The sequence below is a fragment of the Echiichthys vipera genome (genome assembly GCF_963691815.1).
Source record: "Echiichthys vipera genome assembly, chromosome: 19".
NCBI classification, from domain to species: domain Eukaryota; kingdom Metazoa; phylum Chordata; class Actinopteri; order Perciformes; family Trachinidae; genus Echiichthys; species Echiichthys vipera.
The window spans coordinates 8,440,692-8,584,870 of record NC_139844.1 but is presented as its reverse complement, the minus strand read 5'-3'; the positions used below and the strand labels follow the sequence as shown (position 1 = coordinate 8,584,870).

Genomic DNA, 144,179 nt, shown 5'->3' with positions numbered 1-144,179 from the left:
TTTTCATTGTGGCTGCTCCACTTTGTTTTCCAGGCTATTAAGGCTCTCAAGGAAGAGAATATCCAGACTGTGCTGATCAACCCCAACATCGCCACTGTCCAGACCTCCAAGGGCCTGGCTGACAAAGTCTACTTCCTGCCTATCACAGCGGAGTACGTCACTCAGGTATGGAGGACCTCTTCTCACTCTAATTCACTTTATGTGGTAACTGATGAGAGACGATACAATATATGTAAATACTGTAAATACAATATGGAAATACTGTTTTTTTTTTTTTAAGTCCTACAAAGTTTCCTGGAAAGTAAAATGTTTTTGTAATGAATAGTTATTGCTGTGGTACGTTTCCTTTTGATTTAATCTGACAAAGGTGTTTTGTTGGATTGGTCTTCCCACTTTTTTGCTCTCAGGTGATAAAGAATGAACGTCCAGATGGCGTGCTGCTCACCTTCGGCGGTCAGACCGCTCTGAACTGCGGCGTGGAGCTGACCAAGCTGGGCGTCCTGGAGAAGTATAAAGTAAAGGTTCTGGGAACGCCGGTGGCCTCCATCGAGATGACTGAAGACAGGAAGATCTTTGTGGAGAAGATGGAAGAGATTAATGAACACGTTGCTCCCAGTGAAGCTGCGCTGTCTGTGGAGCAGGTGAGGAGACATTTCACCTCCTTTGCTTTTAAAACACGCCTTATATTTCTTTATGTCTGAGTGTACCATCTGTTATGTCTTTACAGGCTGTGGCAGCTGCAGAGCGTCTAGGCTTCCCTGTTCTGGTTCGCGCAGCGTTCGCTCTCGGCGGTCTGGGCTCGGGCTTCGCCAACAATAAAGAGGAGCTCACCTCTCTGGTGACGTCGGCCTTTGCCCACACCTCCCAGGTGCTGGTGGACAAATCCCTGAAAGGCTGGAAGGAGATCGAGTACGAAGTGGTGCGCGACGCCTACGACAACTGTGTCACTGTGAGTAAAGAGGAGACAGATGTTGTGATGGAGGTTCTTTACAGTTACCTGCTGGAATCCACAGGCAGAGGTTCATTGATAAATCACATAGAGCAACCGTTCCCAAGATTAGGCTCTAAGTTTTAGCGCCAGATGACGAAAAAACCTTTATAAAATCTTTTTTTAGTTGGTTTTTCAACAACAGAAGGACCGCAAATAATCAAAATAAATCTAGTTTACAATAGATGAAAAAAGACAAAAAGAGGACACTAACTTGGTTGCCGAAACTAAAGAAATGGTTAACCTAATAATTCAAATTATACATGTTGTTTTTAAATATATGTATTATCACACAGTTTTTATTGATTCATGAGCCAAGATGCCGTCTGAACAAGTGAGTTTTTAGCTAAGGTGTGTAGGCTTCCTGCTTAACATCTGCATTGTTGTGGACAGTGAAACAACATCAAACTCACCTCTGGCGTTCACACACAATAAACTCAGGATGTAAAGGCGAATGTTGAGAAAACAGGCACAAGGAAATTACGAGCTATCCACTGCTGTATTAGGAGGAAAATTAAACTTTCACCATATGGCATCTCACACAGGTGTGGGGCGTTCAATAGCGTTGCAAAGGCTGTCGTGCGTTCACAAGCGTCGGACACATGAAACTTGCCGAGAAACACAATATACTATAACTGACCGGTATTTTGACTGTATATTTGAGACATTGCTTTTCTTATTCAGGTGTGTAATATGGAGAATATTGACCCTCTGGGCATTCATACTGGAGAATCCATTGTGGTGGCGCCCAGTCAGACGCTTAACGACCACGAATACAACATGCTGAGGAACACGGCCATCAAAGTCATCAGGCACCTCGGCATCGTAGGAGAGTGCAACATCCAGTACGCTCTTAACCCCGAGTCTGAACAGGTAAACACAATAATTTAAAAACAACCGATACACACACACACGCCAGGAGGACACCAGTCCAAACACACACACAGATCCTGTTATAACCTGTGCATGTTGATGTTTTTCGCAGTACTACATCATCGAGGTGAATGCTCGTCTGTCGCGGAGCTCGGCCCTAGCCAGTAAGGCGACAGGTTATCCTCTGGCCTACGTGGCGGCTAAACTTGGCCTGGGGATCCCACTGCCTCTGCTCAAGTAGGTGTCTCATTTTTACGGATAAAATATAATCAAATAAATCAGGCAACACAGCAATACTCTGTAGAAGTATGTGTTAATACTTGAAATAAACGTATAACTTTAAACTTATAATGACTTTAATTCTGCCGTGGTATAGGTAGTTGGGGAAAAAATCAATAGCAGCCAGCCCTGCTATGAGACACTGTGGTTGGGACATTCACATTTAATCAATTATCATAATCTGTGAATGCATTTTATGTAGGAACTCTGTTACCAACTCGACAACAGCGAACTTTGAGCCCAGTTTGGACTACTGTGTGGTGAAGGTTCCTCGCTGGGATCTCAGCAAGTTCCTCAGGGTTTCCACCCAGATTGGCAGCTCTATGAAGAGTGTCGGTAAGAGAAACTTCATTTAATTATCATTTTCAACCAATTGTATGCTTTGGTGCTCGAAAGACGAACCAGAAGTGTTTGATGAGATCTTCACTGTATTGTGCCATTTATAAAACTGCATTAGCACAGAACAACGGAGGTATTAAGTAGATCTTCACCGGTATTTTCCCCGACAGGTGAGGTGATGGCTATTGGCCGCAGTTTTGAGGAGGCCTTCCAGAAAGCTCTGAGGATGGTGGACGAGAACTGTGTTGGCTTTGACCACACCATCAAGCCTGTCTCTGAAACGGTAAAAAAGAAACAGTTTGTACCTCCTCATGTTTTTTGTGTTTTTTTTCCTACCACCAATACCTGTAATCCTTACGTCCTTCGAACAGTGATGAGTTGCTCAGTGTCCATTTTAAGGATGCCTTCTTTAATAAATACTATAGGAGTGACGAGATCTCATCCTTCTCTTTAAGTAAGCCTCAGTGGATCTTTGTTTTTAGAGGAATCTTTCTTGTGCGTTTAAATGATCTTGGCTTGGCTTAAGTCTTAGCTTAAATGCTCACAGCAGACCAATAACTTGCACCACGATAGTTGATCTCAAGTAAGATAAATGATCGCGCCTGGCCTCTGCCCCCCTCTGCTCACCAGGAGTTGCAGACGCCCACAGATAAGCGCATCTTCGTTTTGGCGTCGGCGTTCAGAGCCGGCTACACGGTGGACAGGCTGAACGATCTCACCAAGATCGACCGCTGGTTCCTGCACAAGATGAAGAACATCGCTGACCACGAGCGGCTGCTGGAGACGTACAATCAGGTACATTTGATGAAGGGTAACAGACGTGGCAAGATTAGCTACAGTTGTCTTTGCATTTTTTTTTGCTGACGTTGCTCTTCCTACCAGGATGAGAGTGCCATGCCTCCAGAGGTGATGCGAAAGGCCAAGCAGCTGGGCTTCTCAGACAAGCAGATAGCACAGGCCGTACAGAGGTGAGTGGGGAAGACGATATGGGTCTGAAGACACCCTAGTGATAAAATGTGTTTCAGATAGTCATATTTCCCCTCGATCAACATTTTTACCCCCCTCCTGCAGCACAGAGCTTGTGGTGAGAAAGCTGCGTCACGATTGGTCCATCCTACCCGTTGTGAAGCAGATCGATACAGTGGCGGCTGAATGGCCCGCCCACACAAACTACCTGTACCTGACCTATCATGGCACAGAGGACGACCTGGGCTTCAAAGATCAGCACGTCATGGTGATCGGCTCCGGCGTGTACCGCATCGGCAGCAGCGTGGAGTTTGATTGGTGTGCAGTTGGGTGCATCACAGAGCTCAGGAAGGTGAGTCCTACATGACCCGGGCTAATCTAGGTCTGCGCAATTATGGCCTATATGACAATTATGATTATTTTTTGAACAATATTGAAATCACGATTATTAATTGATTCTAGGAACAACATATTTTTCCTACACTGTTTTCACTTCAGTGTCATGCTACATTCCTGCAAATGTTCAAATATTTGCATCAAAATAAGACTAAAGATAAGGTTCTTCTCCTAGAAACAATGGCCCTCATTTATCAATCTTGCGTGAAAACGGGCACAGATCTGAGCGCAGAATTGGTCGTAAGGACACACGTGATTTATGAAACATTTGTATCTGACCAATCTCAGCGTAAGAATGAGCGGGCCTTGATAAATGCAGCGGCTGAATTCGATCGTCATTAACATTAACCCTTAAATATTCCTGGTTTGGAGGCCTCGCCCACTGAGTTCAAACATGCAGAGGAGAAACACTGGTACAAAAATAAACTTTTCCGACACACAGATCGGCATCCTGACATCCGAGATGGAGCAAAATAAAGATGTGCTTTTTGTCAGTCTTAAGAGTAGAGTAAAAGGGGCCCATAAAAACTGTGACCCGTGTACGTGTGCGCGCACTGCTGAACCTGCGCTCCTGCTCTATAGCGGGGTTTGCCAGCGGGGTTATTAGGTATTCCGTAAGAGAATACCTTTGTCACCTAGAACCATACCAAGATGTTAATCATCTGATACCTTGTTTGATTTAATGCAATTTATCCAGGGTAACCACTTACCGAGGAAATGACTTTGGCTCTGCAGTGAGCTTTCCTGCAGCCACGCGCCAACACATTCATTCATATATTCCTCTTCAACTGCTTGTCCCTGTCGGGGTCGCAGAGTGTGTGTGTCCCCCCGGCCACCTGAGTGATGAGAACAATCAATCGCTCGAACCACAATTTTTATTTTTGTATTTGTTTTAAGAATCCGTTTTGATCTGTTCTTAATATGTGACTGCTTAATATGTGACTGCTTAATGACAGCTGAGGTTTGTTCATTATTTTCAGACAGGTTTTGCTGCACTGCAAATACACAGGCTCAAATTTGCGTACACAATCTCAGACCAGACGTGAGATTTGATCGTAGCTCACGCTCACGTCCAAATTGATAAATGCCGAAGTTTGCGTGAAAATGGTCATACGCATGTTTTTCTGCCGTACGTTCGTTTGATAAATGAGGGCCAATGTGTTCATTAGGGAGTAACCCAGACTACAGCCGCAAGTTTTTCACAGGCTGCCACGACCAAAAGTGAAGCCGAGCCAGATTAGGAAGCGCTTGTTTTAGTTTTCAATGAGTGGAACAGGCATTTTAAATAAATAATGAATTGCCCCCCGGGGACAAATAAAGTTTTTTGAATTGAATTGAAATAAATAATATTGCAATCGATCAAGTTCATATAATTGTGGGAAGCTAAAAATGTGATCATGATTAATCTTCATTAATTGTGCAGCCCTAATCTTTGACTAAACCTTTATTTATTTGAATTTCAATTCTTTGCACATTAATGACTGATTATTACTGTTATATCAACTGATTGAGTGTGTCACTGAAATTATTAAACAAGTTGTAAATTATTGTAGTACTATGTTGTTCTGCAGATTAAATGTGCTGTTAACACACATCTTTTGTGTTTTTAAAATGTCTATTTCACCTCTAATTTAAAAACACAACTGCTTGATTTAAAATATGCAGCAAATGAATTATTGTCTAGCTGACGAGAGATGCAGTGTAATTGTAAATCTGCCTTAACATGGAGGAAGCTCTGAAGCTCTCCGCACTGTACATTAATATCTGACAAATGTCCTGAACTTTTGTTACAACTTGTTGGACCAGAATTATTAAATTAGTTCAAGCAGTTATAGTTATTTTTGACTTGATTGTTGAAAACAAGATGCCTGCAGCCAGTTAACTTGAGTAAATGTTGTTTGGATAACATTTCGATGTCACATTTATCGCAGATGGGTTATAAGACCATCATGGTGAACTACAACCCCGAGACGGTCAGCACAGACTACGACATGTGTGACCGCCTCTACTTTGATGAGATCTCCTTTGAGGTAAGATTTTCACACTAACTAAAAACCGATGACAGTAATAAATATCTTTTTAACCTCTGTCCCAAAGTCACAAAAACAGTTTTCACAAATGAACCCTGGAAAAAACTAGGAGAATCAGTTAGTTAGGATTTAACCGTACTTAAAACACTCACACTGTGCACGTGTCTCAGGTTGTCATGGACATCTATGAGCGGGAAAACCCAGAGGGAGTGATCCTCTCTATGGGAGGTCAGCTGCCCAACAACATCGCCATGTCGCTGCACCGTCAGCAGTGCCGCATCCTGGGAACTTCACCTGAGTTCATCGACTGTGCCGAGAACAGGTTCAAGTTCTCCCGAATGCTGGACACCATCGGGATCAGCCAGCCGCAGTGGAAGGAGCTCTCTGACACCGAGGTTTATATTTTTTAAAAACTGAGTTTTCAAAAAAAATGAAACGATTGTCACTGTCTCTGTGGCAAACTCTAATAGACTTTATGGTTTTTGTAAGCATTCTGCGTTTTAAATTTAGGAAGAAACTACTCAGAGTCCTCAAATCTGTTTCCTATTTCTTTTTTTTCAGTCTGCTATAAGTTTTTGTGAGACTGTGGGGTATCCCTGCCTGGTTCGTCCTTCCTACGTTCTCAGCGGAGCGGCCATGAACGTCGCCTACAGTGACAGTGACCTTGAGAAATATCTGACTAACGCTGTAGCCGTGTCCAAGGAACACCCTGTTGTCATCTCCAAATTCATACAGGAGGCCAAGGTTAGAAACAAAAAGACATACAGTTAAAGTTGAGCTCTTAAGATTATCCGTCAGAATATGAACTTAATAAAATCAAGTCGGTAACATTTTTTTGCATTTCCCAGGAGATAGACGTGGATGCCGTAGCCTGTGACGGGATCGTGATGGCCATCGCCGTGTCTGAACACGTGGAGAACGCTGGCGTTCACTCTGGCGATGCCACACTGGTGACGCCGCCCCAGGATCTCAATCAGAAGACAATGGAGAGGATCAAGATGATCGTCCACGCCATCGGCCTGGAGCTCCAGGTCACTGGACCTTTTAACCTGCAGCTGATCGCAAAGGTGAGAATCATTCTGTTCACTTCTGCTGTTTATACAGATCACAGAGACAAAATGCTAAATTTTGTGCTTTTCCTTTCAGGATGACCAACTGAAGGTGATCGAGTGCAACGTGCGAGTCTCCCGCTCTTTCCCCTTCATATCCAAGACACTGGGCATGGACCTTGTTGCCCTGGCAACTCATGCCATTGTAGGGGAGGAAGTGGAGCCTGTCGGGCTGATGAGAGGAAAAGGGATTGTCGGAGTCAAGGTAACTGCTAAGGGTTTCAAAGGGGACCGTTTTACTTGAATCGAACCTCGCTGTGAGTCATGTATTTTCCTCCTAAAATTATGTCCCTTGTCCTCCAGGTTCCCCAGTTTTCCTTCTCTCGGCTGGCCGGAGCTGATGTGGTGCTCGGGGTGGAGATGACCAGCACTGGCGAGGTGGCCTGTTTTGGGGAGAACCGTTACGAGGCTTACCTCAAAGCCATGCTTTCCACTGGCTTCAAGATCCCCAAAAAGAACATCCTGCTCTCAATCGGCAGCTACAAGGTACCGAAACTCTCTTTAAACGCTGATGAATGTTGGTAATTTAATAAAATACAAAAAATGATTGTATTATCCATATATGATTGATTGCCATTTTGTTTACTTTGTTCTGTGTGTCCAGAACAAGAGTGAGCTGCTGCCCACCGTGCAGGCTCTGGAGTCTCTGGGTTACGACCTCTACGCCAGCCTGGGTACTGCAGATTTCTACACAGAACATGGAGTCAAGGTAACCTATTGAGTAGTTTCATATTTTCATTTAATTATTCGCTTAACTGCGGAAAACTATATTGGCAAGTCAGGTAATCATGATTTATGATCTAGATGATGTGTAATAATACACACTGGCACTGTGGGGTGAAACTAGGGAGCTCTGGCGTAACAAACCTCTGCTTTTTAAAGTACTCACTACATGTGCGCTTTTTTGTGATCGACCAGCAGCTGTTGAAGTTGAAATTCGGACTACTGATTGTCAGTATTTTACTATTTTACACTGAAATGTTACATTAAATAAGAGATGGTTAACTTAATTGCAATTATCTTTAAATTAAAAAGATCGATCCAGTCAGGTGTGTTTCAAAGAGTTAAAGTCACACTAGAAGGGCACTCGGAGAGCGCAGACCACGACATCACATGAATGCAGCACAAGTGCCCTATCTCATAATGTTAACGAAAGTGAAAAATAATCTGTGTATCCGCCCCGTAATTCAGACACGCTCTAGGACATAAAGGGTTCTTTCTTTGCCCGTGCCGCACCCTTCCACCAAGTTTCACGTAAATCCGACCAGTTGTTTTCCTGTAATCCAGTGGACAAAGTGAGACAAAAACACGTCAACCAGTCGTGAAAGTAGACGATAACATCGGGGGAAATAAACCCCAAAGCATAAAACATCCCCTGTTTTCAGGTGAAAGCAGTGGACTGGCCATTTGAGGAGGAGGAGAGCGAGTGTCCCACCAAAGAGAAGCAGCGCAGCATCATGAACTACTTGGAGGAAAACCACTTCGATCTGGTCATCAATCTCTCCATGAGGAACAGCGGCGGTCGCAGGCTTTCCTCCTTTGTCACCAAAGGATACAGGACGAGACGCATGGCCATCGACTACTCTGTCCCGCTCATCATCGATATCAAGTGCACCAAGCTCTTTGTCGAGGTAATTTATAGATTTTTTAAAATTATTCTTGCCATTATTCTTTAGCTTTTTATTTGATGGCAACATAAGTAATGTGAACGGATGTGTTTTCAGGCTCTTCGTCAGATTGGTCGGACTCCACCGGTAAAAACTCACATCGACAGTATGACATCCCAGACGCTGGTTCGTCTGCCTGGTGAGTCGCTACAACCAGCTGAAACAACTCGTGATTGCATTGCTCTATTATGACTGACTGAAGGTTTTTTAAGGAGCTCTGATCTTTTGTCTGCAGCTACACAGTGGAGATAACGGTCTTCAGGTGAAGCAGTGTTTATGTAAATGTGGTTGTCTTGAAACCGTTTCAAGAAATTGGCAACCAAATCTTGGCTCTTTGGTTACAGGGACAGAAAACAGCAAAACTTGCAGCCCAAAATACACTTTTAATATTGGTTAATGATTTAAATTGAAATATCCCTGCACATGCATTGGTGCGTTTCCTCGTGTGTGCAAACTGTTGTTGTCAGTGAAGCAAAGTAAGTGTTTGACTTATTCTTTTATGTCACATTTCCATTATCAGGCTGATGTATAACTGTAGAGTATCTTTATTACTCAAAATAGAAGGTGACTTAAAAATGGCAACCATAATTTTGGTTTCCGCAACCAAAAGCTGCAACCTTATCAGAGTTAGCGCTGAGTTCTGTATTGACAGGCCTAAAGTTGTTTCGAACAGAATCAATACTCTAATATCCTGGGTACTTAGATTTAATCCAGTTTCTATTTTGTGCTTCTAAACTTCATATTCTGGTTCCATAAACCTATACATGGATATCAATATAGTATTTGTGTGCATGTTGTAAAAACTGGATTTGATTCTTAGGTCTGATCGATGTGCACGTTCACCTGCGGGAGCCTGGTGCCACCCATAAGGAGGACTTCTCCTCTGGTACAGCAGCTGCTCTGGCAGGAGGAGTGACTATGGTGTGTGCGATGCCCAACACCTCCCCTGCCATCACTGATGCCAGCACTCTGGCCCTGGTACAGAAGGTACGGCAAGATTGCGTGATGCTGTTTTTTTTTTTTTTACTGCCGGTTAAATCAAATTTGTGTGGTCCAAATTGTGAGACAAGTGGAATGGAGTGTTGATGCTCTGGTTAAAGTGTGTCGCCACAGAAATCTGATAAAGATCAGTTCAATGTCAGTAATTTTTTTGCATTCTTGAAAATGAGAGACCCTCTGATGGTGTACTTAAAGTTAACTGACATAGAATGAAATGAATAAATCCTGTGTTGTGTCATCAGCTGGCCAAAGCGGGTTGCCGGTGTGACTACGCCCTGTATTTGGGCGCCGCTTCAGACAACGCTGTCATCCTGCCGTCTATTGCTAGCCAGGCTGCCGGCCTGAAGATGTACCTGAACGACACGTACTCCACTCTCAAGATGGACAACGTCTCTCTCTGGATGGAGGTATTTTATTTTTAAACGAGAGATCAATGTGTCTTAAAATTGTTTTACTGTCATTGTCTCTTCTAAAACTATAAGGTAGGAAATGAGTGTCATTTGTTTTGTTATATTGTCCTCAAAAAATCTTTCTTTAATCTCATGGTTAGATTTTTCATTTTCAGTCCTGTTTTTTTGTTGTTCAAATTAAGTTGTTTGTCACCGGAGCAAAGCTTTGGGTTTTTTTTTTTTTATACTCACTTCTCTGCATTGTGACATTTCTTCGAGCCAGGGCTAATCACCTTTTTAGATGTTCCTCCATGTCCCATCCTTCACACTAAACTAAATGTCTGGTTCTGTTTGAAGCACTTTGAGAAGTGGCCCAAGCAGATGCCCATCGTCGCTCACGCTGAGAAGCAGACGGTTGCTGCAATCCTCATGGTGGCTCAGCTCTACCAGAGGCCAGTCCACATCTGCCATGTGGCCAAAAAGGAGGAGGTAAATGCTGTTGGTTTTTGCTCATTAACATTTTTTATAAACATCAAATAGTGCAGAGCTTTGTAGTGCTACAGTACCATTCAGAACATGTTAATAAAGGTCTTACCTCCTCTTCTGCAGATCCTGATCATCCGAGCAGCAAAGCAGAAGGGCATCCAGGTCACCTGCGAGGTGGCGCCTCATCACCTCTTCCTTTGTGAGGAAAACGTGGCGGATATCGGCGACGAAGAGCGCAGGTCCGACCCATGCTGGGAACAAACGAGGACATGGAGGCTCTCTGGGAAAACCTGGACATCATTGACTGCTTTGCCACAGATCACGGTGAGAGACCTGATCTGAGGAAGAAACCAGTCTGATTATTTAAATAATGAATAGAAGAGGTGTGTGAACGTGTTTTGTGAACGTGTTTTGTGTTGTTGTCAGCGCCGCACTCAGTCGAGGAGAAGAGCGGGGATCGTCCTCCTCCAGGTTACCCCGGGCTGGAGACGATGCTGCCGTTGCTGCTGACCGCGCTCAGCGACGGACGTCTCACTCTGGATGACATCATCAGGCGCCTTTATGACAACCCACGCAAGATCTTCAACCTGCCTGTCCAGGAAAACACCTATGTGGAGGTACACACACAGTCGCACACAATGATGGAATAGAAGTATACTATAGTAGTCTATAGAATGAGTTACTTCATCACCTCTCTCTGTTCTTTTTTTCAGGTGGACTTGGAGCAGGAGTGGGTGATTCCTCCGGCCATGCAGTTCACTAAGTCCAAGTGGACGCCGTTCCAGGGTCTGAAGGTGAAGGGTAAAGTCCGCCGCGTGGTTCTACGAGGAGAGGTGGCCTACATTGACGGCCAGGTCAGCAATCGCTCTTAAATGACTGAATAACTTTTGGTCTGTGATTATAACCCATAATTGTGCCCAACAGTGTTAACTGGATTGCAGGTTGTATTGCCATTTAATGTAACCTACCTGAATATAGGTTGAGGTACACAACACATAATTTCTCTCTCTCTCTCTCTCTCTCTCTCTCTCTCTCTCTCTCTCTCTCTCTCTCTCTCTCTCTCTCTCTCTCTCTCTCTCTCTCTCTCTCTCTCTCTCTCTCTCTCTCTCTCTCTCTCTCTCTCTCTCTCTCTCTCTCTCTCTCTCTCTCTCTCTCTCTCTCTCTCTCTCTCTCTCTCTCAGGTGCTGGTACCTCCAGGTTATGGTGAAGATGTAAAGACGTGGCCCACAGCTGTGATCCATCCTCCTGAACCTGTTAAAGAAAGTCCGAGGGTAATCACAGTAGATAAATTAATAATACAAAAAACTTAACAGTAATGCAAATAATAATATCACATAGAAATATATCTATTCTGAAACTAAAATTGTGCGACGGCTGTTTAATGGGTGCATGATGTTTGTATTTGTTCTTAAAGTGTGTACTAACTGTGTTTCCCAGACTCCAGAGCACCCACGTCCTACTCCTCCATGGGAAGGCCGGTCCGAACCCGAGCTCCCAGCCCCCGACGGCCAGCAGGAGAGAGCCGCTACCTGCTGCCTCCTCGCATCCACCGCTCCTCTGATCCTGGACTGCCACCAGGTACTTAAAACTCCCATAATGCTGTGAAACGTCCACTACTCATTCATGCCAGCCTTTATACATACAGTCAGGGTCTAAAAAAAACTTTTTTTTCTTTTTGTGTGCTACACAGAAATTTATGGTTTAGACATTATTTACTGTAACAACTGATATCATTCAATGTTTGACAAGTTTACACAACAAAAAAAACACTACTCATGGAGACACATTTAACAGCTCTGTTTCCCCGTCAGCAGCCATGCTGTCTGGAAAGTGCAGGTTACTGGTAAGTTAGGCTGTGTCTTGAGATGTAGGCTACCTCCGCTTAGCTGCAGCTTCACTGTCAATCAAGCTACAGCTAGTAGTGTTGCTTTCATACTGCAGTTGTGAGCAGCTTTCATCTGCGTAGATCTATCAAATTGTACACTAACCTTACTAATCATGTCTTTCTATTGTGCATTCTTCAAAAAGTGCAAAGTGCATTTTCTAGCGCATCACCTCAGCCTTTTCTGTTGAATTAAACAATCTGTGCAAAACTGCAGCGGTATAAGTATCCTTAACCTTGTTTAATTTTTTTAAGATTTAAATGCATAACCTTCCTATTATACTGTACCTTAACTGGCTGGTGCATTGTGTCACTGTGCTCTCTGCAGAGATGGTTATGCTCCCACCAGCTGGTGCTGGTGAAGGTTACAGCCACCCTCCTCCCCTGTCCAGGCTGCTGTCCCCTCAGTCTGGACCAGGACAGCTACCTGCTGGACAGATGTCTCACTTCCAGACGTCTCCTCTGCTGCACCCGCTGGTGGGCCAGCACATCCTGTCTGTCAGGCAGTTCAGCAAAGAGCAGGTGATGCATAAACAGAGCAGGCAAATTAAAATAACTTTTCTTTCAAACTTGAACACCATTACGATGCAAGTTGTTTGTTTTTTCAGTTGCGTTTTTTGTTTGTTTTCAGATCTCGCACCTTTTTAATGTTGCCCACAATTTGCGTTTGATGGTTCAGAAGGAGCGAAGCCTGGACCTGCTAAAGGTACGCCTCATTAATACGAACAGCATCTGTGTTTATTTAGTGCTGTAAGTCTTCTTATCCTTGTGAATGTGTGTGAGACTGCAGACACACTACATGACTAAACAGACACTGGAAACAAGCATTAGGGATTGAGAACACAAACTTCTACAGTCCGCCTGCCTCTCAAGCCGAGCTCAAAAGCTAGATTCTTGTTTCTGTCCAGGGTAAGGTGATGGCTTCTATGTTCTACGAGGTCAGCACTCGCACCAGCAGCTCCTTTGCGGCGGCCATGCAGCGTCTGGGCGGCTCAGTCGTCCACTTCAGCGACTCCACCTCATCGACACAAAAAGGAGAATCTCTGTCCGACTCTGTCCAGACCATGAGCTGCTACGCCGACGTCTTGGTGCTCCGACACCCGACACCTGGAGCTGTGGAGGTGAGTTTCAGCTTGGACTTCAACTTTATGTAAAGTCGAGCGCTTGATGTGCCTGGGCCACTTGTCGCAAGTAATATGACATCTAATGATGGGGAAAAATGTAACTAATATGATTATAAAGCTCCTTTTAATGCCGATTCTTTCTCGTAAACAAAAGAAGTGTTATAAAAACTAAAAAGCAGAAGAACTTGTGATGGTATAAAAATCTGTTTCACAACAGACTTCAAGATCCTGTTATACATTATAAATCTATTCATGCGCTGTCATCTGGTTATATTATTGATATTATTGAAAGCTCTCAGATCCACAGACTGTCTGCTTCTAACTGAACCAAAATCTCTCTCTGGATCTGCAGACATCAAGAATAAAAGAACAAGAAAATTACCTTCTTTTTTTTGTAATCGCAATATCCATTTTTGTGTAATTTTAAGACAACTATGTGCAGAATTTGTAAAAACCTTTTGTGACCCCTTGGAGGTATTATTATTATTATTATTTTTAAAAATGTTTTAAACATGGTGGCTTTAATATGAACATTCAGGTTTTTTAACAGGTGTCAAGATTTTAAAAAAAAATATTTTAATTATTACCATTTTTGATAAAGATCCCTTTTAATAATAATAATTGTACTAAGAATTATGTAAAAAATACATTTTAGGACAAGAGACATTAAAGTGCAAAATGCCAAATTGGTTGTTTAAAACTATCAGGATACTGGGATACTGATTATGATATACTGCACATGTACTGTTATGCTATGTTTTCTATAATCTCAGAGCTTAAGCGATTTGTTCTCTTGCTAACAAACAGTTTCAAGGATTTTCAACGTTTTTTGGGGGGTTATTTGCCTTCATGTACCTTGTTTCCAGAGCGCATCACGTCATTGTCGTAAGCCTTTGATCAACGCTGGAGACGGTGTCGGTGAGCATCCGACCCAAGCGTTGCTGGACGTCTTCACCATCAGAGAGGAGCTAGGGACGGTCAACGGCATGACGGTGAGGGACGGGGACAAAATCTTACACCAAAGAAAGCTGTTCTTTACATTTATATCCTGATCCTTCAATTTAGAGTAATCCACGGTCATTAAACTTTTACTTTTAAAGTTTTATCATACCCGTCTTTTATTATAATGTTTTCATACATGTTTTTGGTCAGATAACTATGGTTGGGGATCTTAAACACGGCCGCACGGTCCATTCCCTCGCCAAACTGCTGACCCAGTACCGCATCACCCTGCGTTACGTGGCTCCTAAGAACCTCCACATGCCGGGAGAGATTATCAGCTACGTGGCCTCAAAGGGCATCAGACAGGTTCGGAACTAACACTTTTGAAACAATATCACAAACCAAGTTTGACGGTATAATCAGATACATTTCTGTTTACCATAAGCAAAGGTTCTTGACTGTTACTATGGGCGTTTATCGTTTATTGCTTATGATGCAAAGATATCTACGGTATTTTTACCTTTTTTTTGCAGGAGGAGTTTGAGAGCATCGAGGAAGCTCTGCCTGAGACGGATGTCCTCTACATGACGAGGATCCAGAAGGAGAGGTTTGCATCTGAGGAGGAATACAAGGCCGTAAGTGAACTTTCATTTCTCTTCATTAAGGTCATAATGCCTCTTTAGATGAATGTTATGTAACCTTTGCGTTAGTAAATAGCATGTAAAGTTACCTGTGTCATAGTTTTTGTGTTTTGCAACAGAATGTACTTTACTTTTTCAAGACAGTGTACAACACTTTATCGCACACTTACTTTTGAATTCTAAGAATTACATATTAGATCACAAACAAGAGTTCAAACCATTATAGTTAGCTTAGAGTATTCATTTTTGTAAGACTGGATGATTTTCTGAATGTCAAAGCACTCTTTCTCCATGTCATTTTATGTGTCTGTGTGTTTTTTTTCTGTCTCAGTGTTTTGGTCAGTTCATCCTCACCCCTCACATCATGACTGTTGCCAAAAAGAAGATGGTGGTGATGCATCCGCTGCCCAGAGTCAATGAAATCAGGTAAGGCACCAACCGGCACCATTATACCCTAAACTGCCTGGGCTGTCACTGTCTCAAATACCATCATATTTTGTTTATCCTACCTACTTATGAGCAATTCAGTGCACCACAAATAAAAAGAAATTCAAAATTAAGTATTTTAAAATGACATGTTCACCTTTATTAGATAAGATAGTATAGATATAGACATCTTTGTAAGTCACCACAAAGTCCTTTACCCTAGTGTTGGGTACCGTTCACATCTAAACCAATACAGTACCTAAAATTAGTTTTTTGGTACTTTGGTCTCTCTGTAATAACAAATATGTCATGGCAGGGTTTCTTACATGTGTAAAAGGTTTTTTTCCCCCCTGAAATCAGAGAAACATGTTGTTTTATGTCAGGCTGCGACCAACTTTTATTGTTACAGCTGCTGATTCATTTCTCAATTAGTCTTTTGGTCAGAAGTTCCCATAGCCCACTGGAATATCTTCAAATTGTTTGTTTTGCCTGACCACCAGTCCCAAAGATAGATGAACCCAAAGATATTCAGTTTACAGAGATATAAAACAGAGAAAAGCAAAATAATTCTCATATTTGAGAAGATGGATTTAGGGTTATGTTGGCCTGTTTTGCTATAATAAACAACTTAAATAATACATTATTATTAGAATAGCTGTAGATGAATTTTCTGTCAATCAGCTAATTGAGTCATCAGCTGTATGATGGGAAGGCATTTTGGGAGCATGGAAATATGATTTCATACTGATATTGGATTTGATCGGATTAATTCCTAAAACCAGCTGTCCTAAATATTATCCATTTGAAATAGGACTTCTGTATAAGTCTTGTTAAAGCCTTGCTAAAACGTATCCTCTATTTCACTTTCTTTTGTGTCTCCTTTCGTGTTGTTCTCTCAGTGCGGAGGTGGACACAGACCCAAGGGCAGCGTATTTCCGTCAGGCAGAGAACGGCATGTACATCCGAATGGCCCTGCTGGCCACTGTACTGGGCAGGTAGATCCATGCGTGCTGCCTATTTGTGGCACCAATAGTTCAACCCCTTTAGAGTAATAAATGTTAGACAGTACCAGCATTTTCTCTCCTGAACAGATTTCTTATCTCTAGTCCTTGAAGGGGTGTTAGTAGAGTTAAATACAACAATAAGACTTAAATGGATAGTTCTGATCTTTTGAACTCTTCAAAAATCAGATCTATTCTTTTTAGTGAGTCATAAAGTTAGCATTATTCTGCTTTCCTTCAGTTTGACAGACCAATAACTTTTCTTTTCATGCATATCTCACCTGCAAAATTAGTATAGTAAAATGCATACATCCCATCACAACAAATAATCTTTAGTGTCTTAAAACACAATGTTTTCCATTAAAACTGCAGAAAAGATGCTGTATTTGGACATGTGAGAATTTCTTTCTTTTGTTTGTTTGCGATGGTCAACAGAGCATCAGTGTTTGTGCATCAGTGAACTGGAGGAAAAAGGGAGTGTGGCATTTAAATCATAACATTGATGGTACTATGATGTTTGATTTTTAATGAAATAAATGTTTTTCTAGCTGCATAAAATGGACTCAACTGTGGGTACATTTAAAGTGACGAGTTAAGATGTTAAAAGGGAGGAAAGGGTGTAAGGGATTGCTCTATTCTGACCTTTTAAAGGTGCCAGTTACAGTCTTCTATAATGTTACCTTAAACCTAAATGTGTAGCATTAACAACTGTTCTTTCCCAGCATGATGGTTAAGGGGTGCTTTCTTACGCTGTAGCAGTTTAGCAGTAAACTTTTATCCAAATGAGAATTAGTGTCAATTTAAGTGTTGGTGAATTATTTTGTAAAATGTGGAAATAAATAATAATAAAAACATGGTTTCCTTTTGCAGTGGACTTTGTCATTTATATATCCATCACATGAAACAACACAAATGTAATATCTGAAATAACTGTTGGTAAATCAAATAACTGAAATTAAATATTCTTTGTTTTAAGTACAGGTTGTTCAGGTGTAAATAGGTGGTGTATACTTTTATCCTGATGTAGTAAAAAGTGTTAATGTCCAAAAAGTGTTCTTTCTTTTGTTTAGTTTATTTTGGTCATTTTAAACTTATACAACTCAAATACACATAATATAAAAAATACCTTTTACAGTAATTAAATTGTACAGTTCCCTTTATTAATACACTGAAAATAAAAAATAAAATAAAAATAAACGTATTATACTAACCCCCCCCCCCCCCCCCCAAACAATAATATGAACATCAGTTCATACCTCAGTTTTTTAATTTGTGAATTATTTTATTTTAAATGAATCTATTAAGTGGATTACATGTTAATTTATTTTTCACAAAACTCTTTTTAATTTCTCTAATTTGTTAAACTTGGGTTGCAATAAATGCTGCATTCAGGGGCTATCAGAATTTTCTTTTTAACTCAATCTGATTCACAATGGTGCACAAATGACTCAGCAAAGTTTTAATTACTGATGCAAAATGCAAATGCGATTACAAGAACAAATAAATATATCATTAAGTTCGGAGTGCTGAGATGTTCAAGGATGCACCTAATGGCTCTTAACTCTGCACTTTCATGTTATTGTCTGCTATTTGCAGAGTTGGTGCGTTTCTGTTTGTATCATTTTGTTTAATCTTATATTTCTATTTATAGACACAGAGTACTTTCATCTTGATTGTACTCTAATGTGCAGCTTTTGGTGCATACCTCATTTAAAACAGTAATTGCATATAGTATTACAATATTAATAATGCCCTTCTTTTCATCTGTATTCTTCAGCGTATCAGCTCCTTGATGATTAATGTGTGAAATAAATACGCATCTGATGTTTATTAATAACTTTACGTAGTTAAAGGTCGTTTTTTGGAGGAAACCCTGAAAGCAGCATCATGTCCCGTCCTCATATCCTGGAAGGAGGAATCAGCCAATCAGCAGCGCGCGTCCACTCCGGGAATCAGCCAATCAACAGCGCGCGTCCTCTCGCACGGAGAACCATACACGAAGAGGCGACCCGGCGGCCGCAGCGAGCAGGCTTTCCGGTCTGATATGAGCCTTTAATTGAGAGTTAAGACATTTAACCGGATGCCTCTATGATCCAGCTAACCTTACAGCGATATATACAGTGTTCAGTTTACACAAGGTAAGACATTTAAGCAGCACTCCATCACATAGCATGAGGTTAGCTAACCGCGGATAGCTGTCATGCTCACGTACGTCAAACTCCATTCAAAAAACTGTCATTTTAAGGTTGAGTTGCATCTTCAACAACGGTAGCATACCATGAGAACCGTGAAACTACAACACTGCTCTAAACGTCTTATAAAGCCTTAGTTCGGTCTTGTTTCAAAACATCATATACAAACGTGTGTAAAGAGTGTAAAATACACAAAATTGGAGGGCGGTGGCAGCGATTATTTGTGCACGACTGGTAGTTGGGATTTGGTACTTTTGATGAGATAAATACTGCAAGCATGCGTTTGGTGCACGCCGAATTGTAGCTTATGCACATAACTCATGTAGCCATATCATACAACGTTATTACTGTAATGCATATTACACATACGCGTACGGAAACATTAAATTGCAAGATTTTTAAATAGAGGTTGGTTTATCTTTGTCTTCACGCTACAGCGCTGCCGGGGCCACTGTTTGGCTAGCGGGTAGCCTAAAATAACGGGCCATGAGTACTATCTGACATTTTTAGACATTATTCATTAAGTCTTGTCTGCAACACTTATTTATGAATGGCATGGTTGTAACATAGAAAGTAGTTCTCCATGTGCAGGGAGATTAGCAGAGGATTAGGGCTCCACAAGGACAAACAGACGACAATCACGCGGCATTCCTTCTTCCGTTATCCCCCAAAACACCAGCCCCATTCTCCCCACCCAGACCACAACAACTTCATCAAGTCACCTGTCTCTGAAGTAGTGTTTTGTTTAGTTAGTATGGAGATAAAAAACCCAAAGTAATGTCACTCAAACTTAAGGAAAACCACAGCATTGTCCCAACATCTCACCTGTAGTAGTAGGGGCTGAAGTACTTCAATATTAATTCTGCAGTGCAGAGGGACTGTAAGCAACAACAATAAAAGTACTATTTATGCAGAATGGCCCACTTTAGAATGACATGGATTATAATTGTTGATGCATTATTGTGTTCATCACTTTAATGTCTCAGCTAGTAAAGGATGGCGCTAATAATACTTACAAACTGTATTTATTTAGCAGCTTTCATAACATAAAATGCAGCTCAGAGTGTTATACAAAAAAACACAGCAAAAAGCAAGAAATAATAAATCATTGCATCATAAATAGATCAAATGAGAATGATATTTGTAAAAAACAACAACTTGTTAGTAGTATGGGGACTATTGAATAACAATAAAGGTGGCAATAAACAAATAAAAAGGGGAAATTAATAAAAAGCAATGTTATAAGAATATGTCTTAAGCTGTTTCTGTCAACATCATTTTAATCGTGTGTGTATATGGAAATGTTTTGACACTGCCCATTATACCTGATGAAGGTCGGAAAGAAAGATTTCTAACTAAGTGGACAGTGTGCAGGACTGTTTCTCACTGTTTTTTTTTTTTAATTTTTACAAAATCCTACACTGTAGTGGAGTAAAATATAATTTTTTGCTAAATAAACATGTGGTAATGGTAATACATAAGTAAAGTTCAAGTAAGTCAAGTTCTCTATTGCAGGTTGTATGTGTTTAAATTCAATTATGGAAATGAGAATTGTATGCCCTGATTTGCTGCCTTCACTAACTTCTGTCAATCAGATAATTTAAGTTATAAACGGCTCTGTTACCCTGCTGTAAAGATTAAGTTGTGATTTTCTGTTTCTCATTCCAAAGAATAAAATAAAAAAAGCCAGAGGCCCATCTCAGGAGGACATTGACATCAAAACCTGTAGATTGTGTATAAACTGAGTATTTTACAGCAGGTTTGAGTTTTTATTCTCAGCATGGCATCATGTTTGTAAAAGTAATCAGCATGCTGATGCACATGGCGTGGGGTTGTTAAACCTGTCTTTTCTGATGTCGTAATCAGCTCAAAGCCTTGTTATCCACCACACATTTGCAGATTGAATGCGCAGAGATCAGCACCGTTGTGTTTCATATTTTCATCTCACCACCTTTGACCATAAATAGATGCTGCATTACAGTTAAGAGTCAAGGTTGGGGGTTACAGTCTGCTAGTAATAGAGGCAGGATTTGTACACGCTTGGAAGGCCTAACTCTATCCATGGTATTCATTAAAAACTTTATAAATGCTCCTTTTTATATAAGAAATCCACTGATTTGTAAGTAAAGTAATTAGCCAATGCAACTTTTTAATTATACTATTAAAAGTGTAAATATGTTGTCATGTAGTCTCACTAATCCATACTGGATTATAGAGCCGGGAGTTGTTTTTTTAAGAATTGTGACCAAGGTACATACTAAGTGATACATTTAACAACATCTATATATCAGTTCCTAAATGATCTCAAACATTATATTTTGCATTTCTGCTCTGCAATTTCTTGTTGCTTATCATCCACTCATACCCAGAGATTAAAGTATATCTACAATAATTTATTGCTCTAGCTTTACATCTGAAATCCTTGAAAATGCTTGAATTGTAATGTTGTGTTTTCAAGGTTTGAAAAGTGCTTGCATTTTAGAGAATGTGCATTTCTTTCACGACAAATAGCAATAGGGTAGAAATATAATTCAATTTCTTATTCTTCTCGTTTAATGAAACAATTTCAATAGTTTGTAGCATAATACTGTCTCTTTTAACGCTAAAAAAAAAGAAGTGAAATATTTATTTTCAATATCTATGTTTTCATAGAAATATGTAACTGTAAGGTGCTGGAAAAGCTTGAATTTGACCTCAGAAAATGTGTACGAACCCTGATCTTTTGAGCTGAGACACAAAAAAGGGGTTTTTATCGATGTAAACCTGTGTAAATAACAGTCATTTATTTTCAACATTTATGTTTTTAACATTAAAGCGACGCTTGTTTGCTTCAGTGTCACTTGACTCTCTGAAGGGACTTTTATAATGAGAGGAGGCGGCAGAGGGGATGAGGTTTTGATCACGGAGGTAGTGGTTTGAAGCGGTTCTCACCCAAGTGAACGCACAGATTTCTGTTCTGCTGCCCAGAGTTCACCGTGCTTATGGCGGTAACGCTTTGCTTTTTGGGGAAACGTAGGTAGGCGGTATTTACGTGGTGGTATGAAACAAGGATCCCAAATAAATGCTCATGAATTGATTGTGATAAACTGTCTGGCAGAGCTATTTTATAAGGATTTTTTCAGCCGCTTGGCCTCGACTGTTGTGATCACATAGTTAAGATGTCACACGCCTTTTTGAGAAAGCTGCGGTTATTTTTAACAATAGAGAGAGCTATTTTAAGTCTATCTTAAGAGTTGCTGTCTTCACTGAGAAATACTTTTCTCGCGGTTGCCCCTCATTCCTCACACGATTTATCTCATTTGTGGATTTTGACAAGCTCCATTGTCTCCAGCAATAAAGAATATCTGGTTGCGCTGGCACACAAACGTTCTGCTCTAATAATAGCCTTTTAAAATGGTAATTAAATACGTCTAAATATGGCGATGAGTAGTAGAATAAGTTGTTTTGTTTCTACGCACAGAAATGTGTGCTAAATGTATTTATATAGTAATTTCCTTTACTAATAGAGGTCTCTTTTTTATTTAAAAAAATAGTGATGTTGATAAACTGGCTAAATATTTCTTCTTATAAGCATTTCTTTTTGATGTCACGGACACATTATTCATTCTAAGACTGAAGTGATGTCGAACAAATATCTTAAGTGCATTGGCGAGGGTCCATTTGTGACCACCGTTCTTCTTTTGCTAATGCGGTTTTCCGTTTTTTTCTTGGATTTGTGCGACTATGTGTGATTTAGCAAGCTTTAAGTTTGAGCATGATGTTGTCATTTCTAAATAGAGAAAATTATAAAACATTTATGCAGAAACCGATTTAGTTCTTTTTTAGAATATACCAAACATCAATTTATAAATGAATCTTTGTAATGCAAACATTAAACTTCATTATTTTCAGCATTTGTCTACCAGCTGACATCCTTCCAGCTAAAAAATCATGCTGAATGATAGTGGCTAAAGTTAGACAAGAGTGTGGACTTTACGAAACAAAAGACTCCTCTGTGTGTCTCTAGTTTCAGAGGCTGTACTGGGGCTTCATTTCCATACCGCCGGCCCTGTTAACGGGATAAATGAGCACCATTTGCATACATACAGAGACGTTTATTTTAAAAGTCTGCACCACAACAACTGCAGTTATCTAATTAACCTAAAAGACTCCATCGATCACTCCAGCATGAGTTGCAGGGTGGCAGATTGATCAGTGCAGACTTTTATTGCCTGGTGGTCTTGAAGGTTTATTGTGTAAAGCCTCCCGTGTGGAACTACTCTCTCCAAGTCCTGACAGACTGGTCCCTCGGTTTGTGCAGCCTGTTTGGAAAATTTGGAGTATTTACATCAGATTTCTTGGCTTCAGCAGTCATGCCATCTGGGCCCCGCAGCGTGTCCATCTTTGTGAAAAATATTGTCCTTTTGGTTTGATCTCATCTTTGCTGGGTTTATTCCAATCAAGAGCCTGAGCAGATATGTGTTTTATTCCGTGCACACAGATGCTTTTGTAGGATGTAGTTGATTCATAGCTGCTGCTAGGGCTGCAGATAATCATTATTTTCATTCTGAATTCATCTGAAGATTATTTACTCTATTAAAGGTTCTCTGTGTAACTAACACCGGGGGCAGTTAGTGAACTGCAGTCAGCATCCTGTCGCTCACGCCTGCGTGCTCATTCGGTCTGGATCAATGCTCATATTCTACTATTTCCTCTCTTAATAACGTGAATAATGAGTTTACATTTTGACAAAGAGAGAAGATTGCTTTATAATGGTTGGCTGAAATAACAAAAGCTTTGTTCACACACTTCCTAGCATTAGCTGGGGATTTGTAATAATTAAAAGGGTCATCTGAGTTTTTATTCCTGTGCAAATCTATCCACTTTATAACATCTAAAGTAAACTGTATGCCAGAAAACATGTCTGATAATATTACTCCTGTGTGAATACACATCCAAGTAGTCATATTTTATTCATCCCCATATTTATTTCTTTAGTTTCACCCTGGATTTCCTGCTTTATGCTCTACATTTAACTCTAATGGACTCAGCAGTGGGAATGCTTCCTGAGGCCTGATTTAAAGCTGCTGTACAGAACCCTTCCCTCAGTCTGTCTTTGCTCTATCATCCCATATATTACTGTATCAAACACAGTAAAATAGATCTGCTGTTTAGTTTGGTGTGTGTGTGTGTGTGTGTGTGTGTGTGTCTAGCCTCAGTGTGACCAGGACGTTGGCCCTCTCTGACATGGACTTGGACGGGTAATCTGTGAGATCAGCAAAATGTAATCTTCTTTAGTCAACGACCCGGACAGCATTATTTGTGAGGCTGAGTAAGAGTTGGCAAGTGTGTGCGTGATTGTACAGTAGCCATAGTTTAATAGAAATCCCCTTTTGTATACTGTAATTATGACGCACTAATTCCAAACTTTACTGTAGGTCATTACCGGTACCTCTAGTTATGAAACTATATATATTTCATTAGAAACCTGCTCCTCTACTCCTGCAGTGGGAATTGGTGTATATGGGAATTAACATTGTAATCCTGGTGTTTGTTAACAGGAGGAGGGATAGGAAGAAGTCTACCTCATATCTTGTTTCTTATTATTTTAATATTTTTATTCCTACTGTGAAAGAATCTACACCTTGGGAAAGGACCAGTGACTGTTATGTTATGTCATAATTACAATTGTTGCAGGAGCTGAACTTTCTTTCTTTCTTTAAAAAAAAAGGTAATATGGTAATAATAGTAATATCTGGCCTGTGTAAGAATGTCTGATGTCTGGGTTTTATCTTGGCCGGACTTACTACCAGATATATATATATATATATAAAAATATAAAAAGTTTATTGTGTTATATTAACAGATTTGCTCTGTTGTAGTCATTATAAACACCAGATACTTCTCACCAAATGTTAGTTGATATATTTCTTATGTGAATACATTCTCACAATGTACATTTGTGAAACCCCCTCTGTCTAAATACTTGATGTATTATACAATTATACACAAGTTCAGCTGCTCAAAGTATTTGGCTGTTAAACTTGGACTTTGCTAAATCTTGCAACATTGCGATAAGCTGCAATATTTGATCTTTAATCCCTCTGCAACAGTAAATCTGAGGATTCTCATGAGTGATGTGTAATTTCTTTTCTCCTGATAATAACAGAGGTGAGCCATGGCTGAACCGAACCCCTCCCGCCCCCAAAGGAAGATGTCCACCGCTGGGGAGAGCGTGTACAAGGTGCTAGGGCTGGAGAAAGGAGCGACTGCAGAGGACATCAAGAAGGCATACAGGTACTACAGTCTGAACATGCAGTAATGTGAATTATTACTCCAGTTAAGATGTGTCTTCAGAAAGGATTAGTTTGTCCACAGTAGACAGGCTAACCACACTGTAATTATTACTTTAGGCATTTCCTAAATCCTTTGCTTCAATTTGTGTAATCCTGTTCCCGATTGTGTTGGCAAATTCTCCCTCCTAAGTGGTGAGATTACGCAGAGACATTCCTCCAACACTCATATTGCTAAAGAGCATATTTCTGTTTGTGGAAGTGCAGACAAGCTGACACGAAAGCACATACAAATTATTGGATGAGTGTATTTTCTCTATTAAAGGAGACATCAATTCAAATTTAATTGAATTAAAGGAGACATTATGCTAATTTTCAGGTTTCATTTACATGCTGTAATGTTCAAAAACACATTTTCTTGAATATACCTGTATTCACCCTCTGTCTGAAATACTATAATTTATTTATTATGTTATATTATACTACACTATGTTCTACTGCATAACTACTTTACTACAGTGATTCAGGGTTGCTCAAAAGCACCGTATTATTGCATCTAATGTTTCATACGGTGTTTAGATTGATGCACGTAACTCGGAACCAAAATTCACAAGCGTGAGTTCTGCCCAGAAACGTTTAGCTGTCGGCTGTTCACAACATGTACTGAGGTTGGCACAACAACCTAATTGGTCACACTTTGACGAGTGTAAAACGTTGCACCTGGAAGACCCGCCTACAGGTTCTCAGTCAGCTTCAGCATCCACGGACAGAGAGAGTTGTGTGTAAGATGAGGGCGGTGTGTCGCCGTTGCTTCACCCAAACCCATCCAACATGCTAACAAACACTCAACAGCAGCACCTAACGCCTTATCCCCGCTGCTCTCTGCAGTCTTTAGACGGAGCTTGTTAAATGCCCTCTTTGTTTCTCTCGCCACCATGGCTGCTAAATTAACTCTGAATTGATTTCATTATGAAGATATTTAACATTCAATACACACACAGTGATGTGTAAAACAAGAAGGGCCTAGCCTCGTGAAGAAGAACGCACAAAGTGAACATTATGGTTGGCTTGTTAATAGTGTGATATTGCAATACTGTGGTTATTGCGACAGCCCTAGCTGCAACATACGATTGTTTTTCATTATCATTAAAATCTGTCGATTATTTTCTAGATGAATCGATTAAGTACAAATCACAGATTAATATGATACACAACATAAAAGCATGAACTCTCCATGTTTGATAGGCTGAAAGTAGCATTTTTTTTAGTCATTTTTGCATGAATAATTTAATCAGTTATCAACATAGTTTGTGGTTATATTTCTGTTGTTGTCTAATCGTTGCAGCTCTAATATTCTATTAATCACACCACTGTCACTTTACCTTGTAATTTTGTCTTTAATTACTGTGGTGTAGTTTCTATTTTGACTTACTTTACTTTTAAGTACCGCTTATGTATTTCACTTTTCGTTTAAACTGTACTTATGTCTGTCTTTGTACTGCTGCAACACCAGATGTTGAGTTGTCACCTAATCAATTTCAATACTACAGTTACACATTGACTTATTTATTTATTTTAACTTACTATATATGGCTGTCATTGTAACGTTATAACCTTGACGTTTGTTACATGTCACATAGTGTGTTTTTATTTGTGTTTTGACTCTTATTTTAATAGACAGACTGTAAAATGACTTATTATGAGCCATCCATTAACAAACTGAAGATAGAAATATCCTAAAAACTAAACATTTTTCCCTGCTTCATTTTTGCGTTATTTCATTGTTCTCTTCTCCTGTCAGGAAACTAGCATTGAAGTACCACCCTGATAAGAACCCAGACAACCCGGAGGCAGCGGAGAAGTTTAAGGAGATTAACAACGCCAACTCCATTTTAAATGATGAAACCAAGAGGAAGATCTATGACGAGTATGGCTCCATGGGCCTGTACGTGTCTGAACAGTTCGGAGAGGAGAGCGTCAAATATTACTTCCTCATGTCCAAATGGTGGTTTAAGGTTTGTGCTTTGTTTTTGTTAACAATCAATATGGATTTTAAAGTCACTACTTGTGACTATTTTGAGGTGTTGTTTCAATAGAGTCACTTTAGTTAATTCAAGATTCAAGAAGCTTTATTTATCCCGAGGGAAATTATTGTGCAACAGTTTCAATACAAAGATGGGAAAGGATCAGAGTAACAATAAGCATAAAAACATAATCAAATCAAAGTAAAGCTAACCTAAAATAAATCAAACAATAACTAAATGTGACAGTGCAACGGACATTGTGGTTAAACATAGGTATATACAATATACAACAATACGCACTGTGCAGTTTAGCAGCATATTGAAATAAAATAAGTACAAACTAAATAAGTGATAAGGAGCGATAAGTTATAACAGTGTTAAAAATGTAGCAGCATTTCCTACTGAACTAAGTTACAGTAAAAGGGCCTTTAAGGGCCTTTTTGTATGGAGCCAGTGTGATATTAATCAGTGCTACAGTAGAAACTATTGTTTAGGAAATCCTTGACACAATATACTTTTCTTTTTGCAAAACCGTAAATTTACAATTGAATTTATAAAACTATAGTTTGAATCTGTTTCAGAGGATTAAATAAACGTCATAATTTGAATTGCTCCAGCGTTTATAATTGGGAGATAAAGGCAGTTCACTTGTTGTTCTTTTTGTTGTTTCCTGCAGGGTCTGGTACTGTGCTGCACAATGTTCACCTGCTGCTGCTGTTGCTGCTGCTGTTGTTTCTGCTGCGGGAAGTGTAAACCACCTGACGACGATGAACACTACCAGTACGTTGACCCTGAAGACCTGGAGGCCCAAATCAAAGCAGAGCAGGATGGAGGTGAGTGGGCGTCTTACATAGTTACGGGTCAGGCTCTCAGGAATGCTCTTCCTTGATTTTAGTTTGTTTGTTTTTTCTATAGGATGATGCACACTTTATTGCATCATTCTGCTTTGTGATTGACTACTACTACTAAAAAAAAAGTTATTTCAGTCACTGCTGGAGAGGGTTAGAGTCGGAGGTTAATGTACGAAAAGTTAAGCATTTCAGTTGTGGAGATGTTGCCACAGCTCAAGGAAAGGAAGGACAAATGTGCTTCTGGCTGTTAGAATAAGACTATAATCTTGGTATTTAATAACTCGATGTCTTCCTCCCTTCAGGCACCTAATGGAGTTCAGAGTGTTGAAGTGCTGAAAGCTTTAGATCTGTCTGTTGTTTGTTGCTCTTGTTCTTCCATTTGTTTCTCTGGATTATAAATAAGAACACCAATATAGGAATCTAGTTTTTCTCCTTCTGTGCCAGTTGCTCCACATGCTGTTATTTCTTCTTTTTAAAAGTTGCATATTCTAGCTTTAAATCCAACACCAGTAATCCTGACTAACTTGATGTCTGTTAAAGTTGAAACGGCATATGTCGTAAACTCTTGTGTTGAGGGTAAAACCTTCACCAACCCCAAAAGTTTTCAGGAACTTAAGTTTAGAGAATTTAACATGCTCTCACGCTGCAGGATTTGTGTTTTCATGCTCCAATCCAACAGGTTACACAGTAATCATAGGCCAGCCCAAATCTAATCTGGGTCCAGAAAGCCCAGAAGGCCAGAGTCAAACCATCCCCCTACCAATGCCCTTGCCTCCACCTGAGCCCCAGTCGCAGACTTCAGCCAGTCCAGCGGGGGAAGAAAACCCCGGAGAGACCCTACCAGAGTCGAAATGACTCGTAAGAGCCTCCTCGTCTAATTCATGTCACGTCGTCGTTCATCCTGTGTTGCTCATCCATGCTTGTCAGCCGTCTGTCTGGCTGTACGTGTCTCACTGCTGCTGCTTCACTCATCCATAACAAAACTGCCTGTGCTGCCCAATCACCACCGCACTGTTACACTCATCACATCACTCCAATCATCTTGTACCTGTATGCTGTTTCCATATGCTTAATGTCAATGTTGCATTAAGTCACTGTACTGCCAGAAAACAAGCATGTTTGAATGAATTCCTGTAGATTTATTCTGTATGTTGTAAGGCATCATCTTTTACTTGAGTGTTTGATATTTAGACGGTGTGTGTTACAACGGTGATGAAATTTTAAGCTTTCATCATGTAGAGCCTGAAGAAGCCTGTGACATTGGTTATTATATTAGTTTTATAGTTCATTCGTAAGAGGATTAATGCAAAAATGAACAGTTTCTTTGCACTGTAAAAACAGAGCGTGTTGTCTAATATGCATCTGTCTGCATAACCAAACATGATTTAATTAATTTACTGTTTTTTTTCTGCCAAATTACAGTTTAACATTTTTGTTGTGTTTATTAAAAATATTCACGTTTTCACAGTTTTTCAATGAGAAATTTGTTGTAATGGAGTGTATGATAAAAGGGTAACGTGGGTACCTTCCTCTCCTCCCACAGGAAAGTGATGGCGCATGAGCCTCAACTAGCGGAAGCAGGTATGTACACATTGTTTTTAATTTGCCCATCACACAGGTAGGAGAAGCTCCATGAACAACAGTTTTTGTTATATAATTTGTATGTGTGTCAGTCTTTTTGCGTTTTAATAAAGTGATGTTGAATCTCAGTTTGACTTCCACTTCTCTCTCGCAGCCTCTCGAGCCCCAACTATAATCCAGAGATCAACCAGCCCAGAGCCACCAGCCAGCCCAGGCCCGCACCTCAATCCTGACCCCTCAACCCACCTGATCTACCCACTGGACAACTGTAAGGTGGGCACTTAAATGCTCTTGGCCCCCGCTATGGAACTCCAGTGATGGAGGAGTATTCATGCCAATTTAACTACTAGCTGAAACCTTTACCGAAAATATTAGTCCCCTTTCTCCTTCCAGCTTGGCACATAGATGTGATCTTGCCAACTGTTTCAGTCACTCAACACACCTGGACTCCTCACTAATCTGTTCTCTACCCATTGCAACCAGTAAGGATGTGACACTGGGCTGGAAGATGGCAAACACAAGGAGATACGAAGGCAAATTAAATCACGGAAAGGGGATCCTCATTATTTTTCCACTATCCAGATAAGGACTGGACTTATCCAACCAGTTCCCTCATTTTGGACTCCGTTCATGACCAACAGGAGAACCTTTTTTTTTTTTTTTTTTTTTTTTCACTTCTCACCTTTTACGTGTTTTGGAAAAAACTCCAGTGGGGAATCGGATGCCACTTGTGACGTGTACACGTCATCAGAAGCCAGCAGCACGATCATGTGGGTGTGGAGGACCATTTTTTGTTTCCTCTACCTTCAGTCTCCTTTTATCAAACAATTGCATCCAGTTAAATGTTGCATTAACACTCTCTTAACATCCATCCTGGTGAACAAGCTCTTGATGTCAAGTATGGTGATTCAAAATGTTTCGAAAAAGAACTAACAGGCTACTACATTTCACATGAATGCAAAAGTGTGAACAGTAGGAAGAGTAGATGTGACGCAGCAGAAGTGACGTTAAATGTCTGAGCCAAAACCTGAAGATTTAGAGCATGGATCCGGAGTAGAGTCAGGCTTTCCTCCCCATCGTGCATGCATTTTTTTTCCCCTCGGATGCATGCCCCCCCACCCCCAACTGTACAGCACCGCAACACAGTGCACAACCCGAACCACAAAACATGTAAGAACTGCCTAGTTTAATCTTACAGACATTCAAACTCTGGTTCCACTTGTTCCAGCCTGTGTCATCTAAAATGGCTAAAAAATACAACCCCCGGCTTCATTTCTTGCCTAAAATGGACAGTGACAGATGCCATACCATAGAGGAGAAAACACATTTTTATTTAATTATGTTTTGTCGGATCATTCTTGTGTTGCAGTAAGACTACTTGGTAGACCAAAGCCAACAGCTCCATGTAGCCAGCTAACCCATGATAACGAAACACCCCTTTTGCTCTGTAAGCCACAGCTCAGTTTGTCAAAGTTGTTTGTATAATATGCATTTGGGTCTATGCAGCTTGGGAAGCGGGTCCGTTGCCATTTCAGATGGTTATCTCTTATTTTACCTCTCACTTCCAGAACAACAGAAACCATCAACTTTTAAGTCACTTGATTATCTATATACTCAGGTCCAGATTCACTAAGACTGCATTGCAAGGGCAATCTTGTGATTTTATTACACCTCAGTTACATGACGGCATTTTCAGTTTTAATTGAATTCAAATAATGTTCTGTAGATTCATTTGTGGCCCTTGGAAAAGAGCCCTGAGTGAACAATCAACGCTATTCACGGCAGATGTCAGGCACTCTTGTTGTCATAGGAGGATTATCCCTTAAGTTGCGCATCTTTGCACCATAATTCTCCTTTTTCACAGTTCTGTCTTGAAAGCCCTCTCCCCTGCCTGACGTGACAGTGATGTGCCTTGAACAATAGTTGCAGCAGAGTATTTTGTAGCTGTTGGTGTCTTGTTTAGCATGAAACTGTAAATATAGCATGGGGGAAAATAATCAGATAAACAGACAGGTACATGACCATGCCTGGTGACAATCGGGTCATTTATTATTGCTCCTCCCTGTGCAAACCTTTAGTGAATCTGGATCAGTGTTGTTGTTTCAGCTGCAGACTGCATGTTTTTGTATTTTTTTAGGGCGCACTCACACTGTCCGTCCGTGCCGTGCCCCGTGCTTTAGGGTACTTGTCCCCCCCTCCCTCTCCCCTCGCTGGCCAGGCCCGTTTGCACTCACACTGCCTGGGCCTCACGCGAATGCTTCTTGCCTGTCCATACGTCTTCACGCCGTAACACAGAACACGTCACACGTCACACGGAACACGTCACACGCATTAATGACGTCATTGCGATTCGTGGCTTTGTTTACAAATCTTTCCACAGACCTCAGAGTTTTTGTGCGTCTTGTCGACTGTTTTTGAATATTTTCATCCGACCAAATCTGCAGTAAACACTCCACCTCCGCATCACACCAACGTGAACCTTCGCCGCCATTGTTTTAAATGTCCGCGCATGGTCCATCTTTTTTTTTTCTTCTATGTCCGAACAGGTGCACATAAAATGACGTCACATGGGCACGCTCGTGCTCGTACATGTGTAAACGCGCTTACAAAAGCCCACCTGTCCCAAACGCTCCATGGCCGTCAATCTGGCCGCAGTTAGGCGCGGTGTGGTTGCACTCACACTGGTCAAATGAATTAGACTTTACCCGTAAAACCTGTTTGGGCACGGCACGGATGGACAGTGTGTGTCGCTCATTAGACTAGATTTGTAGGGATTAAACACACACGATAGAACATCGTAATCAGTGAGCGTTAGAAATGCTGGTAGTTGGATTTTGTTACCTCGACACAGAGCCAGGCTAGCTGTTTTCACCCATTTACAGTCTTTATGCTAAGCTAAGCTAGCTGGCTAGCTTTTCATATTTACAGTAGATATGAGAGCAGAATCAATCTACTCATCTAACTCCAAAAGCAAAAATGAGTATTTCCCTAAAACTATTCCTTAAATCAGACTTGTTTGAATGGATCAAAAATGTTGTTTAAATGCTTCTTAAAACAAGGTCTTCTCTGACCAACATTTTGTTGCCATGCTACGTCTCTTATTAGCAACATTCGAACCTTTTAAGATTGTTTACGTTTGTCATTTGGGTGTCAATAGGTCGATATGCTAACATTATTGTCTAGTGCGGAGTACTGTTGCTTGTCGGTGATTTTTGTAATTTTGAAACAAAATGTTCTCGCTTTCCACTGGCTGGGTGAAATTTAAAGGGTATTCCTTTGTTTTTTCTCCCACAATAAATAAAGGCCATAGTGTGTCTGTGCATAAAGTTCAAGTCCTCTTTCAGCTGCTAAAAACTCCTCATTATTCATTTTGCATGGTGAACTGCAATAAACTAATGTAGACCTACATGTAGGACCAGCAACGGAGCTCATTGTTGTTCATAAACCAGCTCAGACAAATACTTCACTTTATTTTGGCTCTGTCTCTGATGGATTGTATTTCTAAGAAGTTTTCAACCATCAAAACTTGTAACTTCAAGTGTACCCATACCGTTCAAAAGTAATTATTTCTGTCTTTCTTCATATCTTCTCAAATCAAAAATAAGGCCATGGAGCACTGAAAGAAGACATATTATTTATTATTTTTGTAATTGTTGTAAATAACTCATAAAAACTGCAAAATAACTTGACAGAATTCCTTATTGTGAATGGACATGTTTTATGAATCAATGTCTGTTTTAACAGTGTACATACATCTTTCATTTTTTTTTTTATTTATCGCATAGAAATACCATAATTTAAATGTTATATTACAAAAAAAGGGGTCATGGTGAGGGGTTCAACTGTTGTTCAACTGTTGCTCAACTAAGATCATTGTCAACTTTTACTACTGGGTTGAATGCTTTGTGCTAATCCTTTAGCATACACTGTGTTTAGTGATACTAACTCCGAGGCAATGTATTCTAAAAAAACAAAAAACGGTTAGCATTAAGCAAACGTTCTTCCAAGGACAGATTGATGATTTTAGATCTGAGTGACTCAATCAACAAGTGAGACAATCCACCGAAAAAAAAAGTTGAGGAAATATTAAATTGATTAGAAAAACAGGAGAAAGACGGTTTATCAATGTAAATGAAGGATTTTTTGAGGGTGGGCAGGGGGTTGTGTCACTCACTGTTGTGGTTCCCTGTGGACATTCTGTAAATAAGTTATTATGAAATTCAACCAAATAAAAAAAGGGGGATTTTATAACTTCCTGTCTCTTAGCTGGTCTTGTACTATTATCATAGACAAATCCAATGAGAAGCTTATATCAAACCGGAGTAAATAGTGCATTTGTATTTTTCGCTGTTTATTAAAACACATTCGGTGATCCGGTGCACTGATTCGCAACCTGGGGGTTGGCAAAGCTTTTATATCTCAGCTTTTATTCATTTCTGTGGAGAAAACAAAATGAAATGACTTTTTATTTAAGATATAAATGATGTTATTTTCACAGAGCCTTCCCTCTCTGATAAACAGCCTCGTCCTGCATAGTAGACTCAGGGCGAAGAAAAGACAAAAAAGAAGCCTATTGATGATTAAGGGGGAAAAAACATATAAAAGAGACAGATACTGGTTTTAAAAATAACTGGAAAACTCATCTCTGATGCAATATTCACAGGAAATAATCTGCTCACAAAGTGCCTGCAGTTATTGCCTTCACTATTTGGGTTAATTGCACAGTTTATCAGTTGCTGTGTGCTGTTAATTTTATGCATTGAATATAATATGAAATATCCATCAAATATGTCACTTAGTCAAGACTCGGAGGAGGAAGAAAGACCAGGCTTTGAGATGCACACAATAGTTGTTACTAGGGATTCATGGGATTAGTATATAATAAGAAAACTACAGAATAGATGTAGAAAAGTGAAACCAATAAGAAGCTGGCAGTAGAAATGCATGAAAAGCTGTGTGTTTGTATGTTTAGCTTACTCTGCAGCAGCCCTCCACTCCCCAGCCTATAAATAGTCTCGTAATCCCATTAATAGCTTAGTCTACTTAGCTGACTCCATTCTCTGGATTAGAAAATACCTCCTGTGTTTGGTCGCTAGGAACAGACCTCACTGCTATCTACTCGCTCTGTCAGGTAGCTGGCAAAGGTCAGAGGGCAGGTACATGGGGTAAAGTGTCTCTGGGTCATATTATATGGAGATGAGCAATGTTTTATTTAAAATGGAATATGGTTTAGTCTGATAGGATTCAGTTTAATTGCATATTTATTGAGTAATTTATCTTAATCTGACTTTTTGTTTTGATAAGTTTCGATATCATTACTTCTATTTTTTTTCTTCCCTGAATCTCTACAAATCTAAAAATGTATTAATCCATTAATTAGGTCTGTCAGAAGGTCTTTTCTCCCTATTGAGGGGAGAAAAGTACCAGAACAGGCCTGTCATGGACGGTACTGGGAGAAACACAGAGAAACGGGACCCAAATGCAGACACGGAAACAGAGTCAGGTTTTAAAAAGTCTTTAATGACTAAACTATGTACAAGAGTGTCCAGTGAGCAGGGGGAAAAGGAGTGGGGTCCAGGTGAAGGTTTTGCTCTCCAGAGCGAGTCCAGTGAAGATGAAGGAACAAACGACGACGAGATGATCACAGGAAAAACACAAGCCAGTTGTAGGAAAACAGACGGGGATGCAGACAAAGGAACATGATCACGGGTAACTACAACTAAAAGAAACAACGAAACAATGAGCATCGAAAATACACGGAGCAGAAAATCTATCAAAAGGAACCAAGGGGAGTCAACGAACGAGACACGATACTGCGTATATGATGAAACTATCTGGTGCCGAATGCATCCCATATCCAGCTTCTTATACTCTCCAAACAGACAAACACAGAGAGTGGAGAGACATACAGAGAAACACAGACAGAGGGAGACAAACACAAGCACAAAAGGAAAAGGGAAGGACTGCCAGGACGGGATCCTGACAAGGCAAGCACTAAGAGAATTGGGGATCCCTCAGGCCACTAGGACACGGTCTAAGACTGCTCCCACCACCACAACTTTTTTTAATGACGTACTATAATATGACTTTTTTTTCTCCAACATGCTATAATAGGACTTTTTTTTCTCCAACATGCTATAATAGGACTTTTTTTTCTCCAACATGCTATAATAGGACTTTTTTTTCTCCAACATACTATGACTTTTTTTTCCAAAATACTATAATATGACTTTTTTTCCCCAAACATACTATAATGTGACTTTTTTCCCAACATACTATAATATGACCTTTTTCCTACCATACTATAATATGACCTTTTTCCTACCATACTATAATATGACCTTTTTCCTACCATACTATAATATGACTTTTTTTTCTCCAACATGCTATAATAGGACTTTTTTTTCTCCAACATGCTATAATAGGACTTTTTTTTCTCCAATATACTATGACTTTTTTTTTCCAAAATACTATAATATGACTTTTTTTCCCCAAACATACTATAATATGACTTTTTTCCTACCATACTATAATATGACCTTTTTCCTACCATACTATAATATGACTTTTTTTTCTCCAACATGCTATAATATGACTTTTTTTTCTCCAACATGCTATAATAGGACTTTTTTTTCTCCAACATGCTATAATAGGACTTTTTTTTCTCCAACATGCTATAATAGGACTTTTTTTTCTCCAATATACTATGACTTTTTTTTTCCAAAATACTATAATATGACTTTTTTTCCCAGCATACTATAATATGACTTTTTTCCCCCAAACATACTATAATATGACTTTTTTTCCCAACATACTATAATGTGACTTTTTTCCTACCATACTATAATGTGACCTTTTTCCCAACATACTATAATACGACCTTTTTCCCAACATACTATAATACGACCTTTTTCCCAACATACTATAATATGACCTTTTTCCCAACATACTATAATATGACTTTTTTCCCAACATACTATAATATGACTTTTTTCCCAACATACTATAATATGATCCCCAAAGAAATTGAAGCCAAGAGCAACTGGACTTGGTCCTAGACAAACAACCAAGTCCAGTTGTTTTTTACTTAAACTTTGGGGGGGGGGGGGGGGTAAAGATGACCTGGACAAATAAGAATATTCACAGGCTTACAATAATAGGACTTTTTCCCCCAACATACTATGCTATGACTTTTTTTCCAACAAACATCACTACTTTATAATATGACTGAGTCGTGAAAAAAGTCACAAAAAATCATATGGTATGTCGAAAAAGGTCGTAAAAAAGTCCTAGTTTCGTATGTTGATAGTCATTAGTAATTAGTAATAGTATTTTATTAGTAATAATAAAAGAGTATAACATAGGCTATAAACTGTAGGTTGGTGCTTTCACCATACTGACCCAGGAAAATATACACTGAACATTTTACCTCGGTGAAAAACAAATGCTGAGAACCCAAAACCCCTTTCAGTCCTTCCTTAATCATCAGTCATATTATGATTGAACCGGGGAACACATAGATAAACAGATTCTAGAAATGGAGCAAGCTGTTTATGCCGAAGTGCTAATGACCTCAAACATGGCGGCCAGTGGTTGCACCATGTCACCAGGATCCTCTCTGAAGTATCAGACTTCAGACAAACATTATCATTTGAACCACTGTCCTGATCCTCTGCCACGCCCGGACTCTCCAGTGGTCCGGTTTGGGGATCGCAGTTTAGACAGTAACCCAAGCCAGAACAAACCGAGGAGCTAAAAATACTAACAGTCAACAGTCCGGCTGCTGTGGGACACGGGGCATGGGAGGGTCTTTACATTGGGGTTAGACAGGCTGGCAGAGGGGATGAAGGGCTAGACAGCTGGGGATAGACGCAGTAAGAGTTAGAACAGAAGACGGAGAGAAAACACGAAACCAACAACCGACCAAAACCAGCATTTAAAATACTCCTTCACCGTGTGTTCTGGGACGTTTTACTCACCGCCCGAAAGGTGATGAACTTTGCTATCAGGCCTCCATCATCAGCAGGCAGTTCTGGGCCGGGCGCTGGCGGAGGAGCCACCATGGAGAACCTGGAGAAGCAACTCATCTGTCCCGTCTGCCTGGAGATGTTCTCCAAACCCGTGGTCATCCTGCCCTGCCAGCACAACCTGTGTCGCAAGTGTGCCAACGACATCTTCCAGGTCAGTCTGCGTGGTGTCAAATTTCAAGCACCCGTCATTATTTCAGTCATGTGGTGTTTTGATTTATTTTAAATGAAGAGATCACTCCACCAAAAATGTATCCTTTGAGGATCAAACACTCTAGTGGTGGAAGAAGTGTTCACAACCTTTACCTGTGAGTACAGAAACACCATAGCCCAAAGTCCTGCATTCACATTTCTGAGAAAATAAACCTTTTTAATGCCTAACTTAACTTAAGAGTGACACATTGTTCTTTCACTTTCCATAAAACATGGCCGACCATGCACTGGACCCAAGTATACTGTACATCTGAGGTATTCTACCTTACTTGAGTTGTTCCCTTTTATGCTACTTTCTACCTGTACCCCACTACATCTCAGAGGTAAATCATGTACTTTTTACTCCGAAACATTTGTCTGACAGCTTTAATTACTATTTATCCTCTTCCTGTCTTGTGTTGAATGTTTGTTTGTAATAAACTGAAGGATGATAAGGATGTTTTTAAAAAAGCCTCTTGGATCAGCTGGAAAGCTAAAAACATGAAAAGTTTTTAGGGATACGTGGTTCTCACAGGACAGCAACAGACATATGGTGATCTGCTGTGGATTAAATTACCCACCAATAAATAAAGGAGTGAAAATGAGCACAACCTTAAACAGCTACAGCAGGAAAAATAAAACGTACAAATACATTTGAACTATCAGCTATCAAAACCTGAATAGACCCATGTTAGTGCCTCCCCCTGTGTACCTTTTCCCTCTTTGTCCAGTCGGCTAACCCTCTGTGGCAGTCCCGTGGCTCCTCCAGCTTGGCTTCCAGCGGCGCCCGCTTCCGCTGTCCATCGTGCCGGCATGAGGTGGCGCTGGACCGCCACGGCGTCTATGGGCTGCAGAGGAACCTGCTGGTGGAGAACATCATAGACATCTACAGACAGCAGGAATCCTCCAGGTGAGTATGTGTCGAGGGGTGACAACCAGAGGGGCGGAAGTAAAATTTTGGGTGAAAATGATATATATATATATATATATATATTTGTATATATATATATATATCAAATTAAAGATGTACCCGTAAGATTTCCAACTATTTGATTGTATTTCAAGTTACTATCAATCAAAGAGTGAGCTAAAACAATAGTGATTAATCATATGACCCGCCTAATCACACTTCTACATGTCTTTTTTTCCAGTATTTTAATATCCGTGTCCGTGGCGACATTCAGGGGCTAGATGTAGATCATCTGCCATTTTAGTGACGCCATAGCTGACGGCTGTTGGTCTGGCGAACTCCTCACTTACGGTTATGCTGCGTTCACTTGTAATCTGAAATCTGGAACTTCAAACTTCTGAGGACAGTAAGGACAGAAGTGTAATAGGAAAATGTGTGAGTATGGATTTAGGGGGGAACATAAAGGGGACGGACTGGAATTAGAGAGGTGAATGTGTGTCAATAAAGTTTACAAAAGAGCAAAAACTATATTAAAACAACAAAAACTATATTAAAACAACAAAAAGGTCAACACACCTAAGCTGTGTTCAAAATCATTCCCTCATTCACTCACTCACTATAGGGAATGACCAAAGAACATTTCGGACACATTTTTTAACAAATTGTTGTGTCAGTAGAAGCGCCGGATATACTGTATGTGTGAAAGAAATAGTATGTGTGAAGGAAGCATCATTTAAACAGAACCGTAATCCGCTTTTTCAGTCTGTTTAACATACAAACCGACACTCAGGAGGACGGTCAAAAGTTGTATTGATGTTAATTTTAATGTTAAATCCCAAATAAATTGCTGAAATTTCGACGGTGTTAAAGTGTGGTTTTGTTAATAATGGTTGTGTGTCATGATTGTGAGCTGTAATAGCCCATGGTTCATTTATTTCACGAGCAAGTAACAGCAGTCAGCTCGTGTGTAACAGTTGCTGTAACAGTCCCGTATACCTCAATGCATTGCATTGTGGTATACGGGAGTACAATGTAGTGTACATAGAATGTCATCTCAAATTTGTTGAGCATTGTGGGTATTTTAAAGTGGACTGTATAGTTAATGAAATTAACCACAGAGAATTCAAACTGCACTACAAAATGGCACACACACTATAAAGTGTAGGGAATGATTTCAAACACAGCTATAGTGACCGTGAACGTGACAAGATGGAGGCTCTGAAAGAACAGGCTGGCATCTTACATCAACAGTTATATTTTCATATGCGGTTATAGTATTTGTAATAGTATTTTATTGTATTCTTCTTTTGTTGGATATGTTTTTAACAACTGTTGTTGTTTTTTGTTGAATTATACATGCTTGAGTAAATACATCAATTAATACAAAATCCAATTGAATATATCTCATATTTTATGGTCACTTTTCTATTCTTTATTTCCTTGCTTGAGAAAAGTTACTTGGAAATTAAAAACCCATTCTGATATTTAGGGCCAAAGGGGCCCAAGAGCACTTGTATATATGCAAAACATGTTTTAAAATAAATGTCAATGTTTTAATATTAAAGATTGAATTTAAAAAACAAAGTGAGGACATCGTATAGTCTAGTTTTGTTTTGGATCTACTGTAAAGTTGGCCAAATGTCCCTTACACCCCTTGATTTATTAGCACTATAAGCATTTCATAAATGGTTTATTGCATACTATCATATAATTGTAACCGGGTGTATGGGCATTTTATGAATGTACAGTATTTCTCATCAGTTAGCAAAACCATAAGATTTATTTCGTTTTCTTTCCAATCATAATTATTTTAAAAAACTCTAGTTTCTTCTGGAAGTTGTTTTTTATATTTATGTCACATCTTCCAAACAGGTTCAGAAAGACTTTATATAGAAGCTGAAGTAACTCAGCATGTTGTTGTACTCATGAGTTTCCACCAGTAGAGAGCAGTGTTGTATTCCGTTACTGACAGTCTGACTGTTTACGTTGATAATGACAATAATGTTTAATGTTTAATAATTTAAGACTTTGAAGATGATTCATTAATTATCTTCCAAACTGATTTTAATGTCATTAATGTTGAGTGTCATATGTTTAAGGGTGTTGTTTTCTGTGATCAAACCCAAAAATGATATAAGATTAAAATGATAAGATGTGTTGGAAATAAAATGGTGCGCTGGTATCAGGAAAATAATCAGCTCTTTATTTTATTTAACTTGCAACTCATGCAACACATTTAGCTGCTGTCAATGTCGTCAGCATTCAACACCACAGTGATTTTTATTTTTTCGCCGGTTCTGAAACATATGCACTCTTTTGAGTTTGTGTATTACCCCCTTAGGTGATGAATAACATTTTTTTATATTTGCATTTTGATGCACTTGTTGACGAGTTATAGACATGACGTGTGTGTGTGTGTGTGTGTGTGTGTGTGTGTGTGTGTGTGTGTGTGTGTGTGTGTGTGTGTGTGTGTGTGTGTAGAATGAACAAATTGCTGTATTTATGAGAGATATTCTTAAGTCAGTTTGGTCTGGGCCATTTGAATGCATTCAACATAAATGACAGTATATATGTATGGGTGCACTACAGTTCATCTGATTTCACCACGGAGATGTGAGTGACAGCACTTCTAAACATCAAACAAGAGATAACAAGTTAATTATCTTGTTATCTCGAAATAATTGCACGCCCGGTTTTGGCCTCCGTACTTCTCAGATGTTAATGTTAGAGCTTCTTGTTTTACCTTTTTTGACCTTTTTGGTGTTGGTGCAGAGGGTGAGCGTTGTGACTGAGTTCATAATTAATAACTTTAACAATTCATCCGAGCAAGTGTTATGTATCCTTGCCATGAATTTGGTCATAGCTCTGTTAATTTGGGTAGTATCAATCATTGATAATTAAATTGAAAAAAAAAAAAATCGAAAAAATCGCAACAAATGTGCATGCAAAGTAAAATGTTCCACGTAGAAGCTTCTTCAGTCCATCCGCCTCGGTTTTATAAGCGTACACACTTACTACACCGATGTTTAAGTCATCCTCACACCATAATAGAAGCTCAGTGACTCAGTGTTGGCACTCCTTTAGAGACAGAAGGACCGGAGTCCCCTCATTATCTGAGTGGGCTAAAATAGATGATTGTTCACAAATGTTTTGTAACTTGTAGTTTCTCCTAATTTTTTTTACATGTGGAAAAAAAGTCTCATTACTTAATCATCATGTCTGTCAGAAACACCTACGTCAGAGTACAAAGGATCCTTTATTGCATTATTTTTTTTAGAGTCCGTTAAATAAGCTTTGTTCAAACTGCCGACTGCACATGTACCACCGTGACCTCCGTGTGATGTTTGTTCATTTCATTGATAATCAAATGTTTGGCATCTAGAGGTAATTTACATTTAACACTGGCAGAAGTGACCGTATAAAAATAGCACACAGACAATATAAATTCATCAAGTCCTTCAGATGTCTGCTATGTGCCGCCTTGGTTCCCAGGTGGCAAAGAGACAACAGTGATCTCAGCCAAAGAATTCGTTTTCATTGTCCATTGACGTCTAAATACGTCAGCAGTAGCAGAAGTAATCTTAGCTGATTTAACAATGCAGACAATGTTGCCAAGTCTTATGGACACGATGCCACTTGTGCATGAAAATCTGGCCTTTAAGATCATTATAAGTGCATTAAAATGATGGTGAGTACCCAAGAAGACCTCTGGATGATGAGCAGTACTGAGTTTGTTGGTCGACTGTAGTAGTCTGCTTCAAATACAGCCCAAATACTTTGCTGTTTGTCTAATGATGATAAGAGACGTTAGAGTATGATTGAAGATCCATTTCTGCTTTGTTGCCTCTCCCAGGCTTGTGGACATAAAGCCAAAGCAGCAGCAGCTGCTGTGTGAAGAACATGAAGAGGAGAAGATCAATATCTACTGCCTGTCCTGTGAGACCCCGACCTGCTCCATGTGCAAAGTGTTTGGAAAACATAAAGACTGTGAAGTCGCACCACTCAGCAGCGTTTATACGAGACAAAAGGTAAAGAATCGACATTAAGTTTCCTTTTTACTCCACATCACGTCACTTCTCTCCACACTGTTTCAGCTCAGTCCAGTTCACTTCACACACTTTTCACTCTGATCTCGTCCCATAAACACTCCACTTCATTTCACATCTCTCCCCTGTTCATACTCCAATTCATTTCACTAAAGGGACAGTTCAGATATTTTGAAGAGGCGTTGCATGAGGTACTTTCTCATCAACAAGTTCCTATGATATCTTATGAAATATTACGTTCTATTTAACAGGTTCATGCAGAGACGTTGTTGCTTTTGCGTGTTGAAACGAGGCTCGTCTAAAAGGTCAAAAGTCTAAACTGTAACTTTTCTCCAAGCGTGCATGTGGGTGACTTGTTATAAGAGACGGTGGCCTTTATCTTCAATACTTCTGTTTCTATTTTTAAATCTTTCTTTTCCTTTCAAAGACAGCCAACGAAGATGCACGCTGACCTACCACCCACTGCTAATGCATAGTACACAAATAAATCCTGTATATAACCACTGAAATCAGGAGTCACAGTTATCTAGTCATGTAAAGGTCAGTTATAGTGTTATAACAACACATGACAAACACTTTATTTACGCGTTTGTGGGCACACAAAGTCACACGGAGATAAAGTGCAGCAGTTTTGTCATGCAGATGGCAGCAGCATGTTATTGAGCAGTTGGCTTTGTTGACATTTCACTGCCGGCCTCTGCATGTCCCACTCTGTTCACTGATTCACTCATTTGAAATTCAGATGAGTACGAGGAAAGTTGTTGATCCTCCATCTTTATGCAAAGGTTAATCAGTTAATAAGGAGAGACAAAACTTTGTGGTTTAATGTTGGCCCACGTCGAGGATGAGAAGGCTTCTTCTTGAGAACACTTTAAAGGAAACTTAAAGCTGTAGAGAAGCTATGATGAACTATACAATGTGCATGATGTCATATGATACTCTAAACAGATGAGCTGGTGACTCATGTTGTTGTGTTGAGGCGGTGACTGGCTTGCTAACAAGTACTCAGAGTGCATTCCTTTACCGACACGGCACAAAATCCTTAAAATGTGGATTTTTTTATTAACAGAAATGTTGTGAAAGGTTTGACAAACTGCATCTGGATCTGCATTGAAATACATAGACAGGAACGCTGAGTGGTCATGGAATAAAACAAAATATTGTCCAGAAATTATAGAAACTGATGGAGGAGTGCTGCAAATTTATATGGCAACTGACTTAAAGCAGTTTAATGTATCCTGTTGCTGTAGCGTCATCTATAGGTGAGTTGATATGGACATGTGTCCTGTAAATTTGGTATTCAATAATCATACAGTATTCAGTGTTGGAGGGAGTATTCAGATAATTTTCTTTAGTAAAAGTACTAATACCACGCTGTAAAAATACTGCAGTGAAAATGTGACTTAATCAGGAAAATGTTTTTATTTTATTTTACATTAATTTTACCAGGAAAGTCCCATTGAGATTAAAAACCTCCTTTTCGAGGGAGTCCTGACCAAGAGGCAGCAAAAGTTACAAAATTACAATATACAGACAACAAGTAAAATTATAAAAAACAGTTACAAGTAAAGGATGTCGTCTCAAGTGCATGTTCCAGGTAGAAGAGGCAGAGTAGACGAAAGGTCTTTTTCGCAGTTCTGTGCAGGCAAATGGAACAGACGGCAACAACTGATCATTTGAACGCAAACCATAAGAATCAACACTTCTCAGGTTGATTAAATTACAGATGTAGGAAGGCAGTAGCCCAAGCATGGCTTTGTGAATAACCAGTGTCCCAGCCTCCTGGGGACAAAGAAGGCCATCCTACTCATCAATACCTCTCATAATGATGAGCCAGGGCTCTGTAGTTAGTTATAAACATCAGAGAAGCATGATGAACAGTGTCAATCTTCCTTAGATATTCAGCTGAGGCCTTCATATACATCAGGTCAAAATGGATTAAGCGGTTGCAGTGACAAGCCACTTTTTCACTTCAAAAGAGAAACAGTTATTTCGGTAGAAGAAACCCAATTTGAGTTTGATTGACAATATGTGGCTTGAAGGTGAAGAAGTCATCAAGCAAGACACCGAGGTGTTTGGATGTATGAACCACCACTATGACATTTCCCTCAAGAGTGGACACTGTGGGGACAGTTTGAGGTACTTAGTACTCTTAGTGTTGGAAAACAACATTAGCTTGGTCTTGTCAGCATTGAGAACTAGTGTTAGCTTCTGGAGTGTGAGCTGGACCATATCAAACACTTTCTGCAGTAATTCAACAGCTTTAGCAGGAGTTGATCCAAAAGAGTAAACAATTGAGTCATTGGCATTAAAATGCATGTTAGCATCCAACATGTTTTTTCCCCCAATGTACTTAATGTATGAGTATAAAGTATGTCCCCTGTGACTGTTAAACTATAATATATTCTGCCATTAGATGATTATTACTCATGCATTAATGTAAAAGCAGGATTTTACTGTTACTCTTTACACATTTTGATCTACTAACTAATGACTATTTACATTGGGTATTAATCTGCTGATTATTTTCTCCATTAATCAACTTATTGTTTGGTTTGTCAGCAGTGAGAAATGGCGTCAGAATTACCCAGAGGTGTGTGTTTATAGAAGTATCAACATTTTTATTTCTAAAAGTCTATTAAAACAATTATTAAAAAAGTGGCAAATCCTCACAATTCACAATTCTTTTTGCATGAAGCATGTTTTTAAATAAAAATTGATAAACAATTATCAAAATAGGTTGCAGTTAATGTTTCTTTTAGAAGCTTTTCATATGATTTGTCTGCAAAAATCTTAATTTGGAAAGTAATTGAAGTTATCAGATACATGTTTTGAAGAGAACAGAGATGCAGCAGAGTCAAAGTAGAAACACATGGACATTTATGGTTAAGTCAAAATAGTCTCTCACTTTCTTAGAATTGAAAGGAATCTTATCTAACTAATTATTAAATGACTCAATGAATCAATGTCTGTGATGTTCTCGATGTTTGCAGACAGACCTGAGCGACAGCATCGCAGTCTTGGTCGCCAGTAACGACCACATCCAGGCAGCCATCTCACAGATGGAAGAAATCAGCAGGACTGTAGAGGTGAGACACACTTTCTTGTCTTTCTATTGTGAACGAGGTGAGATATGATGAATCCAACCGTTTTGATAACCTACAAGTTGCTTTCTGCTGTGCATTCTTCTCTTCATTTGTTATTTTCTGTTATTAAGACACGTGTGGTATTGTTCATGAACAAGCCAATACAGCCCTGATGTGATCTATTTCTCTATATATCATCATTTATGTTGTATGTTGTATACTTTTATTAGGGCCTGACCGATATGGGATTTTTAGGATCGATACAGCGACCGATATAGTTAAAAAATGGAGATTTTGAGTGTTCAGTATCGGTCAATTGCTGACTATTTAAATAAATAATAAATAAAAATAAATAGCTAATATGGCCAATCCCGGTAGACTAATAATATCTGCTGACCGATATATATTCACACCGTGTTTTTGCATAGAATATTGTAAATATTTTGTATTGCACCTTGTTGTTTTTGTTATTTTAGACTTTTATATTTGCAGTATTCTCACTTTGTAATGAAAGTGCTGCACAGTAATTTCCCTCAGGATAAATAAAGTTTTATCTTATATTATAATAGAGGTGTAATTAAAGTAGGGTCACGTGATTATTAATAAGTAAGCAGACATTCATTAAACAACTACGTTTCTATATATTGTGTTTTAATTATGATTGCAAACAATACAACAGTTGTTTAATCGTCTTTCTCACCTCAGGAGAACGGTCAACGACAGATAGAAAATCTGGCCAACCGTTTTGACGGCCTGGTGGCCATCTTGGACGAACGGAAACAGGAGCTGGTGGGGCTCATCACCAGACAACAGGACGACAAACTCAAACATGTTCGGTCTCTCATTCGCCGGCACAGCGATGACCTGGAGGCCGCGGTGACGCTGGTGGAGTCGGCCATTCTGTCGATCGAGGAGCCACACATGCCTTTGTTCGTGCAGGTGGGTGACGCTTCAGATCAAAAGGCTGAGTCACGTCATTGGTTTGCAGGGTCCTTGTGCACGAGTAACAGTCGGCGAGGGCCATGACAAGGCATCGGTATTTGACGAGTTGGGGGGCAACTTTTTTCAGTTTTTCGAGTAGAGCACCTTAAAATGTGAATATTTTTAAGCCGAGAGAAATATGATTCATTATTGCCAGTATTCATCCTACTGATCTGGATATTGATGTACATGACGAGAAAAAAGAAAAGGGAAAGTTTTGAAGGCCACAATCTGTTAACCAAATCATATCATAAGAATGTCTGGAACACAAAACAGAGATAAGTAACAGAAGTCAGTAAAGTATTTAAGGATAACAGATATTTGTAACATACCAAAATTTCCATCAACATGAATTACAAAATACCCATTTCCCGATAATTTCCCAAACTTTTAGGTAAAATCCTCCTTTAATACACCAGATTAGAAGCAGAAAAATGAATGCAAAAGTTGAAGGAAAGTCTGATGACATAAACACCATTTAGTGTAGCAGAAAAGAAACCCCGACCCTCAGTTTGGGACTTGAACTGTATGATCAATTAAATGTCTGTTACACTAAACATGTCACTCACGTCACACATGCTCCTCCATCATTTCAAGTTTCCTTCCGCCCATCGATATTTTCAGCCACAGGTTTTATAATACAGGATGATCCATGCTCAGTGTTCCCCAGGCTATGTCTTCTGCTGCTGCTATTGATGATTGAGGGCTGTATGTGCACAGCTGCATCTGAGGAGGGACACAGGGCCAGTAAGCCCAGTGGGATGTCTCCATACTGGGCACTGTGCTTTCACAAACCCCTCTGAGGACGGCAGGGTCACTGGTTCTGCATACCTTAAGACACACATCGCAAACACATGATTAATTCATACAGCTGCAGAGATGATGAAGAGCAGGCCAGTTTCTCCAGCGTGCGCCATTGATCGACCCAATTGATCACATGCACAAACATATGATTTGATGGAGGGAACAATCCCATACACAGTCCGCTGACGTCTGAATCTCATGTCTACAACAGTTAACATATGTTTTCTCATGTAACTCACCACTCAGAAAATAGTGATAAAACGTCAATCAGTGCTTTTCCCCAAAGTCTAAGATGACGTCCTCAATTGTCTTGTTTTGTCCACAACACAAAGATATTCAGTTTACTCTCACAGAGGAGCAAGGAAACCAGAAACATTCACATCTAAGAAGCTGGAATTTGAGAATTTTGACTTTGTTTTCTTTTAAAAAAATGACTCAAACTGATTAATAGATTAACAAAATAGTTGCAGATGAAATTAAACTTATAAGACTAAAGATAATTGATTTGTCTTTCAATTCATAAATGCCACTATTTTTGGCACAATGAAAAGCACTATAGAAAGCCTAGAATGTTGTTAAAAACAAGCTTTTGGCGTAACTTAAGGGTTGAATGAAACAGTGTCAGAAGTTTAAAAAAGTTAGTTGAACTTGACAGCAGACAGGCAGGTTGTTACTTAATTCAGCATCCTCACTGCTGATGCAACGCGTCTGCGTCACTGCGTCTCCACGTAGGAAAGTGTGTGTGTGTGTGTGTGTGTGTGTGTGTGTGTGTGTGTGTGTGTGTGTGTGTGTGTGTGTGTGTGTGTGTGTGTGTGTGTGTGTGTGTGTGTGTGTGTGTGTGTGTGTGTGTGTGTGTGTGTGTGTGTGTGTGTGTGTGTGTGTGTGTGTGTGTGTGTGTGTGTGTGTGTGTGTGTGTGTGTGTGTGTGTGTGTGTGTGTGTGTGTGTGTGTGTGTGTGTGTGTGTGTGTGTGTGTGTGTGAGAGAGAGAAGTACGAGCCTCAGGTGTTCCTGTTTTATGCTCAGCCACATCTGCTGCCAGAGCAGGTGTTAGAGGAGATAGAGTTAGTGGCAGTAGGTAGTAAACACCACCAGGCCATTCTGGCAGCTGGCAGTATTTCTTAAAATCATGTTTTTATTTTAACACGGTGACTTGTCTGACAAATACTTCTGACTGATGTGGTTGGCACAGACAACTGAAGCACAATGTGATTAATTTTGTCTCTTTCCTGCTTTTCTATGTGTCTTCTTCCCTCTCACAGAGCGCCAAAGTCATACTGGAAAAGTAAGTCGAGAATGTGGTCAGTTTTTAATATTGATCTTTTTACAAGGTATGAAATATAGTACTTGAGTAAACGTACTTTTGTAGTTGCTTTCTACCACTGTAGTATTCGGCACAGTGTCGTTGACGTTTCCTGTTGCTAAGGGATCAAAGTGTGTGTGTGAGATGGACCGAGCCAATATTGGTCTTTTAAATCAACATAGATAATCTTTTGCCTGGAAGTTTGCCTGCTCTAATATTTATTGTTGAATCAATACTTCACAGGCTGCAGATGAGAAGCCCGTGACCTAGAATCAGTCAACTACACAAGAGGGTATCTTATTATGTGTAAAAGAAAAAAAGCTGAAATTCTGGGTTTTGGCTTTTTTAATTTTAGAGCGAACCATCGGCTATCAGAGGCTAAACTCTAAACTAAATGTAATAGTGTTTTGTGTTATTGTGTGACCTTGGTGAATCACAATGTGTGAAAGTCATATAAACAAACTGAGTGGTAATTCCTGTGTTCTGTGAAGTAAAATCACTATATTTGTCAAAGGAGTCTTGTGACTGGTAACTTCAGGTCCCTGCCTTTTTTTCTCCCAAAATTCAAATACTGTACAACTTATAGCATTCACTTTAACAACAGTACCTTAATTTACACAGTAACTACAACTCTTATTTTGAAACCTGTATGTGTGTTTGATTTGACAGGATGGCAGTGACAGCCAGGGCCTCTAACATGGAGCGTCCGGAGTTCGATTATGAGAGTATGAGCCACTTCACCATCGACACTGACGACCTCGCTGACATGCTGAGAAACATCGGCTTCTGCTCTGGTACGCATTTGTAACATTGTGGTCGCTCTTCATCAGCGCTCGCTTGTCCCTTGCTAAAAAGCATTAGTAATAATCAAGTAAGGTGATTTAAGAGACTCTAGTCATTTGGGTCCTCACAAGCTAATCCATTACATTTTAGGGCTGAGTGGTTGAGGTGAGGGTAAGACAATGTGCTGTGTATGTGTGTGTCTTTAGGTGTTGGAGATGATGGAGAAGAAGATCCCGAAGGAGGTGGAGAAGATTCAGAACTTGACTTATGCTCTAGATACTAAGACCAATATAGAGGTAGGTTTATGTGAGGTTAACGGGGGGCTTACATTATTTATGCAGCTTCCAGTCATCAGCTGGAGTGGACTCACCCTGTCTCTTCTCTTTAAAAAGAAAAAAAGTTTTATACACAATAAGTGACAGACATTAGACTACAGAGCCTAATAGATAATATTTACTTTGAGGGACTGATTAGGATTTTATTTGTTAATACCTGGATGTAACTGCAGCTGAACAAGTTTGTGCTGAACCCTCTATTTTCAATCTAAAGTAGGCAGACATGTTTTATTAAATTAAATTAAATTCCCTGATTAATAATTGTGAAAACCTTGAAACACTTATATTTCCTCTGACAATAATTGTCCAAATTGGCAGAGTGTGGTTAATACACTAACTGTGGATAAGTTGTTAGTTTCAATGAACATCCCGCAGACAAACAAGTCTGAAGATGCAAAGAAAAGCGCTGTACTGACGGCTCCCTAACTAAAGTAGTGAAAATGTGTCAGAGCCTGTTTCTAGATGTTCTTGTTACTCTGCTGATAAATCTGTAATATTTGGAAATGTGCACAGCAGCAGCTCACTGTGTATCGAACAGAGGGGACGTGTGAAATCCTCTCTAACAAGACCACTTACATAGAAGAGGGCTGCAGAGATTGAAGGATTCCCCTCACCCACTCAGGAAGGCGAAAGCATCAGTGTATCCATGCTGACTCAACAACAACAACAACAGCAGCCGCATCCTCCTCCGTGCTGCATTTGTGTGACATTGGACCGAGCAGCTGGAGAGTCACTGGTGATTGTTTAGACGTGGGATGATGACACTGATCTCATGGTATTCGTCTTTTGTTCTTTACTCCAGGTCCTCGCTGCAGTCCTAAGAAAATGTAAAAACAGAGATGGAAATAGACCATAATCCCCTGGAGGAGATCCACAAGAGTGAATTCAGCCACATGAAACAACAAAGACAACATGGAAAAACATGGAAATGATTGATTGAAATCATACTTTTCCATACATCTTCCATCTGTGGTTCCTCCTGCAGCAGCCCGGAAGCAACAAGACTGATGTGGCCAGATTTTAGCCTCCCACATTGTTGCCTTTTGTTCAGTAAAAGAAACTGTGTATTGTGTGTAAATACATCTCTCTATGTATAGCTCACAGGAAAATGTATACAGTAGCACTGTACTGTTGTGGGGAGGAAAGATTTCCTTCATGAGTGTCTTTTTCATCAGGATTTAAAGCCCTTATATAGCTTTTCTGTCACACTACTTTCTAAAGGCTTCCACAAAGACTTTCAGATGTTATCTAGAATTGCATTTTGCAGGGATTGGCAACTGCTCAGAAACCCTATTATTGTCAATATAAAGAGTCCATCCATCATCTGAATGCCCTAGGTCTCTAAGCAAGGCAAGTTTATTTGTATAGCACAATTCAAAGTGCACAAGGCAATTCAAAGTGGTTGTAAAATTTCATGAGGCTGTGATTATCCTAGAGGTCACAACAGCTTTTAGACAAACGCCTCTTATGGGAACTAGTGAAGACTCTGGGCTCATGGAATCCACAAGAGTCTCATGTTTACAGTCAGACCCACCGTGGTACCTTCATGTGTATGGACCCCAGTTTGCAGAAATATTCAAATAGTCCATTTTAGAATAGAAAATAAAGATTTGTACTGCAGCATAAAAACTGCATGTATTTGCCCCAAACTGTGTGGTTTATCATAAGGTGGGCATGTCTGTAAAGAGGAGACTGTTTGGGCCCCAGAGAACACATTTTGATTCAGATACCTTGAGGTCAGTGGTAAACGGACCCCTTTGAAAATGGACATGCCAGTTTTTCCCTTGCCAAAATATAGCCTAACTTTGGAGCGTTATATTTTCAAGCTAGCATGCCATGGTTGGTACTAATTGATTCCTTCGATCATCTACTTTCATATGATACCAATGTATAAATATCATCTCCATAGCTTTAAAACACAGCCCCCTACAGCCTCTGAGAGACCAACACGTCCTCATACCCAAACAACATACTAGGCTGATTTCCAATGGTTCCAAAACTGATATCTGTGATCCTCTTATTTCACGTAACGGTCAGTTTTAAACATGTACTTAGTTCAGGCAACAAAAATAATTGGTTAGGAAAAGATCATGAATTGGCTTAAGAGGAATAACAAATGTAACTAAGTCACATCTGTAACAAAAAAAAATACTGTCACTGTTAACACATTAACTCACTGTTAACATTTTTTTACCTTTATGAAAAATGCTATTATTACTATGGTAATTATTAAGCCTCACAGGTGTTTAACTGTGTGATACTTTGATGTAGTTTGTGAGTTTTGTAAATACACAGGCGTGTCATCCATGAATATATTTAGGCCATTTGTACTCTTCTATATAATTGAATTGGTGCATGGCTCCTGCAAATGAGTTTCATATAAAAAAATATAAATAATAGATCAACTTTATTCAAATAAAACACAAATATATGCTAAAGCCACTGTCAAGTTTTAATTTGGTGTGAGAAAGACTTTTGCATCCTGGGATATTTGGAAAACGGGTTTAAACTCAGTCTAGAATTTAAAAAAGAAGAAGATAAGAACATCAGTCTCTAAATTATTCTATCTTCGTGCATTAAACGTTGTAATTTAACAAGTTTTCATGCAACACAAGTGTAGTTAAGTATTCTCAGCCACAAAGTGTTGCAGTCCTCGATTTTGTGTCAGGTTATATATATATTTTAAAGTCAAATTAACAGATTGCAGATTAACAGAGTTAAAATTATAATCAGGCGTTTGTCACTGCTCTGCATCTGCACAGTGAAATGTAATGGTATGTGTAAAAGCAGCGAGGGAGATGAAATGAAATCTCTCTCACACACACGCACGCACACACGCACGCACGCACGCACGCACACAAACACACACACTTTTGAATCAGTCAGAGAAACAAAGAACTCAGAGGTCATTTCAACTTCTGTGTTTGTTTCTTCTCTCTTAATCTGTTATAACAGCTTGGACGTTAACTTCCATCATGCTTGAAAAAAGGTCGGCAGGCTCATCCTCGTCATCCTCATCTGGATGACATGAATATCCGAACCACTTTAGAAGTCACTAAAAGTTGCATTTCAATTAATAGACATTTATAATCAGCACAATAACAGAACCAAAAATGTGTTTTTACTTCAAACTTTTTTATTACAAAATATAAATGGCAAAAAAGCTTTTTCTACTTTTGCTAAAACAATATGATCTGTGTCAGACATAAAAGGTTTATGGTCAAATAAAGCTGTTTTTCTTCTTTTTGTTTTGTAGGTTAGCATGCTACAGGTGATACAGTACAGGTGATAGTGCTCCCGCTCAAAATAAAAAGGGACAGAAAAGAGGTTGAAGGGTCGGGGATGGAAAACAAATCAACAGGAAGTGTTTTAAGTTTCCTTCCACCTTAGATACAGTTGCCATTAAATCAAGTCTGATCAGTGTATTTAAAACAAAGAGACAAACTGACTAAATGCCACTTTAATTTGGCCCCTTGTGCACAATACCAGAAAACTATTTTTGATTCCATAAAGAAACCCTTTATTATTGTGTTGCAGCACAAAACCATGGCACTTTAATTACCCATTTAATACTGTAGTTTACATGAACCAATCAAAGTAAGTAGAGGTTATTAAAAAAAGCTTACCATCATTGTAGTGTAATGATTCATGTCCATTTGAAGGATCATCCTAAAGTAGGTTATACAGAGAAAAACCTTTATTTTGGTGTTTCTTCACCATATAGTGTTTTTATTTACCACTACACTATGTGGGAAATGTGGAGAAATGTGTGTGAACCCCACTCACATCACATCTTAAGATTTACTCATTTAAGGAAGATGTTTCTTACATATTAGAAAGTTTCACCATTTCAGTTGTGTGGTGGTTACAAGCCAAACACCCATAATGCACAAGTAAAGGAAGTTATTATCATCATCATCATCATTATTATCATTAAAATTATGTAATTTATAATAAATATTTAGCTCAGCGCTAGTTTCTTTCATGTCAAGCATCAAAACGTTTGATCATTAAGACAAATAAACTGAAACGACACCAACGGGTTCCTTTCCAAAAGTCCAGTGCAGAGATCAGTGTGTGGGTGTGGGTGTGGGTGTGTGTGGGGTGATGGGGGGGCTGAGGCCAGTGGGCGGTGGAGGGGTAAGGAGGTCTGAGAGAAGTCCGTTTCCATTTTTCCCAACAAAGTCTTTAAATAATACTTTATAATTGACATGTTACTGGCGGATGCGTAAATTGGCACCATCTGTGCGTAAAACGCTGTGGAGAGGAAGGCAGGCGCACAAACAACAACTAATGTCAGAGGTCTTGAATGCTTAGACAGCGGTCGGGCTGTTTTAATGAGGCATTTGAAGAAAAAATATATAGAGAGAGGTTTACTTCCCGACCTCGTCCAGGACTTGGCGGTTGAGTTGAGCCTGCTCCCTCTGGTTCTCCATCTTGGCCATCTGGATCATATTCCTCAGCAGGTGGAAGGTGAGGTCGATGGACAGCGGCGGCTCTTCGCTCCGTTTCAACAGCTCCACCGCCGCCCTCACCGCCTCCTCCTCGCTCTCCTCTTCTGATGGGAGCAGGTACAGAGGGTCCAGGTTTCTTTTGTGGAGAAACCTCAGGATGCCGTCGCTCAGCAGATCTGAGGCGGTGCTGTCCTCGGCGGCCGCTCTGAGGAGCACTTCTTTCAGTTGCTGCGTCTGGAGGCGACCGCTGCCATCCAGCCAGCCGGGGAGGATGCGCGGTCTGCCGGCGGCGGGGCGGAGGTGAGATGACAGGAGGACCGAGGAGAAGAGCAGGAGCAGGGGGACTGGCTTCATGTCCTGTGAACAGAGGTATTTATTAAGATGACAAACAGGCAGTTCATCACACAATCAAACTCACAATAAACACCGTTTTGGTGGCATACTTTAGCAGTTCCTCAGACCAGTCTTTGTGGTTTTATGATTTGCCTATCAAGCATGAATAACCGAAAATAAAGTCAACCAGAGACTGTTCCTATCTATAGATCTGGTTCATTTAACAAAGGCCTAGTGTAATGGCGTTATCTTATACATGGGCTCGATCGCACAGGCACTTGCTGAAGCAAATTTCTAAACCTTTTAGAAGATTTAAGTTGCACAAAAATGACACAAATCTGTCACGAGCATTAGTTGGATTTAATGTGATGAACAGAAGTGCAAATGTGATCTACCTACTCTGTTATCTATCATCCCACTTGCACAAATTCCTCCAAAAGAGGAGAAAAAAAAAGGGTAAATATTCTGCAGTACTCACTTTAATTTGTCCAGATGCTGCCGCTGAACTTTGTTGGTCAGAGTCTGAAAAGTCCCTGTGAGCGGCGACTGGAGAGGACGGAGGGTTTTTATACATCCAGGCTGCTCCTTTGACGTCAATGCGAGCACAGAGACCGGTTTGGAAACTGGACAACTATCGAGACGACAAGGCAATATATTCCTGAGGGACAGCTGGGGGATGCTGTGATCGACGGCAAATAAATGGGTGCATTTTATTTTATAGGTTTATTTCCTGCAATGAGGTGCACGAGGAGGACAAGGGGGGACCTTGAGGAGGGGATCTCTTAAGTAGGGGATTCCTTGAGAAAGTTTAAGTTCTTATGGTTTTAAGGGATCAGTTGAATGTTTTTCTGTTGCCAAATAACTCTTTTCTAACATTTTCATGGTTGTTTTGTGTGATGTGAAGCCATTTTGAATATGAATTGAACCTAAAGCCTTAAACTATTAAATCTGTTTTTGCAAATGTTATGAAACTGCGGCTTGTGACATGCGGATCTGTAATAAATACTCTCTCAATCAACATAAGGCATTTTTTTTACTTTAATTAGGTGAAATTAAAGTGGCAAATTAAGCTCTAACGACAGTGCCTTTGATGCAGCTGCTCACTTTTGCGTATTTTCTCTTTTGTCTACATTAGGAGAAGCCATGTGGAACTTCACAGCACTTGAGTTCAATGATAATAAAGATCATTCTCATTTAACCAGCCGGCCTGTGCTGCAAGGTCAGATCGTTATCATTTCCAAGCAAACATCCATTCAGAACATTTTCCGAAACACTGAAGAAAAAGATGAAAAATCCCTTTAAAGTTGGTGTGAATGAATGTGGGAGCTGTCCATGGTGCTGAACGTCCTCTTTAGAGCCTTCAACTCAACCTGTGACATGCAACACACAGTGATTGAAAGTTAATGTTGATGAGTTTCTCAAGTGTTGACAGATTTTGGCTCTAAATCATTCCACACTAGACAATTAACCGGCCAGAAAGCCACATGGTAAGATTATACAGCACCAGTCAAGACACTGGACACTTTTCTCATTCACTCTAGCTGTAACGACATGGTCTTGAGTGCCAACAAGACCATATTCTATATCTTTATTTAATTACCTCGGTTTCAGTTTTAAAACACAGCGAGCTTTGGTGCTGAATCAAAAATGGATTCCAGCTTTCTGGGGGGGTTATTTGGCGTATATTCAATGGATTCGTCAGACGTTTCCCGATTGCCTTTCACAGATATAGCCCAAATGTGTCTGAGTGGAGGAAAAAAAAGGTGTGTAGTTAAGTTGGTTGACAGCCCAGCTCAGCAGCCTCCAAACAAACCCCACACAGCCAAATATAAGTTGGCTGCAAAACTTAGCGAGGTCAAACACACCATTGACATCACCTCATGTAAAACTTTATTAGCATATATGCCAGAGACGACCTTTGTTATTGAAAAATGTGCACATTTTGAGCATAAAGATTCCATGTACATTGAATAATGAAGAAAACATTTACACAGCGATTGTCAATGCAACATTCAGTCCCCCAGTCTACAGTATGTTATTGTTTAGGAGCTACAATTACAAAGTTTAACAGAAAGTAATTCAGTGACATCGAGCGTTTAAAGTAATAGTTCAACATCTTGGAGAAATACACTTGATTTCCTGTTGAGAGTTAGACAACAAGATTGATACCACTCTCAAGTCTGTGCGGTAAATATTAAGAAGGGAGATCCAGCAGCCGGTTTAGTTTAGCTTAGCACAAAGACTGGAAGTGGGTGGAAACAGCTCGCCTGGCTCTGTGCAAAGGCAACACAACAGCACCTCTAAATCCCACACATTAACACTTTATTTTAACTTAACTTACTATTTTAATCCATAGATTGGTTTACAGGCTATTTCTTGGCCTAGCACCCTTTCCAGGTAAGCAGAGACTCCAGGTGGTCAAGAAATAGCCCAGCTCTTTCAATCCGCAAAAAGTTTACAAAAGCTTCCAGACGATAAAAACTAGGTGCCCGACAGAAGAATATGTTAAGGACGGAAAGGCAGCTTTGGATTCTGTACAATTAAACAAACAAGATATAACGTATTAATTAGAGAGCTTTTATTACCTTTGGATTAGGGGTGTCTCCAAATCCATGATTCTTTAAATTTTAAGGTCATGAAATATTGGAATATTATTTTCAATAATTCAAATTGAAAGTTAATTTCGATTTACAAGTGAAATTGTGACACATCTAAACCAGACAGAGCCACGCCAGCTGTTTCAACTCGTTTCCAGTCTTTGTGCTAAGGTAAGCTTATCGGCCGCAGCCTTATATTCACCGTAGAGAACCACAAGGTATCATCTAACTCTCTGCAAGAAAGTGAATAAGTGCGTTTTTAAAAAAAAAAATGTCAGCCTATTCTTTAAACATCAGGTATTGTTGTCACGAACAGAACAAGCTCATCTTTCCAGACATTTATCCTGATGCTTCACCCACAGAACTCTCAATAGACCAGGATGCATTGCAGCTGATGGGCCTTTTTTTTGGTAGTGGTAGTACATCAGGATGTTCTCATTCTCTGTTGGCACATACGCCTATGAAAAGTAGAGCACTGTAACTTGTATGTAATCTTTTTTTTATTAATTACTGTAGAAATAATGCCCGGAGCAAAGAAGGAAATCAGGTGACGTCATATAACAGCGCTAGAATCTGTGTAGGGAGGAGGGTCAGGGTGGTGGATGGGTCCAAAAATACAGGACTTCAACCCGGGGGACCGGTGTTCATGTCCTGGAAGAACTCATTCAAACCACAACCTTTTTCCTAATCCGAACCAAGTTATTTGCAGCTTAAACTTAACCGTCACCGTCACCGTTTCACAGCGTTTAATGAGAATATGTTGAGTGCATGAAAAATAATAAACCCAATATGTAAATTACAAAACATTATTACAAATCTCTGATAAAAGAGACGAATGAGATGAAAATGAACATTATGCAGAGAATCTCCATCACAACATGGTGTTATTAATCTGGAACACATTATTTCAAGTGATTAAGAAACATTACATGGATTAGAAAAGTTTCCTTCGTAACCATTGTGTGTGTGTGTGTGTGTGTGTGTGTGTGCGCCTGTGTATGTCTACACCATTGCCAAATCCCATTTACATAAATAAACTTCCACAGACATTTGTGCAAACGCAAGATTTGACTCTCAAGTGTGAATTTGTCATTCAGAGAAGACAAGCACTTTCTCTCAACCTTTATGAGTGAGTGAGTCACAGTTTTACACTTTGGAAATATCAGAAGAAGAAGTAAGTTAAATGAGAATGTTACACACACACTACCAACGAGTGTAAAACCATCGTCGTCATCATCATCATCATCATGATCAAGACGTGCCGGACTTATTGTTCACATCTTATTGGCCTTCCAGGTCAGGTAGGAGTTCCAGGCAACAGCAACAATCTGGACGACAGCCAACCTGCAGGGAGGACATTTTACGTGTTTATTAATAATTATACTTCTTATGACATTAAGAGAGCGAAACAATGTCACAGTGTTTTATTGAAAGTTTGAACTACTTTTAGATTTGAGTAACTGCAGTCATTAATGCATTCATTCATGTAACTGCAGTGTTTGTGTTTGTTGGAGGTTGAAATAGAAATTAAAAGAAGTGAAATATATATAAATATTAAATGATGGCGGCTTTGGGGGCAGTTTTTGCCTCTCGATAACGTGTTTTACTCCCCTTAATTTCCCACACTGATGATGAGTGGGAACATTGTTTAGTGTGAGAGGAAAACGGCACAGTGCACAGAAACTTTGTGTGTGCCTTTGCTGCTCGACGCTTTGAAACGCTCGGACCAGAAGGAAGTAATAGTGTCCCATGACGTGGTGTTTATGGTCTAGACACGGAGTAAAACTGGTTTTCAGATAAAAAAAAAAAAAGACTTTTCAAAACTATTTAGGCTTAAACCATAAACTCTTTTTACCTGTGGTGGAGTGGAATGAAGTAGAAATTGGCGATCTGGACCGGGGGCCAAAGCTGAAACAAACAGAAAACACTGTTACACTCTTACTATACGAGGTAACATGAAAAATATATTTGGTTCATTTTAACAAAACAGAGAGACATTTACATCAATGTAATGGTGAATCATGCAGGGAAAAAAAACTTACGTAGTAATTTGAAATCAGGGCATCTGTGTAGTCCTGTGAAGAAAGTTTCAAATGATTATGTCAGCATCACGATGAGTCACTTTTAAACCAGGGGCTGCTTTCACAAAACACACTAAAGCTAAAAGTAGCTCTCAAAGTGTAATTTCCGGTGCAAAATCATTCCATGGTCTTTTTTCAGCACTTACACTCATCAAATAAGCCATCGAGACAGTTTGTTTTCAGGTAATAACTATTAACAGAGAAATTCGTGAGGGTCGCTAACAGACGGATGTGGCTAACACTGATTAGCTCAGGTGGTACAGTGAAGGCATTAAAGCGGCTTTTTCACTAAAACTGCTCAAAATAACACCAAACCTCTGCAGTAGCATGAGAAGAGTACCTACACAGAAAACAAAGCACCAACAACGTAGTTAGTGAACCCAGAGTTTGTTAAAAGAGTGTTTTAAGGACATACCTACTGGCCCCTGTACCGGCTCCTCTCATAGTAAAGTCCATTCAAGTTGATTACCAAATGCAATCCAAAACGAAGAAAACCAATGATGCTTCGTTTTATGTGTCAGGGCTCTTCTCATGCTACTGCAGAGGTTTGGTGTTATTTGGAGCAGTACGTTTTAATGCCTTCACTGTACTGCCCAGAGCTAATCAGTGTTAGCCACGTATCAGGTTAGCCAAGTATTCCAACATTTAAAGTAGTTAAATTTGGATTAATTGCTTAAATCAGATTTTGTTTGTTTGGCAGTTCACATTTTTAAATGTTTAATGTTTAATTATGTCAATGGCTGCTACTTTGTACTTCTTTATTGTAAGATAAGATACCAAGTCTTCTGAGCATGTGTGTATGAAGGACACTGAACAAAAGAGTTAAACCGTTGAAGCTGAAGCTCTTGGTTTAGTGCCTCGTGGGATAAAAGACGCACATCCCGGCTCTGAAGTTTCTGATGGTTGAGTTTGTTTTGATATTAAACATCTTTAAAGAAACTTCCAGCCTTGTACTCAGGTTCAGCCCTCCAACATTTTGCCTCCCTGAACAGTTCAGACTGCCGGTGTGGGGTGACGTGAGAAATGGTGATGTGTTGAAACTCCAGTTGGTGGAGAGTCTCATTCCAAAACGATGCAGGATGGAAGTTTTAGAGCCGAAAGTACCAGCAGACGGCCAAGTCATTGTTGAGTTATTGGTAATGATCGACACCTCTATCAACCCCCCGCAGACTCAGTGTGCTCTAGTCATTTTGAATACGGAAGATCTTTATTTTCCTTGAACATTCATGCTGAGGATACACTAGTGCATTGGTTTTTTTCCATTTATTAAGATAGTTTTAGTTTAGTTTTTATTTAGAACATGTGAAAGGAATAACAACAGAAACAGAAATAATTTAAAGAAAAGAAACAAACAAACAAGAATAATAAAATAACCGGACCAAATTTTTGTTATTTTTTGCCAGTAAAAAAACACAAAATAACCAACAGAATATTTAAACAGTTTAACATGTCGTAGTAAGTAAGGCGTAGTAAGAAGAATACACCATGTTTCATAGGGAAGTTGTTGTTTTATTTAACTAAACTATACTGTATCTAAACTATATTGTATTAACATTTTAGAAGTGTGTGTCCAGCACAATCCTTTCATAATACACATTTTATGTCCTGTGTGGGGGACAGTGGCACATACAGTGAAGAAAATAAGTATTTGAACACTCTGCTATTTTGCAAGTTCTCCCACTTAGAAATCATGGAGGGGTCTGAAATTTTCATGGTAGGTCCATGTCCACTGTGTGAGAGATAATCTAAAAAGAAAAACCCAGAAATCACAATCTATGATTTTCTAACAATTTATTCGTGTGATACAGCTGAAAATAAGTATTTGAACACCAACGTTAATATTTGGTAGAGTAGCCTTTGTTTGCAATTACAGAGGTCAAACGTTTCCTGTAGTTCTTCACCAGGTTTGTACAGACTGCAGGAGGGATTTTGGCCCACTCCTCCACACAGATCTTCTCTAGATCAGTCAGGTTTCTGGGCTGTCGCTGAGAAACACGGAGTTTCAGCTCCCTCCAAAGATTATCAATTGGATTTAGGTCTGGAGACTGGCTAGGCCACTCCAGAACCTTGATATGCTTCTTACGAAGCCACTCCTTGGTTTTCCTGGCTGTGTGCTTTGGGTCATTGTCATGTTGGAAGATCCAGCCACGACTCATCTTCAATGATCTGACTGAGGGAAAGAGGTTGTTCCCCAAAATCTCACAATACATGGCTGCAGTCATCCTCTCCTTAATACAGTACAGTCGTCCTGTCCCATGAGCAGAAAAACACCCCCAAAGCATGATGCTACCACCCCCATGCTTCACAGTAGGGACGGTGTTCTTGGGATGGAACGCATCATTCTTCTTCCTCCAAACACGCTTAGTGGAATTATGACCAAAAAGGTCCATTTTGGTCTCATCTGACCACAAAACTTTCTCCCATGACTCCTCTGGATCATCCAAATGGTCATTGGCAAACTTAAGACGGGCCTTAACATGTGCTGGTTTAAGCAGGGGAACCTTCCGTGCCATGCATGATTTCAAACCATGACGTCTTAGTGTATTACCAACAGTGACCATGGAAACGGTGGTCCCAGCTCTTTTCAGGTCATTGACCAAGTCCTGCTGTGTAGTTCTGGGCTGATTCCTCACCTTTCTTAGCATCATTGAGACCCCACAAGACGATATCTTGCATGGGGCTCCACTCCGATTGAGATTGACCGTCATGTTTAGCTTCTTCCATTTTCTAATGATTGCTCCAACAGTGGACCTTTTTTCACCAAGCTGCTTGGCCAAGCCCTTTCCAGCCTTGTGGAGTTGTACAATTTTGTCTCTGGTGTCTTTGGACAGCTCTTTGCTCTTAGCCATGCTGAATGTTTGGGTCTTACTGATTGTATGGGGTGGACAGGTGTCTTTATGCAGCTAACGACCTCACACAGGTGCATCTGATTCAGGATAATACAGTGGAGTGGAGGAGGACTTTTAAAGGCGGACTAACAGGTCTTTGAAGGTCAAAATTCTAGCTGATAGACAGGTGTTCAAATACTTATTTTCAGCTGTATCACACAAATAAATTGTTAAAAAATCATAGATTGTGATTTCTGGATTTTTTTTTAAGATTATCTCTCACACAGTGGACATGGACCTACCATGAACATTTCAGACCCCTCCATGATTTCTAAGTGGGAGAACTTGCAAAATAGCAGAGTGTTCAAATACTTATTTTCTTCACTGTACTTCTCATTTTCAAGCCATTTCCCATAACTGGGGAAACAAAGTACCGAGTGAGACGGATTATTTTACTTGTGCACACAAATAAACACTGCATAACTACGTAAAAGCATACGTTCTAACTAAATTGTAATTAATTTAATAAAATGTGAAATGTAAAGATTGACCTGATGTCCACTACAAGGGACAGAAAAGTAAATGACATTTTTGAGAAAACAAGAAAATATGTTTGTGATACATTTCTTACATCCCAAATACTTCATCTCATCTTCTCATCTCATCTTCAACCGCTTATCCGGGGTCGGGTCGCGGGGGCAGCAGCTTTAGCGGGGGACCCCAAACTTCCCTTTCCCGGGCCACATTAACCATCTCTAACTGGGGGATCCTGAGGCGTTCCCAGGCAAGTGTGGAGATATAATCTCTCCACCTGGTCCTGGGTCTTCCCTGAGGCCTCCTCCCAGCTGGACGTGCCTGGAACACCTCACTAGAGAGGCGCCCAGGGTTCATCCTTACCAGATGATCCTGAACCACCTCAACTGGCTCCTTTCAACCCAAAGGAGCAGCGGCTCTACTCCGAGTTCCTCACGGATGGCTGAACTTCTCACCCTCTCTCTAAGGGAGACTCCAGCCACCCTCCTGAGAAAACACATTTCGGCTGCTTGTACCTGCAACCTCGTTCTTTCGGTCATGACCCAGCTTTCATGACCATAGGTGAGGGTAGGTACGAAGATTGACCGGTAGATCGAGAGCTTTGCCTTTCGACTGCAACACCGCCCCCGCTGCTCCGATTCTCCGGCCAAACTCACGCTCCATAGTCCCCTCACTCGTGAACATGATCCAGAGGAACTTGAACTCCTTCACTTGGGGTAAGGACTCATTCCCTACCTGGGGTAAGCAATCCACCGGTTTCCTGCTGAGAGCCATGGCCTCAGATTTAGAGGTGCTGATCCTCATCCCAGCCGTTTCAAATACTTCAGATATGCAAAAATATTAAACCTTTTTTTTCTCCGAGGTTTAAGGAGGTTTAAAAGCTTATTCATTTATTTATTTTCCAACATGGTAAAAAAAACATAAGCTTAAATAAATCAAATCTAAATGGAAAATACAGTGTGTCAGTCTTGATGCATGAACAAAACATTTTACTGGAGTATTTTTTCTAAATTAGATAATAAAGCTTCCAAGTCAATGTACTTGAGTAAACGTAGTTTCCTAAATCAACACATGATATTATTGTAATAAAATAAACCCAATGTTTGGTAAATGTACTGAAATAACTGAAAATGTATGTTAGAAGTTTTTGCTAAATGATGAAACAAAGGGTGGCAGAAGACTTTTTGACTCTACATTAATATGAAGTGTGTGTGTTGTTTATACACAAACAAACACACACTCTTTCCACACAAAAATCCCCTGTCATCCACTTAAAGGTCACCTCAAAAAACAACGAGCCAATGTTCCAGTTTCAGTCTTTTCTTTCTTTCAGGGTGAAACGTTTTTCTAATTATGTCCAAACAAGCTACTTTACCACCTGAGGTTAAATAACCTCTGCTGATCGCTGCGTCAGAGACACGTCAAAGTCTTTCCTCTCACGCTCTGGAGACGATGGGACCTTTCTCAGCTCCTCCAGGAGACGCTGGTTATAAACTGAAGAAGTGAATGCACTTCAGTGTGCTATATTTAGTTTTCTTTGTGGTCATTTTACTTCCATTTTTAGTTATTTTGTATGTCTTTGTAATTGTTTTGCATCTACTTTGAGTCAATTTGCATCTTTTTGTGGTGGTTTTACATCTATTTTTAGTCATTTTGCATCTTTTTGAGGTGGTTTTGCATTATTTTAGTCATTTCACAATTCTCTGTCATCGTCTTGTTTCTTTCTGTAGTCATTTTACATCTATTTTTTATCATTTTGTGTGTATTTGTTGTCATTTTTGTCTCTATGTGGTGATTTTGTGTCTATTTTCAGTAATTTAGCATCTCTGTGGTTGTTTTGCATCCCTATAGTCATTTGTTGTCTCTTTGTGTTCATTTTGTATTGTAGGCCCGTTCAGTAATCCAGCCATGACTGTACTGGGGGGCGAAATCTTACATAATTCACCCATTTAAAGTAGATTAGGGTGTAGGTAGGCAGGTAGTTTGGTATGAATACCTGCATTTTTTACTCAAAGAAGTATCCTGTATCATAAATACATGTCTGACATTTGTAACAAAACAAACCGCTTGAAAAATCAGATGAATTCAAGATGAATTATGAATTATATATCAGATAGATGTGCTGCTTCCATAGACATCCATGCATTATGAGAAGGGGCTCCCCTGTTCCAAGATGGCTGCCATGTTGACACATTGTTCCAGCGGGCAATGCTGCATCTACGTATATATCTGTGGGTGCACTCCTCTATTTGCTGTGTGCGTTGTGGGACAATATCAGAACAAAGAAAAATCATGTATAGTACCAATTTTAGTATTCGTTGTGACATCTTTAAATACACTTGATTTTGTATCAGCTTGCAAACACACTGAACTTAATTATATTTCTGCAGGTTGTTGTTCGATCGCAGGTAAAAACTGAAACGTGCAGGTAAGTAACACGTAAAAAGTCTCGACAGCACCCGTGTTAGACTTTTAACAATCAGAGCGGCTGTTTGTTTGGTGGGTGGCTCCATTCATTTTCATCTCACATTTCCTGCGTGCCAGGCGGACTCGTTGTAATGAGCACATTTGTCATTTGTTTTCTGTCCTTTCTGACATTTACCAGGTTGGCCTTTCAGGTGCGCGCGCCTCCTTTTGTAAATAATTGATGGTGACCAGCAGCACATTGGGTAAGCAAGGCGGTGACAGACGTTTGAGCAGCTGGCACAAAATGACCTGGCATACAAACACACACTCAAACACACACACACATATATATATATATGAAGGTATGAGTCACTCCAGCTATTTTCACAGCCCCCCCTCTCTCGTCTTTTCCTCCATCACAGGAAATAGTTTCTAATAATAATGAGAGGTGAGTGTTGGAGGTCATGTACTGTACAGACCATGAAAACGAAACTTCCTCTCTGTGTTTGCTCATTTACCCTGAATCTGTTCATACAGACAACAAACTGATCTCCAACCTGTTTGTGTCAAGTCTTAGCTATAATACTAAATGTAAATCCAGTCATTTGCGAACATAAGAAGAGTCTGGTACCAATTTAATATCTTCAATGTGTTTTGTAAAGACTTAAATCAGTGTTTAATTCTCCTCCTCGCTCTCCCTTTAATGCAACATTCATGAATGAAAGATGAGAGATCAGGTCAAACACTGAACTTTTCACCTCAAGTGGAAATGATTCTGTGTAATTTCAATCACATACTGTAACGAATCAAGTGTCCGATCCACCCGACTGCTGCAGAAACTCCGCAAGGATCGAAGGCTGATAAAGAGGGAGGAACGATGTTGGTGTGAAATAAAGCCAACTCACCCTCTTGAGCTTGGTGACGTTCTGCTCCACCGTCAGACCGTTCAGAGCACCGGAGATACCGAGAAAAGCTCCCAGGAAACACGGAGCAAAACACAACTACGAAGACACAACGAGAGAAAGAAAAACACAGAAAACAAAGTGAAACACAAAATCACCTTTAGCGGTAGTTCAATAGTTGCTTCCATGGGTTAAAGTCTGTTAATTGATGGGTCACATTAGACTCATGGTTTACTTTATTTACTTTTTATACAGTTTTAAGCCTTTTTTTTTTTATGGCAGACTTGATTTAGTTATAGGACGTCTGGATATTAAGTTATTAGAGAAACATGCTGCGCATACGTCAGCAACTCCGCCAACAAGTCAAACAGTCTCTGGAGAAAGAGCGATTTTTAATGTGAAACCACGTAGTTCAGTTTAGTCAGTAGGTCTGTTTGTTTTAAAGAGGAGGAGACCTCTGCGGTAGAAATGATGGACACTGAAGGAACCCTAACTGGGAGAAGCTGACTGACATTTAAACAACAACAACAACAACAACAACAACAACAACAACAACTCCCCGTGAGCCCAAGTGGCTTTTGTTTGTCTATTGTGCATTTAACAAACCAAATGCAAAAAAAAGGTGCGTTTGTGAATCAGGTCAAAGAAAAAAGACAGTTTTGCGCCGACAGCCTCTGTATATTAAAGGCTCTAATAGAGGATGAAGAAAAGACAAGGTGCATGAACTGAAGAGGAATTAATATTTACTGTGAAGTGAATTTCACCATTTTACTGAATGAAGAATAAAAAATGAAGCTCCAGTGAGGTGAAAATCTGCTCCGTACATATCTGTTATTCAGGTCTGACGCACACAGGGACCAACTTTAAATCTTTCAATGGCACTTCAGTTGTATTACCGAAGCAGAGGGAGCAGCGTACAGTGTGACCACATCAATATTCAAGCGAAGGAGCGGACCCTTTGCTTCGGTAAATATTTCAGTAGAGGGCAGATGTTGAAAGCTCTGAACGCTCGTTTTAGTTTAATCTGAATTGTTCTGCTGCAGGTTGATCGAGACAAACACCAGAGGGCGGAGTGAAGAGCGAACAACTGTACGACAAACAGACGTCTGTCAGACTGCAGCAACAACAACAGCAACATCAACGAAAACAACAACTTTTCTCACCTGGTCAACCAGCATTTTCTTCATGGCAGCACTTTTAGTTCCTCCAACCACCAGCCGGTCCAAAACTTTGTACCAACTGCCGATTACTGGACCCTTTGTTGTAAAAAAACAAAAAAAATTACGTTCAACCCTCTGAACCTCCACTAAACACAGTTTGAAAGCATGTTTTCTTTTTTATTAATCACCAAAATTAGTCAGAAACTGTAAAAACTGGAGTTATCGTCCCTTGAAGTGAGACAAATGTTTTACGGTAAAAATAAAAGTAGTTAGTAAAAATAACCTAAGCTTAAAATAGTTTGACATTTCTTTAAAATCACTTTATTCTACATGTTTCATTCACAGTTGCGCCACAAATAAACTTTCATCAATTACAAGAATTTATAAAATACATTTAATTTTGGGCTCTTCGACGTAACTGGAAAGCAAGGATTAACTCTGTGATCAGCAGTTGTGATAAAAATGAGCTGCAGGAGACGACAAGAGAGGATGTAAAAATGTAAAGAATTCCAAAACGTATAGCCAATACCTCATTTTCACCCAAAATATTGGTAACACTTGTAGGCAGGTGGCAAAATGTTTTATATATAGATTGGATTTTTTCCTTTTTTTTTTTACCTTTCTTATTTAATGAATTATGACATGATTTATAACTGTGTCATACTGCACATGTCCGTACTTCTAGCCATGATTATACTTTTTCCATAGAGTTGCAGGACTTTAGGGCTTTGGAGGTTAATGAGGCTGCTTTTCTTCTGTATATGTTTTTATTTTAATACATTGTTTGAGAAACATTCCAGTCAACTACACAACTCACTAAAGAAATGTTTCCTGTTCTTGGCTTCACTCCTTGAACATCAGACTGCAGATTAATTCAATTTAACAGAATCTATAATGTGATGAAGACAACTGCATGATGTATGAGTTATGAGACAGTTGTGTCTTTCACACACGAACGAGCAAACATGTCTTAAACATGCCAAACACGACTCCTGAGCGCGACTAAGGACCTATTTTCAAGACCAATGTCTATACATCTTCTCTCTATAATTTAACACGACGAGGCAGCTGAACATAAGACGATTATGGAAACATAAATAAACTTTGCCTACGTTGTGGTGATGTCAAGACGGATGGTGCGGTTGTCAAAGGACTTGAAATAAGTGAATTCACAAACGTACAAAAGGCATGAAGCAACACTGTGGAACATGCATAAGCACATAGGAGCGTCATGCACGTCACAAACAGTCACTTACAGATCTAAAAATATGATCTTTGATGCTGTTGAATGGAACTTCTTTTCAATGAACGTCTCAGTATGTGTGTATATATATATATAGAATATAATATAATAGAATTACTTGAATGATCCCAGACTGGGAAATATATATATTAGGGATAGATTTATCTGACTCTCATTAACCGTTAAGGGACAGGCAGGCAGCTTAGTCCCAGTTCACCCGTCCAGGTTCAAACATACTTTCCATGGACAGCTGCGGACCGGTTGTGCAGCCACGATGTTGCCGTGGACACATGCAGCCAATTTCCTGGAGCCACTTGCAGGTCAGCATAACCGGTACAAATCTGCAGCTGTCTGCAAAGCATTTGTCTGTATCCCTTGCATCCACTTGTGAGGTTTTTAGTTTTGTGTTTGCCTGGCATTCATGGATACAGTGGCATCTGTCACGTAGCTTTTGATGCTGAACTAGCAGTTGATCAACAGTATGCCAGGCAGACACAGAGATGGACACAGACACACAGCTAATACGCACTTTGCTAGAGCTTAAACTTTCCAATAAGGGGCTCCAATGAATGGCACCTGTGGTTGCACAGGTTGCTCCCATGACTTATTATATTCTTGACTGTTTAACTGATTGATTGGTGAAAATTCTTCTTGTCTATAGCGTTTTGATTTAGCTCCATTTACAACGGAATCCTTTTATTTCAGTAATAATTTAACTATTAAAATCAACTGACTAAGACTGGGAGCTTTCTTTAGACAACCAATAATGAAAAGGTGATTTATGTTGGGTTTTTTTTACACTTACCACAAAGAAAAAACCAATGCTCATCATCTTGGCCGTCCGCTGCACATTGTGATGAGCCAATCCTCTTCTCTCAATGATCTGTTGGGAGACGACATCGCCGACACCCACTAAAGTTCCTGGAGGAGAAAGATATGGTGATTATTGTTTCAATATTCTTAGCTTCAAGGAACAGCTTCACCTGTTTTGCAGTGTGACAGGGGGCATTGTCTTGCATCAAAATTGCAGACTGATAAAGAGTAAATTGCAGTGAATGGAATGCATGTTGCTGAAGGAGGTTCACATAAACATTTGCATTCAGCCTGCCATGTAGCTGTCAAGCAAACCATGAACGGCATTGGTAAAGTTAAATTTAGTTGTGTCTGATGGGAAACATTACAGAACTGTGGAAGAGAATGATTCAGAATGGCCCAAGATCAAACCAGAGCAGTGTGAGAAACTAGTGATGTCCTGTGGGCGCAGATGTGCTGAAGTCATTCAAAGCTGTGGCCTCTACACTTCCTGTTCAGTTTTGAATCCTAGAGAAGAAAACATTGTTGAAGTCTTCTCTTCTGACACAATGGTTACTGTTCTCTCATTTTGATCACTGTTTTTTTCAAAAAATAATGTTTTCGTTGAAGCGCCTTGGTTATTTAAAATAAAAACAACATGCTAGTACAGCAGTGGTTTAGCCACAATGGCTATTCTATCAAATTCTGAACAGTAAAAAAACCACACACAGAATAAATTGAGAAGTAATACTTTGTTCTCTGATTTTGATCTCCACTGTATAATAATGGTCATGGCTCACTAGGACATCTGATGAAACTGAGCCATCGTTTACGTAAACCTGTTTTCTCCATGTCAGTGAATGTACATTTAAATGATCTCTAATGCACAGCTGGGGTTTTACAGCTCGTTTGCTGAAAGCAGCTACTGCTTGATGAGTGAAAGAAAAAGTAAATGTGCTGTAAAAACACATCGATGAGCTGCGGCGTTGATGATAATCCTTTGGGGGGTTTGTCACTTAAAATGACGTACAAATGTAAAAATTTTAAAGTGGATAAAATAATTGGTTAAAACTTAAAGTCAATTTTATGTTTAGTGAAGATTTCTTTGTGCCGACACCCGTTCAGCAGGTGGACAAAGATGCAATTAACGCCACATACCACCGTTAAAATTGACAGCACGGTGTAATGACATAGACCTGAACCAGAGATAACCTTAAAATGTCACAGTTGAAATAATAAAAGGTAGTTCGGGTGACAACGAGCGCACACACACACACACACGCGCACCGGACCGAAAATGTCATTGGGACACTTTGAGAGCAATAATACTTTGTCACTTTGACTCAGACATGACGATGAGCAGTAAAGCACTCGGAGACGCTTCAGTCTGTCACTCAGCATCATCGACACGTCACTTTGCTGTGTGATGAATACGAACCCTCACAAACACATGAACAGGTATTGTCTTCTTAAAGATGCATTATCCAAAGCTTTTATGATGAGCATGGACTTAAATCTGTTAAAAGTCACTCATGTATCAAGGAGGAGTGACAGCGTTTTTTAAAGCAGATTTGAATCAAATTAAATCAAACCTGCCCAGTCGTCATTATTAGAATTTCTGATGTCAACACGTTTGTAATAATCTCCACAGTCTATGAGTGTCTAATAGTGTTTAGCATGGCTTTCAGTTAAAATGGTTACATAACTCCTTTTTAATCTGCCACAGTTCATGTTATTGCTTTGTTTTTATTGCCTTTTAAATACAATCTCTTTTAAATTGGGTTGTTTTTTTTGTTGCATTTTTTTCTCTTTTACTTATTATTGTCATGTTAAAAACCCTCCATTTAATGTAAAAATCATGAATTCAAAAGAAGTATGTACCTGAAGTATCAAATGTAAAAGTACTCATTATGCAGAACAGCTCCTTTCAAAGTGTTATATTATTGCAGAATATTATATTATTCTGTTTTTTACATGGACATGCATTTTAATGTTGTAGTTCATCAACGTGGAGCCAATTTTAGATACTCTGTATACTTCTAATTAGATGAGTAGCCTAGCTCTGCATCACACAATATGAGCTTATCCTAAGTAAAAAAGCAACTATAAGAAATAAATATATAAAAAGTACAATATTTCCCTTTGTGATGAAACAAAGTTAAAAGTTTAAAGTAGCAGAAAATTGAAATCTACTGACATACAGTCCTTGAGTTAATGTATTTAGCTGCTTTCCACACAGTTACTACTGCTAATAATATTAATAATAATAAGTGTTATAGGTTTTACTTCCTCTTTCACAAGGGATGGATGATGTGCACAAGATAACTGACTCCATCTAGTGGTAATTAAACTGTACTACCATTCTCATTACAATAAATATTACAATACATATTTTTTTCTATGTGTTATTTTTATTAACCATTGATCTATCTTTTAACTATCCAAATGTGAAAACGAAAAGTTGTAATATTATAGCATCTTTACCAGTGATTCTGATTTAATGCTGGTTAGGAAGTCCTGCCATCTGATAAACATTTAAATACAGACACTTTACACTATTATTGATCATGTTCTTTGTTTCATGTCTGTTTCCTTGCTCAGTGTCAAAGCTGACAGTGATTGGGAATGTGCAAAAAAAGAAAGAAACAGCGGTCACTCGGTTCAAAGCCCTCTCTTTGTTGATTCTGAGGTACACGGTGAACTGGAGCAAAGGTCATGAAGTGTGACCAGCGGTTGGAACATTAGGTCCAACTTAGTGACACTTTACTTTATCTTACATAAAAGAAAGGAAGGAAGAGAACACTTCTGCGTGTGTTTTGGAAATGGGCATCAACCTGCAGTAGTTTAATATATATTAAGCGTATAAGAAGGTTATTCCTACCAGCAGTCACTATCTGCACTGTCCAGGGGCGTTTGGACATCAACACTTGGTAGCATCTCCACAGGCTGGCCATTCTCCCTCCTGAGACGAAGTAAAAAAAAGAATGATAACAAAAGGGACCCAGCGCGCCCACAGGGAGGCAGCCAATGTGACTCCAATCAAGCAACGCTGCTAATGAACTCCACTATATTGTCAATTACAGCTGGTCCATCAGTGTAGAGCTTCTTTCAGAGTGAGCTGGAGGCAGCTACTGTGGAGGGGTAAACATGACTTAGGTCTCAGTAAATAAATACATACAGGAATAAATACATGTTTAAATAAATACATACAGGAATACATGAATAAATAAATAAATACAGGAATAAATGTTTAAATACATACATACAGGAATACATGAATAAATAAATAAATACAGGAATAAATAAATGTTTAAATACATTAATACATACATACAGGAATACATGAATAAATAAATGTTTGGATACATAAATAAATACATACAGGAATAAATAAATGTGGAAATAAATAATAGAATTAATAAATAATTGCTGAAATTAACAAATACATAAATAAATGCATGAATAAATGCTTTACATTTATTTATACACTTACATGTATTTCTTTCTGTGTCCATATGTTAATGAAGTAGGATGTCCCATTTGTTTGTGCATGCATTTAATTAGTTCTGTATATCTTTATGTATTCCTGTAATATTTCTGCATATATGTATATTTATTGAGACTTAGGTCATGCTTAGTCCTCCATAAGCTACTAGTGACTTTAACAAACCCTTCCTGTACGGATAACTTGTGTTTACCTGTTTATAGATCATACATTTACCGAGTAAACATTTGATCTACACAAACTGCTAGCTAACACCACGGTTGTAAACGGTGAAATAATAACAATAAATAACCATTAAAAGTATGTTTTAGCAGTGTCCTTCTCTGTGAATTCTGCAACAGCAGAGTTTAAGAGTGGCTCTAAATAATTTAGTTAAACTATAAATCAGGTCCTGACACAGATATTAGATGTTCAAACAAACACGGAACATTTCAATTCGTTGATAAATGCAGTTTGACGTCTGTTCCCGTTCCAGCTGAACTGACGTAACAAAAAACAAAGGTAGCAGCAAGATTCGTGTCGCGTCTGTCAGGTTAAGTAACACACCGACATAAACTTCGGACGTTACTAGTTTAAAGGCTTTATTTAAATGTTAAAGAGACTGAAAGGCCGCTGAGCTATTGCGTACTCACAAACTCAACTTTAATGTCTCTGAACACAAACTACATCACAGTAAAGATAAGGTAAACGTGCACGTGCCTGTTCATCAGCCGGGTCCAGGGTGCTGCTGCTGCTGCTGATGCCTTCACGTCCCCGCATCAGCTCGGAAATTTGAGTTCTACAATTAAAACTTTCACGTCGTTGTAAATTATTGCAGGAATTACCGAAGCGAAAAAGCAGAGGTAATAATGTATGTATGTATATCAAAATATTGACTACATTTAGGTGTAACTCCGACATTTAGGAGTGGTCAAATTTCCTCTTAAATCAATCAAAAACTATGGATACAACAAATTAAATGCGGGGAGGTTGTGAGCCTGAAAACCTGTCCAGGTGAAAAGGTGTGCAATGTATTAAATTAAACATTATATTAATTTAATACTTCTCTAGACTGTGTTCTTTAAGCACAGTATATAAGCATTACCAATACATGACAAACCTGCATAAAATTTAGCATTTCCTTTTTTGTAATTAAGCTTCAAAGCAATCTGTCCATAAAAAAAAGTTAATTCGTGCAAACATTTACTTTATATGTATAAAAGGTAAACTGTATGCATGTGAAGAGTTTTTAAAAAAGAAAAGTGCACAGCGCTCATAGAGACTCTTGTTTCCTACAGGCCAGGAAGGCAGCATAAGGACTGAGTCTTGCGTCACTTCCTCTGTAAAGCAGAAGTCTGCTGCCCTCTTATGGGAAACCCCAGTACAAAACAAACTACACCTACAAGTTATTTTCAGTCAGTATTGTTTTAATTCTGTACAAGTGAAGTGGAACTTACAAAACAAAAACCAACAGATTATTCTCACAAAGAACATAACTTTAACATTAAACCATGGCTGCGTTCCATTCAGGTGTAGGGGTGCACACTAGAGCACCTAAATACTATAATAACAACAATAATATTAATAAGACCTGCACTTTTCCTGTTATGACAAATGTCTGGTGTGGAAAAGTTTTTTTTTTTTAAGAAAACAGTTTAATGTAAATCGCTGAATGTGAGGTAACCAGACTACACTTACAAAAGAGTAAATTACTGTAACATACAGTACGGATCAAAGTGACAATAGGTCAAGTTATTGTAGTTAATTAGCTAACAGAAATAATGCATGAGTGTTTATTTGACCTTTCTCATAATGAACATTTGACGTTTTATTCATACACTGTATTTAAGTAGAATTTGCACTTTATTGTACTGTATATTTCTACTTTAGTACAAACTGGAAGCTGTTTTTGTAATTTCTTTTTTATAGATTCAGATTATTAATACAAAATATAAATCAACCAATTCATTATTGGGTATTAGCACAGATTAAACTACCCAGCAGTATGTAAATTCATTAAAATTAGCTCTACTTTTATCTGCTGCGACATTAAAATGATAAACACATTAATGCATCAATAACTGTGTATCATTCTAAAGTGGACCCATCTACATAATGAGTACTTTTTTAGTATACTTTGATGCTATTATTTTAGTTGTATTTGAGTATTTTACAAAGTAGTATTTCTACTTTTAAATGATCTGAGTACTTCTTCCACCACTGTACGTCAGTAAAGACATCACACACACTAGCAGCTGAAAGGAACGCAGTCGCTATTAATGCTGGTTAAACCTGTGTTAAAAGGACCAGAGAGATAAAGGCATATTGTCAAAATAAACCTGGCGGTACACTGATATGATGTGCAGGGGGAATGTGTCTGCAGAACTTCAGTGTAAAAAACATTAAATACATTGCTTATGTAATCGGATAAAATTACCGCGATGCAAAACAAATGTGAAGATGTAGTCTCCCTGCAAACAATAAAATAAAATAAATTAAAAAACAAAATCTACAAGTACGCATCTTGTATGGGTCAAGTTTCCGTTTGACAGCCATAAAAACCTTTAAAACATGAGCAGTTCACACATGAAATGCTAATACTTTATATTTGAGTCTGAACCTATCTGACAGGAACACAAGTGCTGTAGTTGTACTTTTTAAATCTTGACATTTGGCCACGAGCATCAACACCTGGAGTCATGGGGCCGTATTTCAGAAACCTATATCTTAAGTTAAGACGGAACTGCAAGTTTGATTATCAGCTGACATGTGAACAGTGATAGTAACGCTAATTTAGTTTTACTAAGTTTAACAAGCAACTGAAATGTTGAATTTCCTTTGGTGGAAGTGTTATTTTGGCTCAGACATTTTTAAACCAACCGTTTGGCTGAAAAGTGAGATTTTCTTACACTATATTTAGTCTTGAGACACATGGCACTACACTTTTTTCCTGTGTATTTCATTATATTTTGGGAAAAAACAAAATGGTATGTACTCAATGACTAAATATAGTATGATAAGAAACCACAAGAAGCACAATCATGTATTTGGCATCTACACGGAACAAAAATATAAATGCAGCAGTTTTCTTTTTGCTCCAGTGTTTCCTGAACTGAAATGAAAGTCTGAGACTTTTTCTTTGTACTATTTCTCTCAAATTCTGTTCACAAATTTGTTTAAATGTGTGTTTTAGGCCGGGCTGAAGGAAAGGCTACATCTGTGCAACAATCATGCAGTTTAATCAGCACCTTGATGAAGAGAAGTGCTCCCGTACACAGATTTTTGTGAATTTTGTGAACAGAATTTGAGAGAAAGAGGCCGTTTGTGAACACAGAAAAAAAATCCCACATCTTTGATTTCATGAAAAATTGGAGCAAAAACTCAAGTGTTGCGTTCATACGTTTGTTTAGTGTATGAACTCATAAGTTGAATAATCAAAGAAATATCACACATATGCAGTGTAATAATCAACACAATGGAAGCAAATTTTTCCGAATTTCTCACAAATGCTGACTGACGAATGGTAAAAGAGTGATCTGTCATGTGCTCTAAACTGTTCAAAGTTGTACTGTTAATACTTTCCCAAAGTACGTCCGTAACAGACGAAGCAAGACGAATCAGAACAAACGTTGTGGCATTTTTCCTTATCATACTAAATATCATCTTTAATACTAAATGACATATTGTTACTTTTAATGTAGTGATGACGTTCAATGTCTTTTAACTCATAGAAAAAAATGTACTTAAAAGAAAGTGGCTCTTTCTGAGCGCGGTGGAAATGCGTACGTTCAACAGCTCTGTGTTATTGCCGTAGTAACTAACAAACCATATTTGGAAGTTTCCCCTTAAATTATCAGTCAGTCTTTTTTTCAAGTATGAATCCTTGTTGTCCCTTTCAGTGAAAGTTGCCTGAGATATGCTTTTACAGTACAGAGAGCTGGAGCTTTATCCGCAGAGTAAAGCTGCAACACACGAATAACTAATAACTAAAAAGCTCAAAGCTAAAAAATCACAGTAAACTGCTAAGTTGACGTGATGCATATCCTCCCCTAGACATCCATCTGTGTTTGAGACTTGTCTTAAAAGATGAGGCGTCCTTTTATGTTTGTCAGGTCTTTGTGCAAAAAGATGATTTGATTACTATATAATTGTTATTAGGCGTGTAGTAGCGTAACGACTGATCGATCGAACACTCTGAAGTACATCTTTTTAGAACAGCGGTTAAACGTAGGGATTTAAAACTGAGCAGAGCCTCTAGCCAAATCTTCCCAGCTAACTTTTAACAATGACTTATTTACAATATTTGAAGGCAAAGAGACTCACTGTGCAAAATCCTCAGAGAAACTTGAGGATTTCTAAGGCTCTTCCAGTAAAACTGTACAGTACGGGAATTCAAACATCAACTCCGAAGCTTCGGCAACAAAAAAAAACCCACATTACTAGCAACATTATTTGCATCATAATCAAGCATTTTTCTCAATATGTAGCTAAGTTGGCAGAAATTGCTGCACACCTTTTTTGAGATTGCAGTGGAATAATGAATCAAGCCAACAAGCATCTTGCAGGACAGGTAACACGTAGACCCCTTTAAATGCTCTGTAAACTTGGATACTGAATGCTGCCTGGCACAGAGGGAAATCTCCACTTAGCTCTCACTGACCTAACAGTGAACTCCCTTCTACTTATCTGAATAGAAAAGCGGTTCGTAACAGGATTCCCTGGAGGATGTCGATGAAGCAGATGAGAACAGCCAGGGATGAAGGAGAGTCTTTTCACTGTTTTCAAGGCTCTAAGTGCTTCTGTAACAACCCTCCACATCTCTGATGATAGGTTCCCTCTTCAGAAGTCCATCCCTTCATCGCTTTCACACCAGTCTGACGGAGCATCGGTGCCAAAGTAACGATCTCCAAAATTACCTTTGGACATAAAGCAAAAGAATGAAAGAAAAGAAAAAAGCAGGTGAAGTGAGAGAGAGACAGAGGAGGCTTTTAGTCTTTGAGCCTGCAGACTCAAGCCGGATGCAAAAAAACAAACTGTGGTAGAGAGGTGGTCATTAGGATATTGTTTTCTGTCCGATCATTATGATTTCAACAACTCCGACTGCACTTGAAGGCAACTTCACTTAACAGAGAAAGAAAAGAGATGGGGGGGACTGAGCGACTGTGCTGGAGCAGGAAATAACCAGCTGTTACACAAACCTGCAGCTAAGAGCTTGTGTTTTGTTGTTTTGTCTTAGTTTATTAAAACTTAATTGTGGCAGTGTATTTTATTTTGCTAACTATTTCAACTGTATGTTTATTACTTTTAGCTACTTTTTAAGCATTTACACATTACTTTTAACTAACTTCTCTGCTTGCATTCTAACTACTTTTCACATAGTCTCAATTGCAACTTGTGTTGCAGATCGATTGAAGCCTTTTTTTTAATTTATTTTTTTAAATGCATTGTTATTACATCCCCAGGCAATGCAAGTGGATATACAGGTACTAAAAAAATAAATGATATGGTAAAAATCCAAGAGTACAGAGAGGAAGAGATAAGGGTAGCACTCTGGCTTATTTAAAACCTTTATTAAAGTTGTTAGCAGCGAGAAGAGAACAGCACTGTATCTTATCTATTCACAAAGCACTTCTTAGAAAACTACCTGTGTAACTTACATGTCTTCTTACCTATAGGTCACTTTTACACTGTACCAGACGATTTGTTGCTTCTGACTGACATACATTAGTGTGAATGCATGTGTTTTCTTAGAATTGTTGTTGTCCCTTATATTGATGTCTTTGGTCGTTTTGTAGTTTATTCTGTTGATGTGTGCTGTAACTTTTCTGTGCTTATATTTTGTATGTACTGTAATCAGGGCGTCCTTGCAAACGAGAACTTGCTCTCAATGCTAATGTAGATTTTTGTCCATGCATTTGTTTTATGTCTTCTTGTATGTAACTGGAAAAGTGGCACGCAAATCTCCCAGATGACGAACGAAGGTAAAGTAACTTGTGAGAAACAGCTTCTTGCATGCTACAAATTCAGAAAAAAAAGAAACCTCCTCACCGATTCCTGGTATGATGTGGAACTGGTCGTTGACCTCCTTGTCCACGGCGGTGGTTATGATGCGGACTTTAGGGAAGGCGTAGGCCACCGAGTGGACTCCCATCTCTGCCATTAGCAGGGACAACAGGAAGATCTTATCCTCCGCTACATCATGGTCCTTCAGAGGAAAATGAGGGGAAGAGAGTGCACATTAAAGATAACTGAAAACGTTGAGTATCTCCGGGGAAAGAGGTGGAGGCCAACATTAGTTTATGTACTAAATGAGAAGCTTTATTCTATCATGAATCTAATATCTCAATTCACAGTATGACATTCAAATGACAGCCCTCGACCTACTAGCAGCACTCGGACAGCCATGAGAGCAGCAGCTCCGGTGGACACGGTGCTGTCCATCAGGATGACGTAGTCTTCAGTAATGTCTTTGGGCAGACGGAGGTAGTGAAGCTAGAAGGAAACGAGACAGTCCATAACATTAAAATATGTGCAAATATTCTGACATTCAGCACCTGTATTTAATGGTTTTTAGTTAAAAGCTAACACTCATCAAATCACTCCAAGAAAAATCTATCTAATTTGTCAGTTATTGTCACAGTATTTAATGCTGAAGGAGGAAAAAGAGAAACAAAAAAAGTGTGCGAGGTCAGTGTTGAGATGCAGAATCCATATCGGATGCATAAACATCACAATCCAGATACAACACATTATTTTGCATCGCTATTTTTTGTTTTATTTATACACATTTTCTTCTCTTTAAGGTTAAGAAACCCATAGACTTTACATGTATTTTATTTCTCTTTACTTTTTTTTGAAACAATGTGTTAATAAAACATAAAAACACATCAAGCATGATGTAAAGCAAACGCTGCATGATGAAGTTGAACAAGCGGTAAAAAAACACAGTTAGAAACAAAGAGGAAACACAGGAAACTCATCCAGATTATATACAGTACTTATATCAGTGGTGAGTATTATACTCTATTTAATTTCTTTATTAACATGTCTGATTGCATTTGCCACATTGTAAGGCACTTTGTAACTTTACTTTAAATAAAGTTTATCATTATATATTATTATTCATCTTGAGCCTTGCTATTTGCTGCCATTGCACAGTTTTCTTCGGTAAGGCTACCACCTCGTTAGCTTAATCCTTTCTGCACGCACAAAAGAAATCTGCTTAAAACTGTCAAGATGTGCCTCATCTCTAAATCTACAATGCAACAGGGATGACAGGCTAGCTGTAGAATTTTGACTCTCGTTACTGAATTCTGAAAGCCGTTAACGCGCTTATTAAACTACAGCTAAAACATTGTGAGTCTCACATACCTCTGGTTCACCGGTGTCATGGTTGGTCTGGATGAGGATCTTCCCCAGTCGGATGTCTTTACACACGGCCATCAGAGCCTGCTCCATCGTCTCTCCTGCTCTCAGGATAGAAACGCCTGTGATCTAGAAACACACAGAAAGAATTGAAAAGAATGTGCAGGTATTATTTATTGTTTATATGCAGCTAATTTGTATCTGAGGATACTAAAAAAAGGACAACGTGAGGATCATTAAAGACCTAAAACATTCATTGTGAGCCACACATTTCTCAACACATCAAACATTCTCCTGTCAGCTCTGAGCCAGCGAAGTCTCCACCAAACTTCATTACATTCACTGCGTCATTTGGACTGTTAAATATACTCAGGCAGTGTGCAGCTACTTCTGGGGACATTTCGGGCCTTACTTATGATATTTTAAATGTTCTAAAGTGTTTTTTGTGTGGCAGTTTTTGCTTTTATTGGACAGGGAAGTTGCAGACAGGAAATGAGTGGAGAGAGACTCGCCAGCTGAGAACATTGCATCATCATGCAACATCATGCTAGCTATGATAATACTGTGAAGAAACGGTAAAATGTCCACTTCACACCGAAAACTTTATTTGTACCACACTTTAGTGCCGAGATGCTAAAAACTAAACGTGGACTTGAGCTTGGTGACCACAAAGATAATTTAACCGTACCTTAATAACAACCAGGTGAAGAGAAAAATAAAAGCACACTTACTCTTTTACCGCTCAGCCTCTTGCCGTCATAGATGCCACCCTGAGGCGTCTCCACAGACACTGGCTGGAGAGGAAAAATGAAAACCATTTTGTCACAAATTTGCCTGCCAAAATGCAGCACAAGAAACATGTAGCAATTGAGAGCGTAGAATAGATACTGTACTTTATTTATATTCCAACAGGATTCAACTGTAAAATGGAAGCAGCAAGTCAGTTAATAATCCCCACACAAACACAAAAACAAAAACCTCACCTTGAGAGGCAGGAAGGAGAGGGCATGTTCTATCAGGAGCCTCATTAATCTCTTGGAGTAGAAGATAAACTCATCTCTGTTAGTCTCCTTGTTCCTACACAAACACACAGCAGAGGTCAGGAGCACAGACCATCTAAACCTCAGCTGCTTCAATCTGTCTCTTTGTATTCAACACTACATCACTGCAAAACTCTTTAGGAATGAAAAATATTCAACTATTATCAGACTGTTTTAAGCAATTTTAATATAATTATAATATTCAACTTTTTTTGTACAGCACCTTTCATACATGAAATGCAGCCCAAAGTGCTTTACAACAAAGAAATGAAATGCACCAAGTGCTTCACGTACAAAAGACACAGAATGAACATAAAACAGTAATATATGTGCCAAAATATGAGGATAAGATAAAAGATAAAACCCACAGATAAGAAAATAGCATAGACTTGAATAATTAGAATAAAAGTACATCAAATACATCTTCACATGAATAAGAGCCACTTGATAATACAATAAAGAGAGTAAGGATTAAAAATAGATTATAGAATTGAAGTTCAGCACTTTACCCATTAATTGTTTTGTATGTCAGTAAAAGGACCTTAAATTCAATGCTAAACGTTACAGGAAGCCAGTGCAAAGCAGCTACAACTGGAGTAATGTGTTCTTTAAGCTTGTGAGGCGTGAGTGTGTGTTCTGACCTGATGATGGTGTGCATGCCGCGGACCTGCGGCGTGCTCTCCATCACGCTGAGGGTTTTGGGTAAAGGCTGACCCTGGTGAGCCGAGGCCAGAGCAGATCTGCGGAGATCAGACAAAAAGACTGTGACGGATGGGCAGGAACGATAAAGTGACAGACAGTAGCAGTGCACTAGGACTTCACTACAGCTAAACATTTTTGAATCAAATATCATCCTGGCTTTAGCGTGTTCAGTGAATTAACTCCTCATGTTGGGAAGTCGTTCTTCCCAAGGACCTGCAAGGTTTCTACATTGAATAAATTAATTCAAGTAATGTCATCCGTAAAATAATCTATAGTTTCTTAATGAATAATAGAAATGTTAAATAAAGCAGATATTTTAAGATTCCGTCTTAGTCAAATCTGAAAATTAGCAAATACACTTTCAAAAACTCATGCTTACAATGGAAGAAGGCTATTTTTACATTCATTTCACAGCTGAAATATGTTCGCTGCATGCTCAGTCCCTACACTAAAAGAAATATAGCATGCTGCTGCTTTAACACCCATGATTAAAAATGAGTTTAGTGCTTTCCAAAACAACTTTAGAGGGACATGAAAGGCATCAAATAGAGCAAACAAGCAAGCATGAAGGGTTTTGTTAAAGTTCATTATGCTTTTGACAAGTTAAAAAGGCTAGAGTGCATCAAACTATGACACTAAAAGAGGATGCACAAGGAGAGCCTCACATATCCCAGCGCAGCTTCCTCTGAAGATGACAGATATTCATTTGAGGAGATATAGCAACGTAGGAAAGGAAGAAAGAGTGGTTAAAGGAAACAGGAAGAAAAATGTACAAAACAAGGACAAGAAGGGACAAAAATATAAAAGGAGAAGAGAAAGAACAGCGTTAGAGCAGTGAAACAGCTCCACTACATCACTGCTGTTCAACGCTGAAGAGAGACTTTCTAGTTCAGGGCTGAGCAGCAGCAATTCAGTCTGTCTTATAAGTGGGTTCATGTCAGGCGACTCAATTCATTCACACTCCAAGCAGGATACTTTAGAAGGTGAAAATACACATAAATCACCCTTTACCACTGAGAGCTTCCCGCATATTAACAACCCGATGTGAACTCCTTCTAGTTTGACTTTGTCTGTATGCTGTTTTGTATTTGGCAGGTAGTGTACAATAGGTTTATAAGAACGTTTTTTTTTTTGTTTTGTTTTTTAAATAAGCTGATGAGAGCGAAGAGAACAATGAGCTGAAAGATACTAAACAGGGTTTTCTTGATGTATATGTTAGATGATATATTTTCTCTCATGGATAAACACCTAAAAAGAAAGAAAGATAATGTGACTTCAAAACAAGATTGAGTATTTCCATTGAAATACACCGATCACAGAGGGAGAAAAACTATTGTAGAAGGGACAGAGGTGATCAATCTCTGCAACGACAATACATTCAAACCACAGCGAGAGCCTTTCTGGGCACAGGTTAGCCAGAAAGATTGACTAATTGATCAATTACTGGACAAGAGGATTATTCATTTGTCTTTGTGTGGTGGAAAATAAAGTGAAAGCAAAGAGGGAGAGTAATTAGAGAGGGGAGAAGATGTAGTAATAATAAAAAGCAACAGTCGTACCTCACAGTGATCTCACGCTGGAATGGTTACACAGCATTCAGCCAGGCAAGGGGGAGTCGTGCACGCACGTGTGAGACAAGAAAAATAAACATGAGATAAGCCAATCTGCAACATAAAACCTACAAAATAAAGCCAAACATCCAAAGCTAAATAAATGTTTGTTAAAATGTCGTATGAATGACATCCCTATATAAATATGAATGCAGTGCTGGACGATAGGAGCATATCGTCAGCGGGATTAGGGATGTCACAATATGAGATTTTGATATTGTGATTATTGTCAGAGGAAATATCACCATTTCACGATGATTAAAGCAGGAGATGTATTACTGGATACAATGGAAGGGAAGACAAATAAGCATTCTTTTGATATGTCAGCCTAACTTATATTGAAAACAGAGGGTTTAGCACGTCCTCATAGAACTGGAGTTACATCCAGGTAACTACTACATGTCCCCCAATAGATTGGTACGTTTTTTTTAATTCACCTTGACTTGAGTTTAAAGGGGTTGATGATTATCTCCATGTAGCCTGGGTATACCCATGCTGCCTTGTGCGCGATTTCACGATGTCCTGCTCGTCAGCCTGGAGGATTAAATGGGCCGATTTTCTTTCGCTCTACCTACGTCATCTGGTATGATTGATATGATTGGCTATGAGCTAGGTAGTACAGACACATTTGACAGACATTCGTAGCACCCGATAAACGGCAAATACGAAAAAAATGAATGGGCGGTTCCCGTGTTAGCCATGATAATCTACAAGATGTTAGAACAAATTCATAGTGTTGTACCTTTTAGACGGCAAACTTTGCAAACTGGGTATCCATCTTCTACAACAACTCCCTGCTTATTTTGGAGATATCTACAATTCTACCACGCTGCAGATTTAAGGCTCTCTTTTGTTGGACATAAGACCGGAATGTCGTGCTTTACAGCTTTACATTAATCGAGAGATTGGTTTACACGGGGGAACAATGCGGGAATCAGGACATCACAGATGCCATAGCTTCTACGAATCTTACAGTTATGAAACCATGATGTGGTTATGGCAAAATCGGTTAATCTGGACATCCCTAAGTGGGTCTTGTAATTGTGTCTTGTAATTGTTTCATAAAACAACTATGAGATATCCAACCATGCTAGCAGCTCTGTGAGGTGGTGCTCTGACCTGCATGCTAGGCTCAGTAGTCTTTGGGGTAAAATGGGTGCGGACCCAAAAATCACACAACAGACAAATTAAGTTGTGTGTATTTAGAAGTGAGTGCTGACAACTTAATTTGCCTGTACCATGTTGCACTAAACACAAAGTACAGTTGAGGCTGATGGGAATGTCATTAGTTTTGCAGGTGATAAAACAAGTATTGGAAAATTGTACGTTTTGACCTGATGATGGCGCTGGATGATGTTAAGGGATCACTAATGTTATTATAATTTATCCACTTAAAATTTTGTGCCAATCCATGGAGCAGATGTTGAGATGTTACAGTCAGTCAATCACCAGTTTGTCATACCTTTGTTGCTGACATTATATCACAACCAGGACAGTATCATGCTAATCCTTATCCATGTGAGGGACTGCAGGTGAATGTGAGTGTGAAAAGATGTTTTATGCGTTCTATTAGTGGCCATGAATGAATATGTCGAAGGTGGAACAGGTCATAGTTTTGTACAGGTGATAAAGCCGGCTGACAGAACAGTGAGGTGAGGAAAGATGGAGGACACCTCTCCTGGCTTTATGTGCTCATTAATCTCAGGCGCCTGGATCTCTGTCTGTTCACTGGGGGTAAAGGAGGATAAAGAGACCAGGTGAGGGATGTCATTGATTAAATCATTAGTTTGATTTTAGTGTATTCTCATAGTTTTTAATTATAACTACAGCTTACTGTCCTAAATTTTGAGCCTAATGAGACAGGAAGTAAAGCAGACAGTGAAACCCAAATGTTTTTTTCACCTGCAGGAGACAGCAAAACCCTGTGTGTCATTTAGCCTGTTCAACCAGCAGAGGGGGGAAGTGTTCAGAGACAGCGTGAGCTTTAATAAAATGTTCAGACCACTCCGAACTGACCAGATGCCGCATTCATTTCTTGTGTATACTACTAGTCAAACCAGTATTATAAGGTAAAAAAATACCATATTATCTCTCAAAAATCCCATATCGGCCAGGCCCCATCAGCAGCAGATTATCATTATTATTATTATTTTGATCATTATGGAGCCCTAGTGTGTGTCATTTTAAGTTATGGTTCATTCATTCATTCATCTTCAACCGCTTGTCCCTGTCGGAGTCGCGGGGGGCTGGAGCCTATCCCAGCTTGCATAGGGCGTGAGGCGGGGTACACCCTGGACAGGACGCCAGTCTATCGCAGGGTGTCTATAACAGAGACAGACAACCATTCACACCTACTTGCGAACTTGGAACCTTCTTGCTGTGAGGCGACAGCGCTAACCAACAATGATAGGCTACACTGTGGTGTAGGCCTATCGTTGTTGTTTTTAAATTCTCTTCCGTCACAGCAGCGACAGTGATACTCATCAGCACAACATGCAGTTGAGGCAGCACTTCTACCAAAAAAAACACCTCTGGTGGTTAGAGCAGTCGCCCCATGTAAAGAGGCTGAAGGTCCTTGAGGCAGTTCGCTGCATGTCTCCCCTTCTCTCTATCACGCCATTTCTGGTCTGTCCTATAAAATAAAGTATTGAAATTCTGCCCAAAAAATCATCTTTAAAGAAAAACCTTTACAATGTATAAGGGTGGACACAACCAAGATAAACCATATGTTCAGCTGAATCAGTAAAAACAAACAAACATACAAAAAGAAACAAGTCTAGAAACCTTTACCTTCTCCAGCTGACTATGAACATGCTGAACAATCAAATCCAGTGCTACAAAGTTTTCTCCTCCTGTAAATGAGACACAAAGGACAAGAATTTAAAAAATAACGTTTAAACCAAACCTAGACATATTGAAACGTAGTACTGTTATAAATGTACTGAATGACCCAACTTCCCACTGACCTCTGGGCACCACGATGTCAGCGGACTGCACCGTGGGCTCGATGTACTGTTCGAACGCCGGCTTTACAAACTTATTGTATTGTTTGATGATGCCGCTGATGTTTCGTCCACGATGTGAAATGTCCCTCTTCAGCCTCCGTATCAGGCGGATGTCAGAGTCTGTGTCCACAAACACCTTCATGTCCAGCAGCTGACACACAGGAAGGGAGAGAAATTAGTCTAATTAATAGGTGACTGCGTTTTTGTCTTACTTACTGGCGGCAAACACATTCAGAGTAGGGCTAGACGGTCATTTCATATCTCGATAACGTTACATATGTTTTCTGGTAATGCCATAAATAAATAAATACATAAATAAATAAATATTCTATATGAAATAACCACACGGTAAAGCATATTTTGTACATACATGTCTGTGTAAATGAGACAAAGGAATATGAAATAAAACAGAGAAGATCTCAAAAAAGGCTTATGACAGCATCTTCTGCAATTGTATCTATTTTTTAATTGATTAGTGATTAGTGTTGAATTTGTATTGTATTTGTTTGACTTTTTTTGGCTGTCAAACTACAGAATAATAAGAAATATCTGGATATTTAATTTGAAATAGTCTTGAACTATCAGAATTATTTTATTTATATGTTATTATTTTATTATTATTTTACTTTCTGGATTAACTGTTAAACCAATATTCATATTTGCTAATATTTAGTCTAAGAATGACTATTATAGCTTCCCACTGTGCCAGATGACATAATTGAAATAGCTTTTTTATCCAACAAACTTCCCAAAATGCAAAGAAATTCACAATCATAGAAAAGAGAAAAAAACAAAACAAAAGCAGATGTGAGAAGCTGAATTGCCACCAATGTTTATGACTGACTGTTAAATCTCTGAACTCTAGTATACTTAGAGTGCTGTGTAAAAACACAGTATAAAGGTATTAAAGGAGGGCAAAACAGATGGCAGGCAGAATACAACAGAAAACTGCCAAAAAAAAGCCAAAGACTGTGCTGCTTTGTTGCACACTAAAAGTCACAGTGGAAAAACTATTTTGAGTTGTTTCCACCATTTGACATTTTAACAGCTGAGATGTGGCGTTGGGGTCAGGAGGTGTCGAAGAAATCAAACGCGTGGGAGGAGCCGTGGGTTATCACTGTCACCTTAAAAAGAGAAAGTCGGCTCCGTTAAACTGAACCTCAACTCAGCAAAAAACAGAAAAAATCAATGAGCCAGAGTCACAACAGAAGAGAAACTACAAAAGAGGGCGACATCCGTTCTCACCGTAAGAACTACTGATGTAATGAAGAAGTTTGTGAGTGATTTAGAAGAGGAGGACAGCGGAGGGAGAGGAATTACTCAGTTTCACAACAAGCCAGTGAAGTCTGTCTGCTGTAAATCTGACAAACTGACCGACGTGTTGCTGGATAAGCACGGCTGTCAGCCTGTGAGAAGGGGGAGGTGACTGAGGAGTCCCAGAGGTTACAGAGTAGAGCTGCGGCCGTAGATCAGTTTCTAATCTGCTACAGTTATCGTTGAAGCTTTAAAAAAAACTTTTTTATCCATTCCTTCATCTGACAAGGATTTTCTTTCAAGGAATAAAGTAAACAATTTAACAATCCAGTGTTTGTAAATGAATGCTATACAGACAACCTTAAAAAAATTCCCTAATCAACTAAAATAAAGCAGGTACGATGAAAGCTTGTCTAAAAACAATGTCTTTGAGTGAATGGCAACACTATTGTACGGATTTCTTAGATTTCCCGTTGATCTACCTGCTCTTTATATTTATATAATTAGTACCAAAATTCTGTCAACATGCAAGAGTACAATGCAAAAAATGTGCGTATTATTGGCTTTTTCATGTGTCTGGTTCAAGTAAAGACTTAACTATTGACTGATGCACCTGCACACAAATACCAGGTAAATATAACGTGGTTACATAATATTTCCCAAGAGAAAATCAGGATCACCTGAACGCACCATTAATCGATTTTGGGAAACGAAGCACTGAAATATTAATAATAATAATATAAACTTTATTTGTAGCGCATCTTTCATGTAAAATGCAGCTCATAGTGCTGCACATTACAAGTACAGATACAAGTGTAGCAGACAAACATTAAGAGCATTAAAAATAAAACATGCCTAAATTAAAACGGTGGCACACAAGAAAAACAGTGTTTATAGCATTGAAATATAAAATAATAATTTAAGAGAAGACAAAACAATTGAATAATTAAAAATAAAGTAACTAAAGTGACGAGTAACCAGTAGTAGAAGTTGCTAAAATTATTGAGTAAATTATAAAATAAAACAAGGAAAGAGAATGAAAAAACGCATAAAAAGGAATAAAATGTCTTAAAAAAGATGGGAGTAGCTGTTCAACATCTGATGCAGGACGGTGTTAAAAAGACAAAAAAGATGTGATGAAATTAATTTGGCTGATTAAAAGGGACGGATAGTGTAAATGGATTTTTACACCGACTGTTTCCTTAAACAGATGGGAACGCTTTCTTTTAGCATTTATTCCACTAAATTAAGGGGAAAATTCTAAAGATTTTAAATCATCACCAACAGGATTATGAGGGTGTGACAAAAGACAAATGATGTTTCCAGGCAGGAACTAAAGAAAAGATGCTATGATGAGTTGCATTGTGGGAATTGTAGGATCCAATATTTGGGTCTAAAAGTGAGGATATTCTGGCATCCCTTAAAATACGTAAAAAACTGTAGACACAATATTGTCTGCAGTAGATTCTGCAATGATCTGATAACAACACAAGGTAATAAAGGGAAACACCACACTGGTATTAATGGTTGACACATCGTTCTTATCTTCTATAAAGCCACATCATATTGTCCACGCCCCATGTGTGTGTCTGCACGCAGCGTCTCAGTTTCTCAGAGCACGCCTCTTCATTAGAATATCAGATGTGAAGCAGCGATAATTGACTTCAATTACACGAATGGACACAAAAGACGATAAATCACAGCGGACAACAGCTGTTCTTAACTGAATCAGAGGGAGATCAAATACAGAGCCGGGTCTCAGGGGAGGAGGAGGCGAGCCTTATCAGCATGGTCCAGGTCTCTGTCGCGCGCACACGCACACACAATAAATAATAATAATAAAATATATTTATGTATAAAAATAAAGAAATACATTAGGACCAACACAATATTGGGATTTTTGAGACCAATATCAATTTTAGACGGGAGATATTCACAGATTACAGATACAGTGAAATTTGGAATGAAAATAGACCTTTTCTGTGTGGATTGTGGAACCAATTCTAGAAATGAACACGAAAAGAATAAAGACTATATAAAAATAAAAATAAATAACTAAACATCTTTAGTATCAGCATAACTGCTTAACATTTAAATAAAGAATAATAACAAAATACAATAAATAGTTAAATAGTACTGCATGATCAGTATCAGTCAATTGTTTACTATTAAAATAAATAATAATACAAAATAAAAAAAAAAGAACTATATGGCATTATCTGGATTATATGTTGGGAAAAAAAGGTTTTCATATTGGCGTTTATTGGAAAACAAAAAATTCAGACATGATATGTCATCCCCATAGTAACGATCCGAGAAGATCACTGACTGATATTTAATTTTGACAAAGTCAACATCATCCCCACTGTCACCGTACATATGGAATATTTCCTCACAGATATATTAGCTGATTTAATGTCCCTCCTCAGAATCCGATGATTTAGTTCATATTATTCAGCCTGCTGGTTGTGCCTGAACTGACAGATCCATTAATCAGGTCTGGCTCTCAGGACTGGAACAGAGGATGAAGAAAACCAAAAAAAGTGTTTTGGTAGCATCCGAAAAATCAAACACATGGCTTCATCTGAGAAGTCTGCTTGTGTCAATAAAGGTTAAAGGTATTTAAAGAATCTCAGGTACTTGATGTGTGAAACCGTTCAGCAGTAGAAGTTAAAAAAAGAAGACAAAGAGTGATTCTTACTTTCAGCAGCTCCTTGTTGGCAAACGCCAGGATGCCCTCAAAGATGACAACGTTGGCCCCATACACTGTTTTCTGTCAAGAGGAACAAATTAAACAACACTTTTTTTTCATTGCCACTGTGTGTAAGATTGTTGCATGCCACTTGCTTTTGTTGGGTCGCTGCATATAATAAATGAATCAGTGTGGTCTAGACCTATTCTACATGGAAAGTGTCTTCACATAACTTTTGTTATTATTTGGCACTATAAATAATATTGAATTGAAAATGTTTAACATATCACTCAACCCTAGACCCCATTGAATTTCTTTGTTGTAAGGAAGGGTGCATTTTGTTTTATAAATCAGCTTAAAGATCCATTACAGATATATCAGTGCACCAGCTGAACATGGCTGCAGAGACACACAAGCACAGCCTCAACACATGTTCACGTTCTTCACAGTTATCTGATAAACCTCATCGTTAACCTGCTTTACTACCAGGGGGAGCGCATGCATGTGTGCGTGTGTGCGTGTATGTGTGTGTGTGTGTGTGTGAGAGAGAGAGAGAGAAAAATTAATCACTGTCTCAATCAAAGACAAAATGGTGCTGAGTATGTCACAATCCTATTACCTTCCGCTGACCAGCTGCATGCTGAAGTCAATGGACTGGACACTTCGGTATTGATTTTTTTAGAAAGAGAAAGAAAGAGAGGGGGGGGGGGGCTGAGAGCGTTCAGGCAAGGATGTGCGCGAAAAGCAGAAAGTGAACTCTAAAGAAACAGATGAGTGTTTATCGATTTGTTCATTTCCCTGTTCTTTACCAAAGGATGATTTAGTGGGTCTTTAACATATTTAAGTGCGAGTTCCTGAAAGAGCGCAAGAAGAAAAAGATAGAGAGAAGGTGACCTCTAGTTTTACCAGAGAAAAAGCAGCAAGAAAACTCAACTGTGACCTCTCCTTCATCCATATAAGTGTTAGAAAAACACACTGTGTAAAGCCTGAAACCCTGGCAGTCCCTCTGCTCCCTCGGGGGCCTGAGGCTTAATAACATTCACACCGCAGTACAAAAACGTACAGAAAAGGATTTCAGAGTCACTAGTCATGATGGGCGATTTCCCGTGTGGTATTGTGCCTTTCAGCCATGAAATTACATCGCAAAGAAATAGAGAGGAGATGTTGGAGTGCTTAACTGCCAGACTGATTCTTCACAATGCTTTGGGGTTAATGTCCTCTTACACTAAATCCTTAATAATTAGCTAATTAGCATGGATCTCAATTGGCATCAGCTCAAACGAGTATTACCTCCCTGGGGGTGTATTTTTAACTGCAACTGTAACTAAAGGAAAAGAAATATCCATGCTTTTATTTTGGTGACATTAGATTATCCTCTACAAACTGAAGTGAAGTGGGACGTCGCAATGTTTGATGAAAGTTTTAGAGCTGCAAAGATTAAACGATTAGTTGTCATCTATTAAATTAATCCCAGACTATTTTGACAATCGTTTAATCAGTTCGAGTAATTTTTTAAGAAACAATTCCCTAATTTCAGCTTCTTTACCCTTCGTTTTTTACATGATCATGTATAAAATGATCTACAATAATCTCTCCTGTGACCACGCTGAACGTTCATGATGACGGCATCACGTTACGTGACGTACGGTGCAATTGCAGATAAAATCATCAAAACGCCTTTTTATCCTCTGCTCATAAAAATGATCATGTCTGAAACTAATAAATGTTTATAGTTCAAATTTTCAAATTTAAAAACATTATGCATCAATATGTTTTGTGTTTGTTCCAAAACAATTGCTGAAAAACATTTCTGCTTTTTGTTTTTAGCTAAAAGGTACATAACCTTTTAGCTGAGGTTGTACAGATTTTAGGGATATGAAGCATTTGAAGATATTCCAATAAATTACATCACAAAGAGCACAAATACCAACGTAGGCACTGGCAGACCGATTCTATTGCAGAGTTCAAACGGTTCAATGTAAATATTTTCTGGTTTCTTTTCTCCTCTGTGACAGTAAACTGAATAGCTTTTGAGTCGTGGACAAAACAAGACATTTGAGGACGTCGTCTTGGGCTTTGGGAAACACTGATCCACATTATTCAGAAGTTCCTGAACCTCGTTGTCTCTTCAGTCACAAGTCTTTGTTTGTTGTTCTTTGTGTAGTCCAGTTTTGCACGAGCTGCACGATAGAAACGTCATCACCACCCCCACTCGCTCGCTGTGAATTCTCTGCACATGTTCACGGTCTTAATCGGAGCTGGCAGGGTGAAGTCCGTTTTATATCTCATCCAACTAATTCAGACATTTGCGTTCTCACAAATGTCTCAAGCTGTGCCGGGTAATGTCTCGATATGTTCAGGTTTGCAGTGCATAAATGAAAGAGGCTCTGGTTTGGCATCTGACTTGTGTGTGAGTTAAAACAAATACATCAATAAGCAACTAAGAGATGCTTATGCTGCTTAAAGAGTTAGAATTGAGTGACATTTATATGGGTGAGGTGAACTGTAACTTCTGGGATATTTATCTAGTCTCAGTTACTGTTAAACATAATAATCTGCAAATACATATACACGTATTTTCAGTTGTATCCATAGTTTAAACAGTGTTTATTAATAAGAAACGAATCACAGCGGACAGTTTCTTACCCATTCTTTGCGTCTGCAGTGAGATGTGAAGTCGTAGACGGGGACTTTGATGCTTTTCCCTTTCTTCAGCTTCCTGAGGACGGTGACCAGCAGCTCAAAGTCGAAGGCGTCAGGGTGGTCAAAGTTGTACTCGTTTTTGGCTGCGAGCTCCTGCTCTTCTTTATTCAACACCTGACACACAAACACAACAACAGCAAGGATCAATAACAGTAACAAGTTACTGCACTAGAGATATTCATCTTATCATTTTATACATATAATCTGTTTAGTTATTGATTAATAATACATATCATAAGGTTTTCTGCACCCTGAATAAAAGGTGCCATGTTCCATTTCTCTCTATCACATCACTAGATATCTACATATTATTGTAAATATACATAATGCATAGGGATAGATTTAATTTAAGCACAAAGTTCCTGCTAGTGACCATTATTTAAGTACAGAACATCAGAAATTGACATAATCCAACACTGTAAAACATCAAAGTGGCATTTTTCTTTAATTAAAAATGACCCCTCCCTACTTGTTTACCCACTAGTGTTGAATTGATTAAGACTACAACAACAACAACACACACACTTAATGGGCTGTGTAGGATTCTGTGAATAAAGCAAACAATCGACCCTCGGGTCTCAGAGGAGAGAGAGGCCGAGGAGGTATAATTGATATGAACGACTATGGTTAATGGGTAATCGGTCAGGAGCTTTTACTTATGATGCTGAAATCAGCATTCATGACCTACAAGGAAGGAAAGAGGCGGTTTGATTTTACGTCAGTGGAATATTTAATCTACACTGACAGGGTATTGTTCTAAAAATCAAAAGCTTATTAATCATTGGGCTTAAAATGCTGAGCAAATAATCTGGAATATTACTAAATTGATGTAATAAACTACTGCTAAAATACAATTAATCAAAGCTCTTACACTACACTGTTTCTCCTAGGTTGACTGCTTTGGGGCAGCAAGTGGGCTGTTCTCTCTTTGAGAAACTTATAAGCTATTTTTGAAACACACATAAATCACTTTTCACATCATGAATAAGAACCACTGCACACAAGTTATTTAAAAAGAAAATGTGTCACTTTTATAGCTAATACTCCCATTATTTCCAAGAGGAGTTTTCATTAAAAACTAAATTATGCCTGGTGCGTTAAATGCCACATTATTCTGAGCACACACACAAAGCCATATTGCCTCCTACGTAACATTATGACCGCTTGCTGAATGTAGCTTTTTAAAGAAATATTTTTTTAAACCGATCCAGGCGTAGTGCTCACTCTACATAAACTACACTGTGACTGCATTGCACCACTTCCAGCTAATTCCCCCAAGAACAATGAGGACTGGTCTATCTAAGCTAAAAACACTACCACGCCTGTTAACCTGTACCGATAAGGCAGTGGTGTCCATCTGCTGCCACACGTACAGTAAAGATCCTGTTGCTACAGGCGCCTCCTCCCCCTGGTTTCCCCTCAGCCTTGTGCTATTAACGGGATATTTATACCTTATAGAAAGAGTCCATGGAGAGCAGAACCACCCAGGGAACGTCCAGCGCTTCAATGATCTTATTGGCTACCGTGGTTTTACCAGAAGCACTTCCTCCACACAAACCTTTGGGAGAAAAAACACACAAAGCACCACAACAGTGTTACCTACATATTTAAACTACTACAGAAATAAATCCACATATTTGTCATTCTAGAAGCATACTGCAATACTCGTCCACTTTTGTAATGCATATTTGTAACATCTGTACTTAGTATTTCCATCCACTGTAGTTTTTCCACTTCATATTTATGACACATAGTGTAAATTGTTGTATATTGTATATAGTATATTTTCTATTCTTATTTTTTATTTTTATCTTCTATTTTATTTTTAATTATCTTTGTTTACCTTATGTAAACTAAGGGTCTGTGTTGTCTGTGTCTGTGTTGTAAGCTACTGCTCACGTGAATTTCCCCGCTGTGGGATCAATAAAGTCTATTCTATTCTATTCTATTCTAATATTCTTTAGTTTGTATTTTTAACATCAAAATATTCATATTATCACCTTTATTGTGTAACCATGTAGAGCAGTGATTCAGGACCCCAAAACAAGTTTGTTTAAGTGATTCGTAAAGCAGAATCGACAAAATGTATCTCGTACCAGCTTCTCAACTGTGAAGATTTACTGCTTTTCTTTGTCTTATGTGATAGTAAACTGAATATTTTTGGGATTTGGACTGTTTGTCGGACAATATATATTATCTGAAAACATCCCCTTGGGTTTTAGGAAACTGTGATGAGCATCTTAGGGAATTCCTATTGCCGGCATGTTTTTCTGTTGCACACTTCGAAACACTGACATCAAACGGCCCAAAGATTGGGATTATAGTAATATTCGTGCCACGCAAGAAGTTTAGCAGATTTGTTCTTTAAAAAACATGAAAAGCAAAATAAGAAAGAAAGCTGAAGAAATACTTCTTAATTTCATCGACAATGTGTTCAGACTCAGAAATAATAAACGAGTCATTGATGCTGAAAGCCTTTTTTCCACACAGGAAATTAATCAGGAATCAATAAGGGAATCGATAAAGAATCGGACCAATAAGCAGAATCAATAATGCCATTGGTCTAAAAAAAGATCTTCATCTCTCTAGACCAAGGGGATAGTTGATGAATGAGAAAATAATTGGCAGATTCATCGATAATGAAAAAGCTGCAGCCCTACATGATGGTGTGTTTTCCATTCGACTCTTTTGCCTCTCAATAACCACATTCAAACTTGACACCCCCCCCCCCCCATTTTAAACAAGGGATTTCCTCATTTGAAATGTGTTGTGTCCTCGCAAAAGCAAATAAAACTGTGATGACATAATTGGGGTTATTAACCCAGACATAAGAGAGCTCAACCAGAGCAACAGAAAACATATTTTTTAACAGGCTAAAGTACAACTAATAACAATTAGTAAACTGATCTTGGAGTTTATAATCAGCAAAGTGTTATCGGCACATACAAGCCAATACAGATATACATGCTATAAGCTAATATAGGGCTCTAGAGTTATTAAAATTATACCCTATAAACCTTTTATGTATGCTCATGTTGTCAAGATTTATCCCATTTCCCTTTGCAGGAAACACAATTTGAAGCACATAAACCCCTAACCGTTTATTCTACATTCTGTATATTAATGTTCAATTCAATTTAAAGAGTTTAACGCAGGAAAGTTTCAAAAACAATATTGCTGAAGCATCAAAATTACAATCTGTCAAAAATATTTGTCAATGACAATACAGTTAAATCTCATATGAATGAAATTGATCACACAGTGCTACAATGTGTGGTTGTGTGGGCGTGTTAGTGAGCCTGTTCTTAGTCCCCACACTGCCAGCAGAGCATTCACACAAATTTGGATAGACAGTCCAGATTAAGGGCTGCAGGTTGATTCTGTCAGAGATAATGTAGTAGCTCGGGCTCCTACAGAACGTGACTGACTGCTCTTATAGCAGAAAGAGCTTCTACATGAGCACCGTATACCTGCAGCTGTCAGTCGCTGCATTCCTGCTGCAGCACTGCAGTCGCACAAGAGGAGTGGAGTCACTTCACGCACACACGCAAGCACTCACAAACACGCACACACGCACGCTGGACTACTTACAGGCTGAATCGTTTGTTCTCCATGCATGGGATCATTTTAAACTCAAGCTAAAACAGCTTTTACAGATGTCACATAGTCATACATTCTTTTTTTATTTCGTGTTCATTTTTTAGAATTTGTATGTATACTAAGGTTAAATATTCTTTCATAACGTTTTTTGTCAAATAAAGCAGCCTTTTGATCACCTTTCCACATTCTAATTTGGACAATCCACAAAGAAAATATCTATTTTCATTCAAGCTCAAAAATGTACTATATCAGCTACTAAATCAGTGGAATTTTCCCTCTAAAATCGGTATCCAAAATCCCACATCGGTCGGGCCCTACTCAAAACCTAAAGTTACGTCTTCAAATGCTCATAAAAAGTCCCAAAACCAAAAGATATTCAGGTTACTTTTTTTATAAAACAGAAAAATCATAAAAGGAGCAAAACCTTATATAGGAGAAGATGGAAACATGGTATAGCTGTTATTTTTAATTAATTTTGTTGATCTACTAATTGGAGCCGATATAAAAAAGCTAAAATACAATAAGACAAGGGAAAAAAACCCTGATTAGCAGTTATTTGTATGTGTTGTGGCTAAACAGCAAGTGTGACAGTCAGTAAAATCAATGGCAGTGTAAAATCACTTTTGTACTGGAGTCAGAAATATGAAAAAAATAAAGAAATATTTGCATCAGTTCTTGTCTAGAGCCCCCTTTTCCTCCCTCGACCTCCCCGGTTAGAGACCACAACAGCCACCCTGGGAACTAGGCCAGGACCACGTGCTGGCTGGCAAGGAGGTGAAAAACAGGATGCATTTGCTCCCGACTGTTGGTGTGTGTGTGTGTGTGTGTGTGTGTGTGTGTGTGTGTGTGTGTGTGTGTGTGTGTGTGTGTGTGTGTGTGTGTGTGTGTGTGTGTGTGTGTGTGTGTGTGTGTGTGTGTGTGTGTGTGTGTGTGTGTGTGTGTGTGTGTGTGTGTGTGTGTGTGTGTGAACAGAAATAGCCTACGGAGCTACTTCGGTGGTATATAAACAACTCTCGGTGAAGTGCTGGCCTGCTATTATTTGCTCAGATAAGACCCATCAAGGTCTGAACTGCTGCCTGGGACACTGGAGAAAAAACCTTGTAGTAGCTCTGAATTTCTATGTCTGATTACAGCTCGGACAGGTTACAGTAATACTGGTTCTGACTTGCAAAAAAAAAAATCCTATTTGCTGTGTTTCTATAGATTCCGCTTACATGACAAATTGTGTCACCAAGCAGGGACGCCAGTCCTGTTATAGCAGGAAGCTGCCTTTTCTATTAGCAATAAAACCAGACTGCAGAAATACAACCTCTGGTTTCTACGACACCTCAGTGTTATTCTGTCCTCACCTTCTCCCCTATCCCTCCTCTTTCTGCCCATTCATCCGTCCATCTTTCATCTTGATATCAAGAGGTAACCTCAGGGGCTGAAAAATGAAGCCAACATGGAAATACCAACAACAGCAGCTCGTTTAACGACCACTTAAGGCTGGCTCCAAAAGTGAGTCAATCCCCACAGACCCCCGTGCTTAAATGCCCAACTTTACAGCTGAAACGAACATGTTTGGTCTCTGTAGCTATTTTCCCCATTCGTGACAACTGTACGGGGGTCAAATTTATACAACTCACCCATTTAAATTACATCAAGGCTTAAAGTTCTGTATAATTAAGGGCTGGCCGCTTTGAGCGACAGGTGAGTGCCGTCAGCTCGCCTCAGCTCCTTTCAGGCTCCACCTATTTGCCCATTTTTAAAATAACTGAGATTTAGGTGACGTCAGGCACTGCAAAGACAGCAGGGACAACCAAAGTGAGCCTCATTTTGGCTCTTCAGAGACCTACGAGTGACGTCACAGAGACTACGTCCACATTTTATACCAGGGCTATAGTAGTGAAGTCAGTTGTGTGTCTGCCAAAGTGTTTTGTCCCGAGGGCAGTGTGTTATTATTATCTTCTAATCTTTGCAATGGGAACACTGTGTATTTACATTCTGCTACAAACACCAAAAACATACGCTGCACAAGTTTCAGGTCACCAAGAGTTAAAAAGACATTCAATTCATCAGTGAACCTGTTTTTACCCAACCATCAAAACACAGTGGAGGAGGTTCAGGACACCCAGGCTACCACAAAGACAAACCGTCACTTCATGTACAATAACAGAGGAGAAATGAATCCTGCTGGACTGTATACTGTATATCTGTCCTCTCTCCATATGTGCTTCAGACTTCATCCAGAGCAGGTGTTCTATCTTTTGCTGACATGTTTTACTTCTGCGGATATTCCAGTATAAAAGCAAGACAAAACCACACAAGAATCGCAGGATCAAGGCATCTTAATGGAAAAAACGCAGCAACTACAGTATTTTATATAGTCTATGTTTGATAGCCCCCACCAACCCTCAAACTTATTTTAACCTTTACAACCCTCATTGTTTTTATCAGTTTTTCCCTTCCCTCTCTCTCTTATCTTGCACTGATCTTTAAAGCTGGTTGGTTATATCACACACACACACACACACACACACACACACACACACACGCACGCACGCACGCACGCACGCACGCACGCACGCACGCACGCACGCACGCACGCACGCACACACACGCGCGCACACGCACACACGCCTCATCCTGGGGCTTAATAGTTTTTTATGCTTAGGTTTATTTTTATGCTTACGTTTATGTCTGTTTCCATGTAAGCACCATCAAATCAAGCAAATTCCTTGTAATGCAAATTACTTGGCAGTAAACCTGATTCTGATTAGCTGCAGCTCTTAAAGTGTTTACAACTGTGTTTCCTGCCAGGATAATGAACAACCATGTAGTTTATTTTGGGGGCAGGAATTGCTGTTGTTTCCACATCTTACTCTGTGAATTAAGGATTAACCAGAGTTTGTGATTGTTGGAACAGTGGGAAGGCTGACGAAATACGAGCTTTATTTGAGTTAACAAGGCAATTAAGATAAACTTTAGTTTGGTGAAAGAGAGAAACATACATTCAGAAGGCGTACGGTTACATTTTTCTGTTTAATAATCAAAATAAGTGCGAGAATATTTCCTTGAGTTAGTTTTTTTATTTATCTATTAGACTAAAAACGCTAAGAGAGCTTGGGGAAACTGCCGCACTCACCACACGATGCAGACAGAGGGTGGAAGGGGTCGCCGTGGCCGCTACACACATCAAATATCGTCAATTGGCAGTTGCTAGGTGGACGGTGGGTGGTTGGAAAATTTGAACATGTCACTAAACCCTAGTTTGGAGGAAATTTCGTAGAATGAAAATCTGACCTAACGCCGCAGTTGCACAAGTTTTATGACTGAGAAAATAACATAGATCTATAGCTATAGCCTTTTTGCTGGAGAACTGGTTAATTTAGTATATGACTTTGCTGTTTCCTAAAGTCACCATGTGTATAGTGGAAAATTCCTGACTTTGGTTCCCCCTGTGGGAGCAGAGCTACGATCACAGGTGCTTAAATCACAAGAAATTGAATTTTATTGGTACCATTTAAGAATTTTTATTCTTTTTATTTTAGTCCTTGCCGCCAATGACACCTGTGAGACATACAGTCTTACAGAAGTAGACACAGTTTCCGGTTTTCTCACCAATAACGAAGGCCTCTTTGAAGGTGGTCCCAGTGACGTTGTACCACGGTGGTCTGCCGGCGGTATAGATGGTCCGTTTGTCCGTTCTCAGCAGTGGAGGCTCTGTCTTAGACTGGCTCGTGGTCCGTTTTCGTGGTGATAAGGACGGGGTCAAAGGGCACCGGGGGACGCGGTTTAGGAGGCCATCCAGGGAATCATCTCCACTCCCACTGGAGTGACACACAGGAAGACAACAGAGGCAAAGATCACTCGTTTCTTCTTGCTCCCCATTTACTTGTACTTCAGTTATATACCCAATTATTAAATAAATTACATTTTTACATTTTTTATGTAAAGCCATCCTAAAATATCCTAACTCAGACAATACTTTAAATGAAAAGTCAGCTTAAATAATAGAAACACATTTGTTGACACTGCAGAAAGGATGTGATATGGCTCTGATTTAGTCCCTGTGACTTGTTTCCTGCATGTTCACTCTATTTTAATTTTCTACTGTGTATATGCTGCCATCAGAAATGCCTCTTAAGCTCATAGTTGGCCCCATGCTGCCGCTCCAATACAGGCATTTAACTTGTTCTTGAGTATCTGCAGGCTCCACAAAGCCAATTGTAAGATTTTCTGATCAAGCATAGCTAACCAAAGTCATGAGGCTATACATGAGCAGAAAAATGGCTTTCTCAAGACCTCTAACGTAAAATCGGCACAAATATGATTATTTAAAGACTTTATTTTTTATACTTGTGGAGCTGCAGTTACTCTTCTGTCCTGCAGAGAGATAAGAGTGAGTCTATAAACTAGTGTCCCTCTCTGAACTCTCCACAGTGAGGTCTCTGCTGTGGGTGTGGTTGAGGGGGAGGAAGGAAGAACTTGCCAACCCTCCCCAGGAAATCACACCCCTGCCCTGGACACAGCATGGCATAGGGTGGGGCCACCGTTCACATGAGTAAGGCTGTCATCACTTGGCAATTGTGACATTTTGTGACAAGATCATCTCATTAACTCATACTCGTGTGCACTGGGAGAATATCCGGTGACATCAAATCTTTCAATATGACAGTTGAATGTTAAATCCAGAAACATGAGTGTAGAAATTATAAAAGGTCTGCTGGAGAAAATGTGCTTCAGGGATAACTTAGATAAAATGAAAACTTTTATGAACAGTTTGAAAACCAGGGTGTAGTTTTGTGTCTAATAAAAGACACAACAAATAAATCCTTGAGTAAGAACACAGAACCCAAAAGGCGCTTTAGGTGAAACTGTCAAATGAATGTTAGGTTAAAATAAGCTTATCTAACTTAACTTAACCAATTTAGGTAAGTGCTTTAAGTAATAATGAGGATTTCTGCTTTCTTGACTATGTAAGATGTATGATATCTCATGATTAAAAAGGTCCCTGCAACAATAAAGACACTCCCTGCAGTGTAAAGACACACACTATATGTGTATATGTGTGTATATATATATATATATATATATATATATATATATATATATATATATATATACACACACACACACATACATGCAGAAATACAGAAATAAATGAATAAATAAATAGCTGCATGAATAAATGGAGACTCCTACCACATTAACATATAAACACAGAAATAAATTAATACCTCAATGTAGGTGAACAAAAATGTAGAAATAAGTGTAAAGCCTTTTATACATATTTATGCATTATTTTTTATGCATGTATTTATTTAGACATTTATTGATTAATTTATTTATTATTGAGACTTAAGTCATGTTTAGTCCTTTGTATAAGTAGTCCCAATGAAAGTGGTTTTGCTATCACTAATCCCCTTTCATTAGGACACGTTTACACAAACCATATTAGAGGTAGTTAGCTATGCCGAAATGACCCGGACACATTGAAACATACAATAATAATAATAAAATAATGCTTTACCACTTATAAACGCCTGCCAGCAACATATTATGCATAATTCGTCATTTTTTCACTGAGGTCTGGTGGGACTTACTCCACAACAAATGGACCCGACCGTTGTAACGTTAACCGACAGTGACGCCAGACGGTAGCAGATGTCGCTACACGGCAACCGAACCTCTGCCCCATGTTTGACATTTCAGCCAAAACCCCCGTGTTGTTATTTTAGCGTTATTATGTTTCTCCCTCGTCTGTTTATCTGTCGCTTTTGTTCACTGCAGCCACGCGAACACAGTGCGTGGGTTAGCTGTCGAGCTAACGTGAACCGTCATCACTGCGGTGCTCCCTCACAGTGTCGCAGACAGTCATGCTTTATGTATTTTATCTGTTTTAGTCGTGTTTTTACCTGTCAGACCTTGACATGGACCTGTCCGCTTCCACCCCTCCATCCGTCTGCGGTTCGTCGGGTTTAAAGTCGCTGCTTGTTGTTTCCATGTCGACTCGGAGCGGCGCGGAAACCAAACAGTGACAGCGTCATGACGTCAGGGGCATAAACTAATGCTGCATTTAAAGTAATCGGAAAAATGTGTACTGAGGGCTTAAACTATCACTCGCTCATAATTCACGTACATATAGGACTACGTTTTAAAAAATATATAAATAAATAAACACAATAGAATTGAAACAACTTGTTACTTTAGTTTCACCTATCATACACATTTGCAGATGTTTCTGTCGAAAATGTACAGTCCCTTATGGCAGTGATGTTTTTCTGAGAACATTTTAATCACTACTTTTAGTACTTATGATACATCATATTTATGTGGGTCCAGTAATTCACACTGACAAAAAAACATGGCAGACGATATGAAATAGACCTAGAGGCAGTATACTAATACATTATATTGAACCTTTCAGCCAATAAATTATAACAATCAAATTCAGTTTAACATGAGAACTATGTAGCTACAACACATTGAATAGATTACTTCGTTTTAGATTTAAATTATATTAGGACAGAAGAGTATTAGCACTGCATAAGTCAGCACATGGCAATTAAGTGTCTCATCTCATCTCATCTCATCTCATCTTCATCCGCTTAATTAAGTGTGCATGCCATTAACAAGCCAAAGAGCTCAATGTTTTTGTGCATGTGATTGAAAATAGATGGCTGACAAATAGCAAGTGATTTTACATCTCAAAGAAGTGTTATAAACATAGGTTATAAACCACGAAATCTGATTGAGATTGACCGAGTTTAAAACTGTCCGACCGGACTCTGAACGCACCATTTGCGCGGCAGTCATGAATGATGACCAAAGACATCCAGAGCCGCAAATCCATACAACTAACCCCGTATTGTATTATACTGTTATATCTTATAATACATCATGTTGTAAATTTAGTCAACAACCAACTGTGGACTTCTTGGTCACATCTTGGTCTTTGTTCAGTTAAAGCCATAATTCAGAGTGAGTGAGGCATCATTGTTGAAAGGGTGAAAGATTTTAGCCTAGATGTTATCTCCATCACTAAATAAAGATGCGTTTTTAAACCACTCTCTCTAGACTGACACCAATATACGATTCTGTAGCAATACCTTATTTTATGTGCATTTTTTTTTAGACATAATGGGCCTATTTTAGTACCGTTTGTTGGCTGCATAGCTGTGGAAATATCTTTTATCATTTGAGATGGTCATAAATCTGTTTAGGCATGTTCTTTAATCTGACACAGATCAATAGTTATTAACATAAAGAAATACATTGAAATAGCCCATAATCAGTTCAGGATTCTAGTTTGAGGGTCATTATTTAGCCTGATATTAGCCTAATACATATATATTTGAAATATTTTCAGACAAATAACATTGCCTATATTTTTCTTTTCTTCTTCTGCGATAATCATTAATATTTTTTGCTTTACATCTTTTCATAAATCTACTTTTACACCACTATACCAAGCTGAATTAATAACACATTAATGTACAGTGGCACGTGTGTATAATTAGAGGTCTTCATTCATTTACAAAAATATCTGCACATCCTCACTAAGAGTGCGGGAAATCGAAGGCATATATGTTTATTGACATTTTAACTAATGATTGAATTCTTGTAAATAGGCCAAAAAAATAGGTCCTGCATGTATAAAGCAGGTGATCAGTCAGGCTTCACTGTAGGTGACTGTCCTGTCCACTAACAGCAGCTGCAGTGTTGAGTGCTGTGTGCTTTATACCGCTGCTGCTGCTGCTGCTGCTGAATGTTCGAGGCTACAACTCCAAATTAAAAACCTCCCTCAGAAAAGTCCGCATGTGGTTTCCTCCTCCTGCCCTCTAAACAACCGCAATGAAGGAATTTATCCGTTTGCTCTGAAGTCTCGCTGCTCACAGAAATGTGCACTCGGTTGACTTTTACCCGCGTCGAGTGAAGGAAGATCAGGGAATCGGACCTGTCAATTCTCACCGGCAACTCCTGCAGCATCCTCAGAAACAGCAGCAGAAAAGAAAAAAATCACATTTGAGCTGCCTTGTATTTATTTTGTATTTATTATTTCATCTCAGACTGGACACTGACCGGCTGCAGGCTGAATAAATGGATAATAACGCCGCCAATTCGGAAAAATCTCAACTGATACACGAGAAGAGTGCGAAAATGTACTCTCTAAAACTACAAAGGTGGGTTTCACTTGACTGCAGCTGCATGAAGAATAAAGAATGATAACACTGAATGATGCTGCGTGTGGGAATACCTTGATATAAGTTAAATTGGACATGCAATGTAATCGATTTAAAGGAAGTGGGCAATAACAAGTCTGTTAAAATCAAAAGTGAATATTTTCTGCAGGAACAGTCCCGTGTTCTTGTTTCTCTTTATGGTGTACAGCTCGTGTGTGTGTGTGTGTGTGTGTGTGTGTGTGTGTGTGTGTGTGTGTGTGCGTTCGTTTTTGTGTGTGTGTGTGTGTGTGTGTGTGTGTGTGTGTGTGTGTGTGTGTGTGTGTTCGTTTTTGTGTGTGTGTGTGTGTGTGTGTGTGTGTGTGTGTGTGTGTGTGTGTGTGTGTGTGTGTGTGTGTGTGTGTGTGTGTGTGAGCACAGTTGTTACCGTGGTGCATGTTAAGCAGACTGCCGCTCTTGCAGGCTGTTTTATGTGAATGAACAAATTCATTTCCATGCTTGGCTTGTTTCTGGACAGCCTGTGACAAATGGCCCCGGGGCCAGTTCACTGAGCAATGCTAAAAACTCATCATCTGTCATTAGAGAGGCGAGAGGCAGCTCCCCTGCACGTCCAGTCTGCGTGGGGACGGAAAGACAGAGGAGAGCACGGAGATTAATAACACAGTAAATGCAGGGAGGTGTTTGTACCTGTACGTGAAGGCACCACAAATAAAGCCAGGGGTTTATTGAATTTATGTGAGGAAATATTTGGCAAAGACATTTAGAAAGGAATACACTCAAAAAATAAACGTATAATATAATATATAATATAATGCCATAACATATACACTTAAAATTATTAAAACGGTATGTCCTTTCGAGAAAAGGAACTGTCAGCAGTCTGATTCATTTTATAGATAAAGAAAAACCCATAAGAATTTATAATAAATACCAAATAACACGTGTTCTTTTATGAGCTATGATAATACAAATCATATTAAAATTGAACTATTTTTCATAAAGTTTGAATTAAAAAATAATGATATCAAATGCAACAAGAAAAAAACGAATAATGAAATATGATCCTGCAGAGTGTTCGTCACCAAATATGGCAAATAAATACGTAAATAAATACTATTGTTATTTCTGCACAAGAAAAGGTGCGGCAAACATTCTGCAACAGATCCCCCCAGGTTTGTTTGTTTGTTTGTGCAAAATGAAAGCAGCTGCTGCGTTTCAACATCCCTCTCACCTCCCTCTCACCATCATTTCAAACTGGAAATATCGGCCTATGCGTGAGAAAAATGAAATATAATTGAGGGGAAGTTATTATAAACGTTCCCATAGGCCGATCATCAGCAGGCCTGTTGATGCGTCCGTGTTCATCTAATCAATACATGTTTTGCAGTGAATTGATCCCTTTGATAAACTCTTTCACACACACGCATAAGCTGTTCCCCACTTTTTTAGAGCCAATCAACCACGGCATAAAGATGTGAACTGACAGCGAATGGGACGCTTTATGAGCACGAGAGCGACGAGGGGGGAATCCGATCATTTACATTACTATCAGGATGTTGCTGCAGACATGTCGGCCTCTGAAAAACCCGATCACCAGGATCAGAAATCATTTATAGACATCCTTATTATTGAGAGTGTGTGTGTCTATTACGGCGGGCTTGTGAGAGAGATGTGCATATGGCATCACATTTGGAATTTCATGCACCATTTGCATCCTGTGTGTGTGTGTGTGTGTGTGTGTGTGTGTGTGTGTGTGTGTGTGTGTATATGTGTGTGTGTGTGTGTGTGTGTGTGTGTGTGTGTGTGTGCGCGTGTGCGTGTGTGTGTGTATATGTGTGTGTGTGTGTATGTGTGTGTGTGTGTGTGTGTGTGTGTGTGTGTGTGTGTGTGTGTGTGTGTGTGTGTGTGTGTGTGTGTGTGTTTCCCAGCTGACAGTAAAGTGGTTTGACTGACATCACTCCTTGTTCACGTTTAGGCCCAACATATATAAGAGCATAATCCATAAAACAGTTGACACGATTTTTCGGTACCATGAGACATCCTTGAAAATAGATTTATAGCATGTATTTATTAACGCTTTTTAGATCAGTGATGGGCCGTTAATATGCAGGTTGTGATGAAGTCCATTTGGCTTAAGAGTCCTTCAGAGTCAAAAAGGGCAGAGCTGAAATAATCAGCCAATCAATAGACAATTCATTGGAAACTTACAGCTCCTTTTTGTTACATTTTTAATCGTTTCAGTCTTTCTTTCTTTTTTTTTCTTATTTTTTTTTTTTTTAGCAAAAATGCAGCTTAACTGTGAGGATTTGTTGCTCTGGTAAGCTTTAATCGTCATTTCTCTCTATTTTCTAAAATCTTTACAGAAAAAAAACATCAGTTGATTAATTAAAAGGTACTCTACTGGAAACATTAAACATCTGTACATAGAAAATAGCTGTTTACTGCTAAATTAATGTTGCGAATATCGAGTACAGTGCAAGATTAAGTGATAATAAAAACAATTGTTAGTTGCATTTACAGTTACATCAGAAGGGCCCCTCAAGAATGCCCCCCCCCCCCCCCGCCCCTCCTCTGAGCTTTAGAGTCTAGCTCCGCCCCTGGTTGCAGCCATAGCAACGTGATTAATCATTAATAAATTCAGAAGTTTCTCTTTGTCAAGTCATATTATAGATGTTAACAGGTCATTAATAAAGAGTTCTCATAAATCCATCAAGCCTGCGTTTACAGATCTTATCAAGTCTGTCCAGATGCTCGTCAATGGTCGACCGGTCACTCGACTGAGTCTCAATGATCATAACGAGCTAAAGGGGGCTGATTATTTGTCTTTATTAATTCATCTTCTAGTCATTTTTCTTGATTATACAATAAATTTAAGGGGAAAAATGCTCATCCCAAGTTCCATGAGACCAAGGTGACACCTTAAAATGTCCAGTTTTACCCCAAACCTAAAGATATTCAGTTGACTATCACAGAAAAGAAAGAAAAAATTTTATGTTAGAGAAGCTGGAGAAGGAGAGTTTGGGCAATTTTTGCCTTGAATAATAACCTAAATGATTTATCAATTGGGTTATTATCAGTAAACGAAAGGTTGAAATTGATTTGATTGTTGACTGTTGCTTGATTAGTCACCTATTTGTTGCTCACTTAAAAAAGACACATTTTACACCCGCAACAACGTGGCAACCCCAAATTGTTTTGATTTATGGCATAAAACTAATATATAAGGAATTAGTGAATAATCTATTAACCATCAATAAATGAATTAGTGACAACTCATGAGCCTTTTGTAAAACAAACCTTTTTTCTCCAAAAAAACCCCAAAGTGTAACATCCCAAACAGTCTGTTATGTAACCTGATGTCATCGGCCAAGAAAAACAACCCATGAGGAATTCATGAATATACAAAAATAAATGTTTTGGTCTCACATGAACGTAAAGGTCCCATTCTGCTCATTTTCAGGTTCATATTTGGATTTGAGGTTTCTGTTAGAACATGTTTACATGCTTTAAAGTTCAAAAGACACATTATTCTTCTCATCCTGCCTGTCTGAATATACCTGTATTCACCCTCTGTCTCAAACGCTTCGTTTAAGTGTCTGAAAAAGCCCAGTCTGCTCTTATTGGTCAGCATTTCTGGGTCTTCTCTATCTGCGCTCTCTGCGTCTCTGCACCCTCACTGCAGCCGGTGAATGACTGTAACAGCACTGTAGCATCACTCTCTACCTATACACTGTATATATATATATATTGTATAGTTGTGACATCAGAATACTACAAGAAGTCCTGAAGGCTTGTTTAAAGGCACAGTTTCTGAATACAGCTGTGTGCCTTTCTCTTGATTTTCACAGTATTTATAAGTAAGCACCTGGACCTGCATTATAATCGTATTAAGATGTTGAAATCTGACGTTTTACAATATGGGACCTTTAAACCAATTCTTACCCACCAGCCAACCTTAACCCCCCCAATTAAAGCGGATATAATCGATGTGGCAGCTGTTGTTGTATCATGAAAACACTCAATTAAAACTGTTAAATACAGGAAAAAAATATCAACATTTTCATGTTCCTCACACTTACCAATTAAATACTGTGTCTTTATGATGTTACTCAGCTGTATCTACCACAGCCTATTTGTTGGCTCATTTACTCACTGGTAATTCTGATATTTCTGGCAGCAAATGAAGGCAGCATAATTGGCTGAGGGTTAATGGGTGTCTGTTGGAGAGGTTGGGTCTGTCACGGCTGCTGCAGCTTCCAGAAAATTCCCCTGATAACACACCAGTGAACCCAGTCAGGCCATTGATGGATTTAGAAAACCAGCCTGGTTTTCTGCTCATAACTTGAATCCTAATGTATTTAAGATAAATGTAACTTGTTTTGAGCTTTAGTGGGCTTTAAAGTCAGCACATTTTGCTACCGTTGGATAGTGTAAGGCGAGCTGTTTCCTCCTGTTTCTAGTCTTTGTGCTAAGCTAAGCAGCTGCTGGCTTTAGTTTTATATTGACCGTACAGATAGATGGTATCCATCTTCGCAAAAAAAGTACACTATTGCTTAAAGAAAAGATATAAAAGAAACACAAGACAATATATAGAGCATATATGTACAAAGTTACAGAAATAGTAACAGCTGACAGTTACGTATAAGAGATGATTATTGTCGTCACTTTGGCAAGTGGACCAATACTTAATGTATCCCTCAAAAGACAAAACAGAGTTCATTAATGCCCTGCAGCAATCCTCTCTTCAGGTATTATCATGCCAGTTATATCAAATATTGCACAGCGATGTGATCCGATTGAGCAGACTGCAGCCGTCATCAAATGCTGGATGGTTATTGTTTCAGTGGACAGCTCTCTGACATCTCTTCATGTTATATCATTTCACAGATCACTGAATATTCCCTCAGGAGTGTCAACACTGTACACCTGCCCTGTAGGGTATTGACTAACAGATGAACTCTATTATTTCCTAACGTCCTCAGTGTTGTTATTTTTGAGAAAGTAATGTAGCAGGCCAAACAAACGTGATGGAACAGGATGCATGTTGCCGAAATGGACTCAGAAGTAAAAACATTATGAAGCAATTGTTCTCAAACCATGACCATCTAACATACGTACTGTCCACATCCATTTTTTCACCAAAACGTTCAACGTTAAAGTCACTTTTACCAATTAGACAGCCATGGAAATATATGAAAATTCGCTAGTAGATTCTAAGATGTGTGTAAATGTATTTACTTGAACTTAATCGGCCAGGAAAAAGCACCACAGAAAGCCTGGAAACTGCGTCAGACGGGACGTGTCATAATAGGGCCGATGACAGCAAACAGTGTCCGAGTGGTGACACAGAGACCCTAGATTGTTTTATCGGCAAAATGAACATGGCCACATTTGAACATAAGGCGCTCCAGTGTGTATATGTGTTGTATTTATGTGTGTGTGTGTGTGTGTGTGTGTGTGTGTGTGTGTGTGTGTGTGTGTGTGTCTGTGTGTGTGCTTGCGTGTGTGTGTGTGTGTTTGTGCTTGCGTGTGTGTGTGTGCGTGTGTGCGTGCGTGTGTGTGTGTGTGTGCTAGTATTTGCTCTTATGTCCCAGTGGTATAATTGAACAGAATCTGTTTTACACTTGGCTGATTCTTTTCAGCTTGGACATCCCCGAGGACGTGAATGTGTATGCGCGTGTGTGTTTGTGTGTGATGAAGGCTAATCATGGAACACTGGCAATCTCCCATGTGAAGTGTGTGACATAAGGTGTGTGTGTGTGTGTGTGTGTGTGTGTGTGTGTGTGTGTGTGTGTGTTTGTGTGTGTGTCTGTGTGTGTGTGTGTCTGTGTGTGTGTGTGTGTGTGTGTGTGTGTGTGTGTGTGTGTGTGTGTGTGTGTGTGTGTGTGTGTGTGTGTGTGTGTGTGTGTGTGGTTATCTCAAGTGAGCCCAAATTAGTTTTCTTCCACCTCATTAGTCACATCATCGCAGCTCCCCCCTCACTGCACATGGCAAGAACGGCAACCTGGGAGTGTGTGTGTCTGTTTCTATGTGTGTGTGTGTGTGTGTGTGTGTGTCTGCTTCTATGTGTGTGTGTGTGTGTGTGTGTGTGTGTAGTGGAGAAGTCAGTATTTTGTTTTGTTCCCATGATTAATATCCAGTTGAAGTTATCTACATGTGTAATTCTCAAATTAATTTAATTTGCCTATTAACCTGAATATTATCATTACTATCAGTTCTAGTAGCAGGATTAGTAATAGTAGTAGTAGTAAAAGGAACAGAGACTGCTCTTGAACCACTGCAGAAAACTAAAATGACTTTGCAGAAGTACTCGTCAACATTTTAAAGTGTGTGAGTCCCTGTTTTGATTCCTGGCTGGCTGGGCGATTTGCTACTCTATTCTCTTTCCCCACATTTTCTGTCTCTCTCCACGGTCACCATCAAATAAAAGGCATTCAATTCCCAAAACATAATCTCAAAATATATATAATGTGACCAGTATTAGAAAAACACCTGTATTACCAGTAGTAAAACCAAATACCTGCAAAAATAAGATATCCCTTTAGCTCGGTGCTAAATAGCAACATAGTGAACATGGTAAACATCAGCATGTAAGCATTATCATTGCCAGCATTAGCATTTACGAGAAGTAATTACGAGAGGTTTCAGTGCACGAGTTATGAAGCACACATATTAGGCGTATATATATACTTTACCAACAATGTGTTGGATTTTACAGTCAAATGAGTTACTGAGGCACTGTTGTACTTGGGTAAGTAAAGAGCCATGGGCAGCTCTGACACTCAAAGTGCTGAAATGTGGAAACGAGCATCAGCGCCTGAGAGCAGAGGAGCTGTCTCTTTCCCTGTGGTGCTGAAATGACTGCTGACATCAACAAAAGACAATATCCTCAAGAGTGCAGTCCTATTTGATATAAGAGCAAGAGATGGTAGTAAAATGAAGCCCGTAGCACACAATGAGACAGAAGAGAGCTTCAACATCTAACAAAAATTATAGATTACTACTGATTATTTTACAAAAAAAGAAAACCATGACATAGGTTGGCCTTTTTGAGGGCATATATACACAGTTTTTAGTATAACACAGGTTCTTCTTCATACAGGTGTATTTCTGAAGTGGCAAACTGAATCAATTGCGGGGCAGCCGGTGGCACAGTGGTTGGAGCAGTCGCCCCATGTAAACAGGCTTACTTACGCCCCTGCACTGAATTGATGAGTGGAATTGGAAATCCATTTCCTGTGTAAATAGCAAAATGTAACATCAATGCATACTTGCTAAACACTCCCAAGACCCACATTTTTCATCACTCTCTACCGGTTCCCTCCCGCGGATCACAGTTCTCAGGTATTTCTCTCGATTTATGAAACATTTTCACACCTTTTTTTTCAGTTTCTGAGACTTCACACTACAGTAGTGATGCACATTAATCAGAGGATGGTTTGTGGCTGGGAGCGTGTGAACTAATACATCACTAATGTGGTAAATATTAATTACATTCTCTTACGTTACAGCTGGAGAGGGTAGGAAACAGGAATACAGCGAGACATACTGATGCGAGGGTAGACACAAAACAGGTTTACAGGAACACGGATACAAAGTGAAAGCAAATCAAAGCAGATAAAAACTACACCGGAACTAAACAGAAAAAACAAAAGGAACTAACAAACCGCTAAAACACAGATATGGAGGAAAACAGCTGAGAAAACACAAAGACAGGAAGATAAACAAGACATGACACAAGGGGAGTGTGATAAAAATGAAAGAGGAAACAAAGTAAACAAGTCTAAGACAATGACATGAACAGAGCTGCTTTCATTGTTTATTTCAGAAGCTAAAAGTCAAGTTTGTTTTTTTCTGTCAAGTTTGTAACTACAGTTTTTAGATTTGCTGAATGAAACTAAAAAATAAATGAAAACTGGCGAATATAAGTTTACTATGTGTTTTTTTTTAACCTAGAACTAACAGTAAAGGTATTTAACGTAAACTGCTGTTTCAGTGTAGTTATTATTTCAGGCTGTTCTCAGTTTTCGGACATACAAAAAATAACATACAACGAAAAGTAATGCGCAGTAATTTGTGCTCCACCTATTTATTGTGTGCGTATTCCCTGTACTGAAAGCATGTGGAGTAGTAGAAGACAGCGAGCCGCCGTGTAAGGACGCAGGTTGGGGTGGTTTTTGGGTCCTGAAACACAGAATTTTAAGCCATGGGAGGGGAGTTTAATTCCTGTCCATACTAAACCAATCCACGGCCTTTTTACTAATCCTAACCAAGTGTTTTTCATGCCTCACCCCAACCGCCAACTTTCGTTGGCTAAAATCGGTCGGTGTTTTTTGTGCATTGTTGCACTTCCGGGTTAAGAGTCTTTGATTTCCGGTTCGGTCCTATGGTCCATCAGTGTGTCTGTGCATAAGTTTTCGTAGAATTTGGTACAGACATGTTGAGCTGTTATTTTGTTGTTTTCATTCAAAGTCACCAGAATGCAGGAAACAAAGTCTCTAAAACTAACCCCCAGACTCCTCCATTAGATGTCAAAATCCTCCCTCGAGGTCTTAAGGTTGGCGATAAGCAGTTTGTGTTGTAAAAATGTATAAATGGAGGAGTCTGTTTTCATCCACGTGCCTCACCTCACTGTCAGCATTTAATTGATTTCACCTGTTTTGTGTTCACTGGATGATCCCATCTCGCCATTCTTCCACATAAGCAAACATTGATTGTAATCCACTTTGTCAGGAGAAGATCTGTTTCCACTAAGCTCTTCACAGCAACATTTACTCCTTCAAATCAATTCACTCAATGCCTTATATACAGTGTATCAACCCAGGCTGTTACAGGGTGAACAAACAATCCAATGCCAATATGCTGTAGAAGGGAAATCTTCTCGACCAGAGTATTGTTTAAATACAGGTCAATCCAAAATTAGAGGATCTTTTCCTCTGAGCAACAATGTGCCATTAATCTGAATAATCCACAGACTTTGAAGTCAATAGAAGGTCTCCCAAAGAGTTTGTTGCCGTTTACTTCTGTAGAAACTAGTCCATCTCGCTTCTTCAAGAAAACTTACTTCACTATTTGTGAACATTTAGTGCCTTTGATATTGTTTTGATGGTTTAAGGTTTTATTGGTTACAAAAAAAGACAAGTGCTTGAAAAGGAGTGGTCGTCTATGAGTTTACTTTTTATTCTATAGTCCCACTTGGAGTCACCACACGTCAAAATCCTAAACATAGGAGCTTTAGAAAACATACACATCAACATACCTTTCTGTATCCCCGCAGCTCCTTTCCAGAATCCAAAGAGCAATATCCCGACTTCCCCTTCAAGAATGGAGGCGTTGCCGGTGCCATCGAGCTGAAGCGTCCCGTAGGCGCCCACTGCCACGGCACCAAAGCCTCGGTGTGTGAGGAGAGCGGGGACAGGCTGCTGGCCAGGAAGAAGCTCTACATCGCCTCAGCAGTGTGCCTCGTCTTCATGATCGGAGAGGTCATAGGTAAACATTTGGAAGATCAAACTTCAGGGATGAAAGAGAGCAGAAGGTCAGACATTTGTATTTGCATTTGACAGCGGATATCCGGTCCAAGACTTCCTTTTCCAGGTGGCAGGCATTGTTTATTACAGCTATCCGCACATAAATACAGATAAATGATAAGAGAAGCGAATGAAACGCTTAGTCGTCATCTGAAAATACACAATTCGTTCCGCCTCTTTTGTTTCTCACAGACTGTTCTTATGCACACAGCCAAAGCCTGATCAAACATGATCAGTGAATCCTAGTCAGACCACAAACAGAAATTTTGCTTAAATGCAGAATCTGTTTATAGATAACCATTTAATAATAAGTAATAACCAATCCGTATCTGACCAAATGCCTCTCTTTCTGTTCCTGAGTTATGATGTTGAATAATGGACAGAAACATTATGATGTCACAGTGAAATTGACTTTTTGGATATAAAATGTCATCACTTTTATCCTGTTTAGACATTTGTTTGAAATGTTGTCCTGATTTACACACATTATAACACACACACACAGTGACCTTGACCTTCAAAAGTTCATCCTTAAATCCAAGAGGAGGTTTGCGCCCCATTTGAAGAAAATCCCTCCAGGGGTTCCTAAGATATCACGTTCACAAGAATGGGACGGAAAAAAATAAAAATAATAATAATAAAGGGTAAAAAACGATATGTATTATTATTATTGGATACTACTATACTACTACTGTATGATGTGTGCAATGAATTTGTCCATTTTTTGTACTTAAGTGAACTTATAAAAGAGGAAATTCAATTAACGGCAAAAATAGAGTTTAAAAGGCAGACATTTGACTTCAAAAAGATACAAACTAGCTTCTTTTTCCATCTAAAAGAGAGTCGATGACATCCACGCTTCTTTGTCAGTTGGACAGACCTGTGATTTCCAGGATGACTTACTGATTCAAGCATTGCTGCTGCAGACTTCTTATTCCCAGAAAAATCTTTAGTGGTGCTGACAGTCTTCCCCCAGTGGCCAGTGAGCGGAGTAATAGCTGTCCACAATCTTTCAGAGAAAAGTTTTTGGGATCTCCAGGAAAGTGTTTTCCACTGGCACATAAGTGATAGTTGTTTAGTGTGTCTGGATTTGCAGAGTTTACATCAGACATCAGAGAAACACGTTGGTGGTATGGAATGTCGTTAATGACAAAACTTTTGAGCGAGCGCACAGCAATTTTAAGCTTTTATCAGCCTGTAAGTCAACATTTGAGATATAAACAGATGTTTTGAGGACATTGTGTGACATGATAAAGTTTCCTGTGCTTACTGTTTCAATTTTGTCCATTTGTAAAGACCCCACCTTCTAAATAACATCAATTTTGGTGTGTTACATTGAGGAATGTACATGCTAATCAAAAATGACTAGCATGTTCTTGCTGAAAAATCCTACAAAACAGAGAAAGAAAACGTGTGAACAGATTTTGAACAAATGGCGTCATTGAAAACAGGACAGGAACTTTGAAAGCATACCTGGCAGGTGATTGGATGATTCTTCTTCAGTGCTGCTCTTTTCTCTTCTTTCAATGAAGAGACATTCTCCAGTTGATAAAACTGATGCAATTGCAGCATCTACGCTAACCTTTAGAGGAGCCGCCATTGTTGTCTGGAACAAACGGTCGCTCAGTACACACACCTAAACCACACCCGTAGCTGCCAGTAGCTCGTCAAAGGATGCTGATTGGCTCTTCAGAAACCTGTAGGTGACGTCAAAGAGACTACGTCCATATTTTATGAAGTCCATATGTTTGAAACGGGAAGATACAGAGGATACAGGGTTGCAGTGGTTCACGTTCTCTGAAACAAAGAAACTACAAAGTGCCAAGAATATAAAACAGTGGCTCAAGGTTATTGGCTGTTTGCCCAGATGTTGACGATATAAAATATCACGTCTCTTATACCATTAAAGAGGATCTAAGTATCAATATATACCACAGTTTGTAGCTGCAATAACTTACAGATTTGATCGACCTTTAAACGGCTCACATAGATGTAATTAAATGTTTTTACAGTTGGTGACACAACTCCTTGTCAGCAAGTTTTTACTCTCGCTTTCTTGCCTTAAATTGTGTGCATCTGGAAAAGATTTACCCAGCCTAGGGAAACAAAGTGCTAAGGTTCTTTAATTTTTAACCTACTTTACTAGTAACCATTGCCAAATTATGGGGCGATATGGGCCCCTGGGCACACAGACACACTTTATAGTTGTTTAGACTCTTTTTGTGGTCATTTTGTGTCTCTTTGTGGTAATTTTTATTTCTTTATAGTCATTTTGTGTCTCTTTATATTCATTTTGTGTCTCTTTGTGGATGTTTTTTGTCTCTTTGTGGCTGTGTTTTGTCTCTTTATAGTCATTTTGTGTCTCTTTGTGGTCGTTTTTTGTCTCTCTGTGGATATTTTGTCTGTTTATAGTCATTTAGTGTCTCTTTGTGGTTTTTTTTTGACTCTTTGTGGTCATTGTGTCCCTTTGTGGTCGTTTTGTGTCTCTTTGTGGATATCTTGTCTCTTTATACTCATTTTGTGTCTCTTTGTGGTCATTGTGAGTCTCTTTGCTGTTGATTTGCATCTCTGTATTTTTTTACCATCTCTTCCAGTGACATTTTAGAGACAAAGACCAGCTGGGCTCTGTCACATTGGGCACCTGGGCCTGTGCCCGGCAGACCCGTTCAGCAATACATCCATGCCTGTCACGGTTATTGTCTTCCATACAAAGATTCAGCTGAAAGTGCAGGAGTAGTTTTAGTCTCAGGATTGGTCAGGATGATGAGTAAGGCTAACAGTAATATTCTTATTTCCTGCAGGAGGCTACCTGGCCCACAGCTTGGCCATCATGACGGATGCGGCCCACCTCTTGACGGATTTTGGCAGCATGATGGTGAGCCTGTTCTCCCTGTGGATCTCCTCCAGACCGCCCACCAAAACCATGACCTTTGGTTGGCACAGATCAGGTCAGGACGAGAGATCAGACACGCTGAGTGAAAGGATGGAGTAAGGAAAGAGGAGGATGAACGTATGTTTGGATGGATTGCTGAACAATTTTTCTTTCCTTAAACCTGCGGTAGGCATCACTGGGCAGAAATTTCAGAATAACTTCTCAGTATATTGTAAACAAGAGGTCTGAGAGAAAACTACTGGTTTGCCAGTGATAATAGAATTTATCATTTGATTAAAAATGTTTACAAGTCTTACTTTCCAAACACCACCGTGGCCCACTTCTGATCGCCGTTTCACAGTGTTAATATATTTATTTATATTTACACTACGATATCATACAAACCTGTTGATGAGAACCGTTGCCCAAAAACATAATGACAAAGCTATTGACGGCGTGGAAGCATTATAAGTTGCATTCAAGCCTATGAGTCTCTGTTGTGAGTGTCTGACACTAGTCTGGTGTTGGAAGCTTTGCCTCTGAGGGATGTAGTCTGTTATTTAACTTCATGTCCACTCAGACAGAGACGTGTAGAGAGTGATGAACTGTAAAACTATAAAGTCATTAAGAGAGCCGCCTCTCTTCTCTTCTCTCCACAGAGATCCTCGGGGCATTCATCTCAGTCATTTCCATCTGGATCGTTACAGGCGCTCTGGTCTATTTAGCCATTGAGAGGATCGTACGCAACGACTATGAGATTGATGGTCATGTAATGTTAGTGACCTCTGGGTGTGCCGTCATCGTCAATATAATGTGAGTAGTTCTCAGCATAATGGGCTTAAACATTATACTACGTATTATCAATAATACTTTTAAGGTCTCTGGACCGTCAGTTAATTAAACATTCCTCAAAATGTCTTATGTCTGATGAAAAAATAATTAAAAGGAAAGAATGCATTCTTAGAAATTTAAACCAAAATATCAGTTTTTTTGTGCATTTTAAAATGTCTTGGCCACATTTTTGCTTTTTGTCGGTGGCATCCACGTTTTACTTTCCACTATTTCATTTCTAATTTTGTTTGCTGTGTCGGAGAACAGATGCTTCCTACACTTCCATGTGGTGCGCCGTGTACTCGTGTTGTTTCAAAAGGCCGTAAACGCTTCTTCCTCTTCTACTTTTAATGGTGAATTGCAAACGGACGTAGCATTACCACCACCTGTTGTCACCACCTAAATATCTTAGACTTGCTTTCTCACTATCCAACTCCAGTATAGTAGTACTTGGTGAATAAAACACGTGAAACTCACATTTGTATTGTTAGGTGTTTCAATTGGAACCGCTGCAGCTTCCTCTCCCGCCATTTTCACCAGTTTGAAAAGAAGTTGGTGGCAAAGTAGCTTCTGCTATGTAGCAAAGATGGCAACCGTTGAGGGGGAGAAGTGTCCAGTGCACTATGCACTCACAGTAGTACTGGTGGTGTCCACAATGGTGTGAGGGGTTCCTGGTATTGCACACACAAGCAGTTATCAAATGCTTCTCAATGACAAATCGAGAAAATCTACACCCTCCTACAACCACGATGACGAAGTTCAAACCGGACCAACATGGCGGCTGGTTAGGAAGTTTTCTTATATGACAGATAAAGTTTATGTGAGAAATAAGCTGCTGTATCTCCTCATTTTAGAACGACTACGGTTAGTCTAAAAGATTTCTGAGAGGTTGTAGAGGTGGCGAGTGGAGCTGGATGTCTGTAATTTAGATAGACATAAAGTAGCCTGGAACTCAATTATATGCAAATGAGGAGCGGGCAATTTTATGCCCCCTCGCTAAAAACTCAAACTTATAAATTGTTCTCTTTTAAAGTACCGCTTTCTTTCTGTAGCATGGCCTACATTCTCCATCATTCCACCACCTTCCACGCCCACGGCAGCGGCTACCACCAGATCGATGAGGGAGGCCAGAGTCCCATCGCTCACGGCCACTCCCACACGCTCCTCGGTGGCCACAGCAACACGAGTGTCCGCGCCGCCTTCATTCATGTGGTGGGAGACCTGCTGCAGAGCGTCGGCGTCATGGTGGCAGCGACCATCATCTACTTTCGGGTCAGATATAGATCACATTCATGTTAGGGTGAGACCGAAATGTCAGATTGATGATACTGCAGCTTTAATAAAAATCTAAACATGATCCATCGATCCTTTTTGATGCAGCTTGATTTGAATAATCTTGAATTTTGACAGTTTTGAATAATGTATGGGCTAAATACTGTTGCAGGTGCTTTTCTAAAAAAAATGGGAAGACATTCAATTCATCTTTACATTTTTAGAATCAAAACAGCAATGTTTTTTGGGGATTTTAATGGAAATTGTGTAATAAATCTTTAAATACCAAAATACAGTCACTTTAATGGGTTATTTCAAGCACTATGTCAATCCCAAGTGTGGTCTTATTCTGATAGAGTTAAATATGAGTTAAATATTATATCATCATGCAAGATGTTCCCTTCTCATTTTGCCCTGAGCACTTTAATGGCTGCAGACTGTGAAAAAACACCATCTGATGTCCCTTTACTCTCTCTTTAAAGTCTCCATGACGTCTTTTTCTCTCCTTCAGCCAGAGTATAAAGTCGCAGATCCCATCTGTACGTTCCTGTTCTCCATCTTTGTCCTCTTTACCACCATCACCATCCTCAGAGACGTCTTCAGGATACTCATGGAAGGTACCTCACCTGGAGATCAATATTGTTTAACCGTTTGTTTAAAAGTTAGAATAAAAAAAAGATATCAATGGACCTGAGGGAGATGCAAAAGATTAAAGTCCATAGATTTCACCAACACAGATGGATATACACATTAATTAGAATAAAATGTCGAACTGTTCCTTTAAGATGGCACATGAGCTGAAGGGTCATTTATGACCGGTTGTTTTTCTTGCCTGCAGCAGCCGTGATCAAGCTGTCAAGTTTTGACATGATGGTCAACTTCATTTGTGCAGCATCATGAGTGCATTTCTTTCATAGTTTTGTTTATCGAAATTTACAGGGATGGAAAATGTGATAATGAATATTAAGTATGAGGACTGAAAAAATAAACAATAGTAATTAATAAATAAATATAAAATATAGGGATGAAAATATTATAAAATAATTAAAAAAGATAGTAAGCAATTTGTGATAGGAGTAAAAACATATAATTAAAACATAGGCAAAATAAAGTAAATAAAAGGAAACAAAAATAAAAATAATTGAATAAATAAAAGTGAAAAAAAGCAGAGCTTAAGAATAAATAAAATAAAATACATACATGCAATTTATAGTAAAGAAAAACAGGATAAAAGAGAATATTAACAATATTCCTGAGTGGATTTAAACATTTTTTTTTATTTTAATGAAGGCCATGATGTCTGCAGATGACAGGGCTCACGTCACATTACACAGGCTCGGTAGTGTGTTAGTGCACTGAAACCAGCACCAGGAGCTGAATTAGTGCACAGACCTTGTTGCTTTTTTGAACAGTCTTGTTTCTTATGTTCATGCAGAACAAAAAGAACAAGGACACAGATGGTCCCATCCTGGGGACGTCCCATTTCAAAATTCTCTTTGCACTTCACTGAACTTCCTCAAGATGACCCTCCACCCTCCAATTCATCTTAAATAATTTCAATACTTTAGGAGAATATAACTATTTGATCATTGCTTCAAACATGGACATACATGGCACCCAGACTTTTATCTTCATTATGTGGCCTGTTGTTTTTGAGCGGCACAGCACTGCTCCTACTTTAGTGTACACGATAAATGCAGATCGCTGAGAAATGACAATAAAGGAATCGTATCTTGTTTTTTCAGGCTCTCCTAAAGGAATAGAGTTTAACTCAGTGAAGGAGGTGCTGCTGTCTGTGAAGGCTGTGAAGTCCATGCACTGTCTGCACCTCTGGGCTCTGACTCTGGGCCAGGCTCTTGTCTCTGTTCACCTGGCCATAGGTAATGTCACATATACTCATCTACGACTCTGATCTACAAAGCTCCATGTGCTGCGGGAAGAGTGCTACAACCATTCATACTCACTCAATGTGGTCAAAAATCAGCCCAAAATCCAAAACCAAGACACCCAGAACGTAAAGTACAGTGCAGATGACCAATGCTGTGATTTGGTATTAAGAAAACATCGGACATTTGGAGATAATTTTTTGGCGATTGGATGGAGAGCATTTGTGTCCTGTAAACCCCCCCCCCCCTCATTGTCAATGTAAAAAGGAAGTCCATCCATCCTCTGAATGCCCTCGGTCTCTAGTTTGTGGATGTAAAGTCTCATGAGGCTGTGATTACCCTAGAGGACACAACAGCTCAGTTTAGACAAAAAATGCTCTCACTCCGATGAAATGTCTCCTATGGTGACAGACATCATCACACATGAAGACTCTGGGCTCATTGACTCCACAAGAGTCTCAACTTTACAGTCAGACACAGTTTATGACCTTCAACACTGTTTACGGACCCCAGTATGCAGAAATATTCAAAATGCAGGAGAAAAACTGCATGCTTTTGCCCCAAACTGTTTAGGATTATCATCAGGGCTTGACATTAACACCTGCCCACCCACAAAATGCGGGTGAATATCAGCCGTGGTGGGTAACACAGTTGCTCCTACTAGCCCCTTTATAGATGGGGAGATGCACCCGCATGTGATGCTGCTTAGATAATTGTTATTTAGTACTGAACTTACAGTAAAAAAGTGACTCCCCTTGATGTTTTCTTCTCACTTCCTGTCAGAGGAAGGTGCCGACGCTCAGTCTGTGCTGCAGGAGGCCACTGATCTGCTCCACACCAAGTTTGGTTTCTACAGCATCACCATCCAGGTGGAGCTCTACTCTGAAGACATGATCCACTGCTCCCACTGCCAGGACCCCAGGGCCTGATACTGGTTCTGGACTCAAGACTGGACCCAACAGGAACATGGAACGACGCACGCATCATTTTTCATTCTCTCTCTGGGTGAGCTGGAGCAGTGAGAGCTGTATTCACAACGCAGAGTTTCCATTAAGTCTGGAGGCAGTGAAATCATCCATGTGTTGGTAGTAGGGAGCTGAAGCTGGAGCTCCACGCTAACATGGTCTCCCATGAAGTCCCTTTAAAAAAAGGGGGGGGTCTATGGTATGTCAATCCTAAAGATTGCATGGAGCCTTTACCAAATACTGGCACAGGTGCTGGCTTGTTAAGATCAAGAAAGTTGAGTCCTGATGAAGACAGTCTTGCCAAAAAAATATGCAACAGACCCATAAGACCTTGTCCATCTCACCTCCTTCTTAACTTCTGTAATCATGAGCCTACACAAAAGATTGCTTAACAATACGTTTAATAATGCCGTCTCAACAGGTTGAGTTTACAGTAAATACGTGTTCCCATCAGCAGGTTTGTATGCTATCTACGAGAAGTTCTGCACAAACATTTGAATGATATCTTACAAAATGGCACAAAATTGCAACTAGGACTTGGAAGATGTAAGGATGCATGTTTTAAAAAAAACAACATTTCTGCATATATATACAGATACATAACACATTAAAACAGAATTGTTGTTGAACTCAAAAGGTTAACTGTATCGGTGCTTGTCTAGTAACATTGAACCAAAGTTTATCGGTACACCATTCCTTAACTCTCATATTGATATTGTTTTCAACTTATTCCTAAATACTAAAACAGCTTCATATAAGTCTTAATTACTAAACTTTTAAAATTAAAAGTCAAAGTTTATATTAATGAAACTATTTCAAGAGAAAACTCATTTTCATTTGTCAGCCTCTCAGTGTGTGAGGCTTCATAAAAGAAGCTGCTGCTGGTTGACAACACTGCCTGATTTTTAAGTACTTCATGTTAATTACAGAAAACTGCCAGATACACGACCACAGAAGTACTTTACTGCTTATTTTCTACTGTACCCTCCCTGATGATGCCAGTAATGCAAAAATAGATTAGCATGCAGGACCGGATGTCATGTTCTACCAGGGGCACATGGATGACTTTAATGTCTAACTTTACCAAAAGGCTACAGCTCACTGCCATCTTTGTTCCATTAATCTGCTTTCCACTAAAACTCAAGACATGAATCTGCATCATTTGCTGGTCATGAGTGAGTTTTATTGCCCCAAAAACTTTATTTCTTCACATTAACTCATTGCAGACATAAGAGTTGAGGGATAGCTCTCTATACATTATTCATTTTGTACATACCTTTGGTCGTTGCCTTAGGAAGATCAGAAGTCATAGGGTAGAAGGCTGTTAAATGGACAATGTCATGATAAACAATGCATTTTAATCATCAATATCCTGAAATATTTGTCTCGGAGCAGAACTGACAGATACAACAATTGATAGTTATGGTGTAAGTTACAAAAAATAAGATATTTGTAGACCTGCAAACTCTTACTTGGAGGTAAAGTGCAAAGTGATATTTACCGTAAGTGCAGTTTATTTCCCATTTGATGTTGAGCTCCAGTCTGGATCCCTCACCCTGGTCTTACGTCAACTTGACCAATCTCTCTACTGTATTCTACTTGGTTTTATTCAGCATGCCAAAGATGAGGGGGGGCGGGGGGGTGGGGGGGTGGGGGGACCTCCATTTCAGAGGGTCAGACAACTAGATTATTTTTGATTAATGAACATGTAGATTTGAGCAAAAATCTTCAAACATTTGAGTGATTGAGATGTTTCTTAAGATTCCAACAACCTCAAAAGTGAACTCATTAAGGGCTATTTTTGGTGGTCGTTCCTTTGACTATTCTGTTGTGTTGCAGTGCATTCAGAGTCAATACGTTCAGTTCTGTCTTGAATGTGCATCATGGTGAGAAGGGTTTGCCTCATAGTAGGCACAGCATTGAAAGCATGCTGCATCTTCCATTCTGAGCAGACATTTAGGTCTAAGGGCAAAAATGATTAAGTCCTTCAGTCGGACAATTAGTTTCAGCTTCACGCCGTCATCCGTCTCATCTATCTATCTTTCCTGCTGTAGCTTCAGCGTTACCCATCCATCTACTATCTCTGTTCCACCAGCTCCATCCATCCATATTTTCCAAGTCCAGGGGCCCTGGAGTAAGCTGTAATTTCAAAATAAAAGCCCAAGAGGGTAACAGCAGACTTCATAAACACTCGAGACATACCAAATTATAATGAAAATTAGAGTTTTTCTTTACACACCGCACACATTCCAACAAAGACACTTGACTGACACCTCAACTCCTTCTCCGTATACTTAAAAAGGCACAACAAGTAGGATTATCCCAAAAAACAATTCATAGACTAGTACAAAAGACATCCCTTCCCCTGCCCTTCGACTGTAGTTTCCTATTTTGCTGTGTTCAAGACCATTCTGGTTGTCAACATTTATAAAACTGTAGCAAAATAGGTGCCAGATCGTAAGCACGCATCCAAAAGGAAGCTATGAAAATGGCAGAGGCAGCGACGGGAAGGCACAGATTTTGAGAGGCTAATAGTTAAGAGTTCTGTAAAAATGAATCCAGAAATCCAGAAGTGAGTTAGCATCTCGACTCAAAGTCAATTAATTTTTTGTAATGGCCCAAAATCCAAAGGAAAAATCCTGTTGGCTTTTTGTGGAGGGAACCAGGGCGATGCTGACTTCAGGGTCGCCCTACAAAAGTACATCTTTCATGCAAAACTCTATTGGCAAGCAGAGAACAAATACCTTATCTAAAAACAAGAATTAATCTGCTGGGGTTTCCCTCGTTGAGCCAGGGCCAACTTTGAATGTTGTGTTTGCAAACCCGCGACCAACAACTTCTACTTGTTCTGCCTTTAGTCCTGACACTATAACTCTTATTTCAACACCTTCCAGTGCTTACACTGTATTTTCGCCCCCTTTAGCCTTCTCCTATTATTATTCCAACTCTTCTTACAAAGTTAAACCATCAACGCAGTCGACGTAGCTCCCAGCCATCCATCTATCAAGCAATGCTTCTCAGCTCCCAGCGATAAATGAAGCAACAGTCCAGCTTCTCGAACAATGCAGTTTAGCTCTATGAATCACTGCAGCTCAGCTTTGCAGCTGCCAGCAATCCCACCGTAGGTTTTCCCAGATATTGCATTCTCTAGTTATGTTATGTCACGGACCAAATGTCATGAAGGAGGCAAAAGATGGAAGGTTGTGGGAGTTCATCCTCTAGGGAGCCAGAACATGCCAAGTAAATAGCGAACTACCCTTAAGACTTGATTTTGATCACTTTTTTGGGCTGATGAGGAGCTCTTCGGGGACGATCATGGCGTCATTACCATTACATTTTCTGGGGACCATGAAAACCAGTATTAGTTAATATTTTGTACTTGAGTGAATAGAATAAGCAGGATTATTTTGCACCCATGAGGAACGCCAACAACCCAGGCCTGTAACGCCTGTAACGTTTCACAGCTACTTTAAAAGTGTCGATGTTGTTAGTTGCTCTCAAAGAAAGGACAATTGTACATTTTGAACGCCTCGTCGACGCCCGTTCTGATCCAAATACTTGCATGGTTGTTAGCTGTTATCCAATATCATGTACAGTCAGAAGTTTCTCGTTCAACTGCCAATCAGAATGTGTCGCTATACCATGCGGAGGATTAATCAAAGAAAAGATATCTTCTTTAAAATTCTATATTTTCACCAGTTTCTAAGCAGATTCTGTATATTTAAATACATTTCCCTTTTGAAATAATGCAAAAATGAGAATACATATGTTGACCCAACAGCTGAGTTAAAACAAAGTGAATGTAATAAAGACCAGTGCATTTTACTGTTCTAGTTTTGATGTACATCCATTCCTGTTTTTCTTTAGTTCATTTCATTCTAGAAAATCAGAGTTCCTGTTTGTTCACTATGGAAGTCTAATGTTTGAGAATGCTCTGTATTGTGCCGTTGCTGTCCGTGACAATTATATTCGGTGTGACCGTTGTAAATATGTCAAATATTGTGGATTTTCTGTGTATGATTTTTGTGTATACATGTGTAAATACATTTATCTCCCTTGTACAATCGGTCCTATTTATCTGTGTTAGGGTGATACTGCATAAATCCACGTGTCATATCTGTGATGTTTGATATTTCATTTTTATGTGTGGCAAGAGGTTTTTTGTAAAGTGAAATAAAAGACCGCAGATGATGGAAGGAGGGTGGATTATTTTAGAGATGTTTTCAGAGACCCGGGGCCTCATAACAGAACAATATCCAAACTGCTTATTTTAGGTAATCCTAACTTAAAGTGAAAGTTGTTGAGTTGGCACTCTGCCTATCATGCCGACATCCTTGGTAATAATGTAACCATAGGCTCAATTTTAGCTACAAGGAGTCTGAGTTTTCTGCCAGAAAACATTCAAACAAAGGACTTCAAGTTTCTATCGGTCGTGTTCATGAAGGAAGGCGAAATGGAGCATGAGATGGATGTACCATTTGGTGCATTAGTGATGCGGGCGTTGTACCGGGCTGTTGTGGTGAATAAAGACGATTTAACGGTCCATCTACTTTCCAATTCTCACCTTTGATCATTTACACACAATCACACACGGTCATGTCTAGAATAGTAACTATAGAAATGCGAAAACTGGCAAAAAATCTTGCAAAACTCTCTTCCCATCCCAACAACTTAAGCATTCGTGGTTAATGCATAACCCATAGAAATTAAATTGATAGAAAGGAATTTTCCGTGCAAATCAACGTAGCAGTGTACTGTTGTCGAAAGCTCCAGAACAGCTGTAAGGAACCGCTGTCTTCAAGGTCAAAAGTGAACTTTAATATTTATTCAAATATTGTTTTATTACAAAAGACATGAATTATATGCAAAACTTCCAAAAATAGCAACAGAGCAAAACAACAAAAGAGCAGGAGCTATACCTGTACATTCGGATGCTTTTCTGATCATTTCTACGATTTACATATTAAAAATACTCTCAGTCATGAACTATGTTTCATAAATGACAATATTATAATATGTTGACTAAACATCCTTCTCAAACTGTCAATGACATTTGTAAATAATTTACAAAAGCTAAATAGAATCCAGTCCCCTAATTTAACTTAGAGGAAAACAATAGACAACCTCTAAAAAAGAGACAGCTGCTGTAAAAAAAAACAACAATATTTTCAGCAGCTGTTCTAATTAAATAACAAACCAAAACCTTTAAATTATCAGAACAGCAACAGCAATAACTTCAACCAGCAAATAAAGGAACAATCAACAAAAAGACCTAAAATGTATCTTTTATAAACTTTAAACACCCGGCAGGTTATCATAAAAAGATTTCAAGTATGTCCCCTCAGTTATTGAGTCGTTCTCGATGTGAAGAGAGAAAAAAAATCAGCAAAAATGAGCTTAAAGGAATAGTTCACCCAAAAAACAATATAAATGCTATATAGTACTTAGTCCCAGAAAATGTTTTCTATAGAGTGGCATGTCCAAAAAATGAAAGCTTATCTGTAAAACGCCTGAAAAACGTCAAGAAAATTGCAGTGCAGCGTTATCTATTGGCCTTTTTCCATTCGTAGGCTCATGGGAATCCAAACACAACTAAACTGTTGCTAAACAGAACATTTACTCACGTGCACACAACAGGAATTTAATGTTCGTTTATAAGTGATTGTTGCGGTTCTAGTTTTGTAAGGGGATTATTTGTAAGTGGAAATGATATCATTTGAAAAAGATTAATAACAAATATTGATCAAAGTTATTTGTACCCAAACACAACCATAATTTATCAAAATCTGTTGCATTTGGATTTCAAGGAGACACTTTAAAAATGCTGCACAGGATTTTTAAGACGTTGTTTGTCTTTTTCTGGGACCATAAAGAGCTTAGAGAGGTGAGCATCTATACAATTTCTTTTGTTTTTGGATGAACTATTCCTTTAAAGATACACTTTTTGCCATCTTGCTGTCGATGCTTTGTAACTCAGCACAGTTTTAAAACATCAACAATGAAGCGGGAGGAGATTTCTGTATCTTTAAAGGCCACTGATTCTTAAAACTACGAGTCTGGAACCAACACTAGCACGCGCTGAGATCGTTGTGCTCTTGACAACGAGTTGAGGAACAATGCTGACATCCTTGTTGATGCCAACACAAATGAACAAAAAACTGCATTGGAATGTTTTGCGGGTTACAAAAAAAAAACGTCGCTTCAATAACGTATGAGAAAAAAGGCCTGAAAGAGGTTTTTTTAACGTTTAGCCAGTTTCTCACATTTTGCTACTCTGTCCCTGATACCCTTTATTTTTGTGACCAGAAACACTTTTGTTTGAATTTCTGCAGCGACACCGTGACAGAGAAGGAATTGGAAAGTGGAAAAAAGAGGATGTAAGTTGTTTTTAGTTTAGTTTCCTCTTTTTTTAGTCTGTTGCACACCTGAAGGACACTTCCACATCACTGTAGACAACTGCAACTCCTGGAGGTCAGCTAAAACACGACATTTACTTGTTAACAATTAAAAAAGATGTAGGTATTGATTACTTTTCCTGAGAGCGTAGTTGACTTTATAACAGTGAATGCAGCTGATAAATTACTTTTTTATTACTTTGGACTGCCTTGATTTACTGCCATGTTTGCAATTTGTACGCCAAATAAGAGAAACTGGAGCAACTGAAACCTCTACTTGACCCACTTTGGAATCAATAATCATTAGGTGGAAAACGCAAATATGATACGTTTCAAAGGCACTTAACTACCAGCTTCTCGGAAGCAAATAAACTTTTGTCAATTTTGGTGATAATTTGGTGCAGAAATGATAAGACATCTGGTGGGAAGTAAAATGGTGTTTTAGAGTGTGGAGGTGGTGAGGTTATAGGTGGAAACTCTTACCCGTCGTTCTTTATTAACCTGGAACACTTTCAGGCAGAATTTAAAAACAGGTTTGAGGAAGTGTGATATTGAGCTGCTGTTAAACAAACGCCACAGAAACCTGCAAATCAACCCTTCGTGTTCTGTCATCGCTGCACTTTGGACACTTGACACAGGATTAAACCCAGCAAATGTATACCATATACTGTAAGTGCTGATGAAATATTAATATTGTTTCGCATCATTCTTAAAAGTACTTTGTGTTTTTGTGATACACCTTCTTATTTTGCAGTGAACTTATGCTATAGGTCGTCTGTGCCGGTCTGGTCGGCCTCCTCCCCCTGGTCTTTCGGAGAGTACAGTGCATCGAACTGGGCCTTGTTCTCACTTATTATCTTCTTGGTGTTAGAGCTGATCATAGCCCTCAGGCAGTTCAGTCTGACCAGCCCCGTCTGACCCCCAGACACCAGCCAGGTGTGGCAGCACAAGTTTGGGTTGAACCGCACCTGAGGAGAAGAAGACGACCATTAAAAACGGCTTCTACTTCAAAAAACCTTAAGTCAGGGTTCATACACATTTTCCATTTCAAAGTCCACACTTTTCCAGACTTCTCTTGATCGGTATTAAACATCTGAATACCATTTGTTAGATGCTTATTATGTAAAAAAAATGGTTTAAAAATCCAACTTTTAACAAGTATGGATTGATGCTTTTGTCCCTGAATATGGCATACAATTGCTGCTCCCTCGTGTTGTAGTTGTCCGAAGATTTCAAGCTTAGTTTACATCTTTACTTTCCAACTTAGTATCCTTCATCAGCCATCTTTTAGATCTTTCTTCATGAAGCCAGCCCTTGGCAAACTTGCATCGACCCATGACACTCTGGTTGCTGACAATAGGTGGCTGGCTCGATGACACGTAAATGAGAATCGGAGTCCCACAGAGAACGGTAACCATGGTAACCCGACACCCTTCTTCACCCAGCTTGATGCGGTGGTCAGCTCGTTTTAATTCGTTTTAATAGTCTGGAAACAACACAAAAATGTTTCCATACTAGTTTCCCTTTTTCCAAACTTATCCAGACTTGGAGGAACCTTGTTTTTATTATTATTTATTATTATTATAATTATTTATTTTTTCGGCCTTTTCACAGCTTTATTTTGTAGTACAGCTGAAGATTGACAGGAAACAGGCGACATCTACTTCTACTTATTACTTGTATTCAAGTAGAAGTTTCTCTTCCCTCCTCTGTAGCGAGTGAGTCAGCTGTAGCTCTCAGTGAGTCAATAGCACTGATGCTCATCTATCTCTCACTATATCTCATCACTATAAATCCTCCTGCTGTGCCTTTTTTTTTTTTTTACATTTTTTTCTCTCTTTCTGCGTCACTCTCTTCCCTTTTCTAATCCATGTATCCCCTCCAGACAAATAGCCAGTCACAAACCCAGTGGCGTTTTGTTTTTGCGATTGTCCCGTGAAGTGCCCGTCCATCATCTCGTCCCAGAGGGCACGGCGACACCCTCCACTCTGCCCACTCTTAAAATTAACCACATCAAATCCTCAAATGGCTGCTTTCCATCTCCCCCTCCCTCCGTCCACCAAGGGTGACATTTTTCTCATTTTACACATCATTACATTCAGCCCGTCTTTATAGCTGCCCATCAGAGGAGGAGGAGGCCCCTGATCCATCTCTCACCTCCTTTCTCTTTCTTTCTAGTGTTTATCTTCCCTCCTTCTTCACGTTGTTTTGCAGCAGGCGTTTGATGATGCCTGTATGGCATGCATGTGTGTGTGTGTGTGTGTGTGGGGGGGGGGGGTACCTTGTGTAGCGCAGCCAATGGCATATCATCAGGATTCAGCTTCACCTCCGTGTCTCTCATGCGTTTCCACAAAGCTCGCTTCACGCTTCCTGCAAAGGTCCGCTGGAAGTCGAAGGAGAAGATTATTATATTGTTACATGTGCAGAACGTTTTAACGATCACTAATAACTGATGAACTATTCACTGGATATAAACGCTATTTAAAATCTTATTCTTTGCTACAGTATTTACTAAATCTTGAATGTTTGTGCAAATTCTTGTAAGATGGTAAATGGTGCAGACATAAGACCTGGCTAAAAAACAATGTATCTATTTGTTTCCTTGTGTGAAGCACTTTGTGACTTTTTGAATCTACCCACCATGTCACTGTCTTCTTGGTGGAGGCAGTATCTCTTCGCAGCCTCTTTGTACGTCTGGAACCGCAAAGGCTGCCATTTATCCTTTCTACCTCTTCCTCCATCTCCTCCGTTCTCATTCTCATTCCCTACTTCACATCCTTCAGCATCCGGTCCTTCTGTCTCCCCTCCTTCCTGCTCTTCAGCAACCTGTACCTCCTCCTCCTGCTCCTCCTCTCCTGCTCCCGCCTCTTGATTTTCTTCTGTAGTTGCATCATGAGGCACCAGGGAGGTGATGTAGACAGGCTGAAGATAAAAGGCAAGGGGAATACGTTAACGTCTTCAGACCCCTTAGGCGAATAAAGCAGTGCATCTTCTCTGAGGACGGTTCATTCAATCCGATGTTTTAATTTTAAAAGCAGGTTTTCTCATCAAATCACAACAAAAAGAATAGTAAACTCACAAATCGTCTCTCCAATGAGCGTTTCATGTATTGAGGAGCGATGTCAATCTGAGGTAACACGGAGAGGATCACCTCACCGAAGCTGTCTGCTGTCACCACACTGTTCATCCAGTCTGTGTACGATATGGACTGCAATGAAACAGAGAAAAAAGACAAATCAGCATTAAGAGTTTAGGTTTTTTCCCACTTGAATTACTGTCTTGTTTGTTTACTTGTCTTGTAATTTAATTCTATAACTTTAAGTGGAGAAAACCAAATTTCAAAGGCATTCAAAAGAAGAAGAAGTAGAAGTGAGACATAATTTCAACACCATGATTTGTCTCGAGATAAACATGCCAAGTATGTAAAGTTGTATGCGTGTTGGCAGAGTTAACTCTTGTTTTATGCCAATAAAGCCCCCTTGAATTGTATCAGTTCAAGCAGGTGTATTTTTTTCAATACACAAATTACAGCAAAAAGGTGCAGCAAAATAAACATTTTCAAAGGTCATAAATAAGAAAATTGGTGATAAAATACCTAAATCAACAATTAATGTGTCTACTGACAAGTACTGTGTATCAAAGCATGACATCTCTTCTTCCTCTGTGCTGCAATCTTTGTGCCAAAACCTGTGACATGTCCTCCTGCATCCCCTAATACTCACTGAAAATAGTTCCCAACAAATGCACCATTTAACTGAGTGTTTGAGTGAGAACATTTGGACGTAACATTTGCTAAAAAACCCTCAGTGACCAGCTGTTTTGGGAAGACACTTTTAAATTTAAACTTAAATTATAGTTTCTAAAACATGCATGTCTTCAGTATGACCCAATGGTCTTTTCATGGGATATTTGACAAGAAGAAAAACGTAGAATAATGCCAGTTTTATAATTTTATGGTCTGGGTGAAACTTACAAACTGACAAAGGTGTTTTGGTACCAGCCATTTGAATAAACTAGCTTATAATGGTTGGAGGTGTTTGTTGTGAATATATCTTGTCTTCCACAGCTGAAGGATGGAAGATTAAAACACACTCACCCACACAGTGCCCGTCCTAGGAATTGCAAAGAAGGTGCGCATTTGATGGTCACAGTAATGCACTCCGTGTGAACCATACCTACATAAAAAAAAAATAAAACAAACAAGAAAGGAACGAAGAGAAAGAGAGAGAAAATGAAACATGTTGAAATCTCAGAATGTCCCTCGCTCTTTCAGTGTAGTGATGGGAAATACGGCTCTGTACTGGGAGCCAGATACCAGAATAAACATTTGGTAAGCAGGCATGTGGAGGGGATATACCGGCATAATGTCTCCAATAGGCACAAGATTAGTTGTTATGGGTTAAAGGTTAGAATTCCTCTGCGCCACACAGAGATGCTAGTTTTTTAAAGGACGCCAGTCAGACCACACCACAGCGTCATCCCGTTCTAGCTCATTTTTTTTGTGTCTTTTTGGGGGTTTCCATCCCCCAACAACCTACATAAGCTGATAGAACTAGCAAGACGGAGCTTTCTGCTCACGCCATCAGCGCTGGCGGGACCGCTAATCTAACAAGGGGCCAACTACCTGGGTAAGCTAACCCACCTCAGCTGCTCTATGGTAGTTGAAAACAGTCCACTTGTTTTCATTTCTTGTTTTCACCCTTTTCAGCTCCCTCCTTCAGCACTATTGATAAGGTTGAAGGCCTTAGGTTTAAACCCTGAGACCAAACTAGTCCGTAACACTAGATATGATGGATAAAAACAGAGGAGCTGTCTTACGCTGCATAGGCGTTCTCCTGCGCCAAAAGGAGGCCAGGTGCGTTCAACGGCCAATAGATCTCATTGGTCAGATAGCGCTTCTGAACAGTGATGGGATCATAGGGCCTCCTCAGATCCCATGTCTTCACGTAGCGGTCGTCTCCTGCTGTCACCAACAGGTATCTGAGAGAAAAGCACAAACAGCTTGTTGTCAGTTTTTTTGGGACATGATTACAGTGGGAAGCAATCCATAATTTTTCCATTAGCAGAAAAGGTAAAAGTGAAAAATACAGGACTTGAGGAGGATCTTAGGGGCAGATACCTAATTGTAAATGTATTTATTTATTTATTTTTAGAGTAACTTTGACGGGAAACATACTGGGCAGGACATTTCAGAGTTGAAATTTTTTTTTGCTTCAATTTCTTGTCATTTAGTAGCTGGTAAAATATGTCGCAAATATCCGCTCTATACTGAATATGTGAATTTACTTGAAGTACTTTTGAACTCAGAACTGGAATGCATCTTTCCCCTTACATTGATCAAATGTGACAGTGGTGTCTGCCATAAAACAAATGAAGATAGAGCAATCGATACAGACAGATTTTATTGTGACAAAAACCACAAAAAAACAGTGGTGTATGAAGGGGAAGAGAAAAGATGACAAAGAGAAAGTGGAACACAGAGAGGTAGTTTTTATCTCTTTCAACATGGCTACATAATTAAAAAGCAGTGATCCAGACAAGATATGTGTCCTCCTGAGTCTCTGAGTTAGAGGGCGAGTCTCTCTGGAGGATTACTCTTCGACTTTAGTTTAAAACCTACAGAAAATCAGCTCAAATGTGTGAAGCACAAACACAGTAAATGATCAATAAAGGACAGGAGAACAGCCTCAGATCTGCCCAAAGACGAGCATTAGTTACCTAAAGAGTACATAGGCTCAGGTGTAGATTATTTCCAGGCTGTTTGGTCATTTTAAATTTCATCTTGAAAACTAGCCTCTAAATTTCAACGTTTTCCAAGTGCAGGTGTACCTGAAGCTTCATGGTTTATTTATTGACAGATTAATCACTTTGTTGGTCTTTGTGAACAGCAAGAACAAGCAATCCTTACAACCTTTTTAATACATAAAAGCCAACAGATTCATTTGTAGTTTGACTAACCCACAAAATAAGTGGTGACGGAGCTGATGAGAAGCCTGCTAACAGCACTGATGCCCTTGAATTAATGGCGGACAATTGGGGACAGAGAAGTTGTAATGACGGGACATTTCTAGCTTTAAAAGAGGTCGTTGTTACAGTGGATGGTTCTCTGGCTCAAATCCCTGTTGAACTAAACACGTTAGGATTAAAGTGATGTAGGAGAGCATCCACAGCTCATATTTTCAGCTGACGGTCAATACACGTTGAAAAAATTATTCTCAAAATTACTTTTTCAGCATTTCTCCCAAGAATTGGAATCTCAGCATATCATGTATTTACACCAAGGCTCTGTGAAGGTATTTACATCACACCAACAGCCATATTAATAATATTTTAGGTGGGTTGTCAGCACCTTAAAAAGATGATACTGCAGAATTTTTTTCTTACTGTTACAGACTACCACTACTGAAGCGGTTTAGGGAAGAAAACGTCCCTTAATATCAGAGGTAGATGACACTCTGACTGGCCAGTGTCAGAGTTTTAATAAAAAGGGATATTACTTTGGCCTCTTTGCTGACTTGCAAAATGAATCCTTGTAGCAGGCAAAGGTGATGCAAATGACCCCTCCGTTTCTTTCTCCCCATCTACACACACACACTCACGCGCATGCATGCACCCACGCACGCACGCACGCACACACGCACGCACGCACGCACGCAGAGTAATGGAGCAGAGAAAAGTTGGCGAGCGATGAAATGGTCTCTTTGAAGGTTCAGGTGAAATGTTGAGCTGTGACCTTTTATCCATAATCAAATATTGGCCAGTGTTCACCATAGTCATATACTTATACTACTTAGGATGTACTCACACATCAAGAAAGAAAGTCTTTTCCCCGATAGTATGTATTGGTATTTGGTTGGCAAGACCAATGTCATTTGGGGATACCTACAGTACCAACTTCAGTTAAACTCAACAGAGAGAACCTCTTTCAACTTCTACCTCATGATTTGTGTGTGTGTGTGTGTGTGTGTGTGTGAATACACTGAGAATCTGCTCATGTTTCTTCAACCGTACACCATGTTTATTCTCTGATAACACACATACCTTTGTGTTCATAAGGGATTGCAGCGCCATGAGATGGTCGAGCTTAGCGAGTGGACACCAGTTGAGGTTACGATAATAACTGTGGTTCTCTGAATTAATACCAAGTGTATAATTTCTTATAAAGAAGTGTTTTACCAGATTGGTTTGTAAGATCTTAAATTAATTGCATGTATTAAAGTAATCCTGAATCTAGTATAAGTAAAAAATAATGACATTATTATTAAATAAATACAGTTAAAGCGTAAATAAAAAAAAATAAAAAAACCTAGTGTACTTTTTGTTTTCAAATAATAGATCAGCTTGCTGTAAATGTCTTCTCACAACCCCCTAAACATGCTCCTTTAGTGAAAAAAGTTAGCGTCAAGCCCTGTTGCTATACAAGTGTACTGTATAAATGGAAGGCCGATCCAGGAACATTTGAATGGTTCTGGTATCTGATAAAATAACGCAGATCCAAATCCCATCCTTCTTTACTCTGCAGCGTTTTGTCCACCTCAACTGCTAGTTTTGCACTGGGGATCGACTGAGAAATTAGCTAAACTTGGTTGTTAAAGAATCTGTTATGCCTCCTCCTTGACCCTTATCGGTGTGGAAAACAAGCAACACCTCAATTGATGACCTTGATCAGTTGTCAGGTTTGTGTGCTCTCTGCGAGCTGCTGTCTCTATTCAGCCAGATAAATGTTAGGATTCATGTATTTAAGAGAATAAATATCTCGAAACGAAATAGAAAACAAAATGAATACAAAATCAATAAATAAATAATAAATTCAATAATAAATTGAAAGGTGCTATACAAATTCTAAAAACAGGTTTTATTTTCCTCTTTCAATAATCCTGGGCTGTGTTCTCTGGAGGTTAAAAGTTCAGATGAATATTGATCGTAAGAACAGCGAGCATTCAAGTTTTTTAGGGAAGATGTTACTCAAATCCATGTGAGCTCAGGAAGGCTGCAGCCTGAAGATCAGTGGCAGTTGACTGGCAGATAAATAAGAGAGGCTCCCTCATCTGAATGGTGCTAGCTTAGAAAGCACATGGCTGCATGCCCGGCCTTGTACCCTACATTTTGAATTAGTGCCTGACTACACTGGAACAAGGGCAATTCTGCAAAAAATCTGAAGCACAGTTTCCTGCCTTAGAGATTTACTGAGCTGCATTTGGCTGCGAGCACCAGACCCGCCTTTAACCACCCAACTTTTAATTGGCTGTGAATAAAACTGCCAAACTAAAGTAAAAGGAGAAAAAACAGAAAAGATAAACAAGCAAACAGAAAATCTTCTTTGATTCACTGCAAGGTTTTTCATGATTTTCCAATAGAACCGTTTTTCTTTGCCTGCATAGGGTTGTTGTTATGTTTATGGGTTATAAATAAATACGAATAAACTTGACACATGAACCTGATACATGACAGGTGCAAACAGCCACTCTATATATATGGATGTGCTTGTCAATTCAAGTCCATTTGAAGCTGCTGCAAAGTTAGGAATTCATTTTCTGAGCAGACAATATTTTTCACTTTACTGATTTACAACATTATCCCTATGTACTTATACAGGTATTGACAGGGTCGTATAACATTTACACGTACTCTCATAAGCATGCAATGATCATTAATCCAAGATTTCGCAAGACGAATGATTCAAGTCTGAATTTGTGATATTTTACCTGTAGACTGATTGAAACTTGTAGGTAATAAATTAATCTTTCTTCTGGTTTTGCTTCAATGAGTGCTGAAGATTGTCTTGTTATTATTATTTTCAGATTTATGCAAACAAAAGTAGCTGCTAACTTTATTCGTGGTTTTCAATAGAAAACTTAATATCAACAGTCAGGTGAGTTTAGATGTGAAAGTGTCTACCTGGAGGCGGGACAGAAGGCCAGGGCTCGGACGGCGTGGTCGTGAGCCCGGAGGCATCGGTAGGGCAGCAGGCTGAGCGACCCATCCGACTCTCGCATTCGCAACAGCGAAGACTTCGAGGTCAGATCCCACAGACCGACTACACCTGAGAGAGAGAGAGAGAGAGCGAGAGAGAGAGAGAGAGAGAGCGAGAGAGAATGAGCACTGTTAAAAAGACCTGTAACAGTCATCCAAAGTTGCTTCACAGAGCAGAGACAAAAACAATGTAGCACCTGCACATCTACGACCATATGCGCATACATACGCATACATACACATACATACGCATACATACACATACATACGCATACATACGCATACATACGCATACATACGCATACATACGCATACATGCACGGCTAGCTATGCAACCGTATGTACAAAATACACATAGACATTTTAAACAAAATTTGGCTGTGTTTTTAAAGCACCCTTATACCTCTCCATGGATCCTGCATGTCTAACATGTAAGAGCAAGCTGTTCCAGAGTTTGGGACAGCCTCAGAAAAGGCACGATCACCCTTGGTCTTCAGTTTTGATCTAGGTACATCCAGCAACAACACACTGGATGACTGTTGATCTCTGGCTGGATTACTAACTTGTATGGGTTCCGCAAGATATAGAGGAGCCAGACCAGTTAAATCTTAAACAGTTTAAAATCAATCCTAAAGCAGATGGGAAGCCAGAGGAGGGAGGCCAGAACAGGGGTGATGTGGTGACATTTTTTAGTGCCAGTCAAAAGGCGAGCAGCCGCGGCTGCGGCGGAGCGAGCTTTGGTCAAGAAAAACATATAAAAGAATTACAATTATAGAGCCTGCGTGATATAAAGGCATGGGTGACCCTTTCCATGTCATTAAAACATAAATAAGGCTTGACTTTTGATAACATAAGAATTTGGTGAAAAGACCCTTTAACCACTGTATTGATAGGTTTCTTAATATTAGGTTTGCAGAGAGAGAATGAAAACACACAATACTTCAAAATGAAAATATGGGGTTAGTAGTTCATGAAGACAGAGGAGCTAAATGATGTTTGCAGGAGAGGAACCTGTGGCGTTTTAGAGTAGAAATTTGTTTGTTCTTTCAAACACCGAACCGATTAATCAGCAACATCTCCGAGAAATCAATTCGTACCATCATAAAATCCAATAGCCATTATATTGTGTGGTTTTTCAGGGAGCCAATCCATAGACAGCACTTGTCCACTCCTCTCGTTGCGAGGGGCTTTGAAGGAGCCAAGCTTCAGTGTTAACACTCCTGTTGCCTGCACAAAGAAACAGCACGGTGGATGTTATATTTTCCTGTTGCCCATTGTCATATACATGTTTAGGTGGGAGGAATTTAACAAAGTAAATAGAGAAAGAGGCACAAACACTTTCAAAAGGAGCCTACCTGGTATATCGGCAAGCTTTCGCTGGATTTTCCTGCAGAGAGAAACGTAAATCACTTGTCTATTGGTACTGATCATTAAATCTAGGATGCAATACGCATAACAATTAGCATTTATAGAGAAGAAAAAGTGGATGTGCGTAGCAGTCATTTGAACAAGTTTTGGTTTACCTCCATTGCTGCAAACAACATAAAAACTCTTCATTTTGAGTTTTTCTCCTGCCGTACAAATGTGTTATTCTAAAATGGACTATTTTAATATTTCTGCATACTGGGGTCCATAAAGTCTTCATGTGTGATGGTCTGTTGTGTCCTCTAGGATAATCACAGCCTCATGAAACTTTACAACCACCTAGAAACCTAGGTAGTTCAGAGGATGGATGGACTTCACCAGGAGATTAACAATAAGGGGGTTTGTGAGCAGTTTACACAACACAAGTGCTCGCCATCCAATAGCCGAAAACTGCAATTCTTGCAGAAATCTCAAAATGTCAAAAGTTTTTGATCCCACATCACAACCATAGACTGTATACAAAAAATGGACGTAGCCTCTACGTCGAGGTCCGTTCTCTCAACTTGATCCAATCGTCCTCGCCTACGGGAGTCTCCATCTTGTCAGACTTTGACTCCGCCTCATTTCCTTTTACCAAAAAAAGGGCATGTATGTGACGTTGGGGGGAGGGGGATACGTCCATCTGGCTGACGTTTACCTCCAAGGAGAAGTGAGGGCCAGCGGCTAGCTGTCACTCAGGAGGCAGCACCCCTAATTATTCATAAACTTTAACCTCCAATAAAATAAAAAACTAGCCTGGTACAAAAAAAATCACCCCCCCTCAGTGTTGTCATGGAGATATGACCTAAACATTCAGACTAGAATGTTTTTTTTTGTGCCAGGCCTTAAACAGGTTTAATGATGCTGTGAAAACGGCCTGTTTAACATGGGGGTCACTGAGAAACTGCTCTATTAGGAACCCTTCCCCTAGGGGACACTCGGAGAACTGGATCAACCAGGAAACCGTTGTGGTTGGGGCTTGATGACAGCCAGAGTTGTTACGTGGTGTTCCTCAAGTTCTGGGTGTCTTAATGTTGGATTTTGGACATTATTTATCATCAATTCTTGAGGGGCAAAAATTGATAAATGTAGCACCAAATCTGTGTAACAAATTGTGTCAACTCAAAAACTGCTGCAACAATTTATGAGACACAATAGAGCAGGATAATGACCTTCATATACTTTCATCATAATGTTCTAAGCCTGTAAGCACTCTAAAATGTGTATATGCGCATGAAAAAATACTGTTTATTATGGATTTATGAATAGAAAAACGTAATCATCAGGTTCCCAGCTTTAAGATGATGTGTAACGTTTACGATTTACCTTTTTATCTCCCCCTAAAAAAGTCAAATATAGGTCTATGTGGGTCTCAGAGGGTTAAGTCAGGGGATCACCAAAGTGAACCAAAGCTCAAGTTCATCCCATAGGGGACATACATGTCTGTATGGAGTGTTACAGCAGTGTGACAGTGTTGAGATGAGACGCCACATCAGAGCCCCTCCCCCTGGTGTGGGTGAAAATTGCTGGATGTAAAGAACCAATTTAGAAGTAATTCTGCCGAGCCCGTCTTGACAATCACAGTTGTGTTTAATGGAAGTAAAATCCAATAACAAAAAAAAAAGGGTGTCACACTGTTCCCCATCATTAGTTTCCTCTGCTCCTCCACTTCAGATGGCTGAGAACTCAAATCAATAAAGTGTCCTTCTCACTCTTCAGCACCTTCCATCAGCTCATCCTCAGCCTACACTCGTACTTTTATACAAGACTCTTATGTCCTAAATCAAGTCCTAATCTTTAGACCCAGTCAGCGACAATATGTCACAAGTTATCAAGCCAGGCTTCACAACACTGAGCCGAGTCTGAAAGTGCCTGTGAGTCAACACGAGTATATAGATTTACCGGAGAATTACGATAACGATATATTGTGGACAACCTCTTAACTTCTCAGAGATAAACCTCTCTCTCCTTTTCATCTTAGTTGCAGACATACCTTCATTTACTTTCAGAAAATGATAAAATAAAGACATTTTGACAACATGGCTTTCCATTATTCTCTGTATTTAACATGCAGCAACGCAGTGTTATGACCTAGAACTTGACAACCCTGTCCATAGTCTATTAGTCTTGGATAGCCAGACCTATCCCCAGGAGCATGATTGGAGTAGAAAAAAAACTCTCTGGGTTGTTTGTTTTTCTTTAAAGTCATAATCTGTAAGAATTGAGATAGGTTGTTTCTAGCGGCCTCTTTGGCAGTAAGATGTAACTGCAGGTGAGCCTCTGGGACTTTCTTTGGAGACCGAACAGTGTCGACTGTATGACGTCAGTAGATCGGCAGCTCTCGCCTGCAGCGATGCAGCGTGATGCCTTCACATGCTCCACACTGACAGGAGGTCCGAAGAGAGAAGGGGAACGATGTCTTTTGATACGGTAACTAAAAAAATCGTTGTAGCCTTTTTACTAAATCTAAAATTGAACGCTAAAAAAAAGTAACATTTATGAAACGTAAGTAGGACTCAAAGTTGAACGGTCTTGACTCGTGACTTGTGTATGTTTGCCTGTCCATCTGACTTTTCTCTATTTCTCTCTCCTTTTCTTCCTCCCCAACCGGTGCAGACAGATGTCCGTCCTCCATAGAGCTGGGTCTGTTCCACGTTCCTGCCTGTTAGAGGGAAGGTTTTTGTCGCCAGTATTAATCCAGCACAAGATTGCTGGATTAATACTGTATATAATAACTATAATAATTACTATTACAGATACAGTGCGACTTGTTCTGCTGCTCATGGAGGAATTGTTGGGTCTCTGCAAATCATAATTAAGTCAGAGTGTGGTCTTTACCTACTCTGTATATGAAGTGTCTTAAGATAAATTGGTAATGATTTGGCATTATAAATAAAATTGAATTGAATTGAATTGACTTGGAATTACAACTTGAACGTTGCGTTTCATAGCACTTTTACTTGTTCGAAGTTGGAAGTTCACGTTAAACGAGACAATGGAACCAACAGCTGCTGACTGACGTAAAGAAGGACTAAAAAAACTAATCTGGAGGCGCATTTAATTTTAGTGCGGGAAAGTTGCCTCAGACAGTGTGATCGTATTTCTCACCAAGGCAGCAAAATACAAGTGCTTTCATTAGTGGGTCATGTGAACAATGCCCATTGTTTTAACAGATAACAGACAATTAACTAGCTGAAAATCGTACAGACTACAACTTTAAATCAATCACAATGGTCTTGGGCGATCACTAAGCCCCAGAGGTATTGCCTAATCATCACGCAGACTAATAGTCCAAAGATTCAAACAACCCGCAGTGGAAGAAGTACTCACACCTTTAAAGTAAAAGCCCTGCATTCAAAATCTTATTTGAGTAAAAATACAACTGTATTAGCATCAAAATGTACGTATACAACACCACCAAAAGTAAAAGTACTCATTATGCAGAATGACTGCTTTCAGCCTCCTGGTATTATATACATATGAACTGTAATGATGAGTATTTGCTCTGTCTGGAATAACTGATGATGGTAATTAACCTGCATCCTTCACTGGATCTTTGTGTTAAAGCGACAATAAATGAACATTAACACAGGTAATGCTAGCTAACCACGAGCCCAACTTTTTCCAATTAACGCTTGAATAAAAACCCTAAAAATCTGAGTCACAACACAAGCATTTACTCTTAACTGACTGATGATAAGGCTCTCGTGGTGAATTAAAGTACAACACACACTCAAGCACTTTATCTTGGCCTCCCTGTGACCCCCCCTCAGACTCCTTCCCCCATGTGAGCCCCTGATGACTGACAGAGTAAGGATACAAGACGTATCAGCTACTAGACCTCAAATTCAAAGCTTTCAACACTAACAACTGGCTCGGTGATGCATCTTCTTTGTCATTTCAATTATAGATCCTTGTCTGATGGAGAACGGCGGCTGTAAATTGTGTGCGTTCACCACGTAGTCTCACATTCTCCCTTTTGCCTATTTTTTTTATCCTCCTCCAGCTTTAACAGCCTCCTCTTCTCATTCACTTCCTCATTCATTCAGCCATTTATAATTATCTGAAACAGTGGCAGGCTGATGGAGGGAGGCCAGGACACACACACACACACACACACACACACACACACACACACACACACACACACACACACACACACACACACACACACACACACACACACACACACACACACACACACACACACACACACACACACACACACACACACACACACACACACACACACACACACACACACACACACACACACACACACACACACACACACACACACACACACACACACACACACACACACACACACACACACACACACACACACACACACACACACACACACACACACAGAGAGAGTGTGGAGAAGGCTTTGAAACAACAGTTTAGACCTTCATGTTGGAACAAAAAAAATGCTATTTAACAGTTCATTGAACATATAAAATATGAAACACAAACAAAAGTCGTTTTTTTGTTTTTGGTGCATTTGTCAAATTTGGACTCAAGGACCTCTATATTTTTAAACTGCGGTTGGGACCCTGTTCGACAGTTCAGTATTTGCCTGAGTCTAGGTTCAAGTCTCTCTCTGCAGTCGTCTGCGTGTTTATTCTTCAAATGTGAGCGCTCTGCAACCTTTTCTATCCAATAAAGATAACCTATGTTTGGAAGCAGGGGGGCTGATGGAGAAGCTCTCTGGAAGCTGGACCCAATGACCCGTGGCTGCAAAATGAAATGGAAACCAGAGTCCATGAAGCAATGGAGGTAAAGGAAGAAAAAGAATGGAAATGTCAGGTTTTATATGGCTTTTTATGTCCATGCAGCACGGGGAATTTTTTTTCATTGTAAAACCAAGTCGAGTGTAACACAGTAGAGTCTGTTGTTACCCAGTATACTATATTTAATTCAAATATTAACGCACAAATAACTCTGCATGAGCTCTTCTATAATGGCGCCATTTAATCAAAGTCGAGGCAGCCTATTTTAAGTCTCTCCCATCCAAATAGAGCTGGTGTTCATGTTTTGATGAAAATAAATATAAATTAAAGGAAGGTAATGAAGAAGAATTACATTTTGTGGCATTCCAAAGGACACGTGGTGGTTTAAAGCTGTGAGAAGAATACAATTAAGCAAGACGCCGTACTTATTTGCAGTTTCTCAAATTC

At 39.3% G+C, this 144,179-nt stretch overlaps 8 protein-coding genes across 8 annotated transcripts in view; 4 read left to right on the top strand and 4 right to left on the bottom strand.

Moving 5' to 3' along the window:
- The window catches only part of cad (carbamoyl-phosphate synthetase 2, aspartate transcarbamylase, and dihydroorotase), a 23,949-nt gene extending 6,605 nt beyond the window's left edge, over positions 1–17,344 (top strand). Inside the window, 37 exon segments of the mRNA XM_083934288.1 lie at positions 34–165; positions 408–641; positions 728–949; positions 1,673–1,861; positions 1,974–2,098; positions 2,343–2,476; positions 2,650–2,762; positions 3,110–3,274; positions 3,362–3,447; positions 3,551–3,797; positions 5,773–5,871; positions 6,042–6,266; positions 6,433–6,615; positions 6,720–6,938; positions 7,018–7,185; positions 7,284–7,466; positions 7,585–7,689; positions 8,366–8,611; positions 8,705–8,786; positions 9,468–9,634; positions 9,889–10,053; positions 10,393–10,524; positions 10,645–10,747; positions 10,750–10,845; positions 10,948–11,138; positions 11,235–11,375; positions 11,703–11,792; positions 11,959–11,995; positions 11,998–12,099; positions 12,732–12,925; positions 13,035–13,109; positions 13,312–13,524; positions 14,394–14,519; positions 14,680–14,835; positions 15,003–15,104; positions 15,442–15,536; positions 16,436–17,344. Of these exon segments, the coding sequence (XP_083790414.1) occupies positions 34–165; positions 408–641; positions 728–949; positions 1,673–1,861; positions 1,974–2,098; positions 2,343–2,476; positions 2,650–2,762; positions 3,110–3,274; positions 3,362–3,447; positions 3,551–3,797; positions 5,773–5,871; positions 6,042–6,266; positions 6,433–6,615; positions 6,720–6,938; positions 7,018–7,185; positions 7,284–7,466; positions 7,585–7,689; positions 8,366–8,611; positions 8,705–8,786; positions 9,468–9,634; positions 9,889–10,053; positions 10,393–10,524; positions 10,645–10,747; positions 10,750–10,845; positions 10,948–11,138; positions 11,235–11,375; positions 11,703–11,792; positions 11,959–11,995; positions 11,998–12,099; positions 12,732–12,925; positions 13,035–13,109; positions 13,312–13,524; positions 14,394–14,519; positions 14,680–14,835; positions 15,003–15,104; positions 15,442–15,536; positions 16,436–16,535 (5,442 nt within the window). The 3' untranslated portion in view covers positions 16,536–17,344.
- A 1,201-nt stretch (positions 17,345–18,545) lies between these two features.
- On the top strand, positions 18,546–30,100 carry dnajc5ga (DnaJ (Hsp40) homolog, subfamily C, member 5 gamma a). Its single transcript, XM_083933631.1, has 7 exons — positions 18,546–18,675; positions 24,878–25,005; positions 26,803–27,016; positions 27,702–27,858; positions 28,556–28,734; positions 29,420–29,457; positions 29,612–30,100. The coding sequence occupies exons 2-5, from the start codon at positions 24,887–24,889 to the stop codon at positions 28,729–28,731; spliced, it is 666 nt and encodes a 221-aa protein (XP_083789757.1). The 5' UTR covers positions 18,546–18,675; positions 24,878–24,886; the 3' UTR covers positions 28,732–28,734; positions 29,420–29,457; positions 29,612–30,100.
- A 7,211-nt stretch (positions 30,101–37,311) lies between these two features.
- trim54 (tripartite motif containing 54) lies at positions 37,312–52,266 on the top strand. The gene is made up of 9 exons (XM_083933832.1): positions 37,312–37,638; positions 38,408–38,586; positions 42,440–42,614; positions 45,626–45,721; positions 46,424–46,657; positions 48,763–48,785; positions 49,473–49,597; positions 49,793–49,882; positions 50,724–52,266. The coding sequence occupies exons 1-8, from the start codon at positions 37,450–37,452 to the stop codon at positions 49,867–49,869; spliced, it is 1,098 nt and encodes a 365-aa protein (XP_083789958.1). The 5' UTR covers positions 37,312–37,449; the 3' UTR covers positions 49,870–49,882; positions 50,724–52,266.
- A 2,028-nt stretch (positions 52,267–54,294) lies between these two features.
- Positions 54,295–54,729, bottom strand: uts1 (urotensin 1; the record flags this gene model as incomplete). Its single annotated transcript, XM_083933838.1, has 1 exon — positions 54,295–54,729. One exon carries the CDS (start codon positions 54,727–54,729, stop codon positions 54,295–54,297), a length of 435 nt encoding a protein of 144 aa, XP_083789964.1.
- Positions 54,730–58,579: 3,850 nt separating this feature from the next.
- mpv17 (mitochondrial inner membrane protein MPV17) lies at positions 58,580–72,210 on the bottom strand (the record flags this gene model as incomplete). Its single annotated transcript, XM_083933837.1, has 7 exons — positions 72,133–72,210; positions 69,265–69,380; positions 67,220–67,312; positions 66,060–66,155; positions 59,348–59,380; positions 59,161–59,240; positions 58,580–58,649 (listed from the first exon to the last, which is right to left on the bottom strand). Exons 1-7 carry the CDS (start codon positions 72,203–72,205, stop codon positions 58,580–58,582), a joined length of 561 nt encoding a protein of 186 aa, XP_083789963.1. The 5' UTR covers positions 72,206–72,210.
- Positions 72,211–75,729: 3,519 nt separating this feature from the next.
- Positions 75,730–102,708, bottom strand: LOC310961667 (uridine-cytidine kinase-like 1). Its single transcript, XM_083933830.1, has 15 exons — positions 102,607–102,708; positions 100,310–100,518; positions 94,558–94,664; positions 93,050–93,220; positions 90,413–90,484; positions 86,419–86,608; positions 86,243–86,304; positions 83,402–83,418; positions 81,782–81,880; positions 81,084–81,177; positions 80,832–80,894; positions 80,107–80,229; positions 79,120–79,227; positions 78,784–78,940; positions 75,730–77,651 (listed from the first exon to the last, which is right to left on the bottom strand). Exons 1-15 carry the CDS (start codon positions 102,693–102,695, stop codon positions 77,575–77,577), a joined length of 1,638 nt encoding a protein of 545 aa, XP_083789956.1. The 5' UTR covers positions 102,696–102,708; the 3' UTR covers positions 75,730–77,574.
- Positions 102,709–104,791: 2,083 nt separating this feature from the next.
- Positions 104,792–122,188, top strand: slc30a2 (solute carrier family 30 member 2; the record flags this gene model as incomplete). Its single annotated transcript, XM_083934557.1, has 8 exons — positions 104,792–104,874; positions 114,149–114,360; positions 117,200–117,346; positions 117,930–118,083; positions 119,154–119,373; positions 119,885–119,990; positions 121,119–121,253; positions 122,043–122,188. The coding sequence occupies 8 exons, from the start codon at positions 104,792–104,794 to the stop codon at positions 122,186–122,188; spliced, it is 1,203 nt and encodes a 400-aa protein (XP_083790683.1).
- A 7,190-nt stretch (positions 122,189–129,378) lies between these two features.
- The window catches only part of gtf3c2 (general transcription factor IIIC, polypeptide 2, beta), a gene marked incomplete at its 5' end in the record, with an annotated part of 22,580 nt that continues 7,779 nt past the window's right edge, over positions 129,379–144,179 (bottom strand). Inside the window, 9 exons of the mRNA XM_083934556.1 lie at positions 129,379–129,587; positions 130,901–131,002; positions 131,260–131,541; positions 131,699–131,827; positions 132,716–132,794; positions 133,438–133,599; positions 137,518–137,662; positions 138,690–138,819; positions 138,948–138,979. Of these exons, the coding sequence (XP_083790682.1) occupies positions 129,384–129,587; positions 130,901–131,002; positions 131,260–131,541; positions 131,699–131,827; positions 132,716–132,794; positions 133,438–133,599; positions 137,518–137,662; positions 138,690–138,819; positions 138,948–138,979 (1,265 nt within the window). The 3' untranslated portion in view covers positions 129,379–129,383. The remainder of the gene's footprint in view (positions 129,588–130,900; positions 131,003–131,259; positions 131,542–131,698; positions 131,828–132,715; positions 132,795–133,437; positions 133,600–137,517; positions 137,663–138,689; positions 138,820–138,947; positions 138,980–144,179) is intronic.

Coding starts and splice junctions, on each gene's coding strand:
- dnajc5ga (XM_083933631.1), top strand. CDS start 24,887: ATGGCTGAACCGAACCCCTCCCGCCCCCAAAGGAAGATGTCCACCGCT. Junction 25,006..26,802: donor GACATCAAGAAGGCATACAG/GTACTACAGTCT, acceptor TTCTCCTGTCAG/GAAACTAGCATTGAAGTACC. Junction 27,859..28,555: donor CAAAGCAGAGCAGGATGGAG/GTGAGTGGGCGT, acceptor CCAATCCAACAG/GTTACACAGTAATCATAGGC.
- trim54 (XM_083933832.1), top strand. CDS start 37,450: ATGAACTTTGCTATCAGGCCTCCATCATCAGCAGGCAGTTCTGGGCCG. Junction 46,658..48,762: donor ACATGCCTTTGTTCGTGCAG/GTGGGTGACGCT, acceptor TCCCTCTCACAG/AGCGCCAAAGTCATACTGGA. Junction 48,786..49,472: donor GCCAAAGTCATACTGGAAAA/GTAAGTCGAGAA, acceptor TTGATTTGACAG/GATGGCAGTGACAGCCAGGG.
- LOC310961667 (XM_083933830.1), bottom strand. CDS start 102,695: ATGGAAACAACAAGCAGCGACTTTAAACCCGACGAACCGCAGACGGAT. Junction 100,519..102,606: donor TCCATGTCAAGGTCTGACAG/GTAAAAACACGA, acceptor GTGTCACTCCAG/TGGGAGTGGAGATGATTCCC. Junction 78,941..79,119: donor TGGCTGTCCGAGTGCTGCTA/GTAGGTCGAGGG, acceptor TTTCCTCTGAAG/GACCATGATGTAGCGGAGGA.